The sequence below is a fragment of the Neolamprologus multifasciatus genome, chromosome 6 (genome assembly GCF_963576455.1).
Source record: "Neolamprologus multifasciatus chromosome 6, fNeoMul1.2, whole genome shotgun sequence".
In the NCBI taxonomy this organism is placed as follows: Eukaryota; Metazoa; Chordata; class Actinopteri; order Cichliformes; family Cichlidae; genus Neolamprologus; species Neolamprologus multifasciatus.
In genome coordinates, this window is record NC_140444.1 from 10,544,035 (window position 1) to 10,667,263 (window position 123,229).

The following is a 123,229-nucleotide window of genomic DNA, read 5'->3' on the forward strand; positions in this document are numbered from 1 at the left end:
AGTGGAAATATGGTGGAAACAACAATAAAACGCCGCTTAGCTCACGCTCCCAGGAAAAGGATGGGAAACCCAGCAACTTTAATCATCTTAGATCTTTTTAAAATCTGCTGAAGCAACTTGATTAGACTTGCATAAGGCACTGCATGAACTTCAATTATCTCTTTTAGCCTATTAGGCAATTCTCCAAACCTTCTACAGAAACTGTAACATTAACTCCGCTTAATTATTATTATATCCTTAAACACAACCTAATTATTCTCTGCTTTCTGCATTATAAATGTCTGCGGTCAAATAATAATGCCTCAAATGACAGTTTTCAATCTGACATTTATTCTTTCACTACCATTACCAAGTACTGACGCAATACTGTGGTACAACCAGATCTCGTCTGTTGTTCCCAATGTTAAACAGGTAAAGAACAAACAAAGTGGAGATAGTTATCATAATAAAATTAACAATACAAACAACTTTCAACTCAAAAGTACATTAAAATTCTGCATAAATTAGAGACCTTAAGAACATTATTCCAGAGAGGTAATATAAAACTGTACATGACAATACATTTGCAATACATTACAATATTTATTCAAAACAGGCAAAATAGCACCATGAAAAATAAATCTCATTTAAAACCAAAGACCACACAGCTGTAACAATAAATGCTACATTTTGCAGTGTGATGATGGAAAGCACAGTAAGCAGGTACAGAGATTTATGGACTACAGTCTGGTGATGTACTGCAAAGTTGTTCTCATATGCCTTCATGTCATGACTTTCTTAACGTTGGTTACTTTAATCAAGGTAAGTGTTAAAACATCAAGTTCTGAAAATTGTAAACTATTGTATGTCTATTATGGTGTCATGATGCTTATGATATCTGACTTTAATGTGTTTTTTTTCTTGTTTAAACATTTTTTTTTTCCTTTAATCTCTTTGACTTTCTAACAACAAAACTCATTGCTGATCACAATCAGTCACAGGATACTGTTTTTCATTTTTAATCAAGTCACTCCATCCCTCCCAAATCATTCCTGTGTACAGACCCTCCTCTCTCTGATCCCCACCTCTTTGTTTACTGGCAAGTAATTATCATCCACCCTCCCTTCCCATACATGTTGAGGTGTGGTGAGGAGTTCTACAGTTGTTCTGTTAACAAATTTGGGTCTCCCATAATTCACAGGAAGTTGTTGGAGATCTGACGCTGGTGGTCGAACAAGTCCTCCGCCTCAGCGCTGTAAGCGTCGCCTGATAAAAACACAACAAAGAAGAGAAGTGTCTTACACAGAATCAGTCAGGAAAGCATTGAAACAGAGAGAATTTAGTAAAAGACATGTTACCTGCATGGCATCCGAACATGTAAACCCGAGCTCCATCGTACTTGCAGCGGCAGCGCATCACATTGTTCTGGAAATCAGACTCAGCCATGTCTAAAGACGGGTTCACATCCACCTGAGTAAGAAACAGGACAGATGATTAGACTGAAAGTCAGTCATCTTCATAACAAATAGAGTTTCATTTTGAAACAGAAGAATTATTAAAAAAAAAAAAAAAGCACAATGTAATCCTTTTGCTAGATGGAGAAAACGGCATCGCTATCATTCACCAGCAGCCCCTGTTCTTGCTTTAGATGCTCTAGATTTGATTACCACCACCACCATAAACAACAACAACAACAAATAACCTACTTCTGCATACTGTGATGGCTTGTACATAACTACAACCTTCCCTATGTCTTTTTCAAAGATTGTACTGCAATTTGTGGCTGCATTGTACATAGTGTCTTGACAGTCTTTGAACCACTGCAAGCATTTAGAGTATCCCAGGTTATCACTGCGATACACGGAACATTATATATCCACCATCAAAGCTCGAAATCTGCATTAAACACACAGTTAGGAGGGGTTTAGTTACACATATGATAACGAGGATGTTTTACCACGTTTTCATTTAATATTTATTATTGCAGCAGCATTGACTAAACTTATTTAAGTAGCACCAATTAAATTTAAATCAAATAATTTCATGCATCGTGCTGTCTTGCACATTTCTGATAATGCTCTGCTATGTTAACATTTTTTAACAACTACTTTATGTATTGGTAAGACTGTATACTTCATGTGCACAATTTACTCAGGCCATGTGTCTTCTTTTTCTTCTTCTTTGTATCGTTATTATTTAATGCATGTATATTAATCATGTAGCTAGAGTTGGGCAGCTGTTAGTTCAGTTTATACTGGAAATACGGGTGGGTGTTTGCATGGGATTGATAGTAAAAGCAACATTCTGTCTAGACTTGAAATGCTGCAAAGGGTGTCTTTTAATAAAGTAAGGGAGTGAGTGTGAAAGTAGCAGTTCTCCTCAGATAATTTTGAAACAGCAGGTTTTCATGGGGCCCGACTGAGAAGCCACAGGATTATTGTTTTCACCTTTTCTATATGACCAGTGATGTTATATATTTTGGGTTCAAGCGATGCATGACATCACTTTCCACTGCTATCTCTGTAGAGGACAAAAGACCCAGAAAGGCAGATGACAGTGTTGGGTTTGGATTCAAGTCGCAGCCTACCATTAGACTGTAACCATGGTTGGTTGCCATGGTTTGTTGTTTTCCACCCTGTCTGTCTGCCATATATAAGGAAAGCACACAAATGAATTTTCCTGGTGCACACATCAAACAGATAACGTGACCACATATTCAATAAAGCAACCCACTTTCATTTTTTACATACTGTATAAATTTTGTGGTTACAATTATATTCACAGACAAAGATTTAAGATGCAGAATTTTCATAATTATGAATTTATAATGTGCAGTATTATATATATATATGTACATTACAACTGGTCCTAAAAGCACATTGGGACCAGCCAATGATGTCAGCACATATTTTGTAAAACACCACGTTAACTTAGTGGCAGCTGATATCCCATTAAATGCTCTTGTAATAATGTGAAACAAAGGGCCCTTAGCCTGTTTTACAGAACAATGAAAGGCCGTCACAATCATGTAAAAGACTATGAGGTTGTGTCGCTGATTTTTAAATAACAACCCAATAAGGAGTAATCAGGCTGAGGTGGACGTGACTCATCAGCTTAATGTATAGTCTTAAAAATGTCGGCCACGCTGTGAATCACGGTGAAGGCTGCACAAGAAAAAGCAAGGCTCTACGCCCTTCCTTAATCTCTCACTTCTTACACAAATTTATGAGCAGCTCAGCTACTGTTACGCCACAATCTCGACCACAAAGTGCTGCGTCGTGGCAGCACTGCATCTGTGCTTTATGTGGGTTTATCTCTCAAGAAGTGGCTCGTCACATGTGCGCAGGCTCATGTGGACACAGAAGGACCACTCCTGCGTGTAGTTTACATAAAGTCCACGTAGGCACATGCAAGTCTAACTCTGGCATCTTGATTTCATGCAAACACTCTGAAAATGATTAGAAACTGTAAACATCGTTGTTTTTCTGCCACTAAAATGTCCAGAAAAAAATAGAACAAATGACAGAGAGAACAAGAGGACAGATGAGAAGGTCGCCACACAGCGGCACACGGCATGTCTAGAAACAGACGTGATAGAGCACGAAAACTTGTACAAATGCAAAGTGCTGACAGAGCTTTTCCACCACCAATAAGTCCGTACTTTCTAAGAGGGTGGACTAATAGCAGGTCTACTTTCTATATAAATCCAGACTAAATTCACTTTCTCTAAATACACACACACCCTTGAAACTACATATATACTGTACACCTGAATGGCTGGAAACACAGCCAAGAGCCACTTAGCTAAAATTATAGTGTTTTATCTGTGCTTTTATCTCATGTGTGCCTTCAGATGTTGAAACACAAACGTCTGTGTTTGCTCTGCTCTCTATTTTGCTTTCATGCCTGATCTGAGAAGTTGTGTAAGCTACTGAGATCACTGATGCTATTTCAGCATGAAGATTAAGTGTGGATTACTTTTTGTTCTGCACTTTCACTGGACTAGCAGTTTCACCATGAGCTCAGCACAAAGTAAACAAATTAGTCAAGCGATAATATATTTTTGTGTCTTAAAACAAACTGACCTGAAAGATGTATTCACCAGGTCGTATGTCTGTGATGTCCACCCACTGACAGTCAATGTCATGCCGGTAGGTGTCCCAGCAGCCGACTGAGATTCCCTGTTGTCCCATGTTATAACAGGAATATCGCTTATGGAGACCTAGAGGGACAAAAAAAATAGTTGGAGAGACTTTAAACGTAAATTTTCTTTGCTGTCAGTCGCTGTGGATTTGAGGTCTGAAGTTAAAATAACATGATTTATAAAACAAGTCTTTTTTGGCGTTTCCTCTAAATGAATAGAAAGGATCTGCATAAAGCTGTCTGGCCTCTCTGAAACCAAGATCTATTTAGGCTTGGCTTCTGATCTTACAGCCTGACTTTGAGCACTCATTATAGGATTTCAGCTTTGCATTTTTATGTATTCTTGATTCTTTCTTGTCTGACACGATTCTGCTCTTTTTTTGTTTTCACATTTCCACACAAAGAACAAATGAATGTATTAGTAATCTCTATTAATATCTTACCATCAGGACAGTAGGTGTCCTCCAGACAGAAGCTGGCTTTGTGACCTTCAGCTACCTTCGTCCCATTGAGTGTGAGCAGATCATAGTGGGTAAACACCTCAATGCTGTGGTAGTGTCTGAAAGAAGGCAAATAAACAATGAAATACATAAAAAAGAGAGAGAACAAAACTAAGAAAGACTTGGTGCTATTTTATTTCCCAACTACACAATCTATGGACAAGAATCCTAGCGTCAACTTGAAATTCAGCAGCTATAAATCCTGTTATGTTGTTCTTAAGGCGTCAGATGAACACAGGAAACAGTTGTAAAAAAGCAAAAGAGAACAGACAGATATCAGTTTGATGTCCTCTCATTACAGAACCATTCCCAGAGCAAACCCTATCAAAACTCAAAGTCAAACCATGTGTTCTCTGGTCGGGGAGGTAGTGATTGGGTTGTGGCTGGGAGACACAACGAGCCGTGCCTCTCGTTTTGGGACACACAACCACAACCGCCAAGATAAGAAGCCAGGCTGCTCTGAGTGCAGTCATGGCTCTGACTCTAACAATTGGGTGACCAGTGAGAAGGATGTTTATTGTAAACAGTACTTTGGAGGATAAAACATTATGTTCATTGTGCTAAATAACAGACTTTTATACATGTTTCGCTATTTATAGTGCAAAACCCAGTGATCCAGTTTCACTTACTAAATCTTAATGTCCCATTTATCTTTCCCTGCTGACATTTATTTTTTTGACCTCTGCTAGCAACTGTGTTTTCTATAAAATGCTTTTGTTTTGCATCACCTCATAATGCCCTATGCTGCACCATGGAGGAGGTTATGGTACTTTTCTTTTCCAGCCAAAGACTGCAGCACATAGTTACTCCCTATCTGCTTGGAGGCATAAAATAAGCAGCTACAGTTTTAAATGAAAACCTTGAAGCTCAGTTAAATGGCACATTGGCTTCTAAATGCCTGCTTTAGTTCTTACCTGTGGCACTGGTGCCATACCCAACTTTCTCTTGGGGCTCGTGGTCGGAAGTCGGCACGACCCATGTTCATAATGCGGGAGGAGAAGCGTAGCAGGCGGCGGTGTCCGTAGGGCCAGTTCATTCTGGCGGCAGAGGAAGACAGGCAGTTTTCCTCGTTAGCACAAGTCAGAAGGTGAAGAGGCCGATCCTCGATGTAAGCAGTCTCTTGGACGAGCTGTGCATCCAGTACAAGGTCAGGAGCAGCTGCACGAATCAAAGAGTTTTATTGTTAAGTTTCCCTTCCAATTTGGCACTGTACTGTACTGGGAACATCACTAAAAGTGCAGTTGTGTCCACGTGTTTGCCAGTTCTAGACTTACTTTCTACACATGTGACTCCTGCTGCCCTGCCATCTCCCCCTCTTGGACAGTAGATGTGTGCATTTCTGCGGCACTGCTGAATAGACATCTCAGTGCCAATGCAATGCGTCCCACTGAGCAACACCTCACCAGCATCTGCGGATCCAGGCCAGTACCAAGTCTCCTGCACAGAAGAAAAAATATTCAAAGAAAAATCCCCAGAGGTCATTTGTGCTTTGAAAAAGTATAACAAGAATTGTGAAAAATGGCACAGCGGAAGGCAAATAGGAGTTTCTGCTGCAAACAGAGAAGCACCATTTTTTATAGGATCTATCAGAACATATTATCACATTTTCCACTCTTTTTCACAATTTTGAAACTGCCTGTTAAATGTTCTCGGTGGCCTTTTCCATGCAAAAGTCTATTTTCAGTTTGTTTGCTCTGCGACTTTCTCCCAATCTCTCTTCGGCTTACTTTCCCTCTTTTATTTTCAGTGCGCTGGAAGTGGACGTCTGAGAAGCCTGTAATTACCTCAGGCCTCAGTAATAACACAGCACAGGCACACAAACAGTAGGATGGAGAGAAAGCGGGGAAATGGGAGCACACATAACAAAAGCTTAGAGACAAAAAGGACGAAATCAGAGGAAAACATCAACAAAGCTGCTTTTTTCCACCTGATGAGCACTTGAGGCAAAGCCCAAGCCCAGCTGACGACAGACCACCATGGCCTCATTCAGGCCCCAGTTTTCACTGCAGACAGAGCCCCAGCGTTTCACTCCTCCGATTTCCATCAGCACCTCCACACGGCCCGCCGATGGTTCTCTGCCTCCTGCCAGACGCACCTAAAAGTGAAAGGAGCAAGAAAGTGTTTCCTGTTGTATGCTTAAATGTTGATATGTGTGTACTTTGTTTGTGTGGGTTTCTCACCGTGGCCTCCATTCCAGTTTTTGGGACGTTGCAGCGGACTGCCACATCCTGGCTGTGTTTGCAGGTGTAAAGAGGCACTGGTCTGGAGTGGCACTCGGTAATTGACTTCTCCCTGCCTGTGCACTGGACGCTGTTCATGTGGATGAGACCAGTACCTACAGCATAACGGAGTAGCAGTGGACTGATTGCAAATTAAAAGAGCGACAGAGACATAAAAGTCCCTGAAACCTGATGGCTCAAGTGTAGCAGATGAGCAAAGAGAAGGATTAAAAGCCCAGACATGAATGGGACCTGTGATGTGGCTCTGAAAGCCAAATTACTGTACACTCCGTCATGCACGTTGCACACCAGGGCTGCTCTTTATAACTCAAAAATAGATGTCAAAATAGCAAAATGGAGCAAAATCTTTGAACACATCTATGTTTGCGTAGGTGTATGGGGCCCAGGGTAAAGCCCATTAAAGCCCTATAATTTAGTCTTAAATAGCTAATGATGTCATCAAACCTAGTTTTGAGTTGCTGTTCTCTTCTGACTGCAGAACCATGGGACCTCACATGGACTCGTGCCTTATATGTTTACACAACTCATAAACTAGCATAAGACGCTAAAAGGCACAATGCCCCATGCTAAAATGTAACCATAGCACCTAGTTTAATAGAGCCTTTAAAGTAACACTCACATGCTTTCCATGAATTACTTAATTAAGTAAAGTAGAGAGAAGGAAATGCTCCCACCATTATAGGACATGCTATGTGCTTATTTGGGCAGAAAGATAATGGGAGGAAATAAATGTGATTACAGAGTTACTGCAGAGGTATGGCAAGAAAAAGTGTCAGTGTGAGAAAGGGCCTTTTTGTTTCCTGGCTGAAAAAAGCATTACTGCCAGACACTTTGGTGGCTATATTTTTACGCCCACAACAAAAGCATTACTATTATAATTAGAACTGAATGTTTGGTCTTACTCGGCACTGATTGCCTGACATCCCAGTTTCAAAGCTGCGCTAACTTTTCACATACATATATGTTTATTTTGACAACAACACATGCAGTTTTTTTCATCGGTGGAACTTCATAGCATTGTTTACACTTGTCTAAGTGGTCATGGGTAAAGTTCCTCAACAATCTGCTTCTCTGATAGAAGTGGAAGCGAGGCAGTAAATATTTTCTCTGGGTTTATTTGTCTGCTCAGGTCCACGATTCTCTGAGTGCAGCAACAGACATTTAGATAGAAAAGTGTTTAGTCTAAAGGAATCGCTGAAATAAACTAATCATACTTAGGATGCACTGATTCAAAGTCTGCACCATATCTTTTATGGTTATCATATCAGCAGCTCGTGGCCTTTTTTAATCCTCTCTGTGATTTTATAAATGAGGTTATCTTTTTAGTTAGGAATAGAGACAAATAAAACCTGCTTTTGGTTTTGTTCAAACACACAAACGTCTCCCACAGTGACCTTCCAAGTCATGGTGAATAAAGTTCACTACACCAGAAAGACATCAAAGTACTGCTTGACTGTATGCAAACTATGTGTGTGGCTATGTATCTTACCCTGTCCCAGCTGAGCCTGGGTCAGTGCCTCTTTGGCAGTCCCAAAACCCAGCTCTCTGCAGACCACGCTGGCTGCAGGTAAGTCCCACAGATGGTCACATATGGTGCCCCACTTGCCTTCTTTCAGCACCTCAACGCGGCCCTCCCCGAGACGGGGCCCGGCCTTCAGACGCACAACAGGCTGGAAGAAAAAAGTGCAAGTTTTAGTGAGGTGTTTCTGAATCAATTTGGAAATTTTACACTTAAAGCATGTTCACATTTGGATGCTACATTTTCTTATTTCTCATTAAACTCAGTTTCTTGCTGAAAAGCAAAGGGAAAATTAGCATTAAAACAGGAAACAGGAGTAAACTACTAGCTAAAAAAACTTAAAAAAAAGCAAAATATGTTTTTTTGGACTCAAAGGCATACAGTGCTTTGAACAAAATCTTTGCTCCCTTCCTGGTTTCTTAGATTTTAAAAAACTGGTCAAATAAATGTTCACATAATCAGACACGTTAATTTTAGACAAAGTTAACTCGAGTAAAAACAAAAGGCTTTTTTAAAACGATTTAAAACAATCATTTATTAAGGGAAAAAAAGCTCTTTAAACCTACCTAGACCTCTATGAAAAAGTGACTCCTCCCTCTTATTAAATCATAAACTAACTGTGATTAACCATATTTTTTTAAAGCCGAGTTCAATTTCACTAGCTACACCCAGGTCTGCATGCTGCCAGTTGAATCATGAATTTTCTTAAATATAACCTGTCTGACAACGCATCGTGCCAGGAGCTAAAGAAACCTAAAAACAGCAGAGAAACATATTCAATCAGTCTCTTAGTCTGCAAGGGTCACAAAGTCATTTCTAAGGCTTTGGGACTCCAGTCAACCATAGAGAGAGTCATTATCCACAAATGGAGAAAACGTGAAACAGAAACCTTCCCAGGACTGGCCCGCCTCAAAGAAATGAGTCTTTGCATCAATGATTTATTCAGGAGGTCACAAAAGAACTCGCAACAACATTATTCACATAGGGTGAGCTGGGTTTGGATAGCTTTTCCCCTTCATCATTGAAATACTGCATTTGTATTCACTCATGTTTGTCTAATATTAAAATTTGTTTAGTGTTAAGTGTGACAAATGAAAAATAACTAAAAAAATAACTAAGAAGTCAGGAAGAGGGCAAATACTTTTCACACCTATAAGAAGACTTTTGCGTAAAGGTATGTGCTCAAAGTATTTCTCTGTTTCAGACTGTGACCCCTGTGATTTTGTACAGATAAAAACATACCTACAATATGCTAATATACAAGGTCAACTGGCAGGGAAAATTAAGCAGGACAATATTAGTCATAGTAACCCAGTAATTGTATACAAAAGTGTCTCTTGCCACCAAGGAAGACGGGGCAGTGGGGGGGCCTCTGAGGCCAAAAGCTGATTCATACACACAAAGTATACCATAGAATATACCATAGACTATACTATAGGCCCTTTATATAGAACTTCCTTGTTACCATACTGTATGTAATGTGATAAAAATCTTCTCATTTACCACTTAAAAAGAAAACCACTGAGCATTTTTCCCAAAAGACTTAAGCTGCGTCCACACTGGAAGTGATTCACTTGGGACGTATTACTTTGAAGCTAATGTTTGAAGTGCTGGGTGCCTAGGTAAATCTGGCCCGGGTGTATTTCATATATCAGACTGCAGCATCTTGTGACATTGAGAAAAGTAGATCACCCGTAGTTTTTTACAGTAATTCGCCTTCTGTGGTCTCTGGTCACCAAGTCACTGAAAACTGGTTCCACTGTAGACACAGCTTAAGGTTTTAATTTGAACACTTCCAGTCTGTATTTGTCATATTCCACCCCGACACTAACCTGCACTGCAGGTGGTGCAGGTGCTCTGCCGTTGCGCGCGAACTGGGATCCAGGTACACAACGGACCACGGCGTGCATGCCCCCCCTGCATGGGACATCGCTCCTGGCCAGGGACAGCAGGGCCTGACACTGTGACAAAGACGTTTCCACACCCTGACACTGCACCTTCTCCACCCAGTAACCCTTCTTACTGATCTGTGTCCTCAGCCTGAGTGATTCAAAGAAGAAATGGAATGAGACGACACATTATAACTATGATTTTGTGCTCGAGTTGTATCCTTTAAAAAGCAGATGCTGATTTTACCTGGAGGAAGGATCAGCCAGCTTGGAGTCCCACAGTTTCCTAAAACACAGAGAACATTATAGTCATGAATGTTCAGTCATGTGCATCTTTACATCGAGTAGACTAAACAATCTGCTGTCCTACATACTCCCACGGTCTACCCCTGTGCTTCTCCTGTACAGTCTCCTTTTCAGTCACCTTCTTGTTTCTTCCCTGAAATCCCTGCTTCTTCCATTCTGTTCATCAAAGGTTAAGTAAACCAGCTGAAACTATAAATATGAAGGAGACACAACATCCCTGACAGGGCATTTGTTCCCTAGTTAAACATATGTCAGAAAGACAGAGAGGAGAAGATTTAGAATAACGGATAACAAAGTTTCCCTTTTCTTTCATTTTTCCTCTAAAACCATCCCCTCCTTCTTGTGTCTTTTTTAGAGCTTCTATTCCTACGTTCATAGGTATTTCAGTTTCAGTGTTTGCCTATATGTCTAGTGTGGACGTCTGGTTTGAGGAGTCCACGTGGAAAAGAAACTAAACATATGAATAGTTCACTATATATTAATCCCAGCGGGAATCCTTATTGAGGTCTGCCAACTTCAACAGGCTTTCCAAACTTTGTCTAGTTTTATGGGTAATACCTTAAACTAGAATCCAAAGAGGAAATATTGTCTATGCACAAAATGGGCTCCCTTAAATCTGGAAACAGACACATTAGCGCTGACCACTTGTATTAGACAGTGTGACCACAGACAGGTGCAGCGTGACTGACGCCCTTCATGAATGTGCCTGAATTAAATGACTCAAAACCAAGTATAACCAGGAGGAGTTTACACTAAAACCAGATTTGTGATGCAATTAAATATTTGGCATACTGGAAAAGGGAGATGTTTCCTCTCCGGGAGAACCTCGGTATCCTGCTTTTCCGAGTGCTTTCATGCACAGTCCCAATATTAGAAGAGAAATGTCTTTGATGCTGGAAGCACTTATAATGAAAACTAATAGAAATCCTGAGCCAGAAAACTACTGTGTGGAACATTTGCACCACAAGTCATTTACAGTCTAACAAAAGGCAGTCTGTGGAGGGAAAATGGTGTATATTTAAGCTCTTTTACAATAAAAGACATTTTCCATGCTCAGATAAGCATAAACTGTTGCATTTTTTTTTTCTGATTTCCGCTGCAGTCCAGTGGTTATGAAATGTAATTTAGTCTGCAAGTTTGGTCACTAATGCTGGCCTTCTCTGGTAATAAATCCCTACAAACAACAGAAATGAGACACAAATCCTAAGTCGTTATGAGTTTTAGCTGCAATGGAAACGAAAAACTGATGTAGCATTTTTGGCGTCATTCAGCAGTTAAGAAAACTGTTTTCGACTTAGAGCTCTGTTTCTGTCGAACTGAAGAATGTACAGTATTCACTTGGTTGGCTGCTAATTGTGTCTGTTTCCTTTCTGCGCTGAGCAGGTATATGGCTTTATCAGGGGTCGTTTTTGTTCAAATAGCTGCAGACTGACGCTGAAAACGGGTACAATAAAAGCAGTGAAAGCACAGTGGGAGGTAAAAATGGCAAAAACCAACACATCCTCAGACTGAAACAGCAGAATAGGTTGATTGTCAAGTGTCTGCAGAAATAAAATATATGAGTGCTTTCACATTTCCCACAGCAGCAGCACCTGCGAGCAAGTATAAAGACCAATAAAATCTATATCTGGAGATGGAGGATAGGACTGTGGTTTGACTCAGACACAAGACATTTAATCAGGGGACCTGAGATCCAACACTGTGTTTACCGTTTATTTGTTTGCAGGCACTATTTGGTTAAGTTTAGGCCCCTAAACTACTTGGTTGGGTTAACTAGAATTAAATGATCTAGTAAACAATAACAATTAAATAACCACATCTTAGAAAACAAACTCGTTGCCCCAGATTTTAATGACAGAAGTAGTGACCACTTCTGTGACGAGCCTGAACATTTTACATGCACTTAGTCACACAACCAAGAGGTCCCCCCCACATAAACAGTGGCTGCTGAATGCTTTCAAAAAATGACCACGCTTGTAATTTCTCTGATCAGGTAGAAAACCACCTGCTGCCCATCACTGTGAGGAAATATTATTATATACAGTATGAAAATATATTTTGTGACTTTATAGAAGCTTCTATTTTATTTCCTTGGCTTTATCTCCCTGTGTGCTTGTGTAAGCCTATCTGTCTGTGTTTGCACCGTATAAAATGTGTCACAACTCCGTGGTAAATCAAAATGGGAGAGACAGACTGCATGGGGGTGTTGGTTCATGGTCTGGAGGGGGCGGGGGTGAGAGTACTTCCCATATAATTGCCTGCTCTGCTTGGCAGTGTCTGCTTTGCGGTGAGCAGTAGCATGTTGGTTCACACACAGCAGACATGGAAATATGCACGTGCATATAGACTTTCCCAGCCTCTGTAAAAGCAAAGATCTTTAATATTCTGTAAAACTGCAGTTACGACTGCATGCTGGGAAACATGGAACGAGTGATGTAAGAGTAAAGTATCCATGAGCTGGGCAACTTTTAGGAGCATCTCTTCACTTAACAGGAAGAGGAAATGCATGTTCTCTTCGGTAGGTCTCAGCTGAGAGCTAAAAATGCAACGTGCGATGCTCTTTGTTGGATTGAAAACAGGCTGGAACTGAGTTAAGGCTTTAATGGCAGATAAGTGAACCACAGCAACATGCCTCAACGCAGCATACCAATTCTGATTGCTGTAGTACTGCTGAGGTCTTTTACTCAGAAGAAAACATTCTCCTCTGGATCCTCAGCTTAATGCTATTTTTTTAATGAAACTCTGACCACACAATACCATAAGCCACAGCGGAGAGAGGAGCTGACTCTCAGGAAAACTGAGATAACATGTTATTATACTGCATGAATGCAAAGCTGCCTGACTGGAACAATTGGCTCACTGAAGAGGCAGCAGGTTGCCACACTGACTCCACAACAGCCCCTAATGGGTCCCGTCAACCTCCATGGAAAAAAAAACCTCAAAGGGGTCATAATGATGTACTTTCCATGAAAAGCGGGGTTTAGCATAATTGCCTCCAAGGCATTAAACATGGTCTTTTAATAAACCGAAGCTGAGGATGGGAGAAAAAGGAGCAGGGGGTGAAAGTAAATTAGAAGAACTGAAGAAGTTAGTGTCAGCCTCAAAGAGAGTGTGGATGTTAGAAAAGAAGGGAGCTGTAAAATGGATTTAACACTTGCCTTTTGTAAGCACAGCAAACTGGGGGAGTCTTTAAACATCTGTAAAAATGTGCTGAGCAACTTAACAGGCAGAGACAAAGGCAGTCACACCAAAAAAACAACCGCATGGTAAGAGGGGGATGTGCTGACACAGCAAAGGGTGTGCAGCAGGTTCTGCTGAGAGAATATTCTAGATTAGAGGATCGCGCAGACCATAATTACAGCTGCTCAAGTGTACACCAATCCCCAAAAAAGACTAGTTGTGGAAAACTGCCAGTGTAGTGTGTAGCACCAGAAAGAGGCGATGTGACTGCTGTCATGTCTGGATAAACAATAAGAAAAGCTTGTTGGTGCGCACAGAAACTCAAGGAATTATATTTATAATATATTTGTATTTGTTCAATGCAAATTTCACAATAATCCACTCAGTGGCGGTCAAGACATATCACTAAAACATAAAATAATGACTTAAAATTAAAGCCACGTAACCCCCAAAACCCTTTGGGTCTTTATAAAAAGTGACAGGAATCAATTTATAGTAAAATAGGCTCCTGCCATTAAGGAGAGACATAACACATCTACTTCTACCTCACTTAAAAAACATTCACCTACAAAATATCTGTTAAAACAGACGCTAATGCTCAACCTGATGCCACCTCCAACTGTTTACTGTTGGACAAAAATGTCTGCTCTATTCATCTCCCACGTAGCGGGGTGGAGGTTGACAAAAACAAACAATCTTTACACGAGCTGCTGCTCAGGCTCTTGGCACAGACACAAGATTTTTCTCCAGACAACTTTGAGATGTGTTTTTTTTTCAGTGTTGTCCAGATTAGATTGGAACATTAGATTCCAAAAGTTGGACAACCAGACTTGTTTATGCTTTTTATAGTTTCTTTGTCCAATTTTGACATTTGGTCACGTTTGGGTTCCAAATGTGACCAAATGTGTCTACTTACGTAAAAGTGAAGACAAACTTCTGAAGCACTGGAGATAAGTCAGAAAGAAGACAGAGCGTCAGTGTTAGGCTGCTGGAGCTGCAGTGAATGGGACAGATGAGGTGAATAAGCCTGTGTCCTGCTGCTGAGCAGAGAGGAGCAAGACACATGGAGTAATTATTGGTGAAATGGAGAGAAGAGACAGATGGTGTAGAACAGGCCAGCGGTCAGTACAGTCGTCCTGTTAGCCAAGACGTAAAAAGACCTCTGTGGGCAGCCAGAGGGACATATGGAGAGTTGTGTTTGCATGTGCGCAAGTGTATGTGTGCGCGCGTGTGTGTGTACTCTGTTTGCATGTTTATTTGTGTGAGCACGTGGATTTCGGACAAAGTTTATGCAAGGTCTGTGTGCGCGGAGGGCAGAATGTTTAAGCATGCGCAAGTGTGTGTAAAGGCTTTGAAGGCTGCTGTAGGTGTTTTAGTGGGTATTTACAGCTAAAGTTAGACGAGACACTTGGATTTATGGGTATAAAATCAACAATTCAGCCTGGTATTATTTGTAGAGCAAAGGGTTTATGTTTAAGGAACAATTAAATAGTTATAAAAACACGCAGTTTGAAAAAAAAAGTGAGATCTTTCACTTTTCTTAGTCATTATTGCATACATACTGGATCATTATTCCGGCGTTCCAAAAACCCGAGACATGTTTTAGTTGTGTTTCTCTGTATGTTTATTTAAATGCGCAATTGTGGAGAGGTGACATGTGTTCCCTGAGCCTGGGATCCCCACCAGGTGTGCTGTTTTCCTCCCACATTCAAATAATATGCATGTTAGGTTAACTGGTAATTCTAAATTGGCTGTAAGTGTGAATGTGAACCTGCATGTTTGCCCTGACTAGAATGAACCAAATAAAAAAGGAGGAGGGGGTCAAAGTATATTAACCACCTGGGAGAGCCTCCAAAACCTCCAAAACCTCCAAAACTTCTGCTCTCATAGTTACAGAAGCTGTTAAGTAAGTGTATGGCTGAAAAAAGTCATAATTACTAATGAATTCAGTAAGTGTGAGCTCTTAGTTCTTGTAAACATGCCACCTGGCATTCGCAGATGCTGCTGCACACACTGGATGATTCTTAATTGTATGAGATTAGAAACCATGTAAGGGAAGGTTTTAAGTAGAGAGACACACAAGATGAGGATGACGGTAATCTTGTTGTCTGGATCTGACATTAATAACATACTTTCTAGGACTATTTTAAAAGTCCGTGCTGAGACCAACTCAGCCAGTGGGGAAGACAGCCCTGGTGGACAGCCAGGCTTGGCTAATACCACTATGGACCTGTCATGCCAAGTGTGGTTATACTAATGACAGCGGTTGTGGTTAACCTCTACTACAGGGGGGTTGGAACAGCAGTCCAGGCATGGGGCTGCCTAATCTGTGGAGGGATGTTAGTCCATTATACTTTTCCATCCCTTTCACTCAGACATACATACACACACACACACACACACACACACACACACACACACACATACACACATCCATTTCTATGTCTCTTTCCACCTCTGGTTCTCTGCCTGGTCAACAGTCACATACTTACCGGTAGGCGTTTTGCTCAAACGCTTCTGCTGCAGGGAATCCTAACATGCCACAGACGACACGACTGCTGCTCAGGTCCCATCCACGATTACATACATGACGCCACTTCCCAGCATGCTTCACTTCCAGCACTCCCTCTGTGACCAGACCGCCGTGGCTGCTGGACAACACTGGCCGCAGACGAGCCTCCTCTAAGTGAACTCTCTCAGATCCCTGTTGACAGGAAAAAAACAGAACGGGCGCTGAGTTATCCCAAATAAATAATCATCGTTGTCTTTTTAGCTTCGCATCAACAATTCATTTAAAGGTTGACACATTGTCCTACTGTTTAAATAAGCATAAGCAGATAGCACACAATCAAGACAGGAATAACACGAGGAGATTCCTATGCGTTGTCTCTAATCATCCACATTAAATACTGTTGGCAGCAGGAAAGAAACTAACAGAGGTCGACAGAGTTTGTTTGACGTGTTGGGATATGTGTCATCGTGATTACAAAATGGTCAAGAAGTGTAAACTTGGCAAGTTGAAAAGAAGAAAAAATAAAGTCAAACAGCAGGGATAAATAGCAGAGTTTCCTCTGATCTAAAGTTTTTCCTTCAGAGGAAGAGCTATTGGTGGTTAAACTAAACTTCAGGCCATGGTAATTCATAAGAACTGGTTCTGGGGAAGGTCTGGTTTTAGGTTTGTCTCTAATTATACATGTCCACTGGCCTGTGGTTCCACAAATGACATTTCTGCAGAAGTCTGGCTAAAACTAGACTTGGTTGCTTCTTTGGTGTGCACTAGAGGTTGTGTGTATTGTGTGTGTGTTTACCTGTGTGTAGTATGCACCATTCTCTTCTCCTATGTCGGGATAAAGAGTTTCTGGTTCAACATGGTTCCCACTGAGCTGCTGATTCCTGTCACTCCTCCTCCCAGAGGGGATCTGGGATTCAGGCTGATATTGGGACTGCCTGTTCACCCTCTCCTCTTCCTGTTGTCTCCTCGCCTGTGGACTTCTCCGTGCCGTTTCCTGTCTTTGCCTGTAAGCTTCACCATTTGCCAGACGTGAAAGTAGCTGGTGCCCTTGTGGAGCAGCTGGGCTGACTTGGTTGTTGTCTCTTGAACCACCTCGATTTCGTCGCAAGATCTGGATCTCATGACCGTTTTCTTGCGGGGAGATGTTGCTGCGGCGGGAAGAGACTGGGTTGCGATGGAGAGCAATCTCATGGCCTCTTTGAGAGGCAGGTGAGATGTGTGCTGGGCCTGGAGGTGGAGCTGGGGGCGACAGAGACTGTCTTGGTGACTGGTTTCTCTGTCTTTGCTGGTTGGAAGATGAAGGACTCTCTTCTACAGTCACAGCAGGGAAACCGGGTCTCCTTTCTGGGCTGCAAACAACTCCTAGATCCTCAGCATGGCTACAGTCATTGACCCCCCAACCATTGGAATGACATTCTGCAATAGAGGCCTCTGTGCCCCTGCAGCGCACATTGTCTAACCAGATCACACCTAACACAAGAAAGAGTAGCAAGTCATCAAATAAAGGGAAATCAATCAAGAGACTTGTATTTTAAAGCTTCACATTTTTGGCTGGACCTACCTTGTCCTTGGCCAAACCTGGCACTGTGTGCCCAGGTCAAGCTACGCTGGAAGCCCAACTGCCGGCATATCACATTGGCCAGTTTAAGATCTACCTCATCATCACACACAGTGCCCCATGCGCCATTGTAGAGCACCTCCACACGTCCTTCGTTTGTACTGCGCCGGTTTAAGCCTGCAAGGCGTACAAGGACCTCCTGTGCATAAAGCGAAGGGGGGCAGAGGAGAAGCAGGACAAGGAGCGTAGACAAGGAGCTGAGCCACCGCATCCTGGTAGGGGGGAGAACAAAGAGTGAAACACAGGCTGATAGAAACATCAGCCTGACATCAGCTCAAAAGAGCAAAGCAGACAAGATGCTTGCAGCTCCCAAAATAAATGTTACCACAAAAATCTTCAAAATAACACAAAGCCATGGAAGTCACATTCCATAGTCTAACAGAACATATAATTAGAAACTTTTTCTTCGACCCTAATGGGACATTCCACAGTAAAATGAAAGATTGATAGATGTTTTTATCCTTTAAAATAATCAGAGTCATTTAAAGTACAGCGAGAGGTTTGAGAAACAGCCCAAACCAGTCAAGGCACAGGGAGCAATAACCGGAGCTAAAAGTAGCTTCTGCATCCAGCCAACGGAAATTCTGGCTTTCCGCAAACCCTCAAGTTTAGTTGCACGTATTAGGCCAACAGACACATAAGCAAATAAACATTGTCATAAAAATGCTCTCACACATAAATAGAGCAGCAGGTCTCCATCTGTGCGAGATGCTGTAGTTAATGAGCAATAATTACAACCTCTAAAATGTTTGTCTTCTAGCAGAGTAGCTAACTAGTGGTGAGGAGCAAGCTGTGAGGAGAAAGTCTAGAGGATGATGGATTTAGGAGTCAGACAAATTCTGCTTTGTGTATGGATCATGGGCCCTCATACAAATGTTGAATGAGGATGACTTCAATTAGTTACAGAGATGAAATTTTCAGTTATTGAGGAAAAACACAATGAGAAAAAAATGAAATAAAAAATAAACAGAAGGAGAGGAGAACAAAATAAAAATGCTGGAGAAAACTTACCTATCTGTTGATCTCAGCCTTGAGCTTCTGGAGGAAAGAAAGGAGAGCACTGGGGCAGTGAGCTTGGTCCTGCTGTCTCTATTCTCCTCTTTCCCTCCCTCTTTCTTCTTCTGTCACTCCCTCAGGTTGGCTCTCCATCCCTCCCATTTTATTCATTTAAGGAGTTTTTCCTTCCTTTGGTCACGTTTCTCCTTTCCAACACATACTGCCCGTCAAAGGAAATCTGGAAAAGGGAAACTGACCATGGAAATCAATGAAAACATAAACAAATCAATGACTTTTATTCTCTCCTAGTCTCCCAGTGCATATATATGAATCAGAATACTTTATTAATCTCAGAGAAAATGATGTGGTCACAGTTGCTCCAAATTGAATATATGCTATATATTGCAGCAGGTGGGTAAACTCCCTGGTCTGATCACATGCTTGGCTCACTTGACACGTGAGCTTGAATTATAAAAGCCTGTAATTTTTATAAGAATCTCTAATCTTTCACCCCCCCCAGGCAAACATAAATTCCAGTCAATAGATGCTTATTTTATTGTGTGTCAAATCTTACACAATTCTAAGTCTCAATCTCATTACGTTTACTCTTACTTGTTTGCTTTGTGAAGTCTTTTATTCCATGCAATGATAAAATCACATGTTCTCTCTCTCTCACACACCAGCCTGGCACCCTGCCCTGCCCACAGTTGGCGGTGTCATAAAATAAATACTATGTGCTCTGCAGTGCGAGTGAAACTGCATGTCTGAACTCTTTGCATGAACTTGAAGTTTCATAACATCCTCAGTCGTGGCACCTCATTACGTGAAGAAAGTTATCTCTAAGAATAGAGTCAAATGGCAGCCCTGAATTTTATAAAAAGAAAGAGCAGATAATCCCAAAGAGGCTTTAGTGCTTAAACACTTATGAAGCAGCAACTTCAAATCTTTGCATTAACAATCCATAGAAACCTTTTCCTTTTATGGAAATGGCAAATGTTATTAAGTATGGATGAATTCTTTTCTGGTTTATTAAGGGCTGTGTTTTAATCCCCCTTTTTGTTGAAATAACAATGAACTGCTAGTCTTTATAACACATTTCATATAAATATCAACAGCATCAGACATTTTTATATAATCTGGAATGTTTGCTGAAGTTCATTATTTTTAATTGTTGATAAATGTAAATGGAAGACTAGAAAAAACCAGCAGCTACTTGTATCTGTATTTAGCATGTAGTTTATTTAACATTGAGTTCCTGCCCAACAACTGTTGACGGAATTAAGTTAGTAGCTAAATCTGGTCTTATGAGATCAATGTTTGTTGTCCCTGAGAATAAAGAATAAAAACTAAACTTTGTGTAACTCCACTACTTCACTATGTGTGAAGCCTCTGTGACTGCAGACATAGTCCCCCCCCCCCCCCCCCCCCCCCCCAACATCTTTTCCTGCCGATTCACCATCGGTTTGTGCGGGGAGGCCACAGTTTAATCTGTGGTTAGCATGGCCTCCCTGACCACCATTTGGCTCTGTTTCTCCATAAATCACAAATATAAGACTTATCGAAACGTTTTAATGTGTGAGTCATTTTTATTTTTAGAAGTCGCCCCAGACCTTGATGCTGTCCTTGAGGCAGAAACCAGGTCGCTGTGAAGCAACGTGAGGAGAGGGGAGACAATGAAGCTCAAGAGCTCTCTCTAGTGGAGGCAATGATTGATAGGAAGATTTTGCTGTAACTCAGACTGTTTCTGTGGCTGGAAACTGATAAATATGGCAAAAAGTTCCAACAATAAGTGTTCAAATAAAGTTAGACCGCAATGAAAATGTGATTATGCTTTCAAGCTATTGTGTGAAACAATATTCATTCTTTTTTGTCCTGGTTATGCACATTATTCTGGGTTTTTTTTGTGTTCATTTGGTTATTGTCAAAATCCTGGGTCACAATATACCTAGCTCATGTCAAATATTTTGGTATTGGCATATTTGAAGGCATATTTGTAAGGCCATCACGAACAGATGGTATAGGCAGAACTCCCTCACATAGGACAAATTATTTATTTATTTATTAACCTTTATTTAACCAGGAAAATCCCATTGAGATTAAAAACCTCTTTTTCAAGGGAGACCTGGTCAAGGTAGGCAGCAGGTGTCTCACAGTTACAGAAATTACTCAAACACAGGCAGCAACAACACACATGCAACAATAAGTGAAAGAATACAAATAAAATAAAATTCAATAAAATTCAAATAAAAATAAATCAATAAAAAAATCTGTTAAAATGACAATCAATCTAATTGAAACAGTTGCATGTTATGGACTTGGCCTCAAGGATTCGTAGTTTAGATTTAAAAGCACTTAATGAAATAAATTCAGTCATTTTCCATTCCTTCTGCAGTTTGTTCCAAGCCGAGGGTGCTAAATGGACAAAAGCTCTTTTACCAAGTTCAGTTCGGGCAAATGGAACAGAAAGCAACAAGTAACCATGCGGACGAAGAGAATACCGACCAGCATGTTTCATTACAAGCAGGGAACATAGATAAGAAGGCAGCAACCCAAGTATTGCCTTATATATAAAACTGTATAAATGAGAGTTCCTCCGACTTACCAAAGCAGGCCATCCTACCTGAGAGCATAACTTACAGTGGTGAGTCTGAAATTTACGGTTAGTGATGAACCTCAGAGTAGCATGATACACAGAATCAACCATTCGAAGACATTGAGCAGAAGCATTCATATATAGAATACCACCATAATCCAGCACTGAAATAAGTGAAAAAATAAAGGTTCGGGAGCATGTGGCTCATAACATAACAAACCAAGGCAAACAATGTTAAAAGAAATTAAAGAAAAGTACCAAGTTTATGAGTGAAAGACAGAGTGAAACACTTATGTCACAGGAGCAAACTGTAGTGATTAGGCAATCCAGATTGCTCATGGGTTGATATGTGCTTTGTTTTGTTTTAAATGGCAAAGTAATCAAATTTAAGGTGTTATAGAAACTTTAATGCATATGAACTATGCTTTTTTTATACTGACTTCTCTTTTTCAATGGTTGAACTTTTAACTGGAACTTTTAACTGGAAAGTTCACAAGGCAGGAAATGGCACCAAAAAGGGGATTTGAATGGGGAACTGAGAGATTTTAATATTTGCTGGCACCTATGATTAGATTTACGACCACATTAGTACATGAAGATGTGGCGCACTCAGTACCTGTTATTCATCCACTGCAGTGAGTTACATTTATTTATTAACAGCAGTCCATTTAATTTATGTAAACAACTTTGTTATATTGAGACTATTGCTGAAAAATGTAACACTTAAGAATAGATTTGTCTGGTTTTATGGATATAATTGTCTGCAGGCTTGCCTGTCGCTATGTGCAAACTAATCTAAACAAGTCTTCTGTTTTGAATGAAGAGATGCTGGATTAAACTCACTTTAAATTACCACATCCACACACTTTATGTTTTATTTTCATAAATATTTGCTCACTCAGTGCTGTGGGTGTACTCAGAATGTATCTCCTTAGCACTACTAAAAACGAGGCACTGAATGACTGTTGTTCACTTCTCATTATAAATAAAACATGAAGAGTGCCTCATGTTTCATTTTGCACTGAGAATTTTCTTAAGATATCACAAAGTCTAAGCAATGGGATAATTTCAGTCAGGGATGTAAAGCCTGTGTGATGTTATTTGGCCATTATAGACATTAGCAAACAGGGAACATACAAACACGCAAACATACATATACCGCGATCTTTATAGTATGATGCTGTGATGGTGTTTCATTCTATGCTATGCATAAATTCCATTCAGTGCTCAACTGAACTGTCAGACGTACAAATGTATACAATTTTGGGATTCGTATACAGTGTCTCAGTGTCTAGGAGGAGATAGGGAACATATATACAGTACAGTCATTATAGCATGCTTCTGCAGGGAAGAGAGAACCAAAATTCATCTACAGCGATGTGAAAGATTCATTGCTAGTTATTGCAAATACTTGATTCCAGTTTTTGGTCACCACTTACAAATATGTCCAAACCAATCACAATCATTCATCAAATATAATTTGCTCAAAAAGAAGAAATTCCATCCATTTTCTTAGCCAAAAGACACACAATAATTGTATTTTGTGTTTAGCTTGGAGTAATATGTGTGCCCCTGAGATCACAGAATAGCACATAGCACAGAGATGAGGCAGACAGAAAAAGAGGTGAGGGACAGGTGCTCCCAGGGTGAGAGAAGATTGCTCGCAGAGTCCTTTGGTGCTGTGGGCAGACACTATCCAGGTACAGAGAGAGAATGTGGAGTTGTTGGTGACGTGCAACACTGCTGCTGAATTTTAGAAAGTTTTTTGTGTTTATTTAAAAAAAATGGGAATTGCCCTGCTTCCTTCAAACCCATTTTAAGATTTTAAGGAACCATTAATTTCCTTGCTGTATATCCCACCAGGATATACAGCATATCCTGGTGGGATATACAGCAAGGACATTGGAATGTCGTTCGGACTGGAGAATTGTATTTGGATGATAACAAAGAGAGGGAAGGTTGTCAGAACAGAGGGGATTGAACTACCAGAAGGCAATATTGCAGAACTAGAGGACAGCTACGAGTACCTGGGGATCCCACAGGCAAATGGGAACCATGAAGAGGCCGCTAGGAAAGCTGTAACCACCAAGTACCTGCAGAGGGTCAGGCAAGTCCTGAGGAGTCAAATGAATGGTAAGAACAAGATCTGGCCTATCAACACCTACGCCCTGCCCATGATCAGGTAACCTGCTGGGATAATCAGTCGGCCAAAGGAGGAGATAGAAGCCACTGACATAAAGACCAGGAAGCTCCTTTCCATGCATGGAGGGTTTCACCCCATTCAGCAACCTGAGGCTGTGTGCTAAGCAGAAAGAAGGAGGCCGGGGACTGGTGAGTGCCAGCCCCACAGTCCAGGATGAGGCAAATACCTCAGGCAGCAGAAACCCAAGATATAGGAGGAGGAACCGTCATGGTAGGACAAGCCCCTGCACAGTATGTACCACCGGCAGATAGAGGAAGTGGCTGACATCCAGAAGTCTTACCAGTGGCTGGACAAAGGTGGATTGAAAGACAGCACAGAGGCTGTAATCATGGCAGCACAGGAACAAGCTCTGAGTACAAGATCCATAGAGGCTGGGGTCTATCACACCAGACAAGACCCCAGGTGCAGGCTGTGTAAAGATGCCCCTGAGACAATCCAGCACATAACAGCAGCAGGCAGGGCATAACTGGAATGCCATAACCAAGTGGCTAGCATAGTATACAGAAACATCTGTGCGCAGTATGGCCTGGAAGTCCCGAGGTCAAAATGGGAAATGCTCTGTAGGGTGGTGGAGAATGACCGAGCTAAGATCCTGTGGTACTTCCAGGTACAGACAGACCAAATGGTGGTGGCTAACCACCTGGACATCATGGTGGTAGACAAGCAGAGGAAGATGGCCGTAGTGATAGATGTAGCGATACTGAATGACAGCAACACCAGAAAGAAGGAGCACAAGAAGCTGGAGAAGTACCAAGGGCTCAGAGAGGAGCTTGAGAAGATGCGGAGAGTGACGGTAACAGTAGTCCCAGTTGTAATCGGAGCACTGGGTAGGGTGACTCCCAAGCTAGGCGAATGGCTCCAGCAGATCCCAGGAACAACATCGGAGATCTCTGTCCAGAAGAGCGCAGTCCTAGGAACAGCTAAGACACTGCACAGGATCCTCAACCCCAGGGCTCTGGTTGAGGACCCGAGCTTGAAGGATAGATTGCCCGCAGGGGTGAATTTTATATCATTTCTTATAGTTTTTTCTTGAAAAGCCTAGGGAGGGCCTAGCCCTGTCAGCCCTGTCATACCAGCTGTCCCTGTCTGTACCTAACACTGTTTTCTTCTGTTTACAGTTTCTCTGAGCTGTGTCACCAGCACAGCAGGGGTGATCCATGTGTCTGGATATGAGGGGGCAGATGTTAATGTTTCTTGTTCCTATGAGAAGGGATTTCAATCTTCCGAGAAGTACCTGTGCAAGTCAAACTGTGGCAAGAGCGATGTTCTTATCATGACGACACAACCGAAAAACAAAAAATACTCCATCTACGATGACACAAAGGCTCAAATCTTCACAGTGACGATCTTCAACTTGCAGAAAAGGGATGCAGGGAAATACTGGTGTGGCATCTCCTTATTTGGAAATGACATCTACGCTGAAGTCACAGTGGATGTTGGGGAAGGTAAATAAAATTACCTTATATAATTATTTAGTATGTTGTAGTTTTGGGGTGGTGGGGTTCTCTGACAACAGATGGATTTGTCAAAAGTAGCTAGAGCACACTGGAGAAGGTTTTCAAAACAAAGCATTGACAATTTTTTTTTTGCACTTACATTATTGACACTCGTCAGCTTGAACAACATTTGACCTTTCTGCACTCCATGTGTCACAATGAAACAGAGGTTTCTCTTTCATCGTGAAACATGGAAGGAAGCAAAGGATACACACAAAAATAAAAAGTAATACAGTACAGATATAAGCATGTTGCTTAGATAAGAGCCAGCACACATTTTTGGATGACAGGATAAAATTAAATGTGAAACTTGTTTTAGTTTTTTGACATCTTTTCCTTTGCATTTACTTAGTCTGTATTTTAGCTTGTGACAATTTTTGACATTTGTCTTTCTGACAGACAGCTGCTGTAACAGTGTGACCAAAATAAAAAGCTATAAAGAAGATTCAGTGACCATCAGTTGTCCTTACGAGTCTGAGTACCAGAACAGCCTGAAGTACATCTGCAGAGGAACACGGCCCTCCACATGTCTGCAGCAGGCACTGATCACCTCTGACAACAAAGAAAATGGGCGATTCAGACTTGATGATGACAAGGTGTTAGGAAAATTTACAGTGAGCATTACCAGACTGACCCGAAGGGATTCTGGTTTATACCTTTGTGGTGTCCAAAGAAACAGTGGACGAGATGTTTTCTCTGCTGTCGAGCTTCAAGTCAAAGGTGAGAGTTTATAGTTATGTCTCTTATGAAAGCCAATACAGAAAGTATTTATTATACATAATGTATTTTATTATTTCAGAAACAGGAAGCAAAAAATGTTGCTGTACAGTAAGATTTATGTTCTCCTAGATAGCTCTTTTTCTTTTCGGTTAAAGGGACTTAAACGTGATGTAAATCCTCCTGCATTCAAAATTTCAATGATTTGTGATTCTAAAATAGGAGTGCTCATTTAACTATTAATGAAATAAGGAGCACAAGGTACCAAATGCTGATCAGTCTAGAGATTTTGTGCTATTTCTGCTGTTTAGACAGACTGGAACATATGATATGTGGATATTATGATACTTCTGTGCAGATTTTATTCTCTTAAATATTTCTTTTCCTGCAGCAATTCACATTCTGGTTTACTTTCTGCCCGCACCTCTGGTTATAATGCTGATACCGACAGTGGCTTGGATCAAGGTTTATAAATGCACCAAAGTGAGAGGTAAAACACACATATGCACACAAACACATATATAGATTTGTCCACACACAAGCACTTTAATTTATTGTTTTCTGTGTTGCTCCAGCAGCTGACATCGCCATGAACAGAATCACGATAAACACTGAAGAAGCAGGAGAAGCAAAGCTTAAGGATCATGTGAGAGGAAAATACACGAGACAGTATCAGAAGCATTTCGAAAGTGCAATGTTCGCTGCACCGTACTGGCGATTTATCTTGCTTTGACAGTGGTCCTGTGAATGTTACGTTTATTCTCGGGAACATCTTCCCACCATGTCCTCTAAAATGTGTACATTATTTCAATATTACATTTCTGTAGACTCCTATTTACTCAATTTAGGCTAAAAAATCAGAGAAATAGACGCACCTGGTGCTAGTGGGTTAAAAAAATATGTTATCATCAAGAAATTGTTATGCCACGTGTCCATCTTATTGTGACCTCTGAATTTCACTGCGAGTTTCCTTCGTCATTGTAATCTTTCCTTCTATTTGTTTTTTAGACTTATGAAAACCAAGCTGTTGAGGCGTGTTTCAATCTGGGTTCTTCTGAGGAGCAGAACAACTGGCACATCTATGATAATGATGATGGTGATCATGTGTATGAAGAAATCCCTGAGACAGAAGACATGTGTTTTACTTATGAACGCTAAAACGACAGAACCAAAACAAACCGAACAGTATACAAAACTGTGATCAAATATGTGGTCATATTAATGCCTTCAGTACTAATTGTAAAAAGTCATCTTTATATCGGTCATAACCATGTCTCAGAAGTGCATATCTACATTAAACTATGACCTAATCTTATATTTGTTGTTTAGCCTGTCTTCTCCCAGCTGTACACCTGTTATGTACATTGCCTGTAGTTATGGGTTTTCCTCTGATGTAGCAGTTATTAACACTTGTACCTCAAAGTAGTTCTGTTCGAGCCACATATTGTCAATCCTTTTAGAATACGTGAATGAATAAAGAATATTGTGGCTATGAAAAGGAACTGAAATGTATTTTTTTTTCAATATTAGGTTTCAGGCTCTCTTGTACACATGATTTATTTGTTTATTACTAATTACAGCAACACAAAAAAGAGCCAAACAAAGACGTGTTGAACCTTTCAGTATCCTGACAGTGCTGAAGTGGTCGGGTATCGTTTACGGTGAGTCATGCACTTTTCCCTCTCGATGAACAGTGAGTGGGTTTTGCAGTTGATGTCTTTCTCCAACGCCATGCGTGACTCCTCCAGACGAGACAGGGACTCTCTGGCTTTGCTCAGCTTCTGCTGTAGAGATGCCAGAGTGGCATCAATCTGCTTCACCTCCCCTTCCAAACTACAGACAGAAGCAAAAAATCAGAGCAGTGAGAAAGACAAAGCAGTTTATTGTTTTGTGCATGCATACCTGAGTTGGGGTTCATCCCTGCACAGCTCCATGTTGGGTCTGAGGGAGCGAAGGTAAAGTCTGGACTGAGCTACTCGCAGTGGAGCTTCTTTGTTGTGAATGGCCTGCTGCAGAGCCACAATGTTTTTCTCCTGGGCACCAATTTGCTCCAAGATCTACACATGAGATAATACAATCAATCATCAACTAATAACCAGTCATTTACTCTGTCTGTCAGTTTATCCACCTGTTTGAGCTGCATATTGAGCTGTGTCTTGGCCTCATTCAGCTCCACACAGCGTTCGCTGAAGGCTCTGTCAACGCTGGAGCACTGGACTCTCAGATCCTCAGCCGTGTCCTGCAGCACCTGCTCTACCAGCAATCTAACACACAAGGATTCCATTTGTTTAAAGCAAATCATAAATAATGAACCAGGATCAGTTTCAGATTCTGCTGCAGTATATGAACTAGTATGTGCTCTAACCTGAGACTGTTGGTAGCCTGTTCCTCCTGCACGGCCTTGAACAGGCTGTCTTGTGTAAACTTCGTCCATGATGGGTGGCTGGACACCCTGCAGCAAGTGAAAAAAGTTATCAGGACTGTTTCTCGTTTTTTTTTTTATAGGTTTATGTAATATTTCCAGCTGCTCAAACTCACTGTTCTTGCATGGCAGCTGAGCTGGGATGGTGCTGCGTATCTGAACTCATGTTACTGTGTCTTCCGCTGTGGTCATCAAAATGGTAGGCCTGGTACTTATCAGACCAGTCCATCTCTAAAGTGTGCTTGGCTTCTCTGTTCAACCTGATGCACAGACACACATGAAATACAAGTTTCTGTTTATAGTTATATAAATATTTCATGTTATGAAATTCTACGTGTTATGCAGTTTTACTCCGAGTAAACAGAGTTTCAAACTTACTTGATTTGACTGACAACCTGAGCTGTAGTTCTCTTCAGAAGAGCCTGGACACTCCTGATCAAGTCCACTTCCTGCAAAAGACATCTTACTGGGTAATGTGTTACTGCCATCTGCTGGATCTCATTATTAAACGTTTTACTCTGAAAATATTACAGTAAAAGCTAAGATCAGTTCAAATATGTTTAAATGTCACTGAAGACAAGAAAAAGCAGACATTCTTAGTTTGATGAGGTGAAATCTGCCACTGCAAGTTGATCAGATCACACTAGTTCACATTTGCCATTAACTTAGGTGCGATTCTTTCCCTTTAACTTGAAAAGCATTATTCCAAAATAAAATATCAATGTGTCTAAAATACCCCATTAGCAGTAATTGGTCAAATATCAAATTAAATACATTTTTGAGAAAATGTATCCACATACAAATTTCACTTATAATTATACGTTCAGATTTTTGCAAGCCCACACTTAGGCGATATTATTTTGGATCATGAAATATTGTCTATCACCTTGAACAACTCTTCCTCCACAGTGTCTCTGACCAGGTCAGCTCCCAGCCTTCTCGCCCTGCAGTTCAGGTTGTCTGTGGCGATAGCATAGGGAATCTCGGTGGCATCCAGCGCCTTCTCCAGCCGCGTCTTCAGCGCCACCAGTGACTCCGTGTCGGCCAGCAGCTGCTCGATGTGCCGCTGCAGCTCAGACTTCCAGTAGTGGATCTCTTGTAGTCTCTCTCCCAGACGACGCGTTCCCTCGGCCTGTGTCTTAAAAGTGGATGCATCGGTGTCTTGGTACAAAGTTCTGGACTCTCGCTGGAGGCTCGTAGCTTCGTGGCAGTCGGTACCGGCTTGCTGAAGTAAGTTTTGGTAGTTGGAGAACCATTCAGTCGGGGTGTATTTAGCCGAGCGGTACCCTGCTGTGGCTAAGCCCGAGGACGGCTGTGGGGCCGCTACAAGGTGATCTTTCTCCGGGACCCCCTGAGCTACAGCTCTGCTGTCATAGTGAGGCCGTGATACTACAACATCCGAGCACATTTTTTTTAAATAATTCAAATGGCCTACAAGAAAAAAGACGCGATTTATTCGGACTGATTAAAGCAGATTTAGTCCCAAATAAAAAGTAGCAGCACTAACATTAACAGTCCGGACCAAGCTGTAGGTTTGTTTGTTTGGTGTTGCCTAGTTACACATGTTGGCTCAGATGACACGGCTAATCATCAAATGCTAGTATCAGTCAAACAACAAACCTAAGTATATAATAATACGATAAATAATAATAAAGCTCTGGGACCAATTCAGCGTATAACAGAAGAGAACCATTTTAAATCTCTGTAGTATAGTATACAGAATTTGTTGTTTAGTTGCTAAATAGAATAGAATAGAATAGAATAGAATAGAATAACCTTTTATTGTCATTGTACATTTACAACAAAATTATGAGTGCTCCAGGCTGGATGCAGGAATAAAGTATAAATAGTAAGACAACAGGAATAAATAACAAACAGGAGAAATATATGCAATCAAGAGGAGTGCTTGGAAGTCGTGCAAAGGATTTGATCTGAGTATAGAGTCATGTGAGTGGCCTGAGTGATGAGGATTATTCAGACCATTGCTGCGGTGGTGAGTGTTGAGGGGTGGTATGTGGGTGGACTTTCTGATTCAGGACGGTGGTGAGGAAGCCTTTGATCCAGGAGCAGGTGGTCCAGTTTGGTGTCGAGGATGTCTGGGGTTATGGTGTTGAGCTTGAGCTGTGGTCCACAAAGAGCATCGTTGGCTCTTCCTGTTCTCAAGATGAGGATTATTTGTGAAATTATTACGTTAAAACATGATGGTTAATTTGGAGAAACAATAAAATGCAAAAGAGGGAACTTTATCCCTCTTGGTACATAGTAGTTCCAAATATTTTTGGAAAAAAAGGGGGCAAATGATAATTAAATTCTTTTCTTGGTAGAGGGAGACTTTTGGCACTTTATTTTAAAACAACAACTCCAAAGTTTTAGGCAGGTTATATGCAGCACATCTTTAGAAATTCTAAATCTAAATACACAACAAACAAACAAACAAAAAACTTTCAGTGGCAATTTTGACAAAATCTCCAACACCACTGCTGAAATAACGCCCCAAACCATGATAGCGCATCCAACAATACACTGATGAGTTGCTTTGTACGCATAGTTTACATATAAATTCGTGGCTGTGCAACAGGGGCGTTGTTAGGATTTTGAAACACTGAAGACTTAGCCCAGCTCTAAAATCTTTCGATTTTCATCCAACAGTTGACCTGTTATAACAGTACAGACATTCACTAATATATATGTATACACAAGGTGTGTAATATGACGTATTGCCTCCTGTGGAGGTGTAATTTATCTGCTCATGGACTGCACATGTATCTGTATCTGTTGTTGCCTTGTCTCCTGGATGAGAGCCACCTGCAGTTGTGCAGTAGCTTCTGGCTGCATCTGCCTTTGATGAAAACGCGGACCCAGCATGTCCCCGGCATGTCCCCGGCATGTACAATATAAGACATTATCAGGATGAAATTCTGGTGAAGGCAGTATTTGGATATACTCCTCATCCAAAAGCTATTGGCCTAATGAAACAGTCCCAGGACAGCAAGAAAAGCACAAATACAGATGAAATTATTGACTTTTGTAGATAATTTACAATTTGGGTTTTCTAAAGTGTCATAGGTATGTGAAAATGTCACATGTAGGGCACATCATTTAAGTTATATCAAATAATACAAATGAAGACAAACGTATCAGAAAAAATAGGAGATGAACATTAAATAAATCAAGAGTAACCATTTCACAACAATAAAGCTAGTGGGGATTACAAATGATTTCAGTAAGACAATGAATACAGTGAACCCCAGTTGTACATTAAATTGTGCTGCTACTGTCAAACAGAATAATCTAGTACTGGCACAGTTTAACTGTTTTTCTTATTAGAAAATTATATTTCAACAGTATCTTCTGTTGTGATTTTTTCCAGTTTGACCCATCTCTTCCTCACTGTGCTAAAAGGCACAATGCTGTTTTAAGGTCTGCCTTTTCGTGCACACCAAAAATTCATGATTTCCAGAAATTTAAAGAAGAACCAACAAAGAGCAAACAGCGGATCGCCGCGTGCAAGGGCTGCAGGGTGTTAACGGGTTAGAGCAGTTAGCTCGTTAACACGTTAGCACCGTGCAGCCCCTCGCACGTGGCGATCCGTGTTAACTCGCTAACAGAGATTTACCGCGTTAATGCTGTTATGGCGTTAACGTCATTTTAATGAGATTAACGCTGACAGCACTAATTTCAAGTATAATGTAAATTTTTTTCTGTGCAATACATTTGTATCCCTTGTTTGGACGCTTTTAATGCACAAATATATTTGATACCCAGCTTTATCTGTCCTTGAAGCTGTATGATACACATCAATTAGTTAAACTGCAGGAATTTCTTAATGGCATACAGGCCTGGATGACCTCTTATTTCCAGCTTCTAAATTCAGGTAAAACTGAGGTTATTGTACTTTAAGGCCTGAAAATAATAGAAACACGGTGTCTAAGATACTACCTCTTGCCCAGTGTTGGCTGGGTTGGCTCCAGCACTGATGAGGCAAGTTCAGACATGAGTGGTCATCTGATGGGACTAGTTGGTTAGTGAGGGAAAAGAAAAAAGAAGAAAGAAAACACTGTTAAGCAAAGAATAGTGGAGGACATTTGTAATAGGGTTTATGACAGACAATGGACTTTTGTACATCTGCTGCACTCAGTTCCTCTTCCTCTGCTGCCTTGGGTGGATGTCTGCTTATGGGGACTTCAGCTTCTGAATACACATGTCATAAGAAAGTTTTATGCCTTTTTTGCATGAAAATTTCAGTGCATTGGTCTGTTGTGAATGCTATGGGTATGTTATGATTAAAAAAATACCTTTCAATTGGTAATATTTGTACTTATGAACTATAACCAGGGCACACAGCAGTAGCAGTAGCAGCACAGAGCGTGCAGCAAAAACCACATAGACTGTGGCATCTGAAAAACAGAAGCCAAAACAGAACAGATTAAAAAAATACATCAATTTCAGGACCCATACCAAATGTTTACCATAATGTGGAAACATAGTTTACCTTTCATAGACTTACCGGGGACATCTGTTGAATTTGGTCCTACGATTTCCAATATGGTGGTAAAATTTTCAGTGGTGGTGTGCTGCAGAAAGACTGCCAGAGGAAAAATACTTAGCTAATTTAGTTTAAGTCCACATAGCAACAGGCCTCTGTGCTTGGTAGCAGTCATATGTCAGTTGACCGGTTCACAGTTTTGAATCACACTGAAGCTATTCATTCAATTTGCTTCAGATCTATAGCTACTTACTTCTTATAACAAAATATCCAACATATTGTACAACAACACTATAACATTAAGTCATATAGGTATATTAAGTCACTGAGATATGCTGTTTGACTGGAGTTAAATAGAAGAGAAGAAGAGAATAGAGGAGAGGAACTGCTGATGTAAAGGCTGATGTTGAAGGACAGGTATTAGTGACTAGAATAAGCAGCCCTTATGATCACCAGCACCAGTTCAAAGACTTCATGCTCAGTTGCAAACAAGACTCTAAGCAATGCTGTGAAAAGCTAAGTGTATGCCTTGATTCTATAGCTTGTAGAACAAACCTGAGCAGCAAGAACTTGGAAGTAATTGTTTTCTGTATGACTCTATCAGTGTCTCACACTGTTGTGGAGCAATATTGGCCCACTCTTCTTTTGCTTCAGTTCATTCAGGTTTGCAGGGATTTATTTATGCACAGCTCTCAGATCCCACCATGACATTTCAATTGGATTAAGGATTAGACTATCTGTTGCAATTACTGGCTTTAATGTGCTGCAAGTGGTGAAATTATAGTTTCATGATTTGTAAAACTGTTTTGTTTAAACAAACAAGTTCTCTCTATTTAGTTTTTGCATACAGTGTACAGTAGTGGTATGGATAATGATTTGATAAGATGAGCTAAAACAAGGTGTAAGAATATCTCCCCCCAACGCTGTCAGGAGCGGCTCACCAGGGAGAAGCTGTAAGTAAGAAAGTTATCGGCTGTTGAAAACAGTTTGTAAAATATTCAGAGCTGTGTGAAACCATACACTATACTTTACAAGCTGCTGGCTTGTGGTTTTCAAGCTTATGTTTTCTGCCTATGTGACGAACAAGCAGTTGCAGGGTTTATGACAACAATCCTCCATGACACCCATAAGCTTTGGGGGGAGGGGGCAGATACATGCAGATATGGTGCTAAGAAGTCTGTGAACCTTTTTTAGCACATAAACCTAGATAATTTAACAAGCAGATAGGTTCAATATCTGATAAGCTTTGCGTGAAAAAAAGGGTTGGCTTTATTATTTGGGCAAGTGGCCAGAAGATGTTATCTCTGTGTCAAAGGCAGCAACACATTTTGTTTTCGGCACTTCTAGTTTAGCAGACGTTTGTTTCGTGTGAATGCTATGCAACTATTTTTCACATGTCAGATAAGAGAACATAGAAATGGTGCTAGTACAGCTGTAAATATGTTATTTTATTCATATTTTACATCTTATGCCTTTTATGCCTGCTTATCTAGCAGATAGATATTTTAACAAAGGCAAAATAGCCACAGATTACAGTTCTATAGAAGTTTGATTAGTTTAACTTATCAAAGAAAGAGAGCAATAACTAGTCAGGAAACCAACAGGGCCCAACATTTCTTGCTCTGTGTAGTATTGTTTTGTCACTATTCTGTGCACCTATTCTATTTGTAGCGTGAAACCCATTATAATTGTTTTTCTTATTTTCTAATGACATTAGAACTGCCAACAACAGCCTGTGTTTGTACAGAGGGGACCAAAAGGAGGAATTTACAGCTCAATTCACTTTATCCACATCTACACATGTTCATCTTACCCACTGACAGTTGAATCTTTGTGTAGTTTCCAACTCTCCACTGTGAGTCTGATCCACACCAGTATGTCCCAGCATCGGCTGCTTCCAGCTCTTTGATCCTCACCAAGAAAGAGTTGGAATAAGCATCATCTTGCAATGTGAACCTCCTTTGGCTGGTTACGTTTGTGCAATTGTTGCGATGGTCGCCCTTACAGAAAAGCTTCTTGTAATCCCAGTTTTGTGCAGGATAAGGACACCGCAGAGTTAGTGGATGTCCTACTGTGCCATTTATTTTAGTTGAGTTGACACAGCACCACTCTATCAGATTGAAAGACAAAAGATATTCAATACTCAAAAAATATTAAACTTTCTTGGAGAATGTTTGACAGAAACCAGTGCAACTTAGGGCTGATGTAATGAGGTATAACTAAGACCTCTCACCTTGGACCTCCAGCTCAACATAAGTGAAAATGTCCAGCTCAGAGTTTCTGTGGACACCACAGAGGTATGACCCTGAATCATTTTGAGTCAAATTGTTAATGGTCACTGTGAATGTTCCTAACACTTTGTCATCAACAAGTCTGAATCGTGCATTTTGTTTGGTGTCAGAGGTGATCAGTGCCTGCTGCAGACATGTGGAGGGCCGATTTCCTCTGCAGATGTACTTCAGGCTGTTCTGGTACTGAGACTTATACGGACAACTGAAGGACTCAGAGTAACCCTCATAACTTTGGATTTTGGTCACAGTGTCACAGCAGCTGTCTGTCGAGAAAGTAAAGAATATCAGAAGATGTGCTACTGCTACAGAATAGCTAGAAGAGACAGGTTTGTATTTTCACATCATTCAGACTCTTTTTACATATAGGTATGCTCTCAGCCATCACCCTTTCTATCCTGAATTTACAGTTTTCAGACTTTAAATTCTTAAATCATTTTCAGTGCAATCACATTATAAAACTTTGTAAGATGTTTTATAAAGTTGCATTTTTTCCCCAACAGCTACTATGCTTCTATGACAGTTTAAATGTATTTGTATTTGTAAATGTATTTGTATGTATATGTCGTGTAGGTGTATTTACAGTGTTGTTACTGTTCTTCAGAGGTGGTAAAAGTAAAGAGTGTCAACTAGTGTTGAAAAATACTCCAGTAAAAGTTGAAGTGCAGATTCAACTTATTCAAGTACACCTTATTGTACTTAAGTACAGCTACTTCCCACCTCTGCTGTTCTGTACACATTGATATTTGACCCCCCCCCCCAAAAAAAACAAAACAAAACAACAACAACAAAAAAAACCAACAACATGTCAACGGTCACATTTCTATTTAAGACTTCTTTAGCTACTAATACTATTATCCTGAAACTGTTGTCATTACCTTCAACTTCATTCATTATGAATTGTATTCACATTCAATGTCCAATTAAATTTAGTCAAGCCTTTATTTACCTCGGACTAATTCCAGCTTGACTTCAGTGTAGATATCACTTCCAGTTCTGGTCACTCCACACCAGTATTGCCCAGCATCCACAGAATGAAGATCAGAGATGGTTGCTGTGAAGATTCGTGCGGTTTTGTCATCATGGATCCTGTATTTGTGTTTCACTGGATTTGAAGTTGTAATAAGAACATCATAATTGCCACAGTCATTCTTGCACAGGTACTTTTCATATGATTCATAACCCTCATCATAGGAGCAGAAAACTTTAACCATACTCCCCAAATATCCAGTCACATGGATCACCTCCACTGCAGTGGTCACACATCTCAGAGCGACTGTAGAAATAATGTGAAAACATTATGCTTTGTCAGCTTTCATACGAGTAATGTAAGTGCTTTTTTATAAGAAATAAACAAACCCAACAGAGTGTGTGGCGGAGTGTGCTCCATAATTCTAAAACAGATAAATGTACTATTTAATCTACACCTGCCTTTAATCTTTGTATGTTCACTTATCTAGTCATTTAAACAACTTACTGCAGAGGGTAAACAGCAGGTTATGAAGGCTCCACATCTTTCCTTTGGCTCATCTAAATAGAATTATCATGTCAGGCAGAACTAGACTGTCAGCACATAGGGGATGGAACATTTTAGATGGCCCTTCCTTTAAAGGCGTTTCAATTATTTGTCTAATAGCTGACATGTGCCATCTAGTGGTGAAAGTATTTAGAAGCATTACATAAACAGTACAATGAAAAATTCACAAAAATTCTTTAAGTATATTTTGGAAACTATACTTAAAGAATTGAAAATCCAACACCTTCAGTACAGAAAAATGACCCATTTGAGGTTTATAATTTCTTTTTATTATTACTCATGTATTAATATGAAAGCAATATTAATCTGCTAATTGTGCTTTGGAAATGTTTTAATAATTGATCACCATATTGGTTTATTCTCCCTTACAGAAGCCTGTTTAAAGCAGGAGGACTATATTAGATTGAAAGAACAGCCATGAGTCGCACCAATTTTCAGAATCGTTGAAGCACAGGGCTGGGGAGGTGGTGTGAAAATTTTAAAATAATCTACAAACACCTGGTGAGGGTATTTTTTGAATGGGTTTAATCACACGTTGCAACATGGAGATTGCACTCTGGTCAAATACCAAAGTGGTCTCTGAAAATGGATGCCACACTGGTCTCTTATATACAACACACAGAAAAAGATATTCCACAACTCAACATGTTGCCATCACGTTATCTCACATGCATATACGTTTAGCTCAGTTTATCCTTGAAACCAGGAGAATTACGACCATGCTGTCACCTCCCTACCTCACAGAGACGAACACCAGGCACCCAATGCCTATCTATCCAACATCCTGGATGTCTCTGGCCTACTCACACTGTGTGTGGAAACACAGATGTGAAGCTTTCCTATATGTATATAACTATGTGACAAGGTGATACTACTATTACTAATGGATGAAAGGCTGATACTTAGCCTTGTACGCTCTAACTGAAAACTCAAAAATCAGCTTTATGTTTAGAATCTATCATTCTCATGGCTTTTACTTAAATGTTCTATCTGAATAGTTATTCTTTTATCTGATTTTGTGTGGACATCAAGTAAATGCATCACTTTGTAAAACTCTGGATACTGTGGCTCCTCTACACATCTTCAAAGCTTCAAAGCTTCTCCTCTCTGCCTATGCTCCAGGAAAAACCACGAGGTCTAGCTCAAAACTAATGCTGTCCATTCCACGGACTAATCTCAGATCCTGTGGTGATATTTCCTTCTCTGTGGCAGGTCCCAGACTTTGGAATAGTCTCCCCTTAAATATTAGATCTGCACAAACACTTGAGCAATTTAAATCATTACTAAAGACACATTTCTATGCCCTGGCTTTTTAACACACTATGACCCAAGCATCCATCCATCCATCCATCTTCATCCGCTTTATCCGAGGCCGGGTCGCGGGGGCAGCAGCCTAAGCAAAGAGGCCCAGACCTCCCTCTCCCCAGCCACCTCCTCCAGCTTATCCGGGGGAACACCAAGGCGTTCCCAGGCCAGCCGAGAGATATAATCTCTCCAGCGTGTCCTGGGTCTGCCCCGGGGCCTCCTCCCGGTGGGACATGCCTGGAACACCTCACCCAGGAGGCGCCCAGGGGACATCCTTGTCAGATGCCCAAATCACCTCAGCTGGCTCCTTTCGATGTGGAGCAGCAGCGGCTCTACTCTGAGCCCCTCCCGGATAACTTCTCACCCTATCTCTAAGGGAGAGGCCAGCCACCCTTTGGAGGAAGCTAATTTCCACCGCTTGTATCCGCGATCTCGTTCTTTCGGTCACTACCCACAGCTCGTGGCCATAGGTGAGGGTAGGGACGTAGATCGACCGGTAAATTGAGAGCCTCGCTTTTACACTCAGCTCCCTCTTCACCACGACGGACCGGTGCAGCGTCTGCATTACTGCAGCTGCAGCCCCAATCCGTCTGTCGATCTCCGGCTCCCTTCTCCCATCACTCGCGAACAAGACCCCGAGATACTTGAACTCCTCCACTTGGGGCAGGAACTCATCCCCGACCCGGAGTGGGCACTCCACCCTTTTCCGGCTGAGAATCATGGCCTCAGATTTGGAGGTGCTGATCCTCATTCCCGCTGCTTCACACTCGGCTACGAACCGCTCCAGTGCGAGCTGGAGGCCCTCACCCGATGAAGCCAACAGAACCACATAATCCGCAAAAATCAGAGATGAGATTCTGAGGCCACCAAAGCGAAAGCATGACCCAAGCATTTTGGTCTTATTTGAATTATAGTTTAGTTATTGTTTTAATTCTTTTATTGTCCTATTATTGTTTTTTTATTGTTATTATTGTATTACATTGTTGCTTTTTAATGCCATTTTTATATTGTTAAGCACTTTGTGCAGCATTGGCTGTTTGAAATGTGCTATATAAATAAATTTGACCTTGACCTTGGATCTTTTGCCATCAGAATTATTGTCTAAAGGCCAAGAAAGATGCCCAAAGGATTCACTTTACCAAGTGGACCATCCCGGCCTTGCTATATTGGCCCATTTGATTGACCTTTGTTTTTATTGTTTATTTTATTTATTTTCAGTTGTTACATAGGGCAGCGGTCCCCAACCTTTTTTGCGCCACGGACCGGTTTATGCCCGACAATATTTTCATGGACCGGCCTTTAACCTCTTAAGCCCCAACGCCCCTTGATACGGGGGCAAAAAGCAGGAGATCAGGTAGGCTTGGGGCTTAAGAGGTTAAGGTGTCGCGGATAAATACAACAAAATAAAACTAGTACCGGTACCGAAAAAAAGAAAATTTATTCATAACACACGTGAAAAGACCCAGGAAAACCGAGTAAACGATAAAAACGATAACAAAATAACGCTGAAAACCGATAAAAACCCTGAAAACTATACATTTCACACCTGAGCCTCAACTCTCGCGGCCCGGTACCAAACGACTCACGGACCAGTACCGGTCCGACATAGGGGACAGACATGACTGGGGGAAAGGGAAGGGAGAAAGAAAGAGAGGGAGGGAAAGAAAAACAGCGGGGAAGAGGAATGGTGATAAAGAGCAAAAAACAAAAAAGAGGTGGGGGGGGGGACACACACACAAAAAAAAAAAAAAAAAAAAAAAAAAAAAAAAAAAAAATATATATATATATATATATATATATATATATGTATATATATATATATCACCTGGATCACCTGCTGAGAGAGAGAAAAAAAGAAGAGAAAACAACCAAAAAAGAGAGCAATATAATAAACAACATCATCATGACAATCTATTTGAATATAACAGTAAATACTAAATATTGAATATTATTGTGCAGCATGTAAGATCGACAGCGCACAGTGTGCTTTGAGGTAGGAGCCAAAAAGAGTGTAATTTGTATCTGTGAACACCCGTGTGTACACCTGTGAGCATGAGTGCGCTTGTATTCAAAAGGTTCCTTCATGTAATGATCCGCTAGAGGGTGTGGGGAGCCATAGCCCCGTCCTCCAGAGCATAAAGCAGGTATGGAGGAGATCCAGACATCCAGAGGCCCTCAGAGCACAAGAGACCAAGAAAGACCAATGGAGGGGCAACCGTGCCACTCTCCCGGAAAGAGCTGAGGAGAGCCCCAGATGAGGGGTCACCCAGCAGCCGTGGAGCAGAAGCCAGAGGGGGTTGCAGTGACGTGCACGTGAGCTCCAATGGCAGCCTGGTGTGCCAGAGTGGACCGAGCCCCAGGCCCAGAGGCCAAGAGCACCCCACCACCCGAAGGGGCCTGACCGAGCCACAGGCACCAGGCCCTGACAAGCAGCCACCGGGAGTGAACCAGTGCATACCTGAGCACGCAGCCCCGGATACCAGGAACCACTAATGCACCGATGTCTGAAGGCGTCAGCCACTGGCAGGGGGAGTGGTGAAGGGAAATAGGCCTCCATACCATGGAGGGCCTGAGATGTCCCTAGAGAGGTGGTGTCTAATACCCGACCTGACATATCGACACAGATAAACGGGCACACACAGATACAAACATCCATCCGCCCCGCCATGCACACATATGCAAATACTCAGCACTCACCCAACGTGGAGACAGACATAAGTAGACACTGTACACACAATCACCCTCCCCAAACGTACTCTATATCCCCGGTCTAGGTACCCTTGCCCCTAGAGGAGGAAACTGCACCCAGACCCAGGAGGTGTCACCCTTTTCCCTGGGGTGGAGACAAGCAGACCGCTCCCGACTCCGCAGCAGCAGGGAGGCCCCACATTTCAGATCCCAATCGGATGGCCAACTCCGATATCTGAGACCATAAGTTTTGGTCTAAGTTGACTGATAAATCCGCTTTCCATTTTGCAATAGGAAGTGATATTGATTAATCTGTTTTAGAAAGCATTCTGTATATTTTGGAAAATAATACAGTAAAAAATTTAATTTTCTTTCTAAACAATAAATTATGTGGTATATTCGCTCTCTAATACATCTATACCTTTGCTATACTCCGACCTGTATTTCGTGTTGCACTAACTCACCAGCAGGGGGCTCACTGTGACACTGAAAGTGTGACTTTGAAGGAAGTTGATTATTTTGGCTCTTCTGAAGAAGATTAAAGAATATTAAAGCTCATGATATTGGTCTGCTAACAAAGAAAGAAAGAAAGAAAGAAAGAAACAAACAAACAAACAAACAAACAAAGACTGTTTGACTGTTAAACTAATCATTATTTGCCCACATATCTTGCTTAATTTTGCTTTGCTTATTTATACACTTTATATAATTTATACACTTTACACTCACTCACTTACACTGTTGATAATTTGCATTTATAATTTTCCTGAATTTTATCATAACAGAGTAGATTTTGAAAGCTAAAGCTTGGACCACAGTTGCAAACTCTATTCATCTTCTATTGGTTTCATGTAAATTTTCATCACAGTAGATTTTGTCTGTTGTGGTCATGTCTTCATAGATGTTACAGGAACTTTGTTGTTTGTAGCTCAACACAGTGGTTTGCTTTCCATAGGTCTGAAGACGAATAAACAAAAAAACAGAGCAGTGTTGCAGAGACATGGGTTGTTAAGTTTTTTTAGTTGCAATATATATATATATGTATATATATATATATATATAAAAACACCCAGCACGCCCCTTCGGGCGGTTTATCCTTCAAGCTCGGGTCCTCTACCAGAGGCCTGGGAGCTTGAGGGTCCTGCGCAGTATCTTAGCTGTTCCCAGGACTGCGCTCTTCTGGACAGAGATCTCCGATGTTATTCCCGGGATCTGCTGGAGCCACTCGCCTAGCTTGGGAGTCACTGCACCTAGTGCTCCGATTACCACGGGGACCACCATTACCTTCACCCTCCACATCCTCTCGAGCTCTTCTCTGAGCCCTTGGCATTTCTCCAGCTTCTCGTGTTCCTTCTTCCTGATGTTGCTGTCATTCGGAACCGCTATATCGATCACTACGGCCGTCTTCTTCTGTTTGTCTACCACCACTATGTCCGGTTGGTTAGCCACCACCATTTGTCCGTCTGTATCTGGAAGTCCCACAGGATCTTAACTCGGTCATTCTCCACCACCCTTGGGGGCATTTCCCATTTTGACCTCGGGACTTCCAGGTTATACTCGGCACAGATGTTCCTGTACACTATGCCGGCCACTTGGTTATGGCGTTCCATTTATGCCTTGCCTGCTAGCATCTTGCACCCTGCTGTTATGTGCTGGATTGTCTCTGGGGCATCTTTACACAGCCTGCACCTGGGGTCTTGCCTGGTGTGATAGACCCCAGCCTCTATGGATCTTGTACTCAGAGCTTGTTCTTGTGCTGCCATGATTAGTGCCTCTGTGCTATCTTTCAGTCCAGCTTTGTCCAGCCACTGGTAGGATTTCTGGATATCAGCCACCTCCTCTATCTGCCGGTGGTACATACCGTGCAGGGGCCTGTCCTTCCATGATGGTTCCTCGTCTCCCTCCTCTTTCTTGGGTTTCTGCTGCCTGAGGTATTCACTGAGCACGCTGTCAGTTGGGGCCATCTTTGTGATGTATTCTTGGATGTTCGTTGTCTCATCCTGGACTGTGGTGCTGACACTCACCAGTCCCCGGCCCCCTTCCTTCCGCTTAGCATACAGCCTCAGGGTGCTGGACTTGGGGTGAAACCCTAAATGCATGGTAAGGAGCTTTCTTGTCTTTATGTCAGTGGCTTCTATCTCCTCCTTTGGCCAGCCTATTACCCCAGCAGAGTACCTGATCACGGGCAGGGTGTACGTGTTGATGGCCCGGATCTTGTTCTTACCGTTCAACTGACTCCTCAGGACTTGCCTGACCCTCTGCAGGTACTTGGTGGTTGCAGCTTTCCTAGCGGCCTCTTCATGGTTCCCATTCGCCTGCGGGATCCCCAGGTACTTGTAACTGTCCTCTATGTCTGCAATGTTGCCTTCTGGTAGTTCAATCCCCTCAGTTCTGACTACCTTCCCTCTCTTCGTTACCATCCGACTACACTTCTCCAGCCCGAACGACATTCCAATGTCATTGCTGTATAGCCTGGTAGTGTGGATCAGTGAATCGATGTCTCGTTCACTCTTGGCATACAGCTTGATGTCATCCATGTACAGGAGGTGGCTGACAACTGCTCCGTTCTGTAGTCGGTATCCGTAGCCAGTCTTGTTAATGATCTCACTGAGGGGGTTCAGGCCTATGCAGAACAGCAGTGGGGACAGAGCATCTCCTTGGTAGATCCCGCACTTGATGGTGACTTGTGCTATGGGCTTGGAGTTGGCCTCTAGTGTTGTACGCCACATCCCCATTGAGTTCCTGATGAAGGCTCTTAGGGTCCCATTGATCTTGTACAATTCTAGGCATTCCAGTATCCAGCTGTGGGGCATTGAGTCATAGGCCTTCTTGTAATCAATCCAGGCAGTGCACAGGTTGGTCAGTCTGGTCTTGCAGTCTCAGCTGACTGTTCTGTCTACCAGTAGCTGGTGTTTTGCGCCTCTGGTATTCTTGCCAATTCCTTTCTGTGTCCCGCTCATGTATTGACCCATGTGCCTGTTCATCTTAGCCGATATGATGCCTGACAGGAGCTTCCATGTAGTACTGAGGCAGGTTATTGGTCGGTAGTTGGAGGGGACTGGTCCCTTCTTGGGGTCCTTGGGGATCAGGACCGTCCGACCTTCGGTTAGCCATTCCGGGTGTCCCTCGTTAACTAGCAGCTGGTTCATTTGTGCTGCCAGACGCTCGTGGAGTGCAGTCAGCTTCTTTAGCCAGTAGGCGTGAACCATGTCGGGCCCTGGTGCTGTCCAACTCTTCATACTGGAGACCTTTTCTTGGATATCTGCCACTGTGATGGTTACTGGACCCTGTTCAGGGAGGTCGCTATGGTCTGCCCTCAGATCCACTAGCCACTGAGCATTGCCGTTATGGGTTGCGTCCCTATATATATATATATATATATATATATATATATATATATATATATATATATATATATATATATATATTTCTGTCCAGAATTATTGAACAATAATAATTCATAACAGTGTCATGAAAACTTTTACTTATTAACCTCACAATTAAGGGTAATAAATAGAACAGTACATAAATTCTTTATTCAAGGTTTTTCTAAATACACCCTGTGGGACAATTTCCACAATGAAAGAATACACTATGATACACTGATTCTTCAACATGTCCACTTTGATAGAGAAGTGAAAACAGGCCAACCGAGCATTTCTCTTTTCACTCTTCTGCTCCAAGTCATCAGATCACACATTTCAAGCTATTTATATCACTAAGTGTTTGATGTGTGAAATATCTGCATAGTTCTCAATCATTTGCATAATAAGCACCCAATACTTTGACAACTCTTCAGACCAACATTTTCCTCTGTTGTTGATTTGTTTTCTGTTACAAATATGATTTAACCGGTGCCGTAATTAGTGTATAAATTCTTGAGTATAACTATATCTGTATCTATCTATCTTGTCTGTCTATCTACATGGTAGTTTGTGTTATAGACACGTCACTCTGTTAAGACGTTGCACTCTCCGCAGCACCCATCACATCGTCTGAGCTCCTTGCATTGGATGTAATTCTACTCATGGTGGCAACAGTTTCTGAAAACACACAGCGTTAGATGTGTTTATGCTGTTTTTGCTAACTAGGACACATGTCAGTAGCAGCACAGGGAGTAGAATGTAGACAACATAGAGTGCTGCATCTGAAAAACAGAAACCACAACATAACACAGTAAAAGCAAACACTTTCCAAAAAAAAAAAAAAAAACCTGCCCTGGACTTATCATAACTGAACTATGGGCTAACATGAAAGTGTTATTACTTCTTATGTGTACCTTAACTTAATCACTGGAAACAACATACTGGCTAGACATACATTCATTTGTAACCGTGAAGCCATTACCAGAATCACAGCCAAAACCAAGTGTACAGCATGAAAACACCATAACTTATAGTATGGAAATGTGCTTGTCACAACACTCAGAAAAAGTAAACACTATCAGACACTTATATATACATACATATATATGTATATAATAGCTTTGACAGGGATGCAAAGAACTCTTGGTGCTCTTAGCAACTTTATTTTATAACATTATTTTTTTTTACAAATTTGCAGGTGCACATCATCTATAGCTTGTTAGTTCAAAAAGTTGAAAAACTATCATTTTTTAACCGTTTTTGTTTTCCCCTTTTCTCCCTAAAGGTGAACACTTACAACACAGTTTAACCTGAAGTGTGAGGCAACAAGGTTTTGGTGATGAAGTATGAACAGTGTGAACACTGTGCTGATAGTTTGGTTATTATTTGTTCACACAACGGAGCTTTAACAAGCACACCGCATCACACAAATCTACTCTTTGTATTATCATATTGTATACAAAAGTGTTCAGCATACCTAACAGCTCAATCTTGATGTAATTTCCAACTCTCCACAGTGAGTCTGACCCACACCAGTATATCCCAAATTTTCTTGTGCGATTGAATGAATGCAATTAATTAAAACGAATTACTTACAAAGCCTCTAATTCATTAATTTCTTTAATTGAGTCCCACCCCTAATATATATATACATTAGTGATGGGATTTCCGGCTCTTTTTAGAGAACTGGCTCTCTCGGCTCGTCTCACTAAAAAGAGCCGGCTCTTTCGGCTCCCAACCGGCCCTTCAGGTTGTTTTGTTGCTTTAATTAATTTATTATTAACAACAATATAAAATTCTGCACAAAAGGAATTACTAATGTAAAAAAAAAAAAAAGTGGTTTGATTTATATATGTTTCTATATAAATATATACGGTGGCCCCTAGAGACAAAGCACGTACAAACTCCAAAACACATTGCTAGCGTTAAATGAACTTCCAAAACAGAGCTTCCTAGATCACTTAAATTACACAATTGAAAGCATATGTGTATTGTTTGTGTATTTATACACCGACACATCACTAATATACATATATGTGAGAAAACTAAAGAGTTAAGTTAACAGAGTAATTTCATATTGTACTGTTTTTTTCAGATGCAGCACTCTAATTTTCTACATTCTACTCCCTGTGCTGCTACTGACATATGTCCTAGTTATTGTTTATAAGTACAGATGTTGCAGGGTTAAAGGTATCTTTTACATTCAAATGCAGACACAAACCCTTACGCTCAAATGTGAAAGCAAAAGAAGCAGATAATAGTATACAAAAAAACAAACGTTTTTTGTATACTTTTTTGTAGCCTGCTGTTGGGTCTGTCTAGCACAGGCCCACCGCTGGAACGAGACAATTTAAAAACACAGCAAAAGCATTGAACACCAAGTAGGCAAAGTTCTTCGTGTTACTCATGCATGAGGGAGACCCGCCTGGAGCCAAGTGTCGTTCCACCACTTGACCTCCATCAGACTCTCAGCCAGGTTCCCCATAGCACTCCTTTTATTGTGGTTACATGAATATGCATAGGGTCATTAACATATAACATCTTACATAGGTATACATGTGAACAAAGGATTGTGTGTGTGTGTGTGTGTGTGTGGGGTCAGAGTGTGACCCCATAAAGACTTCCCTAAACCTGCTGGTCTGGAAGTCCAGCAGTCCATCTAAACAAAAGGCACTTAGCCTAAAACAGATATAGCCACGTTTATCCTACCATAAAACAATAAAACAAGGTACGACCTCTTCCCATGCTCCCAGGATGTAGGTGTGGATTCCAGAACACTCTGAATCCACACCAAGCCTTTGCAGCCTGCTAAAGATCACACATCCTATCACTACACAATTAATTATACACCTCTAAGCATATATAAGTAGATATTTCTAAGCATAAATGACAATCAACATTATAAAACCTAACACCTGCTGCATCATTTTTTTTTCACTTTGTGTCTTTGGATCCAGCCTCTATAGGTTGATCATTTACATTTCTATAAAATGATGTGCCAACCCAGTCCATAATCATTATCCAATGATATGATAAATTTACTGGTTCTTATATAGTGCTTTACTACTCTACCCGAGTGCTCAGAGAGCTTTATATAGCTTGCCTCATTCACCCATTCATAAGCACTTTTTTCTATGTTTGTTTTTTAGGTAAGTGCACCAGAGAGCAACTTAGGGTTAATATCTTGCCTAAGAATATTTGGCATGCAGACTAGGGCAACCAGGGATTGAGGCACACCAAACATCCGATTACTAGATGACCTGATCTACTTTCTGAGCTACAGACTACACAGTATTTTATTTTAAAATGGATTTATTTTAAAATAAAATAAATCAATCTGATGAATTTTCAAAGCGTTCCTTTAATTTTTAAACATCCCAAAACTTGAAGTGTTCACAGTTTTGTTCATTTAATAAGAGAAACAAAGGCACTAAGTGTGGACAGTGACTGCTTTTTCTTTTGTTAACAACCCGTGACAGGTCGTTAAGAACATAAGCATACATCTGGAAAGTCAAAAATGGTTATCCTGGAAAATACAAACTTTAAACAATTTATGTTGTACATGTTCTTATTAAAATATTTATAACTTATTTGACACACTCCATCCTCTGTTATATTATAGGTATACAAAAAAGTCACAGTATAAACAACAGTCTAAAACAGTAAATTAAAAAGCAGGTTTTGCAATTAACATACATGAAGTCCATTTCAGTCCATTTCAAATTAATAATGAGTGATGCAATCTGAAGTCTTGTCCAGTATATCTATGCACCATAACTACTGTATTCAGAGTTACACTAACACATCACAGCATCACTGATGAAAAACACATCTGAGCAGTTGCTTTGTAAAAGAACATTTTTGAACTCTTAAGTAAACAACATTACCATACGTATACTCCAGTCAGTAAAAAGCACTGATTTTGGGAAAAAAACCAACCAACCAACCAAAAACTGACATATTGTGACCAAAATTTTTTTTTATCGCTTTACACTCATGTTGATCTTTTACATTTAGGGGTTTCCACAGTTTATATAAAAAGAGCAAATGTTTTTATGAACACTTTAAGCAATACTAATGAAAGGAAAGATATGGATCACAGATACAAACTCTTTTATCTTCTGTTGGCTTTTTGAAAATTTTCATTACAGTAGATGTCTTCTGTTGTGTTTGCGGTCATGATTTCATAGACGCCTTCCTCTCCACCTCCATCTTTGCAGACTTTTTGCTGTACGTATGTCATCACAACTTCTTGATTTTTATAAATCTAAAGATGAATCAACACACAATAAACAGAACAATTAATGATACATGTTGCAGAAATTTGGGTTGCTATGGAATAATGGGATAAATGTCATTTGTTTAGAAGACTGGGAGAACAAAACAACAATATTTTAAATAGAGATGTTGCAAAGAAGCTACAGATTCTAAAACATGAATGCTTACATTATCAGCAGCACATGAATTCTATATCTTTGGTTGTCTAAGTCCAGCCAATACATGAGTTTAGTCACCCCACAAGCTGCACAGATCTGGGTTATGATGGACATATGTTGGAAAAGTGTTTTTTCTACTCTAACACTATAGGCAGAGTAGCTGCTTTCTGTTGTGTATCTCTGACAGTGAGACTCATTGCAGTATGCATTCATATCCAGATTTATAATAACCATAATATAGAAACCATTCTGAAGGAATTACAATTAAGGATAATGAATGTAACGGCACATAATATAGTACGTTTTTTAAGAGCCACTCTTAAGTGCCCCAGTGTAATACACTTATTTATCACCAGTCAAAGTCACATTAAAAACAGGCCAAGGGAGCACTTCTCTTTTGTTGTGTGAATTACCTGCATGGTTCTCAATCACTTGGTTAATTAGCACCCAGCCATGAAAGCTCGGAGAAACCTTGGCATAATATAATCTGGATAATATGTTATAATCTGGCATAACATAATCCTTGGCATAATATGCGCATAATATAAAAGACGTAAAACAAATAAAAGAAATTGAGAAAAAAGAAGAAACTCCATTCAAAGAAATGATTCAATTTCCAATTGCAATCTTAGTCATCTCACTGCCCTTGAGTTATTCCACCACTGTAGCCACACTGCAGCCTGTGTGAGGCTGTTCATAGCTGTAGCAGGGCCTTTATCTGCATTCCGACATCAAATTGCTATCATTGTCTCAGCATCAAAAATAAAAATGTACACATAATTACAAACTCCAATTGTGCCAAATTCTTTTATATTTTTATATTTTATGCATACAACTCTGTTAATGCTTTACACTTTAGTTTTCTTACTCCACTTTCTGCAGCCCCCGTCACTTCCTCTATGTTTTTTTCCTTGGGTGTATTTCTGCTCATGGTGTCATCGGCTTCTGAAAATACATAGTATACATAGTGCTTGTACTTCATTTGCATCTATATTTACATCTATATTTGAGTGTAAGCATGTCCATGTGTACATGACTGTAAAAGATACCATTAACTCTTGAGCATCTCTTCTTATAAACCGTAACTAGGAGACACATCAGTAGCAGGGCAGGAGGTACAGTGTAAACTACATAGAGTGCTGCATCTGAAAAACAGAAACCAAAAGAGGAGACAATAAAAAGAAACACTTACCATATTTTTCAGGCTGTAAGGCGCGCTTAAAATCCTTTAATTTTCTCAAAAATCAACAGTGCGCTTAATAATCTGGTGCGCTTTATGTATGAATTCTGGTTGTGCTTACTGACCTTGAACCAATTTTATGTGGTACACAGCGCTCAAATATCTGTCAAAAAATGTTTTAGTATGACTTTGGTAAGCTATGAAGCCGCACCGCTTGATGGATTGTCTGAACATTACGGACACCGTAGTCAGGAGCTTCGCGGAGTAATCTGGGACTAAACTCCACTTCAGGTCCAAAAGTCAAACGAACACTGCAGCATCACTGAGAGTGAAAATCTGTCTAAATTCTTTCTTCTTTAATAAAGAAGAAGTAAAGCAATGTTGCTGCTTTACCGAGAAAGTACAAAAAATGAGTTGAGTAAAGTTTGACTTATCTGACTGTTATAATCCGGTGCGCCTTATGGTCCGAAACATACGATAATAACTTAAGAGCAGAAATGTGGCCCTTCATTATGCTTTCATGTTCACTTTTCTTTTCATTAATAGTTATGTGTATTTTAACTTAACACAAACCCACAGATGTTTTAACATATCGGTGTGACATAGACTCACTTCATGTACTGTAACCATGAAACCATAACCATAAACAAAACCAAATGTTAACCTTAAATGTGAAAAGGTAGTTGTTCTCACAACACTTCTCAGCTGGCATGCACACTAACAGAAACACATATGCAGTTTATATTTTCTATAATAGCTTTACCTGGGATTTTTCTGGTGTGCTGCAAAAAGACTGTAAGAGAAAAACACGCTTAGTGTTGTTACCACATTCATTTCAAGACAGACTTTGTTTTTTCTATTTTTTTTAACAGAATGGCTAGTAAAAGATGACATTTCATCAGATATGACTTACTGATTAAAATAATTTCAACAAAACAAATGTTATACATTCTTTTATATAAAAAGAATTCTTTACTGTGGCTAGTCAAAACAAGTTATAGCATGTGGATTATATTCTCCTCCAATGATGACAGAAGTCAGCACACACCATCACACTGCCTCCACCAAAACCTTTTACCCTAAGGGTGCGGCAATTATTATAATGTTCTCTATATCTTCTCCATAGCTTAACCATATAATCCGAGTCCCGAAAGCGGAATCCGCACTGATTGATGAACATGATGTTCCTCACATGTTAAGGTTCAAGTGCACATTTTGGTGCCACCAGTGCAAACAACACTCTGAGACGAGATACTGGCTGTGTGCAGTCTGTTCCATATTGTCTGGGTAAGGAGGCGTTGGCCTTTTCTACTCACCCATTCACACCAGCACTGTTTTCTATGATTAAATGCTTTCTATTTAATACCAGCACACATTCACACTCCAATGCATGCATCGGAGAGCAATTTGGGGTTCAGTATCTTGCCCAAGGATATTTGGCAAGCAGCCAAGGATCGAACCTGATTTAAGAGAGATTAGATTGTGTTTCTGTCATGTAGTGATTGTGCTTAACTGTATGAAGCTTATTAGACATTATGAAACTGTCATGGTCCTGGGTCTTTTGACGCAGCGTTTTGTGTTTCTACTTCTTCTTATTATGTATTCTGTTTGAGACTTTCTTTTTTTGGTTTTGGTTTCTGTTCTTCCTTGGTTTAGTGTCCAGTCATCCCTGCTTGTGTGTTCCCTCTGCTCTGTCAGTTTCATGTCTCTGAGTTCTGTCAGTGTATGTTTCCTGTTTTACTTTGAAGGCCCGTATTTGGTGTCAGTGTATTTAGTTTGTGTCCTTCCTGTCTCGTCATGTCAATTATGTTCAGTTGTGTCTCCCTCCTTTGTGCGGTTTCCTTGTTTCCCCACGTGTATTTATAGTGTGTGTCCTCTTGTGCTTGTTTCTGGTCCATCTGTGTTGTTTCCCTGAGTCACTCTGTGTCCCTCCATGCTGTTCTCTCTTCTTGTCGTTCTTCGTGTTACCTCTGCTCTCCATACCCTCGTATTGAGGTTTGTTGTTCAGTTCTTAGCTTTCCCTGTTTAGATTATTTCTTAGTTCTCTTTCTCGCGCCCTTGCTTTTGGTTGTATGTCAGTCTCCTTAAATAAAGCTCACTCACATCTCAGCCAGTGGCTGCACTTTGGGTCCTTCATTCATACCTCAACACAGCTTGCCCCACAAACCGTGACAGAAACAGCGAATTTTGCCAAAGTGCTTAACTTTGAGAAGCTTCCTAACAGTATGCAGTCTATGAACTAACCTCAGCTAACAATGTTAGCTTGGTGGCGAGTACCCTTCATTAATAGTAATAAAAATCACACAGCATAGCACATCGACGGTACTGAAGTTTTGCCCATCCCATTCTTCTTATGAAGTGGTGTTGGAAATGCATTCCTGCCCATGCACTGCTGGCTCTGGGTCCATTGTGTAACTTACACCACCAACATTAACAGGACGCTTAATTTAGAGCCTCTTATTGGGTGTTTTGTTTGGGTTTCCAGCAATCCGAATCAGAGAAACTGTATTAATCCCAGATGGAAATTGAGTTTAAATATTTTTTTTTAAAAGAGGCGTGGGTCGTACTCAAACCCAGGCCGCCTGTTCTCAACCATGCAATGTATGACTACATGCTTATACAACTGAGTTAAACCTACCCCCGACTGCATTTAGTCACCAAAATTGGAGAAGGCATAGAGAGGGGCTAGCCTAACATATAAAACAGGAAATGACCGCCGTGTATTCTATTTATTTCAACAAAGTAACTGTATTCTGATTACCACCCATTTAAACGGTAACTGTAATAGAATATAGTTAGATCGTCTTGATGCATTCTCAATCATCCAGTAAAGTAAATCTCCAAAAGTTGATTCTGTTCATCTGGATGTAGCGTTTTCACTTAAATATGCAAAGTGTTCAGATTTGAACTAAATTTACATGAAATAAGCCATTTATGGGGTTGTTACAACTAAGTTTTATTACAAATGCGAGGATTGATTGTATAGTGGAAGTTAGAATATGACTGCTTAGAAGGACAAACATATTTTTGTAGCCTCAGACCACCTGTGGTAAGTGAGGCTCTCAGTAGTTCTATTTTTTGTGCTGCTATTTTTTGTGCTGAGTGTAAACATTATATTGACAGTTTCAGTTTTACTGCACTCTTCAGATAGCTGAACTCACCTAAAACATGAACTGACATAAAACAAACACGTGGCTTAAATTGTATTATCTTATACAAAAGTGTCTAGCATACCTGACAGCTCAATCTTGGTGTAGTTTCCAACTCTCCACTGTGAGTCTGACCCACACCAGTATGTCCCAGCATCAGCTGCTTCCAGTTCTGTGATCCTCACTGTGAAAGAGCTGGAGGCAGCATCATCTTGCAATGTGAACCTGCTTCGACTTGTCACCATGTCTGTGCATTTGTTGTGGTGTTCTCCCTTACAGAGGAACTTCCTCTTATCCCAGTGTTGTGGAGGATAAGGACACTGCAAAGTTAGTGGATTTCCTGCAGTACCATTTATTTTAGTTGAGTTGACACAGCACCACTCTGTCAGATTGAAAGAGAAACAGTATTTCAGAATAATCAAATATTTATGTTTCTTAGAGACTATTTGACAGCAAATAATGGTGCTTGGTGCTGGTGTAAAGAGCTATTACTGTGATTTACCTTCAACTTCCAGCTCAACAGCAGAGAAAACATCCACGTCAGAGTTTCTTTGGACACCACAGAGGTATGATCCTGAATCATTACGAGTCAAATTGTTAATGGTCACTGTGAATGTTCCTGACACTTTGTCATCATCAAGTCTGAATCGCCCATTTTGTTTGGTGTCAGAGGTGATCAGTGCCTGCTGCAGACATGTGGAGGGCCGGTTTCCTCTGCAGATGTACTTCAGGCTGTTCTGGTACTGAGACTCATACGGACAACTGACAGACTCAGAGTATCCTTCATAACTTTGAACTTTGGTCACAGTGTCACAGCAGCTGTCTGTCAAGAAGGTAAACAACACCAGAAGATATGTTACGGCCACAAAACTATTACATATAAGATTTAAGTGTTTTTCTCCAAGTTAAAGTGCAGTTTTACAGAAGGTCAATTTTGCAGCAAAAAATACAGATTGTCCTGCACCCACATACCACTGTTTAAAGAAATTCAAATTTTATTTGTCACACACATAATCGTAGACAGTACGACATGTAATGAAATGCTTATTGCATTACTTACTACACTGCTATGTCTGTATATCTGTATATTTAAAGAAATACAAACTTCTATTAGCCTGAAACTGAAGTACTTACCTTTAATTTTATCTTCTCACTATCAATCTATATTTGACTTTTGCAAAGCCACTTTTTTTTTTTTTTACCTTGCACTAATTTCAGCTTGACTTCAGTGTAGATATCTTTTCCAGTTCTCGTCACCCCACACCAGTATTTTCCAGCATCCGTAGATTGAAGATCAAAGATAGTTGTTGTGAAGATTCGTCTGCTGTTGTCATCATAAATTGAGTATTTGGTTTTGCTTGCTTGTGATGTTGTAATAAGAACATCATCGCTGTCACAGTCATTCTTACATAGGTACTTCTCATGAGATACATAACTCTGATCATAGGAGCAGGAGACATTAACCTCTCTCCCCACATATCCAGTCACATGGATCATCCCCACTGCACTGGTCACACATCTCAGAGAAACTAAGAAGACAAAATATAATGTGAAAAGTTCATGTTTTACTTTGTCAGGTCAGCTTTCTTACTAGCAAATTTAGTGCTGTTTAAAGAAATTAGAAGACCGAGACAGAGCTTCACTTACTGTTGCTTAATACTAAAACATACATTTATTTGTTAGTATACAGCTGGTTTTAATCTTTATCTGTTTGTATTTAAATTACTTACTGCAGAAGATAAACAGCAGACTTTGAATGCTCCACATCTTTGCTCATCGAAATAGAAACGTAACAGGAAATATTGTCAGTACTGAAAAGCTTGTGCAGACATAGGCTCATTTCATGTCATAGCAATATGAGGGGAGGGGGTGGAGCTAGACTATCAGGACATCAACATTGTTAGATGGCAGTTCATATAACGGTATTTTAATAGTTTGTAAAATAGCTGACATATGACATCTAGTGGTGAAAGAAGTGTTATAAATGAAAAGTCTTGAATCAAAAGAGTTAAGTAATAGTATTTAACTATATTTAGTAGGGGTGGGGTATAATAATATATTATACAGTATAATCTTGTGATATTTTCTGTGGTGATATTATATTGATACAGGGACACCAAATACCATTATATATTTTTTTTTAAAATTAAAAATTCTCTTGGAATAATGAAAACAAGAGGGCTCATCACATGCACCTCCTAAAATAATGTTTGGCGAGCAAACTTATATTGATTATATTGATTATACTGATTATATCAGCTCAACCAAAAAGGCATCCAACACACTTGTATTTCCTAACGTACCTCCTAATTCAAAGCAGGCTATTGCTCCGTCACACTGAAGTAAAAATAGGCCCCGAATCTCCTTTCACCTGAAGGACAAAAAAAACAAAACAAAAAATACAACAAAAATTGTGTCTGGCTTGTGACTGTACTAATTTTTTTCCTATTCTCCAACCGATTGCAAGTTGTGGTGATGAAATGGTTGGCCAGTGGATGGCCACTTTTTCACTCTTTCATCCACCAGTGAGACGGCATTTCCTCTCCAGCTTATGAGTTATCTGTTTTAAGGTGCACATTTGAGAGTTATACCAGGGAGTCAAGTACTTCTGATTTGAGGCTCTTTTTCACAGTAACTACAGTATCTAGAGTGAAGAAGTAAAAATCTTCCACACTACTCACCTTGCAGAAGACAAAGGGGAGAACCACTTTTCTGCTCTCCATAAAGCATTTATCACCTGATCATCCGTTCTCCCCCTCTCTCCCCCTCTCTCCCCCTCTCTTTCTGGGTGTTAGATCTTCTGAGATGACATCTGCCCTCACACCCATCCAACATTCAATTATTGACATTTAATCACCTTATGTCCAGAAATATTGTGCAAAAATTTGCATGAAAAAAGTTGAGTGTTTATTGGTATCTACCATCATGCAAAATTTGAACATGATATGTTAAAAAACAAGACATACGGACGAGCAAGCAAACATAAAAACAAAAAAGGATTACATATTCACACCCTTTGGTGAACAAAAAAATAAGAGTCAATTATATTCAAATGTTGCAGCACTGAGGAAAATCTGCAATCTTTTTTGTCACAATTAGATACGTTTTATTGATTGACTTTCTATTAAAGTAACATGCTGACAGTTAAGAATTAGTGTAAACACTGTGCTAGGTAATTTTATATATTTTAGGGTCTATGTTTTCAACTAAAGTCATTTTTCAAATTTAATAGAGATATCTATAATGTTTGTCTATACTCGTTTATTAAAAAGTGGAACATCCTTTGTCTTTTATCTACATCTTTTTTTTGTCATCCGGAAGTCCATAAATGTTCATCCCAGAAAATTACTCTTACTAATATACCTAAAATTTCTTTGGTATACTCCATCCTCCGTCATTTAAGTAATCATTTCATAAGGTTAGTAAATTTAATAACAAGCTTTATAATTAACATATAAGAAACCAACACAATACCAATTATTGGGTGATGCAATCTGAAGTCTACATTTATTTCAAATATTGCACTATAAACACTGTATTCAGTGTTACACTAACACCAGCAGGAGGCTCACTGTGACACAATATCCAGTAAAAAGGAAGGAAGTTGTTTTAGAGGAAAGGGCTGGATGGGTTTGTATAAGTGCATATAACTGCTCAACAAAGAAAACACAGACCAATGAACAGTACATGCTGCAGAAACCTTACTGATGGACCCATTTTGGATTTCCCTCCCCTACATATCACTGCAGGCAAAGTAGGATTATTGACTTACAGTTGCAAACCTCTGCCAGTGAGTCAAGTTGGAGCTTCATTCCTCAGTGTCAAAAAGAAAAATGTGCAGATAATTAATAAAAATAGGAGACATAATGAGCATCCAGCTGTGCCACATGCTGAACAAAATTTGCATATTAAACACAACTAACAGCAAATCAAGTTTTCTTGTATCCCATATATTCATAATTAAATGTGTTGTAGGCCCACTACCCTATTAAGACTTAGGATTTTAGTTTTCTTACTCCACTTCTTGCTGTACCCATCACCTACTCTTGGGGTTAATTTGCTCACGGTGACACAGTTGCTGAAAACATACAAAAATACATGTGGTTATTTTTTCTTACACATTGTAGTGTAAAGGTCTGTGAGTATATATGATACCTTTAACCCTGGAACATTATAAGTTGTTTATAGAACTTATAAAGAATAAATAACTAACACTCATCAGTAGCAGCACAGAGGGTATTGTGTAAACCACACACAGTGCTGAATCTGAAAACTAGAAACCAAAACAGAAAAAAGTGGACACTTCCTCAAAAAAATGAACATAACAAACTTTCAAGGACATAACAGCAAAACATGTTTTGACATAATGGCTTAAATGTACTTTTACTTAAAGTAACCATGAAGCCATTACTATAACCAAAGCCAAATATTTATTCTAACTCCTATTGTGGAAATATACTTGTTCTCACAACACTTTTGTTACTTTTTGTTTCTCTTACCAACTTTTTTTTTTAAAACAAAAATGTTTATAGCAGTGGGTTTTCTTTAATAGAATACTCTGCCTCTTGTTGTGGGCTGTGTGGGCCAGAATTCAGGGGATTTTTGCAGGAAAGTAGGGTCAAGACAGCAGGTTCTTTCTCACAATAACCCACCCAGACTATTTGCAGAAGATGATATTACACATATTATTAGTCAACTCTCTGCAGTATTATTGTGAACTGGGCAAGCACAGCACACAGTTCCAGCCTGGTCACATTGCTGTTTTCTTAGAGCAACTAGATCTAGCCAAGATGGTCTAAATGTGGAGGACATTTTGTTTTTTGCCATTGCTCTAGTGGAAATGGTAACACCTCATAACACGACCCCTGAATAAGGCTCAAGTACCCTGTACTTACGTGCATTTTGCGGGCAACAAGTCAGGTTTTTGCAGGAAACAGTGAAACATTTATGATGTAAAACCAGCCATTAAGACACAAGTACCCTATACTTGCATGCAGTTTGCAGCCAACAAGACTAAAGACTAAAGTGTATTAGAAAACAAAGGCTAGCATAAATACATCTGACCACCACCATGCCAGAGTATATTTAGATGTTGTTTGTGCAGACCAGAGCGAAGACCAGCACAGAGATGGGGAATTGAAACCAGGGTGAAGATCGGATTGACCACAGATATGAAGAAGTGAAATCAGGGTGAAGGTTGGATTGAGTGCAGAGATGGGGACACATAAATAGGGTAAAAGTCATTATAAAGAAATAGGAGAGGCAGGTTCCTAATCCAGATGTGACCTCGTCTGACCAGTGGAAAGAGGAGTGAGAAGAGGTTGTGACCAGCCTGTCCACGAACGAGGGAACGCCAAGTCTAAACCAAGGCCTCTCTCCAACAGTTTTGATGAATTAGATTGAAGCACAAGTCAATATATAATCCTGTGTAATGATAAGTTAGGCTCATTCTCTTTTAGGAAGCTGGGTACAGCTAACTGCTTACAAACTATGTTTTTTTGACTGAGGGAAAACTGCTTGAGGCAAATAAATACTTAAAGACTGGATTATGGCAACATCCCACTTTTGTCTCAGAAGAAAAGAATCCTCAACAAGAGACCCAAATTGTACTTTAAATAATTTTAAGTATCGTAGCTAAGTAAGTACTGCTTAAGTAATTTTCTGCATAATAGACATTTAACTATTCAAATGACTTTTTATATTCCCTATAAAATTAATACAGTGATAATAACTTTTCTCCATTTCTTATTGAAAATTATACAATCAAACTTTGGAGAGCATAGGCATCATCTGAGCATTACAAATGGAGACAAGCTGAGTTATTTTCACTAAACTTGAATTAAAAAAGAACATGAAACAATTATGTTTTTCCTCAGTAAGTATATCCGACAGCTGCCCTGTCTTGTTTGCGAGACATCTAACCCATGCATACTATGAGAATACATCTATACATGTTAGCAGGTATCTCACATCATCATTATCTGCTGAATATTCAGGCATATCAACCAGGTCGGCTTGAAACTGTCTTTCGATCTCATTCACCAATAATCTATTTCTGGGAAAATGTATCCTCACAGTTTTATGAAGAGTGTAAGTGTCATCTCCTTCTAAATAACGTGTCACCTGCAATAGTGGTGGCGTTACACCTGTTGCCTCTCCCGCTGCTATATGTAGCTTATTTACACCACCCAGCCCTGCAGAATGGGCTGGATCATGATATATTTTATACAAGGTGTTTTTCATGATCTGTTTGAGGCACAAATGACTAAGATGTTGATGTTAAGACATCTTTTTATTTAATTCACATTCACAATGAATACTGAACAGCATACATTAAATCTTACGCTTCCCTATGAGTAATTCATGATCATGCGGACCAGTCTCAGTTTAACAGTATCATCATAATCCAGTATGTGGTCGAGCACATCTTCAATGGCTAGTTCTATGTTTAATGATGGTTTAAGGTCATGAAGAACAGACATCACAATGCATGTGGGATCATTCTTAGCCTTCCAGATGTTGTATGACCAGAGGAAGAGTCGGATGGCAGGGATGAGCCGTGGCGTTCATAGTCTCTTCGTGATCTTGTCATAGTGGTCTGCGTAGAAAAACTCAACTGGGTGTCCTCTGTAAAAATGAAAACCACAAGGTCTTAATTAACACACACACACACGCGCTAACCTACCATTTATTTATTTAGTGGTCAGACGGTCTTATGATTTTAGGTCTGAAAAAAGTGCATATATGTTACTACTCACCCCTATATCACAGGTCACACATCTCACAGTAACTATAAAGACAATGTGAAAATATTATGTTTTATTTGAAGCAATGTTAGCGCTGTAAAAAGAAATTAGATGACTGGTACAGTCTGTGCTTAGTGTAAAATATGGTATTGCTAATTTTTTTTTCTGATCTCACTGCACACAACTAAACAACAAGCCACAGCCTTTGTTTCTACAGTGGGGACCAAAAGAAGGAACTCAATTAATTTCATTTGCATCAAAAAATGTCAAATGTGTCATCTTACCCACTGACAGCTCAATCTTGGTGTAATTTCCAACTCTCCACTGTGGGTCTGACCCACACCAGTATGTCCCAGTATCATGTACATCTAAGTATGTGATCATCACAAAGAAGGAGCTGGAGGCAGCATCATCTTGCAGTGTGACCCTTTGATCCATCGAGATGTCTGTGCATTTGTTGCGTTGGTCTCCCTTACAGAGGAACTTGCTGTTATTTTGGTGTTGTGGAGGATAAGGACACTGCAACTGTAGTAGATTTCCTGCAATACCATTTATGTGTTTTGCTTTGACACAGCACCACTCTGTCAGATCAAAAAAGAAATGGTATTATTTAATCATGAAGTATTCAAATTTCACAAAAACTATTTGACAGCAAACAATGTCTTCTTGGCACTGGTGTAAAGAGCTATTACTATGAACTCTCACCTTCAACTTCCAGCTCAACAGCAGAGAAAACATCCAGCTCAGAGTTTCTTTGGACACCACAGAGGTATGATCCTGAATCATTCTGAGTCAAACTGCTAATGTTCACTGTGAATGTTCCTGACACTTTGTCATCATCAAGTCTGAATCGCCCATTTTGTTTGGTGTCAGAGGTGATCAGTGCCTGCTGCAGACATGTGGAGGGCTGATTTCCTCTGCAGATGTACTTCAGGCTGTTCTGGTACTGAGACTCATACGGACAACTGACAGACTCAGAGTATCCCTCATAACTTTGAACTTTGGTCACATTGTCACAGCAGCTGTCTGTCAAGAAGGTAAACAACACCAGAAGAAGTGTTACACCCATAAATGGCTATATATAAGGAATAAAATTTTCATATTTCAAGTCATTGTTTTAATGTTTTTTGGTTTTGTTGAGGTTTACTTCTTCTTGACCTCATCGATCTGTTTGATATCCCAGCTGGAGAAGAAGGGTCAGATGAGGCTGGAGTATTTTTCATCAAAGCTTTATTAACAATGCACACTGGAAAATCCCCCTACATGGAGCCACAGCAAGCACCAAGTGGATCTGAGGAGCACCGCTCATACACACCTTTATAGAGTAAGTGGAGGGGCTGCCCTGTGCCACCCCTCTTCAGTAGTTTTCCACTAATTCTATTGTTCAGTCAGCTTTTACTCCTCATTTTCGACAGGCAGACCCCCACTGTCAATAAATTCCTTATTCTACACAGTTACACACCAGAACTTATAGCTAAATCAACTAGTTGACAACAAAAGTCCACTATAGTCCTCTAAACAGGGGTTGACAAAGTCATCCCAACAAAACACAGTTATGAATCATTTCCTATTCTTCTAATCTACAGTCACACCGTATTATGTAAGTAAACCTAAGCAAATTCTATTCTAATCATTGTTTTATTCTACTCACAAATGCTTCACATAGATTTATAAAGTTGTGACTTTTTTCTATCCTGCAGTGCATGTATGACGGTTTAAATATATTTACTATTTGTATTTATTATTTTATCTCTTCATCAGTTTTTTAAGTGTTGTTGCTACTGGTCTGTAGATGTTTATCCATCAGGCTAAATCAGTGGGATGAATGAATGTGATCTTAATTAAAGATTCAACTAAACCCAACCAGTGACTGTTGAGTTAAACTACAGTTAAACAGTATGTTGATGCTACAGCAGAATTAGCTGGTAATGGCAGTACATTTAACTTTCGTTATATAATTTTTAATCACTTTAAATGTACAATTCATCCTGTCCATGTCTTTATTTACCTGGTACTAATTTCAGCTCGACTTCAGTGTAGATATCTTTTCCAGTTCTGGTCACTCCACACCAGTATCTCCCAGCATCCGTGGATTGAAGATCAGCGATGGCTGTTGTGAAGATTCGTGCTGTTTTGTCATCATGGGTTGTGTATTTGTTTTTCACGGAGTGTGATGTGGTAATAAGAAGATCACTGTCACCACAGTCGTTCTTACACAGGTACTTTTCATAAGATTCATAACCCTCATCATAAGAGCAGTAAACATTAACCTCTCTCCCCACATATCCAGTCACATGGATCACCCCTACTGCACTGGTCACACATCTCAGAGTAACTGTAAAGACAATTTGAAAATATTATGTTTTATTTGAAGGAATGTTAGTGCTGTAAAAAAAAAAATCAGATAACCAGGACAGCCATCTAACTTTTCATAACTGGTCCTGCATACTGCTCCTTAACAGTAAAACAGATAAATATACTGTTTAATCTACATCTGCCTTTGACCTTTATATGTTTATTTATTTATTCTTTTAAAATACTTACTACTGAGGATGAAAAGCAGGTTTTGGAGGCTCCACATCTTTGCTTTGGCTGATTGAAATTTAAGATTTGAAAATGTTAAGCTGACACTGTGGTCTTTTACAGCAATGCGAAGGGACGTGCAGAGCTGAACTATAAGTACAGAGGGGATGGCGCTTTCTTCCATGGCCCTTCCTCTAAATGTATTTCAGTAATTTATAAAATAGCTGACATAGGCCATCTGGTGGTGAAAGAAGTATTCAGAAGTTAGAAGTGTTAAGAACAGCACTGCCAAAAAAAAAAGTTATAACATCTAGGAAATTGTACTTACAGATTTGAAAGTCCAAGCTTTCACTGCAGAAAAGTAAACCTCAGAGGTTTTGTGTTTTATCCTGTTGACATCAAGCATGCATTAATATAAAAGCATCATTAATCTCCTGATTTTGTTTCAGTTCCAAAGCATGAATTCAAAATGGGGAGAATTTATAGAGGCCAATGCCAACATGTAGGGAAAAAATCATCTGCACCTCGGGACCTGCACAGATTCTTCTATGCATGGATAGGATAGACTGTCTGTGAGATCGAGGAGCTTCTTCCAAATTCTCCTCTCAGACAACTCAACTGGAGTCTAAAGTTCAGTTTACTGACTCCTTTGGCATTGGCTGCCTTCACTCTGCTGCTCTTGCAAACTGCCAACACATAGTGATAGACCTTAACAGATCCCAGTCCTCATAATAATAATAATAATAATAATAATAATAATAATAATAATAATAATAATAATAATAATAATAATAATGGATTGCATTTATATAGTGCTTTTCAAGGCACCCAAAGCACTTTACAATTCCACTATTCATTCACTCTCCCATTCACACACTGGTGGAGGCAAGCTACAGTTGTAGCCACAGCTGCTCTGGGGCAGACTGACAGAAGCGAGCCATATCGCGCCATCAGCCCCTCTGGCCAACACCAGTAGGCAGTAGGGTAAAGTGTCTTGCCCAAGGACACAACGACCAGGACAGAGAGCCCGGGGATCGAACCGGCGACCTTCTGGTTACAGATACGCTTCCCAACCTATCTATTTAAAAAAGTAAATGAAAGTAACAGATGATTAGTTATTTTTAAAAAGCTATTTACAGAAGCCATGGCCTCGGTGAAAACAGAAAACAGTTTTAAAAACAATAAATACTAATTATAGAACCAGCTATTGTACTTAAGTAACAATAAAGTTAAAAATTAGAGTAAAAATCTTCAGGTACCTGTGCTTTACTTGAGTACACTTTTCTGATGAGTTTTTACACACACACACAGATATAGATACTTTCTACTCATTACATTTTCAAAACAGGCTCATTACTTTAGTTTTAACACATTTGGGTGAACATGCTGTTCCATCATGACCATGTCACGCTTTGCCTGCCTGTTTTAGTAGATAAAGGTGGATGGCTTGGACATGAATTCAGCTGCGGTTTGGGGAAGGTCTCGATTATTAAATAGTGAAGTGAAGAAGTTAAAGAATTGAAAAGGGGAGTGAGGCTGAGGCATGTAAAGGAGCATGAACAGCTTGTAGAACTGGGGGAACATCTAGATAAGAACCAGAAGGAGCGTGTTTGGAGGCGTGTTCCCGCTCCTGGAATTCAGGCGCTTTATCTCCAAATTGTATTATTTCAAATCCTGGTTCTTACTTTTATGGCCTTAGTAGTTGGTGGTCCCCAGCTATCTTAGAACAGGGGTAGGCAACTCCAGGCCTCGAGGGTCGGCGTCCTGCAGGTTTTAGATGTGTCCTTGAACCAACACAGCTGGCTAAATGATCTCCTCAAAATGTCCTGAAGTTCTCCAGAGGCCTGGTAACAAACTAATCGTGTGATTCAGGTGTGTTGTCCCAGGGTGATATCTAAAACCTGCGGGACACCGGCCCTCGAGGCCTGGAGTTGCCCATCCCTGTCTTAGAACTAATTTACTCCCAAGCTGGATCCTTAGGTCCACAGATAGAGATCTTCTAGTGATCCTACATATCTATCTAAAAACTAAAGGTGACTCTGCTTTCCAAACCTTAGCACCAAAACCTAGCTTATTACGTTCTCCTGCTAACTTTGACTTTGTGGCATGCTTTAAAGAACACTTTAAAACTCTAATCAGACGGACATTTGGATAATGTTTTTGTGTTCTGTGTTGTTTTATTGGGTTCATGTGTGTTCATTTTGATCCTGTACTAACTTTCTTTTTTTTAAAACCTCTGTAAAATGTTGACTGATTTCTTGTAATAAAAACCTAGTCTTCTTTCTGATTATTACTCATGCATCACTCAGCAGTAATCTGCTGATTATGTTCCCAACTCATAAATTTTTTGGATTGTAAATATTGAGAATCCACTCCTGAAGCTTTAAGTGGCACCATTACAAGTAAGCCCTAAAGAATTATGACATTTATTACAAAGTGCAAGTACTGAATTCACAGCTTTAAGAAGCTGGGTACATGAGATGGAAATCCTTGTGATTTTTACATGCAACAGAAACAGTGGGTGTAGAAAGTCACAAATTTGTTAATCACTTCAAACTAACCTCAATTTGAATACAGCAAATATAGCAAAAATATAATAGTATATAATAGAATTACAGTGCGAAAAGGCACAACCTGATACAGCATTAAAAATATTAATGCTATCAGCATTACTAACAGTGTGTGTGTGTAATTTTAGTAAAGTAGCTAATTAAACTAGCTATTATCAAGTAGACTGCAACCTCTTCCTTTAACAGTTTTACATTTACAATTTTTCTCTTGTAAATCAAGCAATAAAAAACAATCCAAGCCCATACAGTAAAAACAGTTTGTCACAAAACCTTGTTCTACAGAACAAAAAAATAAAGGAGTCAGTTCTGTAAAAGCATTGATGAAAGCGGCAGAGTTTTTTAATTAACAAAAGTTACACAAACTGTAACACAAACACAGCTACATACATGTGCTTGGCATCATTATCTCTTTTTTCTTACACAGAAAACAACCAGTGATTTACACGTCATGAGAAAATAAACATATTGTGGTGAATCTTCTGTTGTTATTCTAATAATGGTCATCCATCCATTGTGTTCTGCTTATCCTCGTCAGGGTTTGCCTGCTGGAGCCTATCCCAGCTGTCATAGGGCCAGAGGCAGGGTAGACCCTGGACAGGTCACCAGTCTATCATAGGGCTAACACAGAGAGACAGACAACCATTGTCTCCATCCCCAGAATCATCAGTTAACCTAACACCCATAAGTGCATGTCTTTGGACTGTGATAGGAAGCTGGTGTACATGGAGAGAACACAAGCAAACATGGGGAGAACATGCAAACGCCACACCGCACCACTGTGTTACCATATGGCCATAATTTACAAAAGAACTTCATGTTTTCTTTAGTAGATCCTGGCAAATTCAGCATTCTATTATTTTCATGACAGACAAGAAAGTATTTGTTCTTGGTGAACCTTCTGATGATTTTTCCTTTAAGTAACATACGGACTCCCAAGGCATAGTGTGAAACTGTGTTGTGTGTTTTTTATATTTTACACTTTGCACCACTGTGATATACTTTCCACTACAGTCCAGTGAATATATATGTTATATCCAGACACTGAAATAAATGTATTATTATGTGTCGCCAAACTATCTTATCTTACTTTGCTTATTTAGTTAGCTCACGCTCATGTTGATAATTTACATTTGGAGAATTCTACATTTTTATTTTAAAAAGAGTAGAAAGTTTTATGAACACTCTAAGGAATACTAATGAAATGAATGGACCACAGCTGTGAACTCAATTCATGTTTTTCTATTATGGAAACTTTCATTACAGTGGATTTCTTCTGTTGTGGGCATGTTTGCGTAGACCTCTTCATCTCTACCTGGATCTTCATGGTGGCTACAGGCGCGTTGCTTTTTGTAGGTCAAGACACTTTCTTGATTTACATAAATCTAAAAAAGAATCAGCACACAGTAAGCAGAACAATGAACAACACACATTGCAGAGACCTGGGCTGTTGGAACCATTTTGAAAAAAAAAGTCTATACACTGGCATTTCAGCCAAAGTAGCCTTATGCTTCCTCCAGCAAGTTAAGTTGCAGTATTAATTTATGTCCATCCAGGGTTATAATAACCAAAATTCAGTAAACATTTTTTTTAAGGAATTATAATTAAGGGTAATAAATGTAACAGCACACAAATTCTATAGTCAGTGTTCTGGAAGTGCAGCCTGTTGGTCAATAGTCACTCTTTCATGTCAGTAACTGAAATTCAGGCGCTTTATCTCCAAATTGTATTATTTCAAATCCTGGTTCTTACTTTTATGGCCTTAGGAGTTGGTGGTCCCCAGCTATATCTTAGAACAGGGGTGGGCAACTCCAGGCCTCGAGTGTCGGTGTCCTGCAGGTTTTAGATGTGTCCTTGAACCAACACAGTTGGCTTAATGATCTCCTCAACATGTCCTGAAGTTCTCCAGAGGCCTGGTAACGAACTAATCATGTGATTCAGGTGTGTTGACCCAGGGTGATATCTAAAACCTGTGGGACACCAGCCCTCGAGGCCTGGAGTTGCCCATACCTTTCTTAGAACTAATTTACTCCCAAGCTGGATCCTTAGGTCCACAGATAGAGATCTTCTAGTGATCCTACATATCTATCTAAAAACTAAGGGGGACTCTGCTTTCCAAACCTTAGCACCAAAACCTAGCTTTCTCCTGCTAACTTTGACTTTGTGGCATGCTTTAAAAAACAGTTTAAAACTTTAATCAGACGGACATTTGGATAATGTTTTTGTGTTCTGTTTTATTGGGTTCATGTGTGTTCATTTTGATCCTGTACTCTTTCATGCCACAATGTAACAATGCACCTGTGGCATGGGTGTGGTCTCTGGCCAGCTGCAGAGGAGGGGTGACACAGTGAGCTCCCGGGGCGGCGCAGGGGCGGGGTCAACAGGTGTGCTGGGATCTGACAGTGATTGTGTGTCTTTTTATGTTGGCAGTGACAGTCGGAGGGGGAGCGGGCGGGACAGCACAAAGAGAGCGGGAGTGGCTGTGAATGAAACCATAACTCCAAATAAAAGTTCTGCTGTCAAAATAGTCGCTCCAGCGTATGTTTATTGGGTCAAACGCTACAGCACCATGATACACTTACTAAAAGTGTACAGTTAATGTCACACTGTGATATAGAAGTGAAAACAGGTCAAGGGAGCACTTCTCTTTTAACTCTTGTGTTCAAAACAGTTAGACTACATCTTCCTATTTAATTAAATCGCCAAATAAATTTTACATATTAAAGGTTGTTTGGACTATGAGTAAAATCAGTCATTTCTTTTACTGTAATTATTTATAGTGGAGTGTGTTATAGACGCACAACTCTATTAAGACTCTTTCTCTGAGACTTACTCTGCTTCCTGTTGCACCCATCACTTCCTTTGAGCTCTTTGCCTTGGGTGTATGTTTGCTCGTGGTGTCACCAGCTTCAGAAAATACACAGCATTAGATGTGGTTATGCTAGTTTTTCATGCACATCTGAGTTTAAGGGTCTCTGTGTGTATATGAATGTAACAATACCTTTGCGACATCTGTACTTATAAACAATAACTAGAACACACATTAGCAGCAGCGCAATGGGTACTGTGTAAACCACATAGAGTGCTGCATCTGAAAAATAGAAACCAAAACAGAACACAGTAAAACTGCAGTTTCAATAACAATCTTTCATGGACCTTACAGCAGACCCGTGGACTTAGGTAATGGTTTCATGACCTTTGGTTTATACGTTATGTGTGTAACTTAACTGTGGTTACTGGTTCCCACACCCACAGATGTTTTAACATATTGGCTTGACTTACATTCACTTCATGTAACCATGAAGCCATAACCAAAACCAAATGTTAACCATAATTCATGGTGTAAAATGTATTTCTTGTCACAACACCTATCAGCTGAAGTACACACTAACAGACACACACGTGTTTCCTGTATCTGTAAAAGTTTTACCTGGGATTCTTGTTCCCACTGTGGTGCCTGGAGTTACAGTGCTGGTGTGCTGCAGAAAGACTGTAAGAGAAAAAAAAACTCTTAGTGCTCTCAGCAACTATATTTCAGAAACAGATTATAGTCAAAAAAGTCAAAAACACTGGGTCATTTGACCAAATGACTACATCCCAGATTACCAAGGGCTACCAAGGTTACCAGGAAGAGGAGCAGGTGTACCAAGATGATGGAACAGATTAATTGATGACGTATATGTGTATATACGTATGTATGGATAGATAGAAACATATATGTATATATATATATAAACAAAAAAAAGAAATACACATGACATATAATGTAATTGCAAGGAGATATTTCTGTAGTCTATAGATTACTAGATAGTGGAAAAGGGGTGGGATTAAATAAGCTTATGCTTCTTCCTGCTCCTTTTTGAACACTAAAGTTATTTGTAGTTGTGGTTGCTCGTTTTCTTTTTGTTTTGCTTTGTTTATTTGTCTCTTTTAATTCTATGTTGTTGTACTTTTTTAACATGTTCAAAATAAAGAGTCAATCAATCAATCAATAAAAAAAAATGTTTGTACCAAAACACTTTTTCACGTTTTCTCCTTTGAATTACCAGGAAACAGATAAATCAACCAAGGAACCAGTGCTTATTTCTGTTATTGTATTTCATGGAGCTTCATAGACATTAAATTTGTCATGTTTGTCAATCTGTTTTTAAAACCAAAGGTGATTGTGCTTTTGAGGTTGTAGCGCACAAACTGTGAAACAGACTTCCCCAGTCAGTCAGCTTGGCTGACTCAATCTTCAATCCACCCTATCTTCAGCGTGACTTTTTTTTTTTTAAATTGTGAAACATTTTTTAACTCTGTGTTTTTAAAAGTGCTACATAAATGAAGTTATTGTTATATATTCCATGGTATCAGTTTTCACAATATTAATACTCAGGTGATAGTTACACTTTCAAGGTTTGCTTGATTCCTATTTTATATTTGTAGTTAATACATGCGAGCACATAGCACATAAGCTTGTATAACTTAACAAATTCTAATATTTACATACAGCAAAACAAAACAAACCCAAAACAGATTTCAGATAAATGTTCATCTGATAAGTAACGAGTAGGTGGGGTTGTCAGCAGTTCTATTTCTGTGGTGCTATTTGTTGTGCTCACTGTGAGCTTCATACAGACAGTTTTCTTTTTTCATTTGTTCACACCTCAGACAGCTGAACTGAGCCCAAACAAGCACACAGCTTACACATCTCTTAGATGCATTATATATACAAAAGTGTTCACAGCCTACCTGACAGCTCAATCTTGGTGTAGTTTCCAACTCTCCACTGTGAGTCTGTCCCACACCAGTATGTCCCAGCATCATCTGCTTCCAGTTCTGTGATCTTCATCATGAAAGAACTGGAAGTAGCATTATCTTGCAGTGTGAACCTCCTTTGACTCACCGCCATCTTTGTGCAATTGTTGCGGTGGTCTCCCTTACAGAGGAACTTGCTGTTATGCCGATATTGTGGAGGATAAGGACACTGCAAAGTTAGTGGATATCCTGCAGTACCATTTATTGTAGTTGATTTGACACAGCACCACTCTGTCAGATTGAAAGAGAAAAGGTATTTTAGAATCACCAGATATTCAGCTTGTTGGAGCTTATTGAGGAGAAATCATTGATATATTCAGGCTGATATAATTAAGTATAATTATGACCTCTCACCTTCAACTTTAAGCTCAACAGCAGAAAAAACATCCAGGTCAGAGTTTCTTTGGACACCGCAGAGGTATGACCCTGAATCGTTTTGAGTCAAACTGCTAATGTTCACTGTGAATGTTCCTGACACTTTGTCATCATCAAGTCTGAATCGTGCATTTTGTTTGGTGTCAGAGGTGATCAGTGCCTGCTGCAGACATGTGGAGGGCCGGTTTCCTCTGCAGATGTACTTTAGGCTGTTCTGGTACTGAGACTCATACGGACAACTGAAGGACTCAGAGAATCCCTCATAACTTTGAACTTTGGTCACAGTGTCACAGCATCTGTCTGTCAAGAAGGTAAACAACACCAGAAGTATTACAGCCAAAAAATGGTTATATATAAAGAACAAGAGTTTCATATTCAACTCATTGTTTTAAAGTCTTTCACTTGCTTCACATACATGCTTATATGAGGGTTTAAATATATTTACTGTTTGCATTTATTATTTTATCTCCTCATTAGTCACTGATTTAATGTCTTTTGCTTGTTTCACATACATTTATAAAGTTGTGACTTTTTTCCACCATGCAGTGCTTATTTCATCTTTTCTGTTTGCATTTATTGTTTTATCTACTCGGGAGTGTTTTATGTCTTTTTGTTACTGGTCTGTACATGTTTATCCATCAGGCTTAAGCACTGAGATGTCAGCATAGGATCTTAAGATTGATTCAACTAAACTGAACCAATGAGTACTGAGTTAAACTACAGTTAAACAGTATGTTGATGCTACAGAAGAATTAGCTGGTAATGGCAGTACGTTTAACTTTCTTTATATAATTTTTAATCACTTTAAATGTACAATTCATCCTGTCCATGTCTTTATTTACCTGGTACTAATTTCAGCTCGACTTTGGTGTAGATATCTTTTCCACTTCTGGTCACTCCACACCAGTATTTCCCAGCATCCACAGAATGAAGATCAGAGATGGTCGCTGTGAAGATTCGTGATGTTTTGTCATCATGGATTGTGTATTTGTTTTTCACGGAGTTTGATGTTGTAATAAGAACATCACTGTCACCACAGTCGTTCTTACACAGATACTTTTCATATGATTCATAACCCTCATCATAGGAGCAGGAAACGATAACCTCTCTCCCCACATATCCAGTCACATGGATCACCCCTACTGCACTGGTCACACATCTCAGAGCAACTGTAAAGACAATTTGAAAATTCTATGTTTTATTTGAAGGAACGTTAGAGCTGTAAAAAGAAATCAGATGACTGGGGTAGTTTTCATAACTGGTCCTGCATACTGCTCCTTAATACTAAAACATATAAATCTACTGTTTAATCTACATCTGCCTTTGACCTTTATATGTTTATTTATTTATTCATTTAAAATACTTACTGCTGAGGATGAAAAGCAGGTTTTGGAGGCTCCACATCTTTGCTTTGGCTGATTGAAATTTAAGATTTGAAAATGTTAAGCAGACACTGTGGTCTTTTACAGCAATGAGAAGGGAAGTGCAGAGCTGAACTATGAGTACAGAGGGGATGGCGCTTTCTTCGATGTCTCTTCCTCTAAATGTATTTTAGTAATTTGTAAAATAGCTGACATAGGCCATCTAGTGGTGAAAGAAGTATTCAGAAGTTAGAAGTGTTAAGAACAACACTGCCAATACAAGAGTTAAGAGATTTAGGAAATTTTACTTATAAAGCTTTCACTGCAGAAAACCAACTCGGAGGTTTTGTGTTTCATCCTGTTGACATTAAGCATGCATTAATATAAAAGAATCATTAATCCCCTGATTTTGTTCCAGTCCCAAAGTTTGAACCTAATTCAAAATGGGGAGAATTTATAGTCTTATGATGACAAATTAAAAAATATCATCTTCATTTTGGGGCTTGCACAGATACTTCTAATAAAGACTAACGGACCAGTTATTCCATTATTAATTAGCTCAGAATTAGAGTTAAACAGTTACTTGATTCTGCAGCAGAAAAAGCAGATAATCTTGTACCACTGTTTATAGACATGCAAACTGAAGTCCTTGCCTTTAACTATGTAATTAAGGTAATGTAATGTAATTCGGTTTCTGATATTTGTTTGCTCTGCATTGTCTACAGAAAACACACACACACACACACACACACACACACACACACACACACACACACGTATGACAACCTAATTCTTGGAGTCTGCCACTCTCATCTGAAACTTTATAAGTGTTCTGACCTGACACATTGAAGCGATTGCTGTCAGCTCAGATTTCATAAAACCTTAAAAACATTTACTTTGTACTACTTTCAGCTCGACTTCAGTCTACATATCATCAAATGTTCTGGTCACTGGACACCAGTATTTCCCAACATCCATAGATTGGAGATCATAGTTGAGGGAGCAGGTCTCTTGAGGGACTGAACGCTGGCGTGTTTTTGCTGCCACTGCTCTCTTTCGATACTTATTGCTTAGTATAGTTACACAGGTTTGTATTATTCCCAGAACCTATATTTTCTGCCAGGTAAGTTGTTTCCTCGCCTTACTCGGTTGGGTGCTGTGCTTTTGGCCATATTTACTGTCAGCTGTTAGTTTCAGCTGTTACCATCAGCTGTCACCTTCACCACACATGCTTTCACAGCTCACTAGCTACAAAACCAACAAGGCTCTCTGGCATTAGAGCACACCTTTCCCTGGCCTTAAGTACTCCTAATTGCTGATTAGAGTCAGCTGTACAAAAGGGTGGCAACTAAGGCAGGAAGATGGCAGGACACACCCACATGAGGTCAGTTTCACAGGATAACCTGCAAAGGCTGTAACAATGATAATTCTCATTAGATATAGGCAAAGGCAGTTCTGGCCCTTTTTAAAAACACATTCATCGTTATTATTTTGGGTGTCTGTAGTACTCATCCACCTCAAAATCTGTTCCCTTGATGATGACAAGGAAGGAAGCAGGAACCTGCTGCTTTTTTATTTTTATGTTACACAGTTCTTTACAGTACGCTAGTTGTTTTTGTACATTTTTAATTAATAACAAACACAGATAATACATTTTCTCAGATTGTTATCCTGAGAAATCATGAGGCAATTTTATATAATATACTGCATTTTTTATTAAACATATACTATGCTGCTTGCAAATAACATGCATTTAGTAGATTTGAAAAATGTTGTATATCAAAAAGTTTTGAAAGAGCTAATTTAGCCAATAAGCTTACACAGAGAAGCTTATTTTACAGAACAACAAAATAAGACAGTCAAAAGCCTGGAGAGCTTTGTATTAATTAATAAACAGTTCAGCATCATTGCTCAAACAGAACAGATGCATTGTGTCATTACCATGATTTTCTTATGTAGGACTGATGTTAACATGAAAAAGACACAGTGGTACAAATTAGTAAACAGTCCAATAACACGGGTTTTTTTGCCATCTTGGCGTTTAGAAAGCAGATAGACAAAGGGACTAATTATGCAAACAAGCACTCATTTGTTAACAACCTGTGACTAACAGGTCATTAGGATATATGCATACCGTAGGTAATCTTCTATTCCTACTCTAATAATCAGTGTTAAACTAATACATCACCAGCAGGGGGCTCACTGTGACACACTAACCAGTAATATTGCACGTAAAGGAAGATAATTTATACGATATGAAAGTTTTGTCAAATGTTCAAGTTGAAAGTTTTGTGGATGTTTCTGTGTATCATGACCATTTTACTTTTCACTGCTGTATTTTTGACTCCAAATGTCTAAAACTGACATTTTCAGCAAAGTGGGGATTTCTTTAAATAATTCAAAACAATAAACCAAACAAAAAACTAATATATAAAATTGAATAAATGTACTGTTTTATTACTGTATGTAAACAAATTTGATTGTGTTCCACTTTTGTATTTGTTCACTTAAAAATCATGTGAAATTTTGCACTATTGGGTTTTCACAATAAAAAAACAGCAGATATTTTTATGAACACTAAGCAATTAAAATCAAAGCTAGTAACTACAGATGCAAGTGCTACTGCCAGTTAGGTCCATTTATAATTGTTTTTATACCTCTTTGCCAGAACATATTCTAATTATAGTTATACAGTGGACATGGACATAATGCGTAGACTCTTTCATTTGAGGGTATCCACAGTCAAATTGAATAAATAGTTTTGGAGTTTCAGCTTCTTAACATGTGCCAACCGCTTTATAAAGGGACCAGAAGTAACTGGACAACAAAAAGGCTGTTTCATGGGCAGGTGTGGGCACTTCCTGTATTATGTCATTATTAATTAAGCAGATAAAGGGCCTGGAGTTGATTTGATGTGTCATGCTTGCATTTGGAATATTTTGCTGTGAACAGACAACATATGGCCAAAGGAGCTCTCCATGCAGGTGAAAAAAGCCATCCTTAAGCTGAGAAAATGTTTCAATACTTCAATGTTTGAAATGATAATATCTACAGTTTGGTACATCTTGAGAAAGAAAGAAAGCACTGGTAAACTCAGCAACGCAAGAAGACTTGGATGTCCATGGAAGACAACTTTGGTAGATGATCGCAGAATCATTTCATGGTGAAGAGAAACCCCTTCAAAACAGCCAACCAAGTGACAGCACTCTCCAGGACGTAGGTGTATCGATATCCAAGTCTACGCTGGCGTGGAATGGCTTATGATTCATCATTCATTCAGCATTCCACATCTTCTGTAAAACACGGCAGAGGCAGTGTGCTTGGGCGTGCATGACTGCCAGTGGCACTGGGACACTAGTGTTTATTAATGATGTGACACAGGACAGAAGCAGCCAATTGAATTATGAGGTGTTCAGACATACTGTCTGCTCAAATCAGGCCAAATGCAGTCAAATTGATTGGGCAGATGAACTTGTACAGATGGACAATGACCCAAAACATGCAGACAAAGCAACCCAGGAATTTATTAAACCAAAGATGTAGAATATTTTTGAATGGCCAAGTGGGTGACCTGATGCTAACCCAAGTGGGCGTGCATTTCATTTGTTGAAGATTTAAAAGAAGGAAACATAGTAACTGGTGATGTCCATGAGTTCAAGACTTGGGGGTGTAATTGGCAGCAAAGGGTTTCAATCATGTATTAGAAATTAACATTTTATTTTCACCTATTTAATTTGTCCAATTACTTTTGAGTCCCTTCAGCTGCATCTGAGTTGTTTCATTTGAAGAACCAAAATTAGAAAATAGTTGTCTCTGTCCAAATATTTATGGACTGAACTGTATCTTCTGTTGGGTTTATGGAAATTTTCATTGCAGTAGATTTATTCACTTGTGGTCAAGTTTTCGTAGTGTACTTCTACATCTACTTCTTCATAGATGTTGCTGGTGCTTTGGTCATTGGAGGTCACCACACCTTGATTTTTATAAATCTAAAAAAAGAATCAAGACACATTAAACAGAACAAATGAATGACACACGTTGCAGAGAAATGAGTTGTGGACACATTTAGAAATGTTCTACAATTACACTAAAGCCAGTAGAAGTATTGCCTTATGGTTGTACACGTATGTCTGTCCAGATTTGTAATATTTATCAAGAAAACTAAAAACCTATGGAATTACAATTAAGGGCGACAATTGTAATGTGTTTAGCAACTAATCAAGACTGACAGATATTAGATATTACTTAAAATACTGATTCTAGATACAGATTCTAACACATGAAAGAAGGAATTTTAACACCGCTTTTCCAAATGTCCTACTCATATGGAAAAGAAATAGAAAAAACGTATAAAAGACTTGCATCAAATGTGGCCTACTTCATATTGTGAATCATATAAGACTTATATGATTTACTCATGAAAGTGGCCACTTTCATATATTGTTTTTGTAAGTATCCAAAACATACAAGTTTCATTTATATAATTTTTCTAGGGATCTTATCTGTTTTCACTCTTGTATGGTTTTCATACAAGTTTCACACAAGACAGATACAAACTTTATAAGATTTATATATATCTTTTCCATATGGGTAGTTTTAATTTGAATTGACACAGATTTAAAATTATTTCACAAAATCCAAAAACTATAAGCATCAAAAATGATTAGCCTTTTTGATTTTTGATTCCATTGTGTATCTTTTTTGCTAGACAACAGACTGCAGTCATTTTTTATAGTTTTCAACAAATCTCACACACATCTCCTGAGCAATCCTGGCCATTCGTCTTTGTTGAATCTTTTAAGTTCCTCCAGGTTTGATGGTCTTCTGGCATGGACCTTGGTCTTCAGTTCACCCCACACATTTGAAATAGGATTAAAGTCAGGGCTTTGAGCAGGTCTGTCAGAGATGTTCACTTTGGTCTTCTGGAGGTCATTCTTCATTCTTCACCAAGAGTGAGGTATCTTTTGAGTCACTGTAGTGACCCAGACCTAGATGTGCTACTAACTGCTTGAGGTTGTCTTTCAAAATATTCACATATCCTTATATCTTTATGATTCCTTCCACTTTCACAAGTTTCCCAGTTCCAGATGCACTGGAGCATCCCCACAGCATAATCACAAAGTTTTCTTTCCAGAGTCATTGAGATCGTTTCTTTCCTTCCTCTCCCAGGCTTGTTCCAAAATGTGTCACTTTCATTGAATTTACTGATCTCACTCCAGTTCTTGACATTTTAAAATCCTGTAATAACTTTCTACATCTAAAAGTATTTTTCTCAAGTCTAAACAGATTTGCTGAAGTTTTTGAATTGTTTGTAAACTGGAACATAACCCAGAGTTTTAACCACATCCTTGCATAGCAGCAGGCTGAATGAAAAAGGTCAGTTTTAATAGGGCTTTTTATACGGACTGTGATAGTCACAAGTGCTGTCTTGTGTGGAAAAATTACGCCACCCAGTGGACACTAGAGGGACAATAAATAATGAACAGAGAAGCAATTCAATGGTCACATGTATCTGTGGGCTGAAGTCAGGAAAGTTTCTGTTAGGCTGCCACTATGGTTGTCTTATAAACATCAGAAACACTGCATTGATTCTGGTATTATTTCCCCCAAATGTTTCTGTGAATGTGTGCAATTTACTTTGTTTAGAAATGCTGTGTTGAAAATCACGTGTTCTGTTAAAAAAAACAAAAAACACCTGTGAAAATATTTTACAAAAACATTCATTTTCATAGGGTGGGGCTAATAATTGTGTCCTCATCTGTAAATGAATGTACACATAACAAATCCAAATGGGAGATCCAATTAAATTCCAGTTGTCCCACATTCCAAACTAATCTTGCATATTAAACCTAACAAACAGTAAAAAATCAGTTATTTTTTTAATCCTAAATATTCATAATTCATTCATTCATACTTCTCTATTAAGACTTTACACTTTAGTTTTCTTACTTCACTTTGTGCTGCACCAATCACCTTCTTTGAACTCTTTTTCCTAGATGCATTTCTCCGCAGGGAGAGAATAGCTTCTGAAAACACACAGGATTAAATATGGTTATGCTGTATTTGCATGCACATTTGAGTGTAAGGGTCTCTCTGTGCATATGAATGTAAAAGATACCTTCAATCCTGGAATGTCTGTACTTATAAACAAGAACGAGGATACATATCAAAAGCAGTACAGGGGGTATCACATAGAGTGCTGAAAAACAAACAAACAAAAAACTATTGTTCTCATAACACAGAAGTATACGTTAACAGTCATACACATATAATATATCTTTAAGTTATTTACCTGTGATTTTTTTCCCCAGAGTGCTCTGTGGAAAGACTGCAAGAGAAAATAACTATAAATGCTCTTAGCAACTTTATTTTAACACAGACTTTAATACAATGGCAGGAGATGATAAACTAAAAATGTATCACGTGCCGCTCACTCTTTCCTTCCTGTCTCATTATGTAGAAAGAATTTCATTATTATCTTTAGTATGTAGCAGGTCAAATCTACTTATAACATATGAAATATAGAGTGGGGAGAATAATTATTTGATCCTCTGCAATATCCAAATGAACAGAATCAACTTTTTGGGATATGGATTCAATTGTGTCGTATTTCGAGGTAAGCTTAGGTAGCATGTGGGGATCTAGCCTGGGGACCCTTCCTATATACATGCCCTTGTGAGGATAAAAGCAATGACTGCAAAAGAAGTCTGCAACATTTTTCTCTCACAGTTTAAAGTAAATAAATAAATAACCCAAAACCTTGCAAATCCTGTTGGTGTAAATACTCTATTTTTCATTACTTCTGATGCTGCCTTTCTTTACTCATCATTAAACAGAAACTATCAATTACTGAGCCAACCAAGCCCATACAATGAAAGCAGTTTGTCAAAGAAACTTATTGTACAGAACAACCTCTGCACTAATTAGTTGATTAACAGTTTAGCATAACTGCTTAAAAACACAGCTACATACAGGTGAATGGTGTTTAACGAGAGTAGTACAAAACTATAAAAAGTCCAATCACACAGGGTTTTTTGCCATGTAGGTGTTTTTAAACCAGATACACAAAGGAACTACTTATGCAAACAAGGACTCTGAGCACTCATTTATTTACAACCTGTGACTGACAGTTTGTTAGGAAATAACCACAACGTGGATAACCTTCTAGTCCTACTCTTATAATCAATGTTACACTAATACATCACCAGCAGGGGGCTCACTGTGACAGACTATCCAGCAATACGGCAGGTAAGGGAAGGAAATTGATTTTCTTGGCTTCTCTGAAGGATATCCGTCAAAGGCGAGTGCTGGGATGTTTACACATTACACATTTCTGTGTATTATGGCCCTTTTACTTTTCACTGCTCTATTTTTCAATCCAAATGTCCTAAACTGACACTCTGACAAAGTAGGAAATAATTATTTGTTCCCCTGCTAAATTTGCTCACTTATAAAGAAATGAACAGTCTCCAATTGTTTAATAGTTTCATTTTAATTAACCAAAAATGCTAAAAAGACTAAGTCTAAGGTTAGGAAATTTAACTAAAAATCTAAATAAACATAATACAAAATCTTAAATTTTATATATGTATATATATATATATATATATATATATATATATATATATACATACATACATACATATATATGTATGTATGTATGTATGTATGTGTGAGTGTGTGTGTGTATATGTGTATATATATATTAGGGGTGCAACGATACTCGTATTGATATTGAACCGTTCGATACAGTGCTTTCGGTTCGGTATGCATATGTATCGAACAATACAAAATGTTTAATTTATTTTATCAACTTTCCTTCTGACGATGCTGTCTGTGTTGAGCGCTCAGTGGATCTGCGCTCGACAGTGCAGCCTAGGCGGAGTAGTCGAACGCAGATTCACTGAGCGCAGGGCAAGCTAGCCAGACAGAAGTTAAGCTCTCGTTGCAACATGGCAAATTGAACCTCCCCCACCCTAATTCATATCTGGCGTTTGGAACTATTTTGGTTTTCATGTGACGTATGACCCTGAAGGTAAGCGCGTCATGGACAAAAGTAAAACAGTATGTCGGATATGCCACACAATGCTCAATTACATTGGTGGGAACTAGTGCGTTAGCGCAGTTAGCTCGTTAACGTGTTGGCCGTCCAGCCCCACGCCCGGGGCGATCCGCGGTAGCTCGTTAACGGAGATTTGCCGTGTTGTGGCTTTAACGTCATTTCAATGAGATTAACGCTGACAGCGCTAGTGGGAACACAACGAATATGACTGCACATTTACTCCGACATCATCCTAGTGCAAAGACAAGTGGAAGCAGACAAAAACAACAAGCACGCATGCTACAGACTTTACCCGAGTCATTTAGACAGCCGTTAGCACATGATTCTCCTTATGGGGACCTGATATGTTTAATATGCTGCTGAGAATATAGCCCAGAAGAAGCGTATAGTATAGCTTTTATTTTGGAAAGAGACATTTCTCTCTAATAAACTCTTTTCCAAAGATGAGTGATTTCTCGATCAGATATATATATATATTTTATTACTTTGTTGTTTCAGCAACATTAAATTTAAAAACTGTACTTTTGAGTTAAAATATATATTTATAATTTTAATAAATGACAAATTAAAAAGGCATGAACATTTTTTTTGTATCGAAAAAATATCGAACCGTGACACCAAAGTATTGAACCGAACCGAGCCGTGAATTTTGTGTATCGTTGCACCCCTAATATATATATATATATATATAATATATATATATATATATATATATATAAACATATATATATATATATATATATATATATATATATATATATATATATGTGTTTATATATATATATATGTATATATCAGCAAAAAGTTTTGGTAGTGATTTACCAGCACTAGTAAGTAAGGCTCAGTTGTTGTTTTGTTTTTTATTCGTTTATTTATTTATTTTATTTTTTGGGTGGGGAGCACTGGACTATCCGTTTTTATTAGATCAAACCTCAGACGAATGATCACCTACTCTCTGTTTCCATAATGAAGATCAAACAAACACATATCCTACAAATATATTTATTGTATTATCATAGTGTGTACAAAAGTGTTTAACATACCTGACAACTGAATCTTGGTGTAGTTTCCAACTCTCCACTGTGAGTCTGACCCACACCAGTATGTCCCAGCATCATCTGCTTCCACCTTTGAGATTATCACAATGAAAGTGCTGGAAGAAGCATCTTGTAGTGTGAATCTGCTTTGATTCTTTAGCATATCTGTGCAGTTGTTGTGGTGGTCTCCTTTACAGAGGAACTTCTTGTTATCCCGGTGTTGTGAAGGATAAATGCACTGCAAAGTTAGTGGATGCCCCACAGTACCATTTATTTTAGTTGATTTGACACAGCAGAACTCTGTATGAATGAAAGAAAAAGGTTATTTCAGAATTATCAAATATTCAACTGATGTAATTAAATACACTGTAGCTTTGACTGCTCACCCTCAACTTCCAACAGAACTGCAGAGAAAACATCCAAGTCAAAGTTTCTTTGGACACCACAAAGGTAATACCCTGAATCCTCTTGGCTCAAACTGGTGATGTTCACTGTAAATTTTTTTAACATTTTATCATCATCAAGTCTGAATCGTCCATTTTCCTTGTTGTAAGAGGTGATTAGTGCCTGCTGAAGACATGTGGAGGGCCGGTTTCCTCTGCAGATGTACTTCAGGCTGTTCTGGTACTGACGCTCATACGGACAATTAATGGATTCTGAATATCCCTGATAATTCAGAATTTTGGTCTCAGTATCACAGCAGCGGTCTGTCAACAGGGGTAAAAGCATCAGAAGACATGTCACACAAACAGCTGTATATAAAACTTGAGGATTTCATATTCAACTCAAGTTTACATTTCTAAACTTGTGACTGCTTTCCATCATTTGATGCTCATATAGTGGTTTAAATTCTACAGCAGAGAAACAGATAATCCTGAACAAACAGATGCTATCTATGAATTCCTTATCTTTAACTGTAACTCGCTTTCAGTGTGCAAAAGAAGTCTTTGTTTACCTTTTACTAATTTCAGCTCGACTTCAGTGTAAATGTCTGTTCTGTCTGTTATGTTGATGCTACAGCAGAATTAGCTGGTAATGGCAGTACGTTTAACTTTCTTTATATAATTTTTAATCACTTTAAATGTACAATTCATCCTGTCCATGTCTTTATTTACCTGGTACTAATTTCAGCTCGACTTCAGTGTAAATATCTTTTCCAGTTCTGCTCACCCCACACCAGTATTTAACAGCATCCGCAGAACGAAGATCAGAGATGGTTGTTGTGAAGATTCGTGCTGTTTTGTCATCATGGATCCTGTATTTGTTTTTCCTTGATTCCGATGTTGTAATAAGAACATCACTGTTACCACAGTTGTTCTTACACAGGTACTTATCATAAGACTCATAACCTTCATCATAGGAACAGGAAACTTTAACCGCACTCCCCACATATCCAGTCACATGGATCACCGCTTCTGCACTGGTCACACACCTCAGAGCAACTGGAAAAAGAATGTGAAACGTTTTTGTGTGTGTATTTTCTTTGTGGTCATCATGCGAGATTTCATACTAACAATGTTAGTGCTGTATAACGAAATTACCAAGAGTGAAAAAGCGTTTGGTCTACTGTTCTTCTAAATTACTAGAAGAGATAGATGTACTACTTGGTCTACATCATCCTTTGATCTTTATATTTTAGTTATTTACAAACTAATTTTAGTTATTTTAAACAACTTACTGCAAAAGGTAAACAGCAGGTTTTGAAGTCTCCTCATCTTTGCTTTAGTTTGTCCAAATAGAGTCTTGACAGGAAATTTTCTCAGGTTTAAAAAAAATGATGGGAACAATAGGCGTTATTTAATGCCATAGTAATGTGAAGGGAGGGGTAGAGCTGGACCATCAACACAGATGGAGCATTCTTAGTTGGGTTTCTGAAATAGCTGACATATGCCATCTAGTGGTTAAAGAAGTTTTCACAAGCTTTCCATAATAGCATAGCATAGAATAGAATAGAATAGAATAGAATAGCATAGAATAGAATAGAATAGAATAGCCCTGTATTGTCATTGTACATGTACAATGAAATTGTGTGTGTGTTCCACACCTGCCGGAATAAAAAATAAATAGTAGACAGCAGGAATCCCTTTTTAAAGAGAAAGCTATTAAAACAAACTACCACTCTATTGCTAAGTAAAAGACAAGAGACAAAAATTAATAAAAGTTAAAGTATGAAGAAAAAAGCAGGAGCAACTGAAACAGGCTGCATGCTGATTGACATATGTGTGCTGCACAAAGAAGCTGGAGGTGTAGGACTGATTTACCTGAAGCTCCAACCAGAGGGCAGGGGGTCAAACAGGTGGTATGCAGGTTGCAAGGGGTCACCTGTGATGGTCCTGGTTTTCCTGAGACAGGAGGAGTTGGTGATGGCCTCAGGGGTGGCAGAGGGCAGCCACCCCTGGTGCCTTCCTGTTCTCAGTTGTGGCCCCTGCGTGCCAAACACCCAGGCAGTAGGAGAGCACACTGAATCGGACTGATTGATGCCAGTTGGTGAGCAAGTCTTTGATCCAGGAGAATTTCACAGGGAGAATCTGAGGGTGGTCCAGTTTGGCATTATGGTGTTGAATGTCAAGCTGTAGTCCACGAAGAGCAGACAGACTGAGACTATGAGTAAGCACTTGCAGATAGTAGGAAGGAAAACCTTCCTTTTAACAGGAAGAAACCTTCTGTAGAACCAGATTCAGGCAGCCACCTACTGCGACTGGTTGGGGTGAGAGGAGGAAGACAGGACAAATGCACAAGACACACAATAAATGGCGCTGTTAATAGCACTGGCACTGTTATAAATTATGTCTCAAAAGAGCCATAATTTATAATAATAAAATTGACACCACAAAATGTTCAAAGTTGTAAAAATGCCTAACTAGTATGGTTTATTTTGGTGTTGTAAGCCATTTTTAATAAAAACTTGTCAAGTAGAATTAATTACGTCCTACACACGTATGTAAGGCTGGCATAACCTTTGTCATAAACCTGTCAAAGGTGACTGTAGCTAAGGTGGATGATAAGGTCTGGGTAGAATGCCCAGAAAGTTATGTGATTCATGGGTTGTACTTCATGGAGGAGGAAAGGTACAAAGATCCTCAGTCAACATAAGTGAGAGTTCAGGAGGGCTCTCGCTCTTTCTTACTCTGTCAATCTTTTTTCAGTTTTTTTTCTTTTCCTCTGTTTTCTTTTTGTCTTCTTTTCTCTTTTTTCCTCTCTGGCACTTTGTCTTCCACATATACATATGCGTAAGGCTCTACACCCGAGGGCCCCTTTGCTTTGTGTTGATTTGCTGTTCTGTTTGTTGAGATGTTATGTTGTTTATATGACAAACCCTGTTACTTTTCAGAGGATGTTTTTGAGTGATTTGCAATTTGGCTTTAATCATTTTTCTTATAACAATTGTCCTTTTTTGTAATTCATCCCACATTTCTTCTATTTGGATACCATTATGGTTTAGAGTTAAAGGCTGTGGAAAATTGCTTCTAGCCTATGTCACTAAATCTATGGAATACTTAAACACCTTCAGCCTGAGGCAGTTTGCGACAAACCAACAGCTATCACATGCTAAACCCACTGCTACTCTTTAAATGGTCAAACTCATATGTCTCTGGAATCAGTCAGTTCTGTTTCTACAGTGATATTGATCCAGCAGGTAAAGATTAAAGAAATGTTTCACATCCAACAAGACAGCTTCTCCTTATAGTTAAGCCTTGCAGGGCCATAGACAGGAATCAGTGTACAGCTTACATAAAATGCTAATGTGCACTGCAGAGTTTAGAACCCAAATACAGACACATGGAAATCTAATGCAAATGAGCCTTCATTTTGGGTGGTAAAAAAATCCATAAACAGAAGAGTAAACAGGATCTAAAACCGGCTGGAAACACAGAGAGGACATTAATAACACTGGGAAAACAAAGACAAAGGACAAGCAGGTCAAGGTCACTAGGGAAAGTGGACACAAGAAGATAACAGTAATTTTAGACGGTGAACCAGGAGGGGAGGTAAACTAAACATGAGGCATTACAAATACGAAACTATCAAATTATACACTATTTAACAATAACCATAACCAAATAGGGAAATATAAGCACATACATGATACAGCCTCACATAGAAATTTAGGTTCACACTTCTTGAAACTGAGGGTCTCCATCTGTCTAACGTGTGTTGTTTGAAGTTAGGGCTGCCATCACACCCAGAGTCAGAGATTCACACACCTCTCACTCTGTCTCACACATCGGTTTTCTTGCAAAACTGAAAAATAATTTCACAGTTTTAATGAAGTTATTAACTTTACTGTATAAACATCAAATCTTGCATTCTATTCAGAGTAATGTCACAGGTCAACAGCAGCATGGTCGCTCTCCTATTCAGTTAGTAAATCTCTGATCGTGTGTGTGTGTGTGTGTGTATATATATATATATATATATATACATATACACACACACATACACACACATATACATATATATATATATATATACACACATATATATATATATGCTGCATATTACGATTGTAAACATGATGTTATTCACATTTTTTTTAAATTTACAAAGTAAATTGCCCCATAATAGAAGAAAAAATGAACCCTTGATTTGGGAGCATTCAGGATACTGGAATTTCCCCCATTTACAAGCTGTTTTGTTATTCAAACATATGCGTATCTGTGTATTCAAAGAATAACATGAATATGATGATAATTGTAGTTTAATGCAAGTTCTGTTTCTTCCTAATTCATGAAATATAGTGGACATTTGAAGACGTCACATAGAACAGTGTGTGTAACATAAGCAACAACACAAATAACATAATGAAAGAAGGTCAACAGAGACCAACAACTCATTTTGCTTCTCTAGTACATTTTAGCTCCTATTCTGTGCTTAGTGTTAAACAATAAATATGTCATTTTCTTCTGATCACACTCCAGCCAACTGAACCAACATATGCATTTATTCATTTTACTCACTTTCAATGTACAATTGAATTTTACTACGCTTTTATTTACCTGGTACCAATTTCAGCTTTATTTCAGTGTAGATAGTTTTCAAAGCTCTGGTCACCCCACACCAGTATTTCCAAGTATCGGTAGAATGAAGATCAGGGGTGGGAGTTGTGAAGATTCACACTGTTACGTTATGATGAATTGCATATTTGTTTTTCTCTAGATTTGCTGTCATAATAAGATCATAATCACTGCCACAGTGATTCTTACACAGGTACTTCTCTCAAGGTACTTCTCATAATCCTTATCAAATTTACTATTGGATTCACACACTTAAGAAGCAGAGTAAATGAAATATTTGATAAGAACTTTTTTAATCCAAAAGGAAATTGGTGTGCCTTTTATATAGTCAGTGCAATTAAAAATAAAGTCACAGGATTCGCTTTACACCAACTAAGCTATCACAGTGCAAATAGGCAGAAAGTGACACAGTGAATAAAATTAATGCATGAGGTGAGACGGTGAGACGGACTGTCCCCGAAGCTGAGGGGTTTTCTTTCCAGCATCCTCCTCTCTGACACACTACCTCAGCTACCTTTACCCCGCTTCTCCAGGAGACTGCACACACACGCACACACACACACACACACACACACACACACACACACATATATTTCTGTCATCTGGAAAGTCCATAATGGTTAGTCAGGAAAATCAAACTTACTATTTAAACAACTTACTCTCTAAATAGCAATTTATGTTCTATCTCTAAAATGGGGTTTATTATTATTAATTTTATAAAGTTAGCTTTTAAAATTAACACACATGAAGAGAATCTGATAACAGTTCATGAGTAACAGGATTCTTTTCCAATACACTTATTCCAATACACAATAGCAGTGACATTGAAAGTTAAGGAAGGAAGTTTAATTTCCTGGCTCCTCTGAAGGATGTCCGTCTGCAACGGGCTGGAGGTGCTTTGAAAAACTGACCAGTTAAACAGTTTTGTGGACATGTGTTTTATTTTCTTTCTTTTTTGTTTGAATGCATCAGTAAAATATAATACTAAGCTAAAAAATAATAATTCTACTGTTAAACTTAATATTAATTCCATGCACTTTTTTTTTGCTTTGCCTATTAATTCTCTTTACACATATTGATAATTTATATTCTGGTTTTTCTACAATTTTATAAAAACAGCAGATTTTGTTATGAAAATCAAGCAAAAAACAAAACAGTCTTCTGCTGAAATTTTGTATCACGGTAGATTTTTTTTTTTCTGGTAAGGTTTTGATAGATACTTCATCTCCACCGATATCCTCATAGTGGCTACCAGTCATCTCAGCTTCTTGAGTTCCATTAAAAAACAACAACAACACAATAAACAGAACTATGAGTGACATGTATTACAGACACTTGGGATTTTATGGAAACATTTTTGAATGTTCTATTGTAGCACTACAGCCAGTGTAGAATTTTTGTCATTGTATGTCATTGCATTGGTTGTATATCTCCACTACTGAGGGAAGATGTAGTATACACGTATGTCTCTCCAGACTTATTATATTTAAAGAAAACTGAAGAAAGTACAAACAGTTGATACTTCTTTAAATACAGAATCTAACACACAAAGACTCAAATTATCAAAACAGCAGCACATAAATTATGTATCCATGGTTCTCTAATGTAAGTGCAGGCTGCTGGCCGATAGCCTCCCCTATGTGTCACAATAAAAGACTGCACTATGATATACTCATTCATCAACAATTAATGTCAGAAACCCACATAGAACTTAAACAAGGCCAGGGGAGCACTTCTCTTGTCCATAAGTTATTTTCTTGAATATGTAATTCAAGTTTCCAATAGAGATTGACAGACCACGTGACTTTCGCGCATTGCATGCCGGTAACTCGTGGCAAAACAATCCAAGTACCGCATCAAATGCAAGCATTTGCAGCACCGCAAAACGTTCATTCTCCGGTTCCAATACCTTCTTGCTTTTTCTTTGCCCCCCAAAAAAGTTATGTACAAAACGAAGGAGAACAATGCCGGACCGTACAAAGACAGACTTGATGAAAAGTCAAAGAAAAGATACGAGGAAAAAATCAAAGGAGTGAAAGGGTTAGACCCTTACGAGCACACAGAGTGGACAAAATACGTTAGCGTGCTGCCCAACTTTCACCACGCTCATATTTATAATAATACGGTTCTTGGAGTGAGTGCATACACTCATAAAGTTTAGTAACTTCAGGTCACTGCATCAAGCCCAGGTACAGTTTACCGACGGATGGGTACAGGACCATGAAATGCACCGTGTAGAACGAAAGACCATCGTACGTATCATAAGTTTACCAGTCTCACAAATCGTCTTCATAAATACACATTCGTTAACCGTTTATTAATAGGACCTTTGAGCTCAACGGTAATTAATTAGTAGTGGAAATAATTTCTGGTTCATTACAGAAATGTAGCAGTGACAATAATATTGTATGCTGTAATCGTACTGGGCAATTAGTGATAGCATAGCGCCACAATTTCTGTTCAGCGCCAGACTTGCTGAAGTCTGGCGCTTCAGTCTGGCGCGTGACCTTTGTGGAAATGCTTGGAGCAGACTAACCTGTGAGCTGGATGTTCTGGGACGTTATATTTGGTCTTTGAATGGCTGCAATCCAGGCCATCCGTCGCCTCTTTTTACTTCAGAAACATGGCTCGAATAATTTCTCTTCAACGACGTAATCGATAAAAGAAAAACGATCTCTTTACCCGTCGGCTTCATGGCTGTCATGCGACCGGCTATTGCAGTTAATAATACAACCGCTTCTTGACAGTTTTTTGTGTTTCTTTTTATCGCTGTGTAACTGATTTCAATTGAAAGCCTGCGTGCGCTACTACCTCTTGCCACGAGTTCCCAGAATTCTTTGCGGTTTTACCCTTGAATGACGTCACATTTTCAATCTCTATTGCAATTTTATTGACCTTTGTGACTTTCAGCTGTTTGCCCACTGCCACAGAACGAGACTGAACCCATGCTATAGTGTGGACTTCATCAACATTCATACATCACTTTGCTATTTTCTCAGCATCAAAAATAAAAATGTATGCGCAATGACTCCAAATGGGAGACTTCATGAAATTCCAGTTGTGCTACATTACAAATAAACTTTACATATTAAACGCAACTAAAAATAAAAAATCAGTCATTTATTTTATGCCCTATATTTATAATTAAGTGTATTAAAGAAACAAAACTCTATTAAGGCTTTAAACTTCTCTCACTCCACTTTCTGCTGCCCCTATCGCTTCCTCTGAGCTCTATAGCTTATTTTGGGTATTTCTGCTTGTGGCTTCATCACCTAAAAACAGAGCATTAGATTTGGTTACACTTTTTTGCATGCTTTTGCATTTTTGAATGTAAGGATCTCTCTGTGTATATGAATGTAAATGATACCTTTAACTGTGGAACATCTGTACTTATAAAGAATAAACAGGACACACATCAGTAGGAGCACAGGGGTTACAATGTAAACCACATAGAGTGCTGAAAAAAATAAAACAGAACACTGTAAAAGCATTTTTAAAGCAAGCATTTTCCAAAGCATTCAATTTTCACAGGCATAACAGCAGAACTGTGGGCTTAGTTTACATGATGGTTTCATTATCTTTTTATTAAAAGTTATGTGTATTTTAACTTAACTGTTGCATTGATGCACACATCCATACCTATTTGATTTTTAATTTGAATTTGATTTTTTTTTTTACATTAGCTTGAATTAAAGGCCCAGCATGCAATCGAAACCACATGTTAACCCTAATTATAGTGTGGAAATGTATTTATTTTGCTATTACTGTTGTCATAGCATTTAGCAGCTAACTAACAGACACATATACTGTATCTTTAGCTTTACCTGGGTTATTTGTTTCCAGAGTTCCCAGATTGTGCTGCAGAAAAACTGTAGGAGAAAGCAACTTTATTTCAACAATGACATAAAAAAATGACCACGGCAACTCACACATCTGTGGGATTGCTCTGTTCTATGTTTCAACCTATGATGTTGATGCCAACATGGCACGACTGAAGGGATATTTTGAATCCTACAAGAATCCCAAACTGTTGTTCCAGTCAACTGAATCTAACTAAAAATTAAAATATAGGAAAAAGGCACAACCACTGTCTAGATCAGCACTACTGTTGCAACGCAACCAGCAATACCGTCTTCGGTTCCTTGCTATACTCCTAGATGCTGAGAGCAAAGATTTTGTTCTAGATTTCATGGTGCCAAAAAGTCCTTCACAATTGTTTTACTGTAGCAAAAGTTGACACAGTTTTCAACACAACTTATTCATATTCAATAAACCTGTGCATATTGTGTTGATAAAACATGACTGACACATGTTTAGATGAAGTAGGTTGGGCTTTTGGAATTTTTTAATCCTTCACAATTTTGTCAATTTATTCCAACACTATTCAATAACTTTTACCCGATTCATTAATTTTCACTTGGTCACTTAAATACTACATGTTGTCTTCATATTACACAATGTTCAACAAAGTCTAGAGTCTGGTTAACATAAAAATTTAATGGGTGTACAACAACTTCTATCTTCCTTTATCTGGATTGCAGGGGGGCTGGGCCATAACCCGGAAGTGATAGGGTAAGAGGCAGGGTACACTCTGGAGAGCTTGCTAGTCTATCACATGGAGACAAACAATCATTTGCATTCACATTCACGCTTATGGATTATTTAGAATCACCAATTAATCTATCTCTAATAACTGCATGACTTTTAACTGTGTGAGGAAACCAGAATACCCAGAGGGAACCAACTGCACACTAGCAAGATTGTGGATTTGAACCCAGAACCTTCTTGCTTGAGGCAACAGCACTAACCACCATGCCACAAGCTTTCAACTGAGGCTTAACAAAAGTAGGAAAGCTATGAATTACAAGGCTTGATGCAGAATTTTCTGTACGTTTTTGTCCTTGACAGGTTAAACCACAATAAATAGTGATAGCATACACATGGTGTGTGTGTGTAGTTTTCTGCTTTTCATAACTCCAGGCAACTAACCACTCTTACTAGATCCTATCATGTCATCTCAACAAGAACAAATTAAGTTGTTGAATTTCAAACAGATCCTACATGATTTAATTACATTCACCATAGAAACATGAAATTATTTTGTTCAAATTACAAGGTAGAATTTTGTAAATGTGACAACCACCCAATTTTATGTTTTTCAGTGTATATATATTTAAAATTCCACAGTTTTACTCCTCATTACATCAATCAGATATTCAAACAAAAAATTGTTCAAAAATAAATTCTACGCCGAGTGTGACATTCAGTGTTTATGGAGTTTAAAGATGCTTTTCTGCCCAAAAAATGTAATGTAGCTGTTGCTTGTTCTCAAGATGTTATGAGAGTTTATAAATGATGAAGAAATAAGGCTATTAAAAGGCAAAAAAGTGCACTGATGGCCTTTTCATTGTATAAAGACATGAACGACTAGCAAAAATGACTTACAATTTTGAACATATGGAATAGGAATTGACTGCTAAAGAGCAAACAATATAAGTGTTAATAGTTAATTCAGCAAAACGAATTTTCTGTAATTGTAAACAAATATGGTTTAAAACAGCACTTATGTTGCTGCCATAGTGTAACTAGGGTTTAGAACAGTAACCTTAATCAGTACATCACAGAGTCTGTGGCATCACTACTTTGAAAGTGACCATTCACACTAGGATCCCTCATACTTTGGCTTCCACTCGTCAAACTATATAAAGCTAGCTGATTGGAGAAGCCAGAATTCAGCTTCAAAAGCAGAGTTACCTGCAACTGCATGAATCTGCAAACAGATGACTTCTTGCATGTGTGGTTGCTGAGTTCTTAGCACTGATTTTGAATTTACATGCAAATAATTTAATTCACAAGTGGCAGTGAATACCTGTTCCAACAATTATTATTTCAGAGTGATTTACCAGCAGCAGTAAGTTTGTGGTTCGACAACTGAACTGATGTCAAGTAAGAACATAGCATACAAATCTATTCATTACATTATCTCGTGTAAAAGTGTCCAACTCACCCGACAGCTCCATCTTGGTGTAGTTTCCAACTTTCCATTGTGAATCTGACCCACACCAGTATGTCCCAGCATCAGCTGCTTCCAGCTCTGCAATCATCACCAAGAAAGAGCTGGAAGAAACATTATCATGGACAGTGAACCTGCTTTGATTGGTCATGTCCATGCAGCTGTTGTGCTGGTCTCCCTTACAGAGGAACTTCCTGTTATCCTGGTGTTGTGGAGAATAAGGACACTGCAAAGTTAGTGGATGCCCCACAGTACCATTTATTTTAGTTGATTTGACACAGCAGAACTCTGTATAAATGAAAGAAAAAGATTATTTCAGAATGATCAAATATTCAACTATTCAAATACACAGTAGCTTTGACTACTCACCTTCAACTTCCAACAGAACTGCAGAGAAAACATCCAAGTCAAAGTTTCTTTGGACACCACAAAGGTAATACCCTGAATCCTCTTGGCTCAAACTGGTGATGTTCACTGTAAATTTTTTTAACATTTTATCATCATCAAGTCTGAATCGTCCATTTTCCTTGTTGTAAGAGGTGATTAGTGCCTGCTGAAGACATGTGGAGGGCCGGTTTCCTCTGCAGATGTACTTCAGGCTGTTCTGGTACTGACGCTCATATGGACAACTAATGGATTCTGAATATCCCTGATAATTCAGAATTTTGGTCTCAGTATCACAGCAGCGGTCTGTCAACAGGGGTAAAAGCATCAGAAGACATGTTACACCCATTAAACAGCTGTATATAAAGCCATCATTTGATGCTCATATAGTGGTTTAAATTCTACAGCAGAGAAACAGATAATGCTGAACAAACAGAAACTATCTGAATCCCTGTAACTCGCCGTAACTCGCTTTCAGTGTGCAACAGAATTTGACCAAGTTTTTGTTTACCTTTTACTAATTTCAGCTCGACTTCAGTGTAGATATCTTTCAAAAGTCTTTTCACAGCACACCAGTATTTCCCGGCATCCATGGAACGAAGATCAGAGATGGTCGTTGTGAAGATTCGTGCTATTTTGTCATCATGGATCATGTATTTATAGTTCACTGGGTTTGTTGTTGTAATAAGAACATCACCCCTGCCACAACTGTTCTTACAGAGGTACTTCTCATATGATTCATAACCCGGATCATAAGAGCAGGAAATGTTAACCTCTCTTCTCAGATATCCAGTGACATTGAGCACCCCTACTGCACTGGTCACACATCTCAGAGAAACTAGAAAGATAATGTGAAAACAACAAAATAGTTTAAATTTTGTCATGTCAGCTGTCGTGATAGCAATGCTATTGTTGTATAAAGACATTACCAAGAACAATACCGGGTGTGTCATAAGGCTCCTCAATACTAAAAAAGTAAAACGTACCATTCAAACTACATCTGTTGTTAATCTTTATCTTATTTACTCATTTAAAGGACTTACTGCAGAGGAGGAAAAGCAGGTTTTGAAGGCTCCACATCTTTGCGTTGCACACAATATTATGCACACAATAGGAGTCCCTCCTTGCCACAGGAGTTTGAAAGGAGGGGTGGAGTTTGACCTTTAACACAGAGGAAGTAGAGCATTCTTACTTGGGCTTTCCCTAAAAGTAATTAGTAGTCATTTTTGAAACAGCTGACATATATCCTCTTATGGTAGAGGAAGTATTCAAACGTTTTACATAAACATCACTGTTAAAAAAAATAATTTTGTATATCTGAGAAACATTTATGTTTGAAGATTGTTGTGCTGTTTTCTCAGTTCATTAATTTCCTGGTTTGTTAATATTCAGAAAACAATCTTAAAATCGACCATTACACCTGTCTCATTGTCATTCACGTGTTCTCTCTTGCCTCTACTCACTTTCATTTGTCTCCTTTTCAGTGCAAGTTTCTTATCTGTAAAACTCCCTGTAAAAAAACAAAAAACATACCTTGTATTCCAAAGTTTTGTAAATTCAGGTCGACTTGCAGCCTAGGATTTATTCGTTCCACATGCACTTGTGGACACTCTTATGTTTGAGCATGAAATTAGTTATAGGAAAAGTGTGGTTTCAGCTAACTTTTATTTATTGCACAGAAGTCCAATAACAGCACACTGCTCGGGTTTAGATCAGGGAGTCTGTCTCTTTCATGCCCCTCCAGGTTTTCTTAATTGTTCATGTGAGAGTTAAAGTCTCCTTGTAAGATGACAGAGTCCCCACACAAAGTAAATTCAAGAAATTCAGTTCAGGGTCTGGAATGTATCCTAGATGTCATAGGCCAAAAGGCAGGGGAAACCGTAGCGTGTCTTGGAACTGTGGGAAGAATCCAGAGAGAACCCATACAAGGTTGGAAACAGCATTCAAACTCCACACAGGAAGTAACTTTTGGTAACTTTTCTACATATTTTTTCTGACTTTTTTTTTGACAATTCATCAGCTGTTTCTTCCATTTGGATACCAAAACAGACCACTTCAGCACATTTTGCTATGTAGCACAACTAGTACAAGACGTCTGTACTCAAGGTCTGGTGAGTAAAATTAAACATTTTTTACTCTGTGATTAGCAGGTAGGTGTGACTGTGAGCTGCAACCTTGCAGTTTTTGGATGTAGTATGCTGAGCAAACTCGTTAATGTTGGCTGATAACTTGTCAGAGTGAAGGACTGAATGCTACAACAACTTGTGTCAATATTTCCACAAATTCAGAGATTACTTCTTCACTCACAAATAGATTTAAGCAGTCTCACCAGTAATATATGCTAATATCCAAGAGAAGAGGGTATTTGAAGTGATAAAACAGCACCAGCAGAGTGCTCACAGTGACCAGGGTTTTAATAGTTTTGCAATTTTCATTAGTTTTTATTTTTATTTAGTTTTGACTTCAGATTTTCAATTTTATATCAGTTTTAATTAGTTTTTTACCAATTGTTTGCTAGTTTAGTTTAGTTTTTATTTTGTGAAAATCCTTAGTTTCAGTTTAGTTTTGATTAGTTTCAGTTATAGTTTTAGTTGTGTTTGCAATAATTAAGTGTAACAAAATCCCAGTTTCATCATATCAGTCATTCTCTTCTGCTTATCCTTGGGTATGTTGCTATTCCAGCTACCATACTGCACCCTGGACAGGTCACCTGTCTGTCGCAGGGCTAACATGCAGAGACAGACAACTCACATTCCCACCTATGGGTTCTTTAAATAAATAAATAAAGGCAGATGAACAACCATTGATACCAGGCAACTATAAAATGTATATCTTGGCCCCAATGAGACTATTAACTCTTGCAGCACCGGGTGTTCGTAATTGTGGTTCAAGTGAATTGATAAACTTTTTGAAGGTAATTGACTCACACAGTTGTGTAGATATCCCCGTCCTGTTGTCTCGGGATGCATCACGCTGCCTTGCCTGGGGTTAGCTTCTGTTTTCTGGGGATGAGGGTTGAGTGTGCTCCCTTACCTTCTCAAGGTAAGCTAGGTTAGCCTTCTTGTGTGAGCTTTTCAAGTGCACTTTAAGGTTTGTGGGATTTTTTTCCCTTTAGAAATGTCCCTCATAATTTGTCTCTTTCCACTACAAGACACTTGCTTTATCCAAAACACAGTCATATTCAGAGTAATCCCAAGTTGGACTCTGGCGCTTTCTCCCGACTTTTCCTGACATGATTCTGCGCGTGGATGGAGCAGCAACACAGACGACTCGACTAACGTGCTGCCACCTGCTGGCATAATGAGACACAGCAAGAAAAAAATCTGGAAACTAAACTTCATTTTCACCCTTGACTATTGTATGATACGCACACATCAACGAAAACTAAACACATTTTTGCTATAAATTCAGTTAATTTTAGTTAGTTTTGTGAACACTCATTATAGTTTTAGTTAGTTTTCCTTTTTTTGTTTTTATTTTTATTTCCGTTAACGAAAATGTTTTTTCACTTCTAGTTTTCGTTATTTCGTTAGTTTTCGTTAACAATAATAACCTTGACAGTGACACATTAACAAGTGACACTGAAAGTGTAACTTTGGAAAAAAATGTTTAATTTTCTTCAGAGGAGGCGAAAAAAAAAAAGTTCATGATGTTAGTCAAGCAGCAACAAATTCTCTACAAATCAAAAAAGGTTGGATTAGTTTGAGTAACTGATCAGGTCAAGAGTTTTGTGGATGTTTCTGTTCCTTTTCTTTCGGTGCATTTTATTTTTACTTTACATATTTCGGGAATATAGTGCTATGCTCTTGTTTACTAAGGCAAAGGGCTAATTTATGTCAACTAATGATATGAAGTAATAATAAATGTAAAATAATAATACAAATATAATCATGTTATTATAAATTTAAGCTAAATACAGCATTATCATGAAAATAATTCAGTTAATAAAAGCACTGCACCTGGTAATTATCAGTTGCAACAAACAGAAAGAAAAATTACATCAAAATTGCAATTAGTAAACATAACTTTTCAACATTTCACTGCTCGATTTCTGTCCAAATATCTGGAACTGAAGGAGTCTGACAATGTGGCAATTTACGTTAAAATAGGGCAAAAATAAACAAAAGATTTAAAAATGACTGTGCTATAAAACTTATTACTAAATGGTCCAACATTGGAATTCATTTTGCTTTGCTTATTTATTTACTTTGCACTTGTGTTAGTCGTTTGCATTTGAGTTCAATTTCATGAAAAGGCTGCAGATTGCTGTTAACACTAAGCAATAAAAGTTAAAGCTAATAGTAAAAGAGTAAGAAGTGATGATAAAACAGAAAACACAACAAAGTTTCACTGAGAAAATAAGACGGCTCTATATTAAGATTTGTTGTGTAACTGTTAATGATCAGTCAAGTAGATTAATCTCTATACAGGTAAGACCAACGGTTTGACCTCAAATTAACACTCTGTTTATTTTATGTCTGTGAAGGTTCATCCAGGTCATCGCAGTCTAAGGAGCTGGAAAGAAAAGCATCTGGAAGTTTCTTGAACATGTTTTATCTCTCATCTGAGAAGCTTCTTCAGTTCTAAGAGCAATTGGTGGAATTCTCTAAAGTCCAGGCGTGTTTCTTTCCAAACTCCTTAGACTGTTTATTTTCTATTGGCTTGATGGAAATTTTCATTACAGTAGATGTCTTCAAATATTGTGAAGTTTTCATAGTCTTGTTCTTCATCTTCATATTGGGCACAGGCACTCTGTTGTTTGGAGGTCTGCTTCTTCGAGTACATCACAACTTCTTGGTTTCCATAAATCTATTCAGACACCAATTAACACAATGTTAGTTATGTATTTTGGAATCTATTATGAAGCAAAGATTTTAAAAAGTATATTTCCTGCATTCAAACTAAAGTTGCCTTTTTAATGCAAGTTTCCACCAATGAGTATAACAACACAGGCAAGCTTATATATCTCAACTTACATTTACTCAAGTGCCTTGAGGTGTGACTACTTTTGTGATTTTGTTTTATAATAAACTGAATTGAAATTAGTGCAAATAAGTTGCATGGTGCCAGACATTTTTCATTGTTGAGGTGTAGCAGGATTGCTCCGAGCCCAACTCGAATTACTGAACTCCGCACATACCTCTAAAGGAAAAGGCAGCAAGATTTAATTTTCCGCCACATTTACTTGGGATCTCATTCTTTCATTCACTACCCAGTATTGCAGTCACTGATTTAAATCAATTTAAATGACTGACTAAAAGTGGTTTCACTTGTTCTTGATTTACGGTATTGAGAAAAGATTAGAAAAGTTTTATGGCATATGATATGTCAGTACTCACTGATTTTAATTTGTCTTTAACTTTAAAGGTTTTTCCAGTATATTGGTTGACTATTCACATAATTAGAGTTTTTTTTATTCTTGAGTTAGTCTGTTAAGCCCCAGGGATGTTTCTGAGGTTCCTGTTTAAAAATCACATTCCAATGGTGAATTGACCATTTCTCTGCAAATACAAACTCTGTAAACAATCTTGGTATCAAAAGAAAACTAAAAAAATATACAGAAGTTTTTCCTGGCCTGGTCTTTTATAGCATATAACCCCCTAAAAATATGCTGCAATAGATTAAAAACTGAAAGAACCCACAAATCAATATATGGACATTACCTGGGCGAAGATTGCTCTGCTTCACCTCAGCAAATCAGAGTTACAGAGGTTTTATTAGGGATATAGCTGAAGGTTTTGTAGTTTGGCAGAATTTGGAAGTTTAAATTTCTTCAGCATTGAATAGCAGAAATAAGGCTTTGTCAGAGGTCATTTTTGGAGAAAAATAATTAAATAATTAAAAATGGTTTGTAATAAGCAAGCAAAAAGGCAGAAAATAGAGACTTTTGATGGGAAACTGTTCTCAAAGTACACAGAGAGCTCTGCAGCATGTGTGATTCTATCGTGGTTGAAGCAACATACCAATTTAGAAAAATTACAAGTCTGGGCCTTTTTAAACAAAACATAAATTATAAATGACTCGAGACTTTTGCATGGTATTGTATTAAACACAAGAATTGTTTTTTGCATAACCCCATATGTTTATGGTGAGACATGTTATAGATATAACACACTTTGTACTTTAGTTTTCTTACATTATTTTCCATTGCACCCATCACTTCCTCTAAACCTTCTGCCTTGGGTGTATTTCTGTCCACTGTGGTTTCATCTTCTGAAAACACACAGCAGAAAACATGGTTATGCTCTTTTTGCATGCACTTTTGAGTGGATGACTTTGTGCATGTGTATGAATGTAAAATATACCTTTTACTTTGTGTTTCCACTTGTAAACTACAACCACAAGGATGCCTATCAATAGCAGCAGAACAGGGGGAATGGCAAAAAGAACATAAAGTGCTGAATCTGAAAAAGAGAAACCAAAACAGAATGCACTAAAAATAAAAACTTCCTTTTTATGCATCTAAGGACACATAGCAGAACTGTGGGTTTCGATTACATTTGTATAAATAGTTACAGCTGTTGACTACTGGTGCACACACCCATAGCTGTTTTTGCACGTAGCCATGAAAAAGTAAAGGTAACCATAGCTTACGGAGTGACAACATACTTGATCTCAAAACATTAAATCCCAGGGGTACTGAAAAACCAGTATTGTATATACTGTACCTTTAATAGGTTGACTAGGAGTTTGTTTTTGAGTTTTTCCAAGAGCTTTCATTGTAGAAGTTTGAGTTTTTACAAGAGTTTCTACTGTTGGAGGCATAGTTTTTCCAGGAGTTTTTACTGTAGAAGGTACAGTGCTGATATGCTGCAGAAAGACTGTTGGAGAAAAAAACCCCTCTTAGTTCTCAGAAATGTTACTTTAACACAAGAATCACATTTTAGTAGAATGACTAGTGCAGAGGGTCCTGACTGATACCCCAAGAATCTTAAACTAGTCATACAACTGAAATGAAATCAATTAGATCATTAATTAATTATTTTATTTATTTATTCATTTATGTAGCAAACCAGGCAGTAAAGAAGGTTAAACAAAAACTGGCCTCTAGTTCTGTTTGGCATATATTCTGTGCTTTGTGTGAAACACTATGAGGGCATAGTTGTCATAATTCTATCTCACTAGAAATAACTGAATCACCAGCCGTAGTGTATGCTTAAATAGTAGTAACTCACAGCTCTGTCAATTTTCCTTCATTTAAATGTGTTCATCTCACCGACTGTCAGCTGAATCTTAACATAGTTTCCAACTCTCCACTGTGAGTCTGACCCACACCAGTATGTCCCAGCATCTTCTTCTTCTAGCTTTGTGATCGTCACTGAGAAAGAGCTGGAATAAATATCGCCTTGTAGTGCGAATCTGCTTTCACTCATCACCATGTCTCTGCAGCTGTTGCGGTGGTCTCCCTTACAGAGGAACTTCCTGTTATCCCGATGTTGTGAAGGATAAGGGCACTGCAGAGTTAGTGGCTGTCCCACAGTACCTGTTATTTCAGTTGACGTGACACAGCACCACTCTGTCAGATTGAAAGAGAAAAACTATTAAAGACTCATAAAATATTCAACTTTTTTAAAGAGTCTTTTCGAAGACGCTGTTTTCTTTTGATTGGTTTAATGAGATATTACTATGACCTCTCACCTTTGACTCTTAGCTCAACAGCAGAGAAAACATCATGGTCAGAGTTTGTTTGAACACCACAAAGGTAATGCCCTGAATCACTTTGGGTCAAGTTGCTATTTGTCACTGTGAATATTCTTGACATTTTTATATCATTAAGACTGAATCGTCCATTTTGTTTGTTGTTAGAGGTGATTAGCGCCTGCTGCAGACACGTGGAGGGCTGGTTTCCTCTGCAGACGTACTTCAGGCTGCTCTGGTACTGATTCTCATAAGGACAATTGATGGACTCAGAGTATCCCTCATAACTTTCAATATTGGTCACAGTATCACAGCAGTGATCTGTCAAAAAGATAATTTTATTAATTTTATAGAAAGCAGTGTTTTCTGTCAGCTGATATAATGAGATGTTACTATGAATGCTCACCTTTAACTTTCAGCTCAAAAGCAGAGAAAAGATGCAGGTCAGAGTTTCTTTGGATGCCACAAAGGTAACGCCCTGAATCACTTTGAGTCAAACTGCTAATCTTTGTTGTGAATTGTGTTAACATATTGTCATCATTAAGTCTGAATCGTCCATTTTGTTTGTTGTAAGAGGTGATTAGTGCCTGTTGCAAACATGTGGAGGGCCGTGTTCCTCTGCAGATGTACTTCAGGCTGTTCTGGTACCTTGACTCATACAGACAACTGAAGGACACTGAATATCCTGCATAATGTTCAATTGTTGTCACACTGTTACAGCAGCTGTCTGTCAAAAGGATCAACAGCATTAGAAGACACGCTACAACCATAGAATACAGATGTGATGTTTTATTTATTTAGCTTTCTGCAACAAGATTGTAATGATCTTAAGAAAATCTTAACCAACTGAAACATTTATAATGACTAAAACTGAGGTGCATCAGTAGGTCATATTTTTAGCAGTAAATGCAAGTAATGTTTTTATGTGTTGTTACCTTGTAACCTTTACAGTAACACATGGTTTATATACACAAATTTCACTTGAATTCAACAAATAATTAATTTTTGGTATGTCTTCATTTTCCTTTAATAGTATGTTGATTCTATAGCAGAAATAGCAGGTAAAAGCAGTAGATTTAACTTTCTTTTTTAAATTCAGTTTGTCCATGTGTTTATTTACCTTGTACTAATTTAAGCTTGACTTCAGTGTAGATATCTTTTCCAGTTCTGGTCACTCCACACCAGTATTTCCCAGTATCCGTGGAATGAAGATCAGAGATGGTCGTTGTGAAGATTCGTGCCGTTTTGTCATCATGGATCCTGTATTTGTTTTTCACTGGGTTTGATGTTGTAATAAGAACATCGCCACTACCACAGTCGTTCCTACACAGATACTTTTGATAAGATTGATAACCCGGACCGTAAGAGCAGGAAATTTTAACCTCACTCCCCAGATATCCAGTCACATGGATCACCCCCACTGCACTGGTCACACATATCAGAGCAACTGTAAAGAAAAGACAGGATAAAATATATTAATTTAATATTTATTTATTTTGTCATCTCGGCATTCATATTAGCAATGCTATTGCTATATAATTAAAATACCAAAATGAACAGAATGCGTGGCATTCAGCTCTGCACTGCAAAAAATATTTACACATTTAATCTAGATTTACCTTTAATCGCCATCTTTTTACTTATGTACTTATTTAAACAACTTACTGCAGATGGTTAACAGGAGATTCTGAAGGCTCCACATCTTTGCTTTGAAACCTGACAGGAAATAAAGTCAAAATGTGACACCCACAGTTTGAAATATCCACATCTTGCCAATTATTAAGCTTTTTACTTCTGCATTTAGATAAACACACACACAAGGCGGCACAAGACACCGGAAACCACAAAGAATAACCAAGCAGCAAGACAGCAGCAGTGTAGGCCTAACAGCTGCTCCTTATAAGGAACCTCTGATTAGAAAGCTAGAGAAAGGGTGAATAACTAATCAGAGAAAAACATGTTCTTAGAGTGGCTGAATCTGGCCTGTGTACATGTGTGTCTACCAACCAGAATGTGGAAATCAAGGGATCCTACTGATGGGGCATGCCTTGTTCGAGACTGTTTGCCTGGTTCGAAAGTGTTGCTGGAAGCCGTGGAATCAGAGGGCCAGGACCTCTGCCCCGGACTTCCACCCGATCCACACTGCACCCCCTCCTGTGGGCAGAGGGTGAATCCATGGAGCTTTCTTTCGGCTAAGCTTGGCCAGGTTAAATGGGCTAAGGCCCAGCCACCAGACACTTGCCCTTGACCCTGTGGACCCAGCCTGGCAGGGTGGGAACCTGGTGACCCTATCCCAGGCAGGATGAACTGGACCTGTTATTTTTATTTTTTTTATTTTTGTTATAGGGGTTGTCAGTATGTGTCTGACAACCCCTGTGACAACCCTTATGTCTGTTTGCCTTGGGAGGGCCTACCTTGGCCAAATTGCTCCAGACAGCACATCTCTTGTAATAACTGGAAAACACAAATCCCTCTGATGTGATAAGGTGGCGACTCACAGAGATGGCCTGAGGGTTTCATCTTTGCTTTGTGTAGATGATGTCAGTCTGTTGGATTCATTAGGTTATGACCTCCTTGTACTGGAGCAGTTAAAGTCTCCTTGTAAGATGACAGAGTCCCCACACAAAGTAAATTCAAGAGGTCTGGGTATTCTGAACCGTCAGCTGTTGCCTGCTGCCTCTCACAAAGGGCAACTCCAGATTTGAACAGAATCCAGGCCCTCTCCTAGAGACTGGTTCAAGAGCTGTGTGTTGAAGTGAGCTGAACTATATCTAGCCAGGATCAGGTTCATTATTGTTATTGTTTATTTATTTTTCATAAAGATTTCCAATAGTTTTATCAGAGTTTGCCAGTTGACATAGTTTAAAGCACATTAGCTCCTCACTATGTAGTGCCACAGTCTTTAAATAACTAGGGGAAAATCCATCCATCCATTTTCTTATCCAGTTCAGGGTCTGGAAAGTATCCTAGATGTCATAGGCCAAAAGGCAGGGGAAACCGTAGTGTGTCTTTGAACTGTGGGAAGAATCCAGAGAGAACCCATACAAGGTTGGAAACAGCATTCAAACTCCACACAGGAAGTAACTTTTGGTAACTTTTCTACATATTTTTTCTGACTTTTTTTTTTGACAATTCATCAGCTGTTTCTTCCAAAACAGACCTCTTCAGCACATTTTGCTATGTAGCACAACTAGTACAAGGTCTGGTGAGTAAAATTAAACATGTGAGCTGCAACCTTGCAGTTTAGGGATGTAGTATGCTGAGCAAACTCGTTAATGTTGGCTGATAACTTGTCAGAGTGAAGGACTGAATGCTACAACAACTTGTGTCAACATTTCCACAAATTCAGAGATGACTTCTTCACTCACAAATAGATTTAAGCAGTCTCACCAGTGATATATGCTAATATCCAAGAGAAGAGGGTATTTGAAGTGATAAAACAGCACCAGCAGAGTGCTCACAGTGACACATTAACAAGTGACACTGAAAGTGTAACTTTTGGAAAAAACAGTTTAATTTTCTTCAGAGGAGGTGGAAAAAAAAGTTCATGATGTTAGTCAAGCAGCAACAAATTCTCTACAAATCAGAAAAGGTTGGATTAGTTTGAGTAACTGATCAGGTCAAGAGTTTTGTGGATGTTTGTGGGATTTTTTTCCCTTTAGAAATGTCCCTCATAATTTGTCTCTTTCCACTACAAGACACTTGCTTTATCCAAAACACAGTCATATTCAGAGTAATCCCAAGTTGGACTCTGGCGCTTTCTCCCGACTTTTCCTGACATGATTCTGCGCGTGGATGGAGCAGCAACACAGACGACTCGACTAACGTGCTGCCACCTGCTGGCATAATGAGACACAGCAAGAAAAAAATCTGGAAACTAAACTTCATTTTCACCCTTGACTATTGTATGATACGCACACATCAACGAAAACTAAACACATTTTTGCTATAAATTCAGTTAATTTTAGTTAGTTTTGTGAACACTCATTATAGTTTTAGTTAGTTTTCCTTTTTTTGTTTTTATTTTTATTTCTGTTAACGAAAATGTTTTTTCACTTCTAGTTTTCGTTATTTCGTTAGTTTTCGTTAACAATAATAACCTTGACAGTGACACATTAACAAGTGACACTGAAAGTGTAACTTTGGAAAAAAATGTTTAATTTTCTTCAGAGGAGGCGAAAAAAAAAAAGTTCATGATGTTAGTCAAGCAGCAACAAATTCTCTACAAATCAAAAAAGGTTGGATTAGTTTGAGTAACTGATCAGGTCAAGAGTTTTGTGGATGTTTCTGTTCCTTTTCTTTCGGTGCATTTTATTTTTACTTTACATATTTCGGGAATATAGTGCTATGCTCTTGTTTACTAAGGCAAAGGGCTAATTTATGTCAACTAATGATATGAAGTAATAATAAATGTAAAATAATAATACAAATATAATCATGTTATTATAAATTTAAGCTAAATACAGCATTATCATGAAAATAATTCAGTTAATAAAAGCACTGCACCTGGTAATTATCAGTTGCAACAAACAGAAAGAAAAATTACATCAAAATTGCAATTAGTAAACATAACTTTTCAACATTTCACTGCTCGATTTCTGTCCAAATATCTGGAACTGAAGGAGTCTGACAATGTGGCAATTTACGTTAAAATAGGGCAAAAATAAACAAAAGATTTAAAAATGACTGTGCTATAAAACTTATTACTAAATGGTCCAACATTGGAATTCATTTTGCTTTGCTTATTTATTTACTTTGCACTTGTGTTAGTCGTTTGCATTTGAGTTCAATTTCATGAAAAGGCTGCAGATTGCTGTTAACACTAAGCAATAAAAGTTAAAGCTAATAGTAAAAGAGTAAGAAGTGATGATAAAACAGAAAACACAACAAAGTTTCACTGAGAAAATAAGACGGCTCTATATTAAGATTTGTTGTGTAACTGTCAGTCAAGTAGATTAATCTCTATACAGGTAAGACCAACGGTTTGACCTCAAATTAACACTCTGTTTATTTTATGTCTGTGAAGGTTCATCCAGGTCATCGCAGTCTAAGGAGCTGGAAAGAAAAGCATCTGGAAGATGTTTTATCTCTCATCCGAGAAGCTTCTTCAGTTCTAAGAGCAATTGGTGGAATTCTCTAAAGTCCAGGCGTGTTTCTTTCCAAGCTCCTTAGACTGTTTATTTTCTATTGGCTTGATGGAAATTTTCATTACAGTAGATGTCTTCAAATATTGTGAAGTTTTCATAGTCTTGTTCTTCATCTTCATATTGGGCACAGGCACTCTATTGTTTGGAGGTCTGCTTCTTCGAGTACATCACAACTTCTTGGTTTCCATAAATCTATTCAGACACCAATTAACACAATGTTAGTTATGTATTTTGGAATCTATTATGAAGCAAAGATTTTAAAAAGTATTTTCCTGCATTCAAACTAAAGTTGCCTTTTTAATGCAAGTTTCCACCAATGAGTATAACAACACAGGCAAGCTTATATATCTCAACTTACATTTACTCAAGTGCCTTGAGGTGTGACTACTTTTGTGATTTTGTTTTATAATAAACTGAATTGAAATTAGTGCAAATAAGTTGCATGGTGCCAGACATTTTTCATTGTTGAGGTGTAGCAGGATTGCTCCGAGCCCAACTCGAATTACTGAACTCCGCACATACCTCTAAAGGAAAAGGCAGCAAGACTTCATTTTCCGCCACATTTACTTGGGATCTCATTCTTTCATTCACTACCCAGTGTTGCAGTCACTGATTTAAATCAATTTAAATGACTGACTAAAAGTGGTTTCACTTGTTCTTGATTTACGGTATTGAGAAATGGTTAGAAAAGTTTTATGGCATATGATATGTCAGTACTCACTGATTTTAATTTGTCTTTAACTTTAAAGGTTTTTCCAGTATATTGGTTGACTATTCACATAATTAGAGTTTTTTTATTCTTGAGTTAGTCTGTTAACTGCGTGGTAGATTAAAAACTGAAGGAACCCACGAATCAATATATGGACATTACCTGGGCAAAGATTGCTCTGCTTCACCTCAGCAATATCAGAGTTACAGAGGTTTTATTAGGGACATAGCTGAAGGTTTTGTAGTTTGGCAGAATTTGGACTAATCTGTGAAAGTTCAAATATCTTTAGCATTGAATAGCAGAAATAAGGCTTTGTCAGGGGTCATTTAATTAAAATAATTAAAAATCCGCAACCGACAACATTGTACATAACAGTAGATTGGTGTGAAATAAGCAAGGGAGAAGGCAGAAAATAGAGACTTTTGATGGGAAACTGTTCTCGAAGTACACAGAGAGCTCTGCAGCAAGTGCGATTCTATCGTGGTTGAAGAAACATACCAAAAGTTACAGGGAATTCATTACAATGTTTTTCCAAATGTGAAGTGTAGTTTTCGTCTTTTGCTGCTGCTTCAGTGAATTTTGGTTGGACAGTTACAGTTTCGGAATCTTTGAGATGTCTGCTTTCAGCACTTAACAGCATATCCGTGTACGCTGAATAATCCTTGAATAATGCTTTGTGTTTACATCGTTTGCTGTCTTGACTGCGTTTGGTGGTTGTTGAACGGTTTTGTGAGCATTTAGCTAAGATTCTGACGTTTCTGTAGGTAATTTCCTCCAGGGATCTCTGAGATATAATGTTCTGAAGAATAATGAGGTAAGAGAGAAAACCCATAAACAAAATGGACTGACAGTTATCAATGCTTCTGTTCAATACTTTGCTTCAGAACCAAAAATCTTGAGTTAGAGTAGGTCAGACACAAGGACCGGACTGAAACTGAATGGAAAAAAAAACACACCCAATGAATAACTCTGAAAGACCTTCAGAATTCCTGGAGAACTGTGGCTTAAGGGCAATTTTAAAAAATTACAAGTCTGGGCCTTTTTAAACAAAATGACTCAAGACTTTTGCACGGTATTGTATTAAACACAACTAAGAATCAATTGGGGGTTTTTTGCGTTATCCTGTAAGTTTATGGTGAGACATGTTATAGATATGACACAATTTGTACTTTAGTTTTCTAACATCATTTTCCATTGCACCAATCACTTCCTCTAAACCTTCTGCCTTGGGTGCATTTCTGCCCTCAGTGGCTTCATCTTCTGAAAACACAAAGCATAGAACACGGTTATGCTCTTTTCGCATGCACATTTGAGTGGATGACTTTCTGCATGTGTATGAATGTAAAATATACCTTTTACTTTGTAATGTTTCCACTTGTAAACTACAACCACAAAGATGCCAGTTGTATAGCAACTTGAAATGCTCCCAAAAATGGCTCCACAGCATGTAAAAATATAATATAAGCTCTGGCGGACTTGGTTCTATGGTAGGTCTTAAAGGGTTAAAGCAGCCGGTGTCTTTGCTCTGCTGGAAAAAACTATCCCACTGTTTCAGACGTTTGATGGCCGATTTCCAAACTTGTTTATTTCCAAAATCCTTTAAAAGTTGTTGTTTGTCAACTTCTTCAGATTGTTGGAGGAAACATCTTCAGTAAATTCCAGTTACAGGCAGAAACACGGCGTTAGTAAAGTTACTAATGATGCTTCTGCACTCAGAGGTGAAGACGTTTGTTTCCTGCTTGACGTGTCTGCAGCCTTGTTGATCAGGCTTCTCATCGCTGCTGCTCTCAAATGCTTTTCTTCACTTTATCAAAGCGATACTTCAGACTTCATATGAATCAGTGTGAGTCCTCGTCTGCACCGCTGCTGTGTGGAGTCCCGCAGGGATCAATCCTTGGACCAGTTAATGGTATCGGTGAATTCTCTGTTGCTATGCAGATGACACCCAGTTATACTTTTCTGTCAGCCTCAGCACCGACAGCCTCTCCTGCCTCAGTGAATCCTTATCTGACGTTGCCACACATGTCAAAGTGCTGCTTTCATAAAGTTTAAATGCAAAGAACCAGCAGTCTGTCAGTGATGTGAACTTGTGCAGCTCTGTGAGGCTTTCCAGGACTGTCTGGAAACGTGTTGACTTCCTTTGTAGACGATCACGTCTTCACTCTGTGACAGCGTCTCTTTACTGCGTGTTTCTATTCTGTGATGCCATTGTTATGTTCTAGCTTAACCCTTTAAAACCGGTCAGAGCTGCACGCTCCGTTTTGCGTAACTATTTTTAAATCCCGGTAGCTCTGCAACCACGTAAGCTAGTGCAATCCTTTTTTTTGCATATGAAACCGGAGGAGTTGTACTTACATCTTATGCCATCAGCTTGTCCTCGGTCACAGTTTCCTTCCACATATAGCTTTGCAAAACCTGCATAAAAAGCACTTGCAGCAACAAAAACATAATATTCCAGAAACACGCTTTGCCGATCCGATCAGCTGTTCGTAACACTTCCTAGGTCCATCAGCACGAACTATCACATGTCCGCCATGACCTGCCCGAAACCGGAAGTGACGTCATTTTTGCGGAAATGTAGTTTTTTACCATCAAGGCCTCATGAGCCTACACTGGTGTTTTTAAAAGTTATCTTTGACTTTATGACTTTCTGTGTCGTTTCTGGGATGCTTAGGACTCATATTGCACTGCTGGAAATAGTTTATTTTGATGCATATGCTGCTTTTTTGCAAATCTGCACTATAATATTTATTTTCGTTTTTCCTGCAGTGTATAAAAATTGGTGTATTTCAAAAATAAAACTATGAAGACACTCAAAATAAATTTCCTGTGGTGGGAAACTATTTTGTGCAACTTTTTTGTATTTACAGTTTTGAGGGATAAGCCTCTTAAATTTCTCTAACTAGAAATATATGTTAAAAAAACAAAAACGATTTTCAATTTGTTTGTAGTTTATTGCACTTTTTTGCAATTTATGTAATTTCTATGCACTTAATGCAGACATATTATTAAAATCTGGGCTGTAATGGTTGTATTGATGTATAGCAACTTGAAATGCTCCCAAAAATGGCTCCACAGCATGTAAAAATATAATATAAGCTCTGGCGGACTTGGTTCTATGGTAGGTCTTAAAGGGTTAAACTGCCACGTTTCCTTTTCTGCTTCCTGTTTTTCCTCTCAGTGCCCACTGAGACCTCACATTTCCCCGCTGTTAGCTCAGTGTTTCCACCACAGTCTTCCTCCTACTGCTCATTCTCTAAAGGCCTCCACATCAGCACTTTTCTCTCTTTTGTGTCTCTGCAGCATCTTTTTTCCAGAGCCTGACATCAGCCCACAGCTGGATTTACCTCCCTGCTGATTTTGTCTAATCAAACAGAAGAGCTTAGACTGATCTGTGTTTGGGTCTGTAAGATATAACAGATAAATACAGTCGTTCAGACTTAATACAGTCGTTCAATGGATTTACCAGAGAAGCCCCAGGAAGTAAATAAAACTGTGTTCATATGGCACCTTTCAGAACAGCCGTCACAAAGAGCTTAAAGAACTAAAGGCAGGTTTAAAAAGATGAGTTTTTATTTGTTTCTTAGACCACTGAGTCCACGGAGCTCAAAGAGAGCTGCAGAGTGTGACGCTGTGTCTCCTTTAGGTTTCAGCCTTGTGTGATGTAAGCAGACCATCATCTCCTGCTGGAAGCTGCTACAACCTGCAGATGTTCCAGCGAGTTTCTGCTTACAAATGTGAACAAGGGACTACTGTGATCCAAACATGATGAAAGCAGTACTTCACTTGGCAAAATTTCTCTTGTGATAAAAACACGATCGAATCAGAGAAGCCGACGTCATTCAAAACAGGTTTTTGTGAGGGACGGCCAATCAGGAGGCTGGTATGGGGCGGGGCTAAAAATCAGGCAAAGCTGCTTCGGTAAAACATTAAAATTTGAAATGAGCAGTTTCATATAAATGTTCACTGACTGCATTAAAGCAGCAATAAGCAGAGCTCTGCTGTCCTGAAAGTTAAAAACATTTTTCTGATGTTCATTTTTGTTCTCCATCAACTTTCGTCCCCAGACTCTGTACCGACTCCTGCAGTGAAGAAAGTGAGTGTGAGCTCTGAGAGCTGCTCCTTACTGTGTTTGGTGGACAGAGAGACCACACTGCTGTGGTTTAAAGATGAGCAGATGCTGAACCAGAGCAGCTCTGCGCTCTCTCTGCCTCTCACTGTGCACAAACAGGACTCCAACTCCTCTTACAGATGTGTGGCTGCAAACCCTGCAGAGGATAAAACTCTTCCTGTCCACGTGAGAACCACCTGTGGAGACACAGACGACAACGACACCAACAGCTCGACTCAACCAAGAAACTGTGAGATTATTTCCAACTGTGATTTTTAAGTTTTCCCTTCTCAGTTTAAGAGCCTTGGTGTCATCCTAGACAGTTCACTTTCCTATAAATCTCACATCAGTATTCTCACCCGTTCTGCCTACTTCCATCTACGTAACATTAACAGATTGCTTCCTTCTCTTTCCACCCAGTCTACGTCCATTCTTGTCCACAGTCTTGTTACCTCCCGTATTGACTGCTGCAATTCTCTTCTGCACAGTCTCCCCCAAAAATCCCTCCATAAGCTTCAACTGGTTCAGAACTCTGCTGCTCGCATTATCACCAGAACCCCTCCTACCAGCACATCACCTGTTCTTCAGGAACTTCACTGGCTCCCAGTGAAATTCCAGATAATTTTCAAACTCCTTCTGCTCACCTTCAAGGCCATTCATAACCTCGCTCCTCCTTACCTTTCTGACCTGTTAACCACCACCTGTTCTGCCCGTTCACTTCGATCTTCTTCTTCTATCCAGCTTGCTGTACCTTCCTTCCACCTCAGCACCATGGGAAGCAGAGCTTTCAGCTGCTCTGCTCCCAGGCTGTGGAGCTCTCTACCCCCAGAAATAAGAAACATTGGTTCCTCCCACAGTTTAAATCCCAACTCAAAACCCATCTGTTAAAATCTGCATATTCACTGTGAGCCCACTGTTTGTTAATTTTATCTTGTGCTTTTGTTTTATTGTTCATATTCTGCCATTGTTTTACTAAGTGTTTTATCCTATGGTAAGGTGTCCTTGGGTGACTTGAAAGGCGCTCATAAATAAAAAAATTTATTATTATTATTATTATTATTATTATTATTATTAAACATGTTGTGTGTCTGCTGACATCTGATTTCCTGTTTGACAGATAACATCCTCATTATATTCTTCTGTGTCCTGTTGGTTGTGATGATCGTACTTGCTGCTATTATCATCAAGACAAAGTATCTTTCCCGAAACAAAACGAAGACAAACGGACAGGCACAAGGCAGGTATTTCTTTTCTTTTCATTTTATTTATTGTATTTACTTCTAACCTCTTTGGAGCTTGTAGGTCTAAACCTTCAGATCCAGATGATATTAGACAAAAACACATTTGAGTCCACTCAGCTGTAACACGTCTGTGTTTAACTGACTTCAGTAGAGTCTTTGTCCTGTTAGTGGGACTATGAGCTGCTTCCAGTGCATCACTATCAGCACTAAGAACAGCCGCCGAGGCTGACGGCTCGATGCTGCCGTGATGTGTCACAGAGGAGACACATGCAGCTGTCACTGTGAGCTCTGTGTTTGATCACATCTGACTAAACCTGACGAGCCAAGCTTGGAGCAAAAGTTAAAGTGCATTTACTCATTTAAGTCATTTAAATCTCCATTCGCATGTAAACTGTGAGTGTTATATATGACAACAGGAACTGACTGAAAAGCATAAAGTTGACCAAAGTGACAATGACTCGTACTGAAGCTAAACCTCTGTTCACTTCATAACTGCAAATGTCTCTGCTCATTAACTCCTTTGGCTCTGTCGTCGTTTGTCCTCCTGAGAACAAAAGTATTGAATCCACTACAGAGGACGTGATGAGCAGGCTGGTCTCAGGAGGACACGCCCACTCTGGACTCAAGTACTAAAAGCAGGATGTGGGACTCTGTGCGGTTGTGTGTCGTGGTCGTGTGGTTTTGTTCCAGAAGCTCCGGGGAGTTTCATTGTTAAGCTAACGTTTGGTTTCCTGTATCTATTAACACTGAGAACGAATCGTCTTCCTATCTGCGTGACTTGTTCTGTGACTTTCATGTCTTGTGAGATTATTGGGTCACTTTCAGTGTCAGAGTGAAGTGTGATGATATCCTGGTTTCCTTCTTTGTTTCCTTCCCTGCAGAGTTTTCAAACATTATTCCTGTTTTCCTTTTTGACACAGTCTCCTCATGTTTAGTGTTTTTATGTTCATGTCTTCCTGCTTCAGTGGTTTTTGTCCATGTTTTACTTTGTAGTTCTTTCATTGTCTTGATTACCTGCACCTCGTTCCCCAGCTGTGTGCACTTCCTGTTTGATCCTGTGTCCACTTCCTGTTTGATCCTGTGTCCATGAACAGTCCTTCTGTTTCTTCATAGTTTTGATGATAACATCAGTGAATCTGTCTTTGTGCTTCTGCTTCTGATACTTGTGACTCGTCTTCCTCTCAGTGCTGCCTGCTCACATCAGCAATGATTAAAAATCAATAACCTTGATTGATACTCGCCCTCTGTGGGAGACGTGTGTCTGAGAGATCTACATCAGGCAAACTTTAGTGATTAATGTGATCCTACTGTGCTGTTAAGAGGACATCCTGGACCCCCCAGTGATGCTACATTTGTGGCGGTTGATTCAAACACAAGGACGTCTGTTTCAGCAATAAGTGATCGTTTTATGTAGCGATTATGTTTCTATTGTTAAAAATCAAATAGTTTCTTTCATATGATTTTCTTACCTGAAAACTTCAAAGGTTTTCAGAAATCTGCAGCAGTTTGAACCTTTTCCAAACATTCAGTCTGTGTGTGGACAGCAGGACTTTCATACGTCAGGAAGGAAGAGGAGGGCGAGGCAGGATGTAGTGTGGAGGAGGGTCAGACGTTAATGCAGGAAAGTGAAAGAGGACACGAGCATCAAGGAGCCAGAGCAGCGGCAAACGAACCGCACCCACCAACTGTTTTCAATGAGAAGCAGTGTGTGAGCTCTGAAGGCTTCTGGACGTTATCATGTGATGTTTTCAGCTGAATTCACACAGCTGATCTTATATAAAGAAGAATCTGTTATTAAAGTACGTTAAACTGTACCTTTCACTTTGTTATCAAAGCAATTTCAACTTCCCGGCCGACCTAATGAGCCAAAGACGAACAGCATCAGCTTCACGTCTTTGTCCTGTTAGTAGCTTTTACTCTGAAGTCCTTTAAGAACATCATCATGGATCATCTGCAGGTCGATGTTGAAACTATCACCTGTAGTTCTGCAGTTAGTTCACTTTGCTTCATGCACCTCCACCTGGTGGGATCTGGACTGTGTTTTGCTTCACGATGAAGTTGACAAGTTTAGTTTTTATTGGCTGTTCGATCCAGATGTTGACATCAGTATCAGTTACGTTAATCTTTCTCTTTTATTCTATGTGTTGCTGCAGTTTGAAGATGTAAATATTTCTGTACAAACACTTTTCTCTCCCTGTGAAATCAGCAGCTGGACCTTTGGCTGCAACACTGTGAGACAAACTGAACACAAACAGTTTGTTGAGCTGATAGAAAGGCTGCATTTTAAATGACCTCACATGTTTCTCCCTTTATGCTCGCTCCTCTTCTGCAGGGCGAGACGCTGAAGTACCGAAAGTAACGAGTCTGTTTTTTAAAGAGGTAAATGTAGACACACCAAAAAAATCCACTTACATGCAGTAACAGAGTATTTGTACTTTGTTACCAGTGTTGGTCAAGTTACTTGAAAAAAGTAATCAGTAACTAATTACTGATTACTTCCCCCAAAAAGTAATCCTGTTACTTTACTGATTACTTATTTTCAAGAGTAATTAATTACTTAGTTACTTAGTTACTTTTTAAAAACACGATTTACAACCTGAATAGGTGATAAAGCGATAGATCTTTCAGCCCAATTCTACTTTTTCTACATAATCATCATACAAAATGTAATCAAATGGAAAGGTCTCTTTTTAAAACTTGTTTTATTAGTTTTAATCTTTTAACTTTATGCATCAAGCAAAAATTTAATTATATGCAACATTCTCTGACTTGAAGAAATTAGTTTAACATTTAAACCTATTTTCTGCACATTCCAGCACATAATATATATATATATATATATATATATATATATATATATATATATATATATATATATATATATATATATATATATATATATATTAGTGTTTACACTCAGTCTTTCAAATAGATGCAAGTAAAACACAGCAGAAAATAAATAAAGTCAAAGACTAGCGGTCCTGTTGCTCTATTTTCACCTGTAAAGCAGGAGTGGGGTAGGCGGAGGTTTACCCTGGTGCAGGTGTGCAGCGGTCAGTGGAAGAATCCGCGAGTTTCTCTGTGAGTTTCCCATTACGTCGTAGCTACTCGGTGCTTGTGTGGAAGTTTAGGGGTTTTTTCACTGTAAAAAGAAGTTTTCTTCCCACGCACAACGGACACTAATGTTTTTGTCACTTTTTATGGAATCAAACTCAAAGTAAGGTCAGTACTTCCACGCTTTAAACGCTGCACGCTCATACTCTCTCTGCACTCGATATATGATTCATTGTTGATCTGCACACAGCTGTTGTCACAAACGTCGCACTCGCTTACGTCACTGTCATGAGACATTCTCGCAAAAAATCACGGTTTTAGTAACGCAGTAACGCAGCGTTCCTACGGGAAAGTAACGGTAATCTAATTACCGTTTTTGCAATAGTAATCCCTTACTTTACTCGTTACTTGAAAAAAGTAATCGGATTACAGTAACGTGTTACAAGTAACGCGTTACTGCCCATCTCTGTTTGTTACTTCCTGGCTCTGGTGGTGAAAGTGTTTCAGTCGTGACTGCTGTTGGTTCTTCAGTGTCTGTTAATGTTAAACTGTTATTGGTCATCATAGTTGTTACTTCAAGTCAAGTCCAGGCAGTTTGATCTAAACTGCAAATTTTCAAAAGAAGCTTTAAAAATACTCAAGTTCAGTTTCCAGATATAAAAACACAGATTTCATACAGAAGCCTGAGAAAAGTGTGTTAGATAATCAAAGTGAGTTATGACGAGTTACAGTTGTTATCTTTCCATCATCAGGATCACCCAAACATCAGCTGTTACACAAAGCTGGTTGTCGCCTCATGAGATTAACTCAGGGTTTGTCCTGCGAGCTCATGTGAAAGGGGCGGGTCTGGCAGCATCTGACCAATCAGAAACATGATGAAGTGTCCAGTGTGTTACAAAGGAAGATGAACTGTTGTAGCAGCCATGTTTGAACTTTGGTGATTCAAAACTACGTCAGCCAAAGTTTGGTTTTTCCCATCAGACGCATGAAACATGAGATGGTTTCTCTAACATTTGTTTTGTGTTTTATTTATGAGTTCAAATCTGGAACACAAACTTGGAGTAATCAGGACCCTACACCACCGGGCAGAACATGTTCCCTCTGAGCCTGAAGGAAAAAGAAGAAACACACACATGTAAAGGAAACTCTTAAAACGTGCGTCTATCCTAAATGGGCGTTCTTAAAGTCAGCAAAGAGGCACAGAAAAGAAGATCAGACACCAGCGAGGGAGGATAAGAAGGACAGACGCAACAACATTGTCATCCCCTATGTAGCCGGTTTATCAGAGAAACTCAGAGTTTTCTCCAAGCATGACATCCCGGTGTACTTCAGACCCAGCAACACGCTCAGACAGAAACTGGTTCACCCGAAAGACAAAACTCCAAAACACAGACGTAACAATGTGGTGTTTGCTGTACAGTGCGGCGAGGAATGCCCAGACCTCTACATCGGAGAGACCAAACAGCCACTTCACAAGCGCATGGCACAACACAGAAGAGCCACCTCCACAGGACAAGACTCAGCTGTCCATCTGCATCTAAAGGTCAAAGGTCACTCTTTGAGGATGCCAATGTTCACATTTTGGACAGAGAGGACAGATGGTTTGAAAGAGGAGTGAAAGAAGCATCTATGTCCACTGTGAGCGACCATCTTTGAACAGAGGCGGTGGTTTACGACACCAACTCTCTGCCATCTATAATCCAGTTTTGAGATCCTTCCCAGACGCCTTAACGCCCACTCACATCCTGGGCCATCTGACCTCAGGAAATCACATGATAAGGTGGGGCCAGGTTTCACAATGAGCTCACCCAAAACTCTGGCTGATTGGGACCCACACCCAGTTTCACACCTTGGCTCATGTGATTAGGTAGAGGATCATCAGGACCCCCTGATGATCCTCTATCTATCTACCCCTCTGTGGGGGAAACTCCCACTAGGTTTAAATCTGGGACTCTCCACCATTTGACCTTAGAACTGAAGAAGCTTCTCGGATGAAGGTGAAACGTCTTCAAGCAACTTAAAGAAGTCTGCAGCTTTATCAGCAAACAGTTAATACCAGTTTGTTTGAAATCCTGGTGGAAACGGTGGCTTCTGATGTTCATGCTCACCTCTCTGCCAATAACCTTCATGAACAATAACATGTGGTTTCCACCTCCTCAGCACAGAAACAGTCTCGTAAATGTCCACACGCAGTTCATTCTCTGAACTCACACCCAAGGATCTGACCTGTCTGTGCTGTTTATTATTTATCTACTTCTTATTGGTCAAATCGTCCCCTTAATATCAGTTCAGCATCATTATTATTATCATTATTATTATTATTATTATCATTATTAAGTGCGCCTATATCTGGTGGTTTTATACGTTTGAAGCTTTGGTTTCTGTCCTGTTCTGGAACTAAACGTGACCACTGATGTTCAACAACATTTATTAGTTTATAAAGTCCATAATGCACCTGTCCCTGTGTGATGTCACTTTTACTTTAGTAGTGTATGACAGCTAATTTTTTTTCTTCTGCCCACATATTCTGTGATATTCTGCAAACATGTAATTAACATGTAATTAACATGTAACTAATGGCACATTAATCTGTAATTTTTAACAATGAATTTATTTATATTTGCATGCCAATAAAGACTGAACTTATTAGACTGTTATGGTGAAGTTGGTATTACTGATAACTACAGACACTGAGTGCTGCTGGAAACTAAAAGAACATTTTTGTGGTGGACTCTTAACCTCAGAGGTCAGTAAAACAGGAAGTGAGCTTGTTTGGAAGATACCAAATGACTTGTAAATTAGGTTTGACGCTGGTTAGGTAGCAGTGCACATGGTTCTGGTCAGCGACCCTTAACGCCCCTCTGGTCACCCTCTACATCACGCTGGAGGGGGGACAGCGACTTTCCCCTTAAAGTCTTCAAACAGCTGATATCCAGGGGAAGAATCACTGGGTGAAGCATGAGTTGCTGTGGGTGTAATCTGATCACGAGTGACACACTAATGAGGAATGCACAGAAACCTGCGCCAGAAACAGCAACTCTGAATTATTTATCAACAGCTGAGCACAGACAGGGAGAGGCCAAGTTTATTCTGTAAGGCTGCAGATATCAGGCTGTAAATGTCCTTATTTCTACTGGATATTCTAACATGCTGCTCTGCAGACTTTACCTGTCCTGTCAGGTTTCACCTGGAAAACTGAGAACAGGAAGAGCGGAGTTTGTTTTCAGCTACTTTATTAAATCCAAACTCCTCTCAGCCGCCATCAGTGTTACAGGTCATGAGCTGATGGCAGGAGGCACAGTCGATGGGATATGATCACGACGAGGACACGATGTGATCTGCAGGCTCTCCCGGTTCATGGGGAATGTTTTTCACCATTTCAGCACACATGCAGACACGATGTTCAGATGTGCGAGTCAGTTAATGATTATGTGAAAGTCGGGCTGTAACTGTTCATGTGTTACTATTTATGACTCTAAAGCTGATCTGTCTCAGTGACATATGTTTGTTTTTTTGGAATCACGTATAAAAAAGTGTGAAACTGAGTCTGAGTGAAAACATGAAGGTCAGAGAACATTTCCTTCAGATTAATGTCACAGTTTACAAACCAAAGATATGAGAGGCAGCGACGTTTCTGCAGGTTAAACACTGAAATGTGTGTTTACAGGGACGTGACAGCGCTACAAATATACAGCAAGGCAATCAGAGAAGATGGAGACAAGTAACCAGCAAAATAACAGTTATATAGAACTGAAAGAAAAACAGGAAGGTGAGAATGTAAACGAACTAATAATCAACCTTTGAATATTGAATGAGAAACAGGAGAGAAACACTTTCTGTGACAGCTTCATAGAGAGAACATGAAAACACAGCGAGGCCAGAAGAAGCACCACACCTCCACCTCCTCCGGCTCCTTCTTCGTCTCTTGCAGGGTTATTAACTGTCAAGAATGTACCACACCCTACACAATTCCCTCCTCAACCCACCCACAGACCCACAGACCCTCATTATCCTGTGGAGGGGGCTTCACAGACCTGCACACTCACATTCAAACTGTTATAAATCACATCTGTTTGTTACGCAGCTGAAAAGAAACTCTGACATCACAAACACTTGTAATGCTTTTATTTAACCGAACCTCTGCGCAGAGGGAGATCCTGCAATTGTAACCAGCAGATCTGAGGGGCAGCCCCTCCCTCAGTCCTACATATATACATTCAGCCTCACCCCTCGGGGGAGGGTCCGCCTGAGCTTTAAAACATGCTATAGAACCGTGGGGATTCCCTTATATGGCAACATAAGGGTGGGGATTATGTTGCCATATAAGGGAATCCTTATATGGCAAGGATATGCTCTTATATATGCTCTTATATGCTCTCTCTCTTCCTGCACCCTGAGGTCATAGTAATGAGTTCTCAATGCGCTAACAAAGGTTTATTATGTGGTGTCTCCTTTAATGCCAGTCTGCGTATGATCAGCTATCAGTATTTAGTTGCTGTGTCACAGATGGAGCTGAGCAGGATCAGTGTGGGGCTGGGTGAAATGATTTCCCACAGTTATCTTAAAAACTGAGTTTTCTAGGCCTGTTTCTCTGGAATGGGCGGGGACTAAAATGGAAGGTCTACATCTAGAAGCAAAATGAGCACAAACACCAACAACCAAAGTGAAGCATTAAGACAAAACTGTCCAACAGGATCCACACATTCTGCCACAAATACATGCAGGACAACTAAATTGGTCCACAAATAGATATAAACTGACTAAACTACGACACAAATCAGACAAAAACAGATGCAACATGATCACAAACAGACACATGTTGGCTACATGTTGATGCAAAATGACTGAAATCACACGTGCAACACTTTATACATATTTGACAACAGAAGAAAAACACAAACAAAGTTGGGATGTATTTTCATTTAGATTTCTTTTTTTATTTCATGCCGAATTAGATATTTTAAAAGCGCCAAATCACAAAGTCTCCTCCCTGTTTGTACTGTAAGGTCAAAACCCTACAGTACTACAGAGAACCCCAACAATCAAATGATTCCCCTCTGAGCAAGCACGAGGCGACTGTGGGGAAGAAAAACTCCCTTTAACAGGAAGAAACTTCCAACGGAACCGGGCTCAGAAGGGACGGCCATCCGCTGCGACCGGTTGGGGGGATGGAAATCAAAAAGGAGACGAGATGGCGTGAACTACAGTTGTTAGAATTTGGATTTGAGGGCCAATTTAAAAATCAGGGCTCGCAAAATCGCTAGCCCGACGTCCTGGGGCTAGTGATGTCTCCGGTCGGGCGACCAAAATCTATCTCAGCCCTGCCCGATGAGCTATCATATAACCCGACGAGCTATCATATAGCCCGATGAGCTATCATATAGCCCGACGGGCGGGGCTGAGATAGATTTTGGTCGCCCGACCGGAGACATCGCTAGCCCCGGGACGTGTTATGGTTTAAATTTTGATTTGGTGCTAAAATTCTGCCTCAAGATGTTAAAAGAAGCAGGGCAGTGGGGGAAAGCCAGGATGGTGATTTTAATCATCGTTGGCTTTAATGCACCACCTAAAGGGCTTTCGCAGAGCTTTTCCCACCGCTGAAAAGAACCTGGAAATTTTGGATTTCTTTGGAGGACTGGGGATGACTCCCAGGCTGATTTTTAGATGCCTTATCACAGCCTCATCAAAAGATGAATTACTTTCCATCGCAGCATGTAAGACACGTTCTGGGGAGCCAAACTCCCTGATGAGGGATTTGGCTATTTTCTTCATGAACTGTTTCTGGTCATTGATGAGACTCGTGGTGGACTCTGTGCTGCTGAGTTCAGGCTTGATCAGGTCTCTCAGACGGTTGATGGCCATGCCTAGTTCTGCTGACAGAGACACAGAATGTTTGGTCTTAGATTTAGATTTTATAAGAACGCTCGCGAAGAGGAAGAAGGCGAGGTCATCAGACGTTTTCTCAACCTCGGAACATGGCACTGACACAGAACCATTCTCTGACATTTTAGAGGAAACCATGAGAGAGCCTGAAACACCTGCAGAGCATTTTTCTGGATGCTCTGCAGGTGCAATGCCAGATTTTGGCATTGCAGGTGAAATTTGTGATGCCAGAGAGCATTTTTCTGGAGAAATGCTCCCAGATTTTGGTCTTGGAGGGGACTTTTCAGATGCCAGAGAGCATTTCTCCAGAGAAATCCCAGATTTTGGTCTTGGAGGGGACATATTAGATGCCAGAGAGCATTTCTCCAGAGAAATCCCAGATTTTGGTCTTGGAGGGGACATATTAGATGCCAGAGAGCATTTTTCTGGAGAAATGCTCCCAGGTTTTGACGTTGGAGGTGATGGTACAGATTCCTCACCAATGCTCGCTGAATCTGTTTCCTGCTTTGGGGTCTGTGTTCTCTTAATAAAGTTTCGGATGTCATTCACAGCCTCAGACACCTCGTCCATTTGAATCACGTGATCTTTGTCTTCGTTGTCCAGCCAGAGTAAAAGCTTCTGTAGAAACCTTTCTACTGCGTCTTCTACGAGGACATAGAGGACTTCAGCAGAATAGGGACGCTTTGAGCCTTGTGTTTGTCGTGGAGTCCTGGAGATGACGGTGTCTGAGAGGGATCTACCCATTAGAGGTTCGGGGATTTCATACATTCGATCCGTCATCAGTAGATCAAACACTTTTGCTGTTAAGTTCACAGTAAAGTCTCTGGTTGCCCCACTATTTCTAAAGTTTTCCAAGGTTTTTTCAATGGAAAGCTCTTCTTTCTTAGTTAGTTTGTCAAACAACCGATTAACGTGGGATCTAATGGCGCCAAAGTCGACTGGAGAAAAACGAATGTACCGTAGAAGCATATTTTGGGAAGGGGCTTGATTTGCGCTCTGGGGACGAGGACTATGAGGCTCTGACCCTGAGAGGCTGACAGCTATGCTTTCATCGGAGGGCACCGTGTCACTCTTGGGCTGCTTGCAAACGTTTTTTAGACAAACAAAATATTTCCCGTTTGTCTTTATTTCTTGTCTCAGCTCGTTTTTCATCTTTTCAAATTGTTTTTTCGCAAACATGGAAAAGCGATGTTTGCGTGCTTTGAGGCCGGAGTGAGAGGTGTACGGCGCACATTTGGAAAAGAAGTCTCTCACCTTGTTGATAATGAATCCTGCATTAAAGGCAGGTTTGGGTAAGCTACAGCTGCCACAGAGCTCTTCACTGCTTGAATCCAGGTTTCCAAGTATCTCATTTACAATGTCAGCTGCAACCTGTTCTACTGGGGTTGCAGCTCGGATACTGTGGCTCTCTGCAGTGGGTTTTATTTCGCCTTGTTCTGTTAGAGCTGATTGGTCTGGGAGCTCAATTTCTTTCTCCTCATCATCTGAACCTTTATCTCCTTCTGTCATCTCTCCATCTGAGCTCCTTGATGACAGAATCACAGAAATCTCTGTGATTGCTGATTGCACTGACACCTTTGAATCCGTGCTTTCTGAACCGGAATCAGACCCCCTTGACACGCACCGGCAGCGCAGCTTACGTGCGTGCCTTTTAAGGCACGAGGCAGCGTGGCAAACCATGCGGCGCAGCTTTTTAATATTACTCAATTTGCCGCTAACATAAACGGCGGGGTCTTGCGGCAAATCAGGGCTTTCTGCGATCAGGGCAATTGTTGAGCTGACCTTTTCGGAGATCTCTTCCTGAACCATCCGCGTCAGCTCGTCAGCGCTCTCATGTCGCTGTTCCGGGACGTTAAGAGCGCTGGCGATGGCGGCTGAGATCGAGTCTCCGAGGGACGGGCTTATTTTCCCCGCACCTAAAGGCTCCGGATCTTCCTTCGTCATGTGATCCTGAATAACAGGAAGGTTTATTTCAAGGATTCTGACAGAGGCGATCTGAATGATTTCAGAAATCATATCAGCGAGCACCGCTTGGACGCCCGAGTCGCACGTGCCATTTTCTATCTCGCTCCACTGAACTTCAGAGAGCCTTTCAAAGCACCGGTTGATTGGTGGCATAATCTGTTCTGGTGTGACCACGAATGAAGTTTCGTCTTTGCTGGGTGGTGCCATTGTTGTGTCGCAACTGTGATTTTCTAGATTTAAGTGAATAGTGTGCGAGTTTTCTTGCTTTAGAGAACGCCGACTGTTGAACATTTGCAAACAGATGAGCTGTGACGTTTCTGTGTGAGAGCCCCCTATTTAAGGGTTTCCCTGCCTGTGACGTGGCTGACAGATCAAAGCAAAAGAACGTGAGTCACAGAGAACGCACGCGCAGACGCGGCCCCTGGCGCGCGCTCACAGCTGCGCAGCCGCAGATTTGAATGACGCCTCGTGACCCTCCATATCCCAGGATTCATTGCGAGTCAAAGGTTGAAGAAAAATGGCGGAAGTGAAGCGGTCCAGAAATAAAGTCTTCAACGTAAGCGCAGTACGGTGTACATTTCAGGACATCGTCAGGTCTCAGAACACGAGCTATCAGACAGAGAGAAAATCTTCCTGCAGGTGGCGCTGTTGTCATGTCCCACCAATGACTGTAGTGACAGCTGCAGTCACGGAGAAACTTGCGTATCTCTGTTCGGGAATAGCAGATAGAGCGTAGGCTCTGAGAGGAGGGCCAGCGTTTACGCTACGAAAACACGACCGAGTGTTTTAACCTGACAGCCTGAGGTGTTCTTCGGTAAACTGGACTACCCGACAGAAGGACCCGAGGCCCCGCTGCACTGTTTCGGTAAGTTAAACGTGTTTGTAAGCTAATCCGTAACTACCGTCCTTAGCTAGCTCCTGAGACCTAGCTAGCTAAGATGTCAGGGTTCGTTTAGCTAATCTGTGCAGGTGAATGCATTTACTAAAGAAATCAAGAGAAACGCTCCGGGCTGCTCAGTCACTAATTACGGTTACTGTACTTTTATTACAAGTATTATACTGCAAGTTTACAGATATTTGATGAACTTCTGCTGCTTTTGTTGCTGACTGCTGTGGTTGATTTCCTTCTGCAAGTGTCCAGAGTCAGAAGAGCCTGAGAAGGTGAAAGGAGATGGAGGCTCTCCACCCCTGATGAGACACCAGGACAGATCCAGGACGGTGTGTGAGGAAGAGGAGGAGGAAGAGGAGCCAGCAGCAGCTGAGAGATGCAGAGGAGAGCAGACGGCTCTCTGTAGTTGAGGGACTGGTAAAAACATTGAAAACACTTTTATATTTGCTTCCTGTATCTGCAGAAGTATCTCCAACACAAACTGTAACAGCTGCATACAGGAACCACTCACTGCTGTTTGTCCTGCAGGATCTGACAGGGAACGAAGGAAAAATCAGGGAACCACAGACAGTAATGCTTTGATTTATCCAGAATATGTTGAGTTCAGATATTGTTTTCATCACAGTGGGATTGTGCTAGTTTCAGTGGGAAAAGTATGCATTTAAATAAAAAGTTGTCCCTTCACAAAGTGTGTCAGTATTTTATAAAGATGTAATGTTTCTGTATCATCTCTCTCCTGTTAGAGCCTCCAAACATCAGCCTGTTTAATGCTCTCATATCTTCAACATAAGTAAATTATACTGCACAGTTTTCTCATCAATAAAAGAATATTTACTGCATCTGTTTGTCTTTCATTGTATCTGAGACGTAAGAGGATCAAATCTTTTTACTTTATTTTTGGGATATTGCACTTAAATATATCTAAAGTCAAAAGTTAGAAATAAATGATACAAAATACAAAT

General features: G+C 39.4%; 9 protein-coding genes across 12 annotated transcripts; all 9 read right to left on the minus strand.

Moving 5' to 3' along the window:
* Positions 1 to 313: 313 nt before the first annotated feature.
* Positions 314 to 19,124, minus strand: LOC146516450 (lysyl oxidase homolog 4-like). The gene is made up of 15 exons (XM_085161716.1): positions 18,898 to 19,124; positions 17,830 to 18,098; positions 17,065 to 17,738; positions 16,249 to 16,460; positions 10,518 to 10,556; positions 10,214 to 10,421; positions 8,352 to 8,532; positions 6,803 to 6,957; positions 6,550 to 6,717; positions 5,897 to 6,059; positions 5,537 to 5,780; positions 4,566 to 4,681; positions 4,065 to 4,201; positions 1,338 to 1,449; positions 314 to 1,245 (listed from the first exon to the last, which is right to left on the minus strand). The coding sequence occupies exons 2-15, from the start codon at positions 18,095 to 18,097 to the stop codon at positions 1,175 to 1,177; spliced, it is 2,748 nt and encodes a 915-aa protein (XP_085017842.1). The 5' UTR covers position 18,098; positions 18,898 to 19,124; the 3' UTR covers positions 314 to 1,174.
* Positions 19,125 to 25,916: 6,792 nt separating this feature from the next.
* tekt4 (tektin 4) lies at positions 25,917 to 29,842 on the minus strand. Of its 2 annotated transcripts, none has more exons than XM_085161727.1 (8): positions 29,200 to 29,842; positions 28,692 to 28,762; positions 28,430 to 28,573; positions 28,257 to 28,343; positions 28,020 to 28,155; positions 27,794 to 27,948; positions 27,508 to 27,724; positions 25,917 to 27,011 (listed from the first exon to the last, which is right to left on the minus strand). In XM_085161727.1, the coding sequence occupies exons 1-7, from the start codon at positions 29,719 to 29,721 to the stop codon at positions 27,511 to 27,513; spliced, it is 1,329 nt and encodes a 442-aa protein (XP_085017853.1). In that variant the 5' UTR covers positions 29,722 to 29,842; the 3' UTR covers positions 25,917 to 27,011; positions 27,508 to 27,510. The 2 variants fall into 2 exon arrangements, with proteins under 2 accessions (XP_085017853.1, XP_085017854.1); XM_085161728.1 differs by having other exon boundaries at positions 25,929 to 26,502.
* A 198-nt stretch (positions 29,843 to 30,040) lies between these two features.
* On the minus strand, positions 30,041 to 36,602 carry LOC146516452 (polymeric immunoglobulin receptor-like). The gene is made up of 8 exons (XM_085161729.1): positions 36,565 to 36,602; positions 36,037 to 36,363; positions 35,033 to 35,353; positions 34,613 to 34,909; positions 32,821 to 32,898; positions 32,609 to 32,710; positions 32,437 to 32,504; positions 30,041 to 32,327 (listed from the first exon to the last, which is right to left on the minus strand). The coding sequence occupies exons 1-8, from the start codon at positions 36,599 to 36,601 to the stop codon at positions 32,301 to 32,303; spliced, it is 1,257 nt and encodes a 418-aa protein (XP_085017855.1). The 5' UTR covers position 36,602; the 3' UTR covers positions 30,041 to 32,300.
* Positions 36,603 to 47,323: 10,721 nt separating this feature from the next.
* Positions 47,324 to 54,290, minus strand: LOC146516453 (polymeric immunoglobulin receptor-like). The gene is made up of 7 exons (XM_085161742.1): positions 53,950 to 54,290; positions 53,250 to 53,570; positions 52,833 to 53,129; positions 50,362 to 50,391; positions 49,468 to 49,563; positions 49,287 to 49,363; positions 47,324 to 48,249 (listed from the first exon to the last, which is right to left on the minus strand). The coding sequence occupies exons 1-7, from the start codon at positions 54,242 to 54,244 to the stop codon at positions 48,097 to 48,099; spliced, it is 1,269 nt and encodes a 422-aa protein (XP_085017868.1). The 5' UTR covers positions 54,245 to 54,290; the 3' UTR covers positions 47,324 to 48,096.
* A 4,208-nt stretch (positions 54,291 to 58,498) lies between these two features.
* On the minus strand, positions 58,499 to 72,712 carry LOC146516454 (polymeric immunoglobulin receptor-like). Its single transcript, XM_085163095.1, has 13 exons — positions 71,126 to 72,712; positions 70,601 to 70,927; positions 69,738 to 70,058; positions 69,318 to 69,614; positions 68,014 to 68,073; positions 67,585 to 67,674; positions 67,417 to 67,490; positions 65,826 to 65,968; positions 62,038 to 62,210; positions 61,502 to 61,828; positions 60,199 to 60,519; positions 59,778 to 60,074; positions 58,499 to 59,374 (listed from the first exon to the last, which is right to left on the minus strand). The coding sequence occupies exons 1-13, from the start codon at positions 71,160 to 71,162 to the stop codon at positions 59,229 to 59,231; spliced, it is 2,613 nt and encodes an 870-aa protein (XP_085019221.1). The 5' UTR covers positions 71,163 to 72,712; the 3' UTR covers positions 58,499 to 59,228.
* A 105-nt stretch (positions 72,713 to 72,817) lies between these two features.
* On the minus strand, positions 72,818 to 84,619 carry LOC146516455 (polymeric immunoglobulin receptor-like). Its single transcript, XM_085161731.1, has 8 exons — positions 81,897 to 84,619; positions 81,334 to 81,660; positions 80,605 to 80,925; positions 80,225 to 80,518; positions 77,412 to 77,447; positions 77,238 to 77,318; positions 77,069 to 77,145; positions 72,818 to 75,108 (listed from the first exon to the last, which is right to left on the minus strand). Exons 1-8 carry the CDS (start codon positions 81,931 to 81,933, stop codon positions 75,001 to 75,003), a joined length of 1,281 nt encoding a protein of 426 aa, XP_085017857.1. The 5' UTR covers positions 81,934 to 84,619; the 3' UTR covers positions 72,818 to 75,000.
* A 71-nt stretch (positions 84,620 to 84,690) lies between these two features.
* On the minus strand, positions 84,691 to 94,006 carry LOC146516456 (polymeric immunoglobulin receptor-like). Of its 2 annotated transcripts, XM_085161739.1 has the most exons (8): positions 92,674 to 94,006; positions 92,142 to 92,468; positions 91,616 to 91,936; positions 91,241 to 91,534; positions 89,058 to 89,102; positions 88,601 to 88,690; positions 88,429 to 88,505; positions 84,691 to 85,770 (listed from the first exon to the last, which is right to left on the minus strand). In XM_085161739.1, exons 1-7 carry the CDS (start codon positions 92,708 to 92,710, stop codon positions 88,465 to 88,467), a joined length of 1,155 nt encoding a protein of 384 aa, XP_085017865.1. In that variant the 5' UTR covers positions 92,711 to 94,006; the 3' UTR covers positions 84,691 to 85,770; positions 88,429 to 88,464. The 2 variants fall into 2 exon arrangements, with proteins under 2 accessions (XP_085017865.1, XP_085017864.1); XM_085161738.1 differs by lacking the exon at positions 84,691 to 85,770 and having other exon boundaries at positions 88,118 to 88,505.
* Positions 94,007 to 95,193: 1,187 nt separating this feature from the next.
* LOC146516457 (polymeric immunoglobulin receptor-like) lies at positions 95,194 to 103,383 on the minus strand. Of its 2 annotated transcripts, none has more exons than XM_085161721.1 (9): positions 100,934 to 103,383; positions 100,389 to 100,715; positions 99,675 to 99,995; positions 99,269 to 99,589; positions 98,847 to 99,146; positions 98,299 to 98,451; positions 97,936 to 98,034; positions 97,767 to 97,840; positions 95,194 to 96,439 (listed from the first exon to the last, which is right to left on the minus strand). In XM_085161721.1, exons 1-9 carry the CDS (start codon positions 100,968 to 100,970, stop codon positions 96,278 to 96,280), a joined length of 1,794 nt encoding a protein of 597 aa, XP_085017847.1. In that variant the 5' UTR covers positions 100,971 to 103,383; the 3' UTR covers positions 95,194 to 96,277. The 2 variants fall into 2 exon arrangements, with proteins under 2 accessions (XP_085017847.1, XP_085017846.1); XM_085161720.1 differs by having other exon boundaries at positions 97,767 to 97,843.
* Positions 103,384 to 118,441: 15,058 nt separating this feature from the next.
* LOC146516458 (uncharacterized) lies at positions 118,442 to 121,717 on the minus strand. The gene has a single exon (XM_085163143.1). The coding sequence runs from the start codon at positions 121,667 to 121,669 to the stop codon at positions 119,069 to 119,071; it is 2,601 nt and encodes an 866-aa protein (XP_085019269.1). The 5' UTR covers positions 121,670 to 121,717; the 3' UTR covers positions 118,442 to 119,068.
* Between the last annotated feature and the right edge of the window lie 1,512 nt (positions 121,718 to 123,229).

What these genes read in the sequence shown, in the direction of transcription:
- tekt4 (XM_085161727.1), bottom strand. Translation starts at nt 29,721, where the DNA reads ATGTGCTCGGATGTTGTAGTATCACGGCCTCACTATGACAGCAGAGCT. An exon ending in CAGGCTACCAACAGTCTCAG is followed by an intron (nt 28,156 to 28,256) that starts GTTAGAGCACAT and finishes CTTGTGTGTTAG; the next exon opens with ATTGCTGGTAGAGCAGGTGC. An exon ending in TCAATATGCAGCTCAAACAG is followed by an intron (nt 27,949 to 28,019) that starts GTGGATAAACTG and finishes TCTCATGTGTAG; the next exon opens with ATCTTGGAGCAAATTGGTGC.
- LOC146516453 (XM_085161742.1), bottom strand. Translation starts at nt 54,244, where the DNA reads ATGATCCATGTGACTGGATATGTGGGGAGAGAGGTTAATGTCTCCTGC. An exon ending in TGTTGAGCTGGAAGTTGAAG is followed by an intron (nt 53,130 to 53,249) that starts GTAAATCACAGT and finishes TCAATCTGACAG; the next exon opens with AGTGGTGCTGTGTCAACTCA. An exon ending in CGGGGGCTGCAGAAAGTGGA is followed by an intron (nt 48,250 to 49,286) that starts GTAAGAAAACTA and finishes ATTCATCTTTAG; the next exon opens with ATTTATAAAAATCAAGAAGT.
- LOC146516455 (XM_085161731.1), bottom strand. Translation starts at nt 81,933, where the DNA reads ATGAGGAGACTTCAAAACCTGCTGTTTACCTTTTGCA. An exon ending in CGAGCTGAAATTAGTACCAG is followed by an intron (nt 80,926 to 81,333) that starts GTAAATAAAGAC and finishes CCCTGTTGACAG; the next exon opens with ACCGCTGCTGTGATACTGAG. An exon ending in TTGGTGCAGCACAAAGTGAA is followed by an intron (nt 75,109 to 77,068) that starts GTAAGAAAACTA and finishes TTCTTTTTTTAG; the next exon opens with ATTTATAAAAATCAAGGTGT.
- LOC146516454 (XM_085163095.1), bottom strand. Translation starts at nt 71,162, where the DNA reads ATGTGGAGCCTCCAAAACCTGCTTTTCATCCTCAGCA. An exon ending in CGAGCTGAAATTAGTACCAG is followed by an intron (nt 70,059 to 70,600) that starts GTAAATAAAGAC and finishes CCTTCTTGACAG; the next exon opens with ACAGATGCTGTGACACTGTG. An exon ending in CACCAAGATTGAGCTGTCAG is followed by an intron (nt 68,074 to 69,317) that starts GTAGGCTGTGAA and finishes TTTCTCTTACAG; the next exon opens with TCTTTCTGCAGCACACCAGC.
- LOC146516452 (XM_085161729.1), bottom strand. Translation starts at nt 36,601, where the DNA reads ATGTGGAGCCTTCATAACCTGCTGTTTACCCTCTGCA. An exon ending in CAAGCTGGAATTAGTCCGAG is followed by an intron (nt 35,354 to 36,036) that starts GTAAATAAAGGC and finishes CTTTCTCGACAG; the next exon opens with ACAGCTGCTGTGACACTGTG. An exon ending in AAATTCAACAGATGTCCCCG is followed by an intron (nt 32,711 to 32,820) that starts GTAAGTCTATGA and finishes TCTGTTTTTCAG; the next exon opens with ATGCCACAGTCTATGTGGTT.
- LOC146516450 (XM_085161716.1), bottom strand. Translation starts at nt 18,097, where the DNA reads ATGCGGTGGCTCAGCTCCTTGTCTACGCTCCTTGTCCTGCTTCTCCTC. An exon ending in CTGGCTGATCCTTCCTCCAG is followed by an intron (nt 10,422 to 10,517) that starts GTAAAATCAGCA and finishes TGAATCACTCAG; the next exon opens with GCTGAGGACACAGATCAGTA. An exon ending in GTATGGCACCAGTGCCACAG is followed by an intron (nt 4,682 to 5,536) that starts GTAAGAACTAAA and finishes GCCTTCTTTCAG; the next exon opens with ACACTACCACAGCATTGAGG.
- LOC146516458 (XM_085163143.1), bottom strand. Translation starts at nt 121,669, where the DNA reads ATGTTCAACAGTCGGCGTTCTCTAAAGCAAGAAAACTCGCACACTATT.
- LOC146516457 (XM_085161720.1), bottom strand. Translation starts at nt 100,970, where the DNA reads ATGTGGAGCCTTCAGAATCTCCTGTTAACCATCTGCA. An exon ending in TTTTGAGCTGAAAGTTAAAG is followed by an intron (nt 99,590 to 99,674) that starts GTGAGCATTCAT and finishes TCTTTTTGACAG; the next exon opens with ATCACTGCTGTGATACTGTG. An exon ending in TCCTAGTCAACCTATTAAAG is followed by an intron (nt 98,035 to 98,298) that starts GTACAGTATATA and finishes TCTCTTTTTCAG; the next exon opens with ATTCAGCACTTTATGTTCTT.
- LOC146516456 (XM_085161739.1), bottom strand. Translation starts at nt 92,710, where the DNA reads ATGTGGAGCCTTCAAAACCTGCTTTTCCTCCTCTGCA. An exon ending in CGAGCTGAAATTAGTAAAAG is followed by an intron (nt 91,937 to 92,141) that starts GTAAACAAAAAC and finishes CCCTGTTGACAG; the next exon opens with ACCGCTGCTGTGATACTGAG. An exon ending in AGTTCTGTTGGAAGTTGAAG is followed by an intron (nt 91,535 to 91,615) that starts GTGAGTAGTCAA and finishes TCATTTATACAG; the next exon opens with AGTTCTGCTGTGTCAAATCA.